This window comes from Cydia fagiglandana, chromosome 10, assembly GCF_963556715.1.
Source record: "Cydia fagiglandana chromosome 10, ilCydFagi1.1, whole genome shotgun sequence".
Lineage (NCBI taxonomy): Eukaryota > Metazoa > Arthropoda > Insecta > Lepidoptera > Tortricidae > Cydia > Cydia fagiglandana.
Genome location: NC_085941.1, coordinates 19,501,396 through 19,645,574, shown reverse-complemented (window position 1 = coordinate 19,645,574; position 144,179 = coordinate 19,501,396). Strand labels below are relative to the sequence as shown.

At 39.4% G+C, this 144,179-nt stretch overlaps 3 protein-coding genes, 2 long non-coding RNA genes and 2 other non-coding genes across 7 annotated transcripts; 4 read left to right on the top strand and 3 right to left on the bottom strand.

The window, feature by feature from the left end:
• Positions 1-26,700: 26,700 nt before the first annotated feature.
• Positions 26,701-59,614, top strand: LOC134668357 (tetratricopeptide repeat protein 7B). The gene is made up of 17 exons (XM_063525838.1): positions 26,701-27,019; positions 29,034-29,313; positions 35,438-35,549; positions 36,727-36,878; positions 40,676-40,781; positions 41,780-41,911; positions 44,322-44,519; positions 45,073-45,202; positions 45,681-45,802; positions 47,427-47,543; positions 48,093-48,242; positions 51,216-51,419; positions 56,160-56,310; positions 56,909-57,062; positions 57,562-57,643; positions 57,831-57,936; positions 59,418-59,614. Exons 1-17 carry the CDS (start codon positions 26,893-26,895, stop codon positions 59,612-59,614), a joined length of 2,520 nt encoding a protein of 839 aa, XP_063381908.1. The 5' UTR covers positions 26,701-26,892.
• A 16,249-nt stretch (positions 59,615-75,863) lies between these two features.
• Positions 75,864-76,928, top strand: LOC134668263 (uncharacterized). Its single transcript, XR_010098759.1, has 4 exons — positions 75,864-75,921; positions 76,228-76,257; positions 76,351-76,377; positions 76,530-76,928. It is a non-coding gene; the product is annotated as an uncharacterized LOC134668263 (long non-coding RNA).
• Positions 76,929-79,797: 2,869 nt separating this feature from the next.
• Trnad-auc (transfer RNA aspartic acid (anticodon AUC)) lies at positions 79,798-79,870 on the bottom strand. The gene has a single exon. It is a non-coding gene; the product is annotated as a tRNA-Asp (tRNA).
• Positions 79,871-80,116: 246 nt separating this feature from the next.
• Positions 80,117-80,189, top strand: Trnad-auc (transfer RNA aspartic acid (anticodon AUC)). The gene has a single exon. It is a non-coding gene; the product is annotated as a tRNA-Asp (tRNA).
• A 2,798-nt stretch (positions 80,190-82,987) lies between these two features.
• Positions 82,988-100,600, bottom strand: LOC134668051 (uncharacterized). The gene is made up of 3 exons (XR_010098713.1): positions 100,462-100,600; positions 99,218-99,369; positions 82,988-83,806 (listed from the first exon to the last, which is right to left on the bottom strand). It is a non-coding gene; the product is annotated as an uncharacterized LOC134668051 (long non-coding RNA).
• On the top strand, positions 92,189-125,899 carry LOC134668048 (organic cation transporter protein-like). Its single transcript, XM_063525496.1, has 8 exons — positions 92,189-92,639; positions 107,990-108,185; positions 113,426-113,526; positions 119,400-119,554; positions 119,890-120,534; positions 120,900-121,081; positions 122,144-122,263; positions 122,874-125,899. The coding sequence occupies exons 1-8, from the start codon at positions 92,485-92,487 to the stop codon at positions 122,931-122,933; spliced, it is 1,614 nt and encodes a 537-aa protein (XP_063381566.1). The 5' UTR covers positions 92,189-92,484; the 3' UTR covers positions 122,934-125,899.
• LOC134668033 (organic cation transporter protein-like) lies at positions 125,898-136,897 on the bottom strand. The gene is made up of 8 exons (XM_063525477.1): positions 136,488-136,897; positions 131,498-131,693; positions 130,635-130,735; positions 130,094-130,260; positions 129,218-129,605; positions 128,538-128,776; positions 127,835-128,016; positions 125,898-126,746 (listed from the first exon to the last, which is right to left on the bottom strand). The coding sequence occupies exons 1-8, from the start codon at positions 136,667-136,669 to the stop codon at positions 126,606-126,608; spliced, it is 1,596 nt and encodes a 531-aa protein (XP_063381547.1). The 5' UTR covers positions 136,670-136,897; the 3' UTR covers positions 125,898-126,605.
• Positions 136,898-144,179: the final 7,282 nt, after the last annotated feature.

Genomic DNA, 144,179 nt, shown 5'->3' with positions numbered 1-144,179 from the left:
ACCCTTAAAAATGGTGGAGCCGTTTATTTAGTTATAGGTTATGCACAGAGCCACTAGTTTTATATTTGAATCAGGCTCCACCCCTAGTGTAAATTTCATTCGATACCGTGACGAGCGATTGCATTTGCGTTGTCTATTTTTGTGTGGGATTTTGAGCAGCGCGCCAAGCGAGACGTTTTGGAAACTCAAAAATCCCGTACGAAATGACACTTAATTCAAACAGTCTCGTCATGTCATCGAATGAAATTACGCTAGAGGTACAGGGTATCTTGTGAAATATTAAAATTTATTGAGTGTCGGTGAGCAGTGAACGGTCGGTGAGTTGTTAATTTGGAAACCGACATTGTAAAACTTTGAGGTTCACATGAGGTCAAAATGGCGCGTAAGAAAGAATATATTTTCTAGGTAAACCCTGCCTGAGTTGATCGAAACAGAAATCTCATTAACCCCACTTCAGCAATCGGTAAAAGATAATCATGTCCGTCCGATTACATGACGCGAAAATTGAAAGGGGAGCGAAGGCCAAAACATACTCGCATCTGTCAATGTAAAAACTATACCTTGTTGTTTCAAAACTACGGTTTATATTCGAATGGCGAGCTAAGAGCAATGATTGCCGAATCCGTCAATATAAAAACAACCATTTTGTTTCTATAATACGGTTTATATTCAAATGGCGAGTTTAGAGTTATGATTACTAAAAGGCTAAAAGTAAAGCAATTTGCTGGTAGTCGCGAGTTATTCGTTTCTGTACGGCTACCATCAGTTTGGCATTTGGCATCGTGAACATATTTTACTTTCTATATATCTCTTTCGCACTAATATGTTAGTACGAGCGAGATGAATAGAATAGTAGTTTATGTGACTGCTACCTAATGAAAGGCATTAAAATACGAGTGTGGGTTTATGAAACGAATGAAATGAGTTTCATAAATAGTATCACACGAGTGTTTTAATGCCTAATTATGTACAGTTACATACACTGCTTTATCTACACACATATTATAAACTTTCTATGATATATTCACTAACCTCATAATACAGTCGACATTAGGGCACTTTCCTCTCTGGCGGAACTCGCGGATATGAGGTGGCGTCTCCGAAATAGGTATCTTTATCACACATTTTACACGAAATTTGTTATAGTTACTTTAAAAACAACAAAACAAATAATTTTTGACTTAAAAACGAATTAAACGATAAACTGTACGTCAAATGGCGGCATATTAAAACTTTTTTCACGCACGTCACGCATCCGTAGTTTTTTTTTTATTCAGAGACAAACTAGAGTCGGGGTCGATTACCATATCGTCCGATACCAACTTACATGCGAGATTTGTCAATATTGTATGCAATTGTCATTTGATCTCGAATAAAACGTCATCTCGACTGATATTAGAATAGGGGTCAAATCAAATTGCTTTTTTTTCAGAGATGTTCGAAATTTGAATGCATTACCAAATCGATTTTGATATAGTAAAGAAGCTATTACCACATTTTCACAGATAAGAAATTTGCTGTAACAAAACAGTTTATCGTAATGGGGGCCATTATTTACGGATTTTGAAGGCATCATAGAGAGTTTATGATATGTGTGTAGATAAAGTAAATTACATTCATGATAGCGTTTATGTCAAACTGACGGTAGCCCTACTGGTAATTTATGTGAAAATACGAGTTTGCCGAACGGTATTAAGGTGGCCAACTGACGAGCCTTCAAACAGTCCAAATAGCGTGGCTGCAATCCAAAATCGGTCCGTGAATGTCAAAAACGTGCAATGTTTAATATTGGGATGCCGTCCATTTGGATGAATCCATTGTAACGGCATCTATTTGGAAGGCTCGTCAGTGACCTGCTTTAGATATTCGCCACGATTCGGGAAATGAATTAGAGATTATCTAGACACGATATAGTAAAGATATGTGACGTCCCACGGGTAAAGGTACCTTATGGCGGTTAGCGCTTATGCTATTATTAACGCCGCTCCTATAGTGCAACGTAAGCGCCAGCCGCCATAAGGTACCTTTTTCCGTGGAACGTCACATATCTTCACTATTTCATATCTGGCGAATTTCTAATTAATTTCCCGAATGCGGTGCAAGAGGCCATAAGGTACCTTTTGTAGTGGAACGTCACATATCTTTACTATTTCATATCTAGTTAGTCTCTAATTAATTTCCCGAATTATAACATCGCGCGCATCTCACGCACGACTTTCACTTCATTTCGCATGCACCATATCGATAATACTTGAGTCGATGTTTAATTAATAACTAACACACCACTTGTTGGTACAAGTGGTACAGTCACCTGCAATAATATGTTACACAACAAAGGCCGCAAAAATATCTGACACGATCGTATTTGTAGTCTTATGAGCGTGTCACATATTTTTACGGCCTTCGAAGAGTACCATATTATTGCAGGTGACTGTACAAACTTAAAACTTCTAGTTTTTATTCCAAATAACCCCAACGGTACCGCCACACGTCCAAATGCACCGTTTTCACATCGCGTCGCACTATAAATATTCCATTGAAATCCCAGCCTCCCCTGACCCGACATTGACCCGCTGCAGGTGCGCCCCGCTCTCCCCTGCGGTTTATGAATGAAGGTAAACATGCAGTTTGCAGATGAAATACATTGCCGTCATAATATATAAAACTTTATTTAATAGTATATAATTTAAATTTTAGGTAAAAAATACTTTATTAAGGTGGCCACTGACGAGCCTTCCAACAGTCCAAATTGCGTGGCTGCAATCCAAAATCGGTCCGTGAATGTCAAAAACGTACAATGTTTAAGGATGCCGTCCATTTGGATGAATCCATTGTAACGGCATCCATTTGGAAGGCAAGTCAGTGGCCTGCTTTAGATTAAGAGCGAACAGGAGTGGTCATTTCTCCATACAAACGTACTCCTCGTTTTCCTCCGTGGTTTTTGAAGCTAGAGCAATGATTTTTTCAACACAGATTAATATTGTCAATATCTGTGTAGGACCGTTTTGCTTTTTTTGATATTTTTGTTTTTTAAGGCGCTAGAGCCCTTCAAAAATGGCCAAAATGGCCTAATTGACTATGCCGCAATGAGAGGGTGGCATTCAAAACTGATTGATATCAAAGCCAAAAAAGCAAAACGGTCCGACACAGATAAATTCATAATCATTTAGATTTCCGATTACGATTGGTTAAGTTTTGGAGGAGGAAACAGAGGAGTACGAAACCTCGATTTTTGAGATTTTTACGCAGGATTTTTCGCCTTGTCCTTATCGCACTACTTTTAGGTGCCGCTTCCGTTAGCGAGACGGGTATATTTACCTAAAATATTTAAAACTCAGCTCCTGTTTCGTCTTAAATATGAAACGGAGTCGTCACGCCATATAGCCGAGCATAGGCTAAAGGTGTGTGCGCTATCTATGCGAGAATGACTATTTCTTGATTATCAAACTGCACAACGGGACTTAACGTGGTTTCGGAGAAGACTCAGTCTTCTCCGAGACCACGGGGACAACGCCGTCCTCGAAACGTCGGAGGTAAATCTTAAAACTTAAATACGCGATTAAGTCCCGTTGTGCAGTTTGATAATGTTTAATAATCGTGAAAGGTTAAAGTGTATTTCTTGATTTCCGAGGCACGTTTTTTCCTTAGACTTTATTCATTTTATACGAAGTTACATATAATGTCTTTGCGTACACATATGTAGGTACTTCGTAAACCACTCGTTCCACCCCGTTTGACCTTGTCCCATTATGAATACATTATTGCGTTTAGGCAAAGCCTATTGGCACGTGCCAACTTCATACTGGCCGGTCGCCAGTCTGTCACAGAACGTCTGTACAATTTGCAATCTTATTGCGACGGGGTAGGGTTCAAATTTTAATATTCAATAGTGTTTATAGGCCCGCATTGCTACATCACATGATATGGACATCGTTAGTAACGTCTGCTTCAAATAGCCTGCAATTCTAAAATATGTATTATTGAATTTCTACCACTTAAGGGGCCCAATGATTAACAGTCCGCCGGATGGTATATATCTGTCTGTCACTGTCAGTTGTTCGGAACTGTCAATTTTTATCTGACAGGCCGATTCCGTCCGGCGGACTGTTAATCAGTGGGCCCCTTGAGCTGGTTGGCAGTTCTCAACTGTGCGATTCCAGAAACTTCCTGCCTTGCACAGCTAAAGTCGTGTGTTCAACCCTTCAAGAAAAGGACGTACTCCCATCTTAAAGTCCGGCAAAGCACTTGCAAAATTATTTTAGGTTATGCAATAAAAAAAATCTATTGTGTTCTATTGCATTGTATTCTATTATATAACACTTGTACTGCTTGGGCTATCAAAATCGCTGCAGACTTTTCTTGGTCTAACTCTAGTCTATACAGTTATGTCATGGTCACGTTTATTAGACACGCTATGGTTTGTTGTGAAAACAACAACAACTCATGGCGATAAGTGCCGATTCTATATGTAGTAATAATTTCAATTATTTAGCCTCATTATAAACAGCTTAGACAAAGTAATTCAACGTAATAAAGACAAGTCATTAAACATTTACTGGAGATTTATGTAAAAGCCATTCGGCCAATGAGCCATAAACTAAAGCACTAAAATAGAGTTTCGCGCCGTTCTTAAAGTGGTCATTAATCGACCAGCTATTTATCGACATATAACCTTAAATAATAATGTGTATACTTCTTTAACCTTATATTCAAATATCAATTCTAACACTACGTAATAAGGTGTAGAATCGAAAGATACAGTTTGTGACTTAGTGCGTTTGACTTTTAGTAAGTACCAATTTAGATATCAACTGTAACACTACGTAATAAATCTTAAAATCGAATGAAACAGTTTGTGACTTAGTGCTTTTTAACTTTTAGGTGGTGGTTTCATGGGGCCATCAATGAGAATTCTATTAGAATAAAAGTGTCTTCAATTTTAACGCATGGCCATATGTAATTCGTTATATTGGGGGTTTTATAGGTTTTTCTGCAAGTCGAGGGACATTTTTTGTGGTGTGGTTGATTTGAAGATGGCGGTAAATGCCGTAATAATGGTTACAACGATTCATGTGCAAGTGGTTTTAAGAGGTTCGAGGAATTTTGAGACCATCGTGACGGTTGTCTTACTCGTTATATAAAGCGGGCGTATCCATACAAAATAATACGGCTAAATATAAATATAAAATAAATATAAAAAATGTAAGGTGCAAGGGAGCTATTTAGACTGCGGGCTAAATTAAACTAATCGAAATATTTTCCATGTTTTACATTATTAACCAAAGTCACACACAACACATCTTTTTCGAATTACCCCGCAGTCTAAATTTCCCCCCTGCACCTTAATAGTATTTTGTATGGAAACAGCCGCTAATGCCGCTATAATATGACGGCACCGCTATCCTCTGAGCTTTATTTTCATTATTGTATAGCCCCCTCTAGACTACCTATGCGCGTGAATCGCGGGCGAAGCCGCGAACGTGAGTGTGGAGTCGATTTCGCTGTCTGCGAAAATCGACTCCACACTCGCGTTCGCGGCTTCGCCCGCGATTCACGCGCATAGTCTGGAGGGGGCTTATCACCCACAGCGCACTGCTTCAACGGCGTAGCGCGTAGCACGTGCGTCGTAGCATGTCGTAGCACGGAGGAACCAAATATAGCTACGGAATAAACGGATATCATTGTATCGACTCGATTGGAGCAGCTTTTTTCGGCAGGTATAACAGTTATAGTTTTGGTATTATTTTGATATGACCTTGGAGATCACTCACGCTGATTAGTGCACTCGTAAGATGTGCTTCAATCACCAAGGTCGTATCAAAACCAGTTCAAATTCGTTCATAACTATGTCTGAAAGGAATTTTATTTGACATCATTTTAGTATCAATCAAGATGACGTTGTATTCGAGATGAAATTCCATTGTAAACAGTCTGATCAAATGTCGCAATGGCGTTTGTATCATGCGGTTCCTGAACACATCAGTGTAACTGTACATAATTAGGCATTAATAACACTCGTGTGATTGTTTATACGACAACGGTTTCACTCACTTGAATTTTTAGTCGCTATTGGCGACATGTTTCGGGCCCGTCGGGGGTCCTTCCTCAGGCTCGAGTGCTCGCGGCGGCTGCAACTCGTGCACACACTCGAGCCTGAGGAAGGACCCCCGACGGGCCCGAAACATGTCGCCAATAGCGACTAAAAATTCAAGTGAGTGAAACCGCCCATACAACCATTTCCAGTCGCCGTTACGACACGGTGTAGACACATCTTGTGTCGACACCGTCTGTTTCGGTCACAATTCCAGTCGCAGAGTCGTCGCCGTGTCGACACAGTTACCAGAAATGGGGAAGGGTCGACACATGACACAAAGTGACATAAAGTGTGGTCGCCGTGTGCACACATTGTTTCGGGTTTGCGACTACTTTATGCCAAAATCATTCGTTCATTCGTTCATTTTGTTCCTGTCAAATGGAAACTGTCAGATGGAAAAATAGTTAAATAAAAATAAGTGACATTAATACGCCATCTCTAAAACGGATTACAAGACGTAATTATATATTGTTTGCATTTATATTACAATAGGACTTAAATGATTATGGGGAATTAAACTGCTCGAGTGATTTGATAAACTAAGTGTAATATAATCAACGCGCCACCACATTGTTTTAGTTTAGCCGGAAAGGAAATTGTTTACTTCTCAGTGCTTGTGTTCATAAATATATTATTTGATGCATTTTTAGTACTTCGATGCGTATACTATACTTAAATAACAGAAATAACGCTTTACATATTACGAAACTTGTTAATTATGATGTATAAATATGGTTTAAGGCTGAGAAATATTGCAGTCACAAAGTAGTCGCAAATGTTTCGACTTTGTGTCGACTCTGTGTAGACACATGACACGCGCTGTCAAAAGTAATAACAAAGTTACTGGATTTGCAAAATGGCTCCTTGTGTTTATTTGTTTTCAGATATTCTCAAAGTGTAAAAATGACGTGGTCAGAGATGGGACTTAATAGATTAACTGTTTATTCGACTAATTAATGGAATAAAAAAAGTTAATCCTCAAATTTTAATCACGATTAGTTTAGTCGACCTAACATAGATTGAAATTGAATTAATCTGAACATTAATCGAATAAATTATCGATTAAATCTCGGTTGGAAGTTGACAGGGGGCCATTTTTGTACGTAAAAATAATAGAAATGTCTTGCATGCAGATGGTAGCCAAACACTTTGTCATAAAAGTCGAGATGGGTGTCTATTTATAGGTTTTAGGGAGTGCCGATTTCGAAAATGATGACCATTTTGGAATCCAAAATGGCGGCCATGCACTGTGTCATAAAAGTCGTCATGGATGTCGTTTTATACGTTTTAGGGGGCCCCAATTTTGAAAATGATGACCATTTTGGAATCCAAAATGGCGGCCATGCACTATGTCATAAAAGTCGTCAGGGGTGTCGTTTTATAGGTTTTAGGAGGCGCAGATTTCAAAAATGATGACCATTTTGGATTCCAAGATGGCGGCCATGCACTATGTCATAAAAGTCGTCATGGATGTCGTTTTATAGGTTTTACGGGGCCCCGATTTAGAAAATGATGACCATTTTGAAATCCAAAATGGCGGCCATGCACTATGTCATAAAAGTCGTCATGGGTGTCGTTTTATAGGTTTTAAGGGGCGCAGATTTCGAAAACGATGACCAATTTGGATTCCAAGATGGCGGCCATGCACTATGTCATAAAAGTCGTCATGGATGTCGTTTTATTGGTTTTAGGGGGCCCCGCTTTCGAAAATGATGACCATTTTGGAATCCAGAATGGCGGCCATGCACTATGTCATAAAAGTCGTCATGGGTGTCGTTTTATAGGTTTTGGGGGGCGCAGATTTCGAAAACGGTAACCATTTTCGATTCCAAAATGGCGGCCATGCACTATGTCATAAAAGTCGTCATGGATGTCGTTTTATGGGTTTTAGGGGGCCCCGATTTAGAAAATGATGACCATTTTGAAATCCAAAATGGCGGCCATGCACTATGTCATAAAAGTCGTCATGGATGTCGTTTTATAGGTTTTGGGGGGCGCAGATTTAAAAAATGATGACCATTTTCGATTCCAAAATGGTGGCCATGCACTATGTCATAAAAGTCGTCATGGGTGTCGTTTTATAGGTTTTAGGGGGCGCAGATTACGAAAACGATGACCATTTTGGATTCCAAAATGGCGGCCATGCACTATGTTATAAAAGTCGTCATGGATGTCGTTTTATAGGTTTTAGGGGGCCCCGCTTTCGAAAATGATGACCATTTTGGAATCCAGAATGGCGGCCATGCACTATGTCATGAAAGTTAACATGAGTGTCGTTTTATAGGTTTTGGGGGGCGCAGATTTCGAAAACGATAACCATTTTCGATTCCAAAATGGCGGCCATGCACTATGTCATAAAAGTCGTTTTATAGGTTTTAGGGGGCCCCGATTTAGAAAATGATGACCATTTTGAAATCCAAAATGGCAGCCATGCACTGTCATAAAAGTTGTCATGGGTGTCGTTTTATAGGTTTTGGGGGGCGCAGATTTAGAAAATGATGACCATTTTGGATTCCAAAATGGTGGCCATGCACTATGTCATAAAAGTCGTCATGGGTGTCGTTTTATAGGTATTAGGGGGCGCAGATTTCGAAAACGAAGACCATTTTGGATTCCAAGATGGCGGCCATGCACTATGTCATAAAAGTCGTCATGGATGTCGTTTTGTAGGTTTTAGGGGACGCAGATTTCGAAAATGATGGCCATTTTGGAATCCAAAATGGCGGCCACTCACTATGTCATAAAAGTTGTCATGGGTGTCGTTTTATAGGTTTTGGGGGGCGCAGATTTAGAAAATGATGACCATTTTGGATTCCAAAATGGTGGCCATGCACTATGTCATAAAAGTCATCATGGGTGTCGTTTTATAGGTATTAGGGGGCGCAGATTTCGAAAATGATGACCATTTTGGAATCCAAAATGGCGGCCATGCAGTATGTCATTAAAGTCGTCATGGCTGTCGTTTTATAGGTTTTAGGGAGCGCAGATTTCGAAAATAATAACTATTTGGGAATCGAAGATGGCGGCCATGCACTATGTTAAAAGTCGACATGGATGTCGTTTTGTTGGTCATGGTCATCATTATCGAAATCTGCTCTTCCTAACACCTATAAATCAACATCTATGACGGCTTATATGACAAAGTGCACGGCAGACATCTTGGAATCCAAAATGGTCATCATTTTCGAATTCTGCACTCCCTAAAACCTATAAAACGATATCCATGACGACTTTTATGACAAAGTGCACGGCACACATCTTGGATTCCAAACTGGTCATCATTTTCGAAATCGGCACTTCCTAAAACCTATAAAACGATATTCATGACGACTTTTCTGACAAAATACGTAGCGGCCATCTTGGATTATAAAATGATCATCGTTTTCGAATTCTGCACTCCCTAAAACCTATAAATCGACATCCGTGACGACGCAAGTTATCTTTATTTTCAGATCTAACAAATTGCTACAGAATACAAAGGACAAAAAAAGAAGCGAGGAGGTAATGAAACAAGCAAACATACAGATGATTCCTCGACGCAATTGGATGCTTCTTAAATTGTGTCCAGATTTATTTGTCATAAAAGTTTTTATTTTTCACGTATTACTCTCACAAGTTCCGTGACATTTCGACCTTGTAATTTTTTAAGTAAATGGTTTTGTTTATCTGTGAGGATCTCACTAGAATAATATAATCAAGGTATGTTTATATTTGATAATTGAAATAGTAACGCAAAAAAAAATTATATTTGTGTCTTATAATCCTACCGAAGACTTTTATTTTTCCTTTTCCTTCTACACAAGTTTGGTCAAGTAATAAGAATTTAGGGCTCTCAATTTTATTTTGACTTCTACAACAGTAAAGCTACGAGGCCATGTTTGGTATCGTTTTCGTATAAATTCGCAGTACCAAATTTAGTTATGGTATCACATTGACACCATTCCAAAGTAAAAACATATAAACTTACTTTCTCTTAAACTCCTCTTCACGCTTAAACTGCTGAACAGTTTTAATTTAAATTTAGTACACATATATTTTGAGTCCCGAGACAGGACATAATAAGTTATCTCAAAAATCATCCTTCAAAGGTGTGAAATGAGGTGTAGGGGGGAATTCAGAATTGACTTCTTGAAGTTAATACTGTTTAAGTTTAGGTTTGAAGTCATGTTTTTTTTTATCATTTTTAACTAAATCAAAGATGTAGACCTTCCCAAATTTAATATAAATCGGTTCAGCGGTTATTGATTTCCCGTACAAATTTCCACGCCACTTTTCACACCTTCAAAAGATGATTTTGGTTATAAGATCTATCCTATGTCCTGTTCCGGGATGCAAACTATTTCTATACCAAATTTCAACGAAATCGGTTCAGCGGTTAAGCGTCAAGAGGAGTTTAAAAAAACCGACCAAGTGCGAGTCGGACTCGCGTATTAAGGGTTCCGTACATTAAGTCCGACTCGCGCTTGACTGCACATTTCTAATAGGTTTTCCTGTCATCTATAGGTAAAGAACTATTTTGTGTATTCAGACAGACAGACATACAGACGCACGAGTGATCCTATAAGGATTCCGTTTTATGCTTTTGAGGTACGGAACCCTAAAAAGATTTTTTTAATTTTGTGGAATGGTTTCCATGTTAAATGGATTCAGCAACCCAGATTTATACGAAAACGATACCATACACGGCCTAGCACCTTCACTGATGTAGATATATCAAGATAAAATTGAGAGCCCTAACTAAACTTTCAAGAGCGGATATCTCAAAAACTATTCAACATATCGAAAAAATTGACTGAATAAACTTGTAACAAATTAAATTAACTTTCATTTTGTATAAGTGGCCATGTCGCTAAGATGCATAGTTTCCGAGATATAATCGAAAAACCGGAAAATGGGACATTCAAAGCCCCCTCTCTTCCCCCCGCTCAAGGGCTACGGCCGGGGACTTTTGATATGTTCACCTCCTAACTTGTCCAAACCAAGTTACAGAGTCAAAAATTGTGTTCCGAGCATTTCCCTCTACAACTTTTTTGAGCATTCGTTGGCTGACCTAAGTAGCTTATTGCATTTCTTTAAAAACTTTTCTGTAAAAGGTTGACGGGTGTTGGGTGTTTATATGGTTTTGGTCGATTATTATCATTTGCATCTACCATGATGACTTACTAGAATTACTTACGAGCACACGAGACACTAATAGTAGTTTGACAAACCTTGGTTTTCAAGAGGTATTTTATATTGACATTTGCTGTCACAAATTTGCTGTCAGATTTAGTCGCAAACCGCACGCAAAGTGCACACAAATGTGTCGACACCTTGTTACGGAAAAGTGTACACACGGCGACGACACTTTGTTTCGAAACAATTCTAGACACATTGTGTGGACTCTGTTACGACACATCTGACATTTAGTTACCACTTTGATGATTCTGCGACTGGAATGGTTATATGGGCGTTGTCGTATAAACAATTTAAAATATGTCTCACGAAAGTTTAATATCGAACACTCGTGTGATGTTTTTATGAAACTCGCTTTTAGCTCGTTTCATAAACACGCGCTCGTATTTTAATGCCTTTCATTATGGCGCAGTCACATAAACTACTATTACTAACTATTTTACTGTATGGTGGTTCTGTAGAGGTGTAGGGTTGGAGCCGGTGTAGCTTTATTTGACGTTTAAGAATAAGAATAAGAATAAGAATAAGAATAGTTTATTGCTCACATATTGATCTTACTCTAAAAGTAAAATAAGATTACAATATGTTACCCTACAAGGGCATTGCAAATACACGTGCATATAAAATATGTATTACACATAAGAAAGGTACTTACACTATAATTTATCTATTTCTATGCCTATAATATATAACAAAAATATTATTTTAGTATCTTAGAATTATACTTATTTTCATTGAAAAATTCTTGCAGGGAGTAAAAACTATGGTCTATTAGGTAGGTTTTTAACTTGGTAACAAATTTTGTGTATGTTTTTTCGTTGGTTATTTCTTTTGGAAGGTAATTATAAATTCTTATAGTCATAACGTGAGGGCTCTTGTTTCTAATTTGTAAGTTACTTGATGGTATGGCTATTTTATCTTTATTTCTTATATTTATGGCACACGTGTGGCGGTCTGTTGCTTTTGTATATAAACTTGGATTCTTGCGGACAAATTTACTGGCTTCTAGAATATATAGACAAGGTAAAGTTAAAATTTTTAAGTTTTTAAAGTGAGGTCTACAGGTTTCAAGATTTTTAATATTTGTAAGAATTCTTATGCACCTTTTCTGCAGTATAAATAGTTGTAGTATATCTGTGCTATTGCCCCACAAAATGATTCCATATTGGAGGCAGGTTTGAGTAAATGCATAATATGCAGCAACGGCCGTTTTAAAATCTGTGCTTTTTTTAATATTTCTTAAGACATAGGTAAATCGAGAAAGTTTTGTACTAATTTTGTCAACATGAGATTTCCAATTGATATTTTCGTCGATATTTATACCAAGAAGACTGCAATTACTAATTTGTTGGAGAATATTATTCAGGTATGTGTAATTTATATCTATGGGGGATCTTTGATGGGGTCTAAACTGTATAAGGTTAGTTTTTTTAAGATTTAATAGTAAATTATGGTCATCAAACCACTTAACAATTACGTTTAGGATACTGTTCATTTTTTGGTTTACTTCCTCATTATTTTGACTTGAGAATACTATGGAAATGTCATCGGCATATAAAAAACATTTGATATTGATGGAGTTTATTATCTTTGGCAAGTCGTTAATGTAAATCAAAAATAGGATACAACCTAGGACACTACCTTGCGGAATGGAGCATGTAATTTGTTTAGTTTCTGAATATATTTTCGTCACGGTTTTCCTTTTAATGTCATAATGTTCTACTTCAACTAATTGGATTCTGTTCTTCAGATAGGACTTGAACCAGTTGTGGGCATCTCCACGTATCCCTATTCCATATAATTTATTTAGTAAAATGTCGTGTTTGACACGATCATACGCTTTACTCATATCGAGCATTAGTCCAAAAGCAGAATGGTTACTGTCTATAATATTTATGACTTCCTGAATGAATTTGTAAACAGTGAGTACTGTACCTCTCTGCTTTCTAAAACCAAATTGGCTGTCATCAAATATGCTATATTTTTCACAAAAGTCTGATAAGCGTTTGACCATAATCGATTCAAAGATTTTAGAGAAAGTTGGCAACATTGCAATGGGGCGATATTGGTCTGGGTCGGTTGGGTTTTTTGTTTTAGGCATAGGTTTGATAACGGCTACTTTTAAAGCATTTGGAAATGTACCTGTTGTGAACGATTGGTTTATTAAAAATGTTAACGGAAGAATCAGCTCATTTGAACATGTTTTCACTAGTGAGGGGGGTATTTCGTCAATTCCGTAACTGTGTTTGTTTTTTAAGTTCCTTATAGTCTTTTCAACTTCTATGTGGTTTGCCGGAGATAGAAACATCGTATTGTGTGTGGAACTAAGAACTGGACGTCCGCTTGGTTGATTATCATTTGTATTAATTCCAACTGAAGAAAAGTACGTATTAAAAGTATTTGCAATCAATTGAGGTTGATCTGTCATTGTGTCGTTTATTTTAAGAGATATATTTTTCTTAGGTTTATTTTTTAAATGAGGTTTTTTTGTCTGCTCTCCTATTATTTTCCATAGTGTTTTTATTTTGTTGTTCGAACTATTTATTGTAAATAATATGCCTACTTGAATAATAAACTATCTTTTTCTTTATACCGGGTGTGGCCTGTAATATAGGCAAATAATGAAAACATAGATTGTACTCAGTAGGTGACACTTTTGTTCAACAACTTTTAAAAATTATAAAGTACTTGGACTCCCTATTTTTCATACAAAATAAATATTATCTTCAATGGACGCCGTCGCCACGCCATATCATTGTGATTGACGTTGCTTGTCACGCCTTAAACTTAACAAAATTCGAAATACATTGCGTCTTAGAGTAAACTTTAAAGTATATTAAAAATTAAACCACGAGTTATTTTTAAAAGTTTCTGCCTACGGTTACATTTTTTGCTCGTATTATAGGCCACACCCGGTAGAATGTCAATAAAAATGTTACCCTGTTAATCCCTTAGCGACATAAATCTTAACAAATCGAAAGTTAGAGAAGCAACAACAACGCAATAACATTCTAAAACCACAAAGCCCTAAGTAGTAACATTTCCACAGGCCGACTGTACTAAGCCCTCAGCGCCGACACGTTCCGAGTCGTTGCCCCGACACACCCCCCTCTACCCTTTCTTACCCCATTTAGATCGAGATCCCATCGCAGTATTCGGACTCTGTCTAATAATAGCTACACTCTAATAACATGAGTTATAAATTGCCTACTCCAGAGCACGCAGTCGCTATGGCCGAAATCGGTCGGGAGAGCATCATCATCATCATCATCATAATAGCTAAAAGTGCGGCTTTGCAGGCCATATTAGAGCTCACGCTTGTAATTAGTTAGCCTAGCCGTCGCCGATCACATCATGGATATATAGCTACAATATAGATAGCAGAGTTAAACCAAGAAAAGTCTGCAGCGATTTTGACAGCCCACTCAGTGCAAGTGTTATTTTACACGCCATAAATTCTATGAAATTATGACGTGTAAATAACACTTGCACCGCGTGGGCTATCAAAATCGCTGCAGGCTTTTCTTGGTCTGACTCTAGTAATATTTTCACAGGCTGATTGTACTAAACCCTCAAGACTAACACTAAAGTGCAATTTTTCCAAAAATATTTACTTTACAACCTCTAAGTAGATATAGCCCCGCAATGCGGAGCTCCTATTTCTGGGGAGTTTGCCCTTCGGGCATCTGAAGCTACCTAACGCGCCTTACCTACCTGTTTTTTCTTGTGGCTTTCGTAAAACACGACTTTGGGGCGAAAAACGACTAAAACTTACACCTGTAATAAAATTAAGTACTAAGAAAATAAAAGATTGGTCTAAATATATGGATGGGCATAAATACAACTGGGAATTTTGGTACACGGAACAAACGAGTTTAAGGATATATCATATATCATATCATCATACTGACCTGGCCGGTTTCGACCACGGCGACTGTTGTACTAATAAATGAGAGCAACGTTCGTGAGCTCTCAGGTGGCTGATATTAAGCGATTTTAGCAGCAAATGTACGACCACAGTCAGCACCCCTCCAACAAAATTGTATTTGATGACATGATGACCGCGGCACAGAATAAATAATAGTACTAGGTACAGAAGACTTACTCTCTAACAAAACGCATCTGTTACGAGTTACGAACAGGATAGATATGGCCGCAAGGTGGCGACAGCGCCACGCGCGGATTATGGCTAGCCACAAAAATTGGTGTGGAACGGATGTACTTTTAGCTGCCTTTTTTTTATTATTACGAATGGGCTTACTCATGGCCACAGACTAGCCGAGGCGTAGACGTGGCCTACGATGGGGCGAGCTCGCCCAGAAGATGCCTGTCCACTCTTGATTTGAAGCAAACCTGACCTCCTTCTTCTTCTTGACCTGTATGTAGCAAAGCGACGAAATCGCGGAGTGAGCCACGAGTGAGCCCTGACCGCGGGTTGTATTGGGCTACTCAATGGAGCAGATAAACGCTACTCGGGTACTAGCCTACTTTCACCGACCGGAACACGACCACATTAGTCAGATTAATGAGCTTTTTGCAGCAACTCGGATATTTGCGGACTCACGGCTAATTATAACGGGCAGAAGATGGAGATGGGCTAACAAGAAGCTTAATTTAACTTTTGGGTTCCGTAGGTGACATTCAGATGGAGGTTGTAGCAGTTTTGCTGCAGAAAGGGGTAATGTTACTACAATGAGTCTGCAACGATTTTTATAGCACACGATATGAGATGGATTAGATATGTCCGAGCCAGAAGTGACGTAGGTATATGTTTGAAGAAAGAATCATATCGAGCCGACAGAAAATAAATAATATAAGGTCGGATTTGTCGATTTTCAGTTTTTAGTGGTATAAAGCCTGCGGTCGCGCTCTCAAACTAACTGCCCGATTCGAATTTTAAGATACGTCAATTAATAGATCTAATCTAGAAACGACATGGGTTAGAAAGGTTAGATGACAGTGTCAAATGTAACGTTTCTTCAAACAATTTAAAAATGTCACTTTTGACACTGACACATCTAATCCATATAGTTTCTAGATCTATTAATTGACGTATCTTAAAGTTCGAATCTGGCCGTAAATTAATAAATAAGTAATCTTTGCCGCCTTTTCTACTGGCAAGATCTGCTTGACCACGTATAAGTAAGTATATAGATAGGTATGTGATAGATATATTTCATTCAAATTTAAATGATGGTAGGTACTTTTTAATTAAGTAAATTATGATAAAGCATCACTACACTCTTTACAGCAGTGGTTCCTAACCTTTTCAGTCCGGTCACCCCTATGACTAACTAGGGAACCTGATTTGACCCCTCCTCCCAATGGTAATAAAAAATAAAACGTGTACGTTTGTTGTATTTTTATATTAAGTTAGCTTATTACCCCCGTAAAATACCAGTTTTACCCCCACGGGGGTAATTACCCCCAGGTTAAGAACCACTGCTTTACAGTATTCTTCATTTTTAGCTAGCACTTTCTTCTTCATATAAAGCGTATTTCGTAGCAGTATTTACACCAGTTTTCGCCGCAATATTTCGAGGCGGAGAGCATCTGCATATGAGTACGAGGCTATTTCGCCGACCTTCGCGTACTTTGAAAAGGCCGGCTCACACTGACAGCTAGTAAAAATTATAAAATGATATTGCCATTCCATATGTGGAAGCCAGGTCATCTCTGAACTCGCATTAAGGATGACTCACGCTAGACCGGGCCGTGGCCGGGCCGGAGCTTCCGGAGCGTCGTTTTCTATGGAGAGCATCACGTGATCACCGGGGCTCGGGCGTGGCACGCTGCGGGCCCGGCCCGGTCACATCCCGGAGCCTCCTGACAAACCGGAGACTCAATTTTTCTCTTCGGGTAGTATTCTACTATCTAAGATCTTTGTCCAATATGCATTGCATTTTTAAGCGGACTAATATGATGACACTAAAGAGTTCATCATGTTTTACCAAGTTTTACGCTAAAAACGGTAAAAAAATAGATTAATCCAGTGATGGTCACGTTTAGTTCTAAAATTAGCTTTAAATAACATCCAAACTGGAGCAGGCGTGGCTCACTCCGCGATTTCGTCGCTCTGTAGCAAAGCGTAGCTAAAAGTACATCCGTTCGACCCCAATTTTGGGGTTTGCCATAAGCCGCGCGTGGCGCTGGCGCCACCTAGCGGCCATATCTATGCTGATCGTGACAGACGCGTTTTGTTTTGTAGAGAGTGAGTCTTCTGTACCTAGTACTCTACTATTATTTATTTTGTGACTAGAGAGACTTCTAGTGCGTTGTGTGAGCACCAATCAGCGTGAGCTATCGTCAAGGTCGTACCAAAATAAGATCAAAAGCGTAACAAATATTTAAATTGGAATCTGTCTCTGAAATGATAGCTTGCAGTGTGGCCCCGGTTGCAGCCTCTTTCTCTATTGCCGGGCGCCTTTATTGCTAAAAAATATACGCCCGGGCTGTATTGGGCCGTATTTCATACACGTTTCATACGCAATACGCTGGGGAACTGAGTGATTCGGCTGGCCCAATACCTAGCAGTGGCAGCGGGTCCATAAAAGCTGATTCCCACCGGCTTGCCTGTTTTTGGACATTTGAGCAGAGTTGTAAAGGAAATATGCAAGCCAAATTAGCCCCGTCTTGCCTATGGATATGTTTGATGCGCTGCCACTGATACCTATGTGTTGACATACTTATATTGTACAATACTTTTAAGTATTTATTTTATGTTTATTATAGTTATGAGTATAACTCTAAAAGTGCTCAGCACTGTCATTATTATCACTTCGCCTTATAAAACAAAGTGTCCCGCCGCGTCTGTTTTTGTGTGTTTGTATGTTCGCGATAAACTCAAAAACTACTGAACGGATTTTCATGCGGATTTCACCTATCAATAGAGTGATTCTTGAGGAAGGTTTAGGTGTATAATTTGTTAATCTGTGCATAGGCGGGGTGAGTCTCTAGTTACGTAATAATAAAATTTTGACCGATAAGACAAAATGTTTGTAGGTATACTTAATGTATAAATAAATAAATAAAGATCAGCAAAAAGCCAAAGTAACAAATCTAATTGGTACTACAGTTAGCATGATCAGGCGCATTATACCTTTCGTGATGGCCTGCAATAATCTAATTTTAAACCGCCATTTTGATTCTGTTTCGGGTAATTTACATTCGAATTCCGTGTTGCTAGTAATGCAAGGTTTTCTGGTAAAAGTAAGTATGACAGTTGGACACGGAAAAATATTTTTGTATGTCGAGTACCTACAATCTGATTTTTTTTCCGCTCGCACAGTGGCATTGACCGTCGGCATTATCAGACAGACAGCAATATAAATAACTCACATTTATCTAACGCGAAATTTATTTAATTACCTTTATTTACCGACGTTTCGGCGCAGGTTTCACTAACGCTACGTCTTACGTAGGCGAACAACGCGCGAACGCGGCGCGGCGCGGCGCGGCGAAATCAATCCTTTGATGCCCATAGAAGTGTCCTACGTAAGCGATCTCATTGCGAACGCGGTGCGGCGCGATTTGCACGCGAATGTCAGGCGGCGCGGCGCGGCGCGGCGCGGCGGCGGCCGCTTTCGCCGCGCCGCGCCGCGCCGCGTTCGCGCGTTGTTCGCCTACGTAAGACGTAGCGTAACCCGTCTATAAATATGTGTTCAAATTGCGAAAGTTTTAAATATTATAATATAAATAATTATTCGCGTGCGATAGAAATAGGAAACTGGGCCTTATTGGGGTAAGTACATTTTTATAGCGTCTCTACTTTAAAAATACAACATTTGTCCTGTCATACATAAATATATATAGTAAAAAATATTTTTTTTCTCTATGGTCCTGCCGAGGTGAATTAAAATTTAATATTATTTACCTACATAACGAATGCTATTCAAAATACAAAACGTTTTTAAATTTTTATTCAGTTTCGAAACGTATGTCTGAGATGTAAGAATCAAAATCGTATGCTTTCATTGAAAATAATGGTAGATTTTGTATGATACAAATTTTGTACCTAGCTATTTTTTCAAGAAATTATCAGGTAAATCAATTTTTAAGGGTTGACAGTATATTTTAAACTAGCTGTGCCCGCGGCTCCGCCCGCGTGGAATTCGGTCTGTTCTATTTCTCTTCCTCTCCCCTGGAGGCGGAACTTGATGTAAAGTTGACAGATGGATATGCTAGAGGACTGTAGTCCAGATAAAATATTTTACAATTAGGTACCACTAAATAAACATACACTCCAAAATTAATAGCTTTTTTCGCCCTTATTCAAATTTTACACGTGACTTAAACGACAGAGTAGTAGGTGTATATCGGACGATACAGTAAGGTATACGCGCGCGAGCAAAAGCGAAGCGGCTTGCCTGGCTAAAGCGCCACTCACTGTGGTCTTCTTCAGACTCCTGACGAAAACCACGTGCCCTTTGTAACCTCGATTGTTTTGGGGAAGGCATGGTAATGCGTATAAAATGCGAGTCCCAAATCGTTTGATCCGCAAACGACCAGTGCCGGATTAAGATATTTTGATGCCCTAAGCATTTCTAGACCATGGTGCCCCCTCTCCCTAGGGTCGTCAAGATTATATTGAAATTTTTTTTGGTCAATTGAGTGACGTTCATTGCCGCATTACAGCTGGATATGGAAATCAGTCACAATATCATTTTATCACGAAAATTGACAGTCCTGCAGCAGTAACGTTGCAACAGAGTAATGCTGCTGCAGTCGCCACCTGAATATCATCTTAATCATATCTTAGAATGTTATTGAAAAGGCGAGCGAAGCGAGCGCGAAAATTTTTCGATATAAAAACGCAATTTGATAGACAGTTGTACATTTTTACTTTTAGTATAGAAATCAGACACATCATTTTATCACGAAAATTGACAGTGCTGCAGCAGTAACGTTGCAACAGAGTACTATTTTCGATATAAAATACGCAATTTGATAGACAGTGGTATATTTTTACTTTTACAGGCGCGAATCCAGGATTTCATACAGAGGAGGGATGTGACAGTTTTCTATCAGCCTAGCGTCGCATAGGGCTTGATATTTAAGGGTCTCAGCGTGGTTGTTTTCATACAGAAAAGATGCAAGAAAGCAGAGCTTGGAATTGACCAAGTGAATTGTATAAGAGTGGCTTGAAATCGAATCTATGCATGTAATCACGACTCTTCTATTGCTCCCTCTTTGGCTTCACTCGAAAGCGCTACTTGATAGGATGCTTTTAGTTTTCGGCTTTCACGGGGCCCCTGAGACCTAACTGCCAAAGTGGTGTCACTTTGACAGTTAGGTCTCAGGATCGCGGCTAAGTAGCAACTCGCCTTGGCCGACAAATCTGCCGTGCAAGAGAGCAAAATTCGCTATAAAATCGGTAACCTATGTCGAAAAAATCGGCTGGCCGCAAGCCCAAAAGCAAGACTTTTTTCCATGACTTTAAGGGCGTCCGCGTAAGGTCAAATCGAATGCCTACGTTGGAAATGTTCATACGTACCCTCACTCTCTTACTTTTAGTATGGAAATCAGTCACATCATTTTATGACGAAAATTGACAGTGCCGCAGCAGTAACGTTGCAACAGAGTAATGCTGCTGCAGTTGCCAACCGAATATCACCTTTATCATATTATATAATGGTTATGAAAACGCGAGCGAAGCGAGCGCGAAAATTTTTCGATATATAAACGCAATTTGATAGACAGTTGTACTTTTTTACTTTTAGTATGGAAATCAGTCACATCATTTTATCACGAAAATTGACAGTGCTGCAGCAGTAACGTTGCAACAGAGTAATGCTGCTGCAGTTGCCACCCGAATATCATCTTTATCATACCGCAGAATGTTATTGAAAACGCGAGCGAAGCGAGCCCGAAAATTTTTCGATATAATAAACGCCATTTGATAGACAGTTGTACATTTTTAGGGTTCCGTACCCAAAGGGTAAAACGGGACCCTATTACTAAGATTCTGCTGTCCATCCGTCCGTCTGTCACCCGGCTGTATCTCACGAACCGTGATAGCTAGACAGTTGAAATTTTCACAGATGATGTATTTCTGTTGCCGCTATAACAACAAATACTAAAAACTAAATAAAATAAAGATTTAAGTGGGGCTCTCATACAACAAACGTGATTTTAGACCGTAGTTAAGCAACGTCGGGCGGGGTCAAGTACTTGGATGGGTGACCGTTTTATTTTTGCCTGTTTTTGCATTATGGTACGGAATCCTTCGTGCGCGAGTCCAACTCGCACTTGCCCGGTTTTTTTATAGATGGTAAGACCAATGCTGCCTACGTCATACAAATCAAAGGTTATAGGTAAGTTTATTTTTGTACTTTATTTTTTTAATGTTGAATATACAGAATAGGACCACAATAAGTTTTCATGCCAAGTGCTAGTAGGCAGTGGGCAAAGTAGGCATTCCAGAACTTATTTTGCCCAAGTCATTTGAACATCGATTGGACAGTTCATATACTTATTTTGATGCTGACTGTACAAACAATGTATATGCAAGTATTAAATCAAACTGCAAGCTAACCTCCGTCTTATCCCTAACAAAATAAAGTCTAATTCACATTCTTTCGAACTCGCAGGTATTTTTGATAGCTTCACAAAATGCTTACAATTTAGATGCCGCATTGCCGATATGAAAATAAAACAGTCGCCTTCAATGCATGTTAGTACCATATCGCTCTAGCCACATGGATGGCATAAAACGTGCCTATTAAATAAGTTACAGCGACAGGGTACTAAAAGTTGTTTTATGAACGGCGTGGCGCATCATCGATAGAGAAGATGCTAGTGTTGGGAAACGGACATCTCGACTTGATACGAGTTCTGAAGGACTCGAGGTCGTTATATATGTTGCGATTTTTTTATGATATTGGATGGAAATGAGACGAATCGCCTGATGGTAAGCGATTACCGTTGCCCATGGACACTAGAAACACCAGAGGGGTGTAGGTAAATGCGTTGCCGGATTTCAGTCTCAACTCAAACAGTTATTCAAGCGTGTAACATTGGAAAACTCATTCAATTATTTCTCATAATGAGGTAGGTATATGTGTAGATAAGTACATCTGGCTTGAATCGGCCATTGAGCCTTGCCACTCCAGATACATGAATTTTGTAATTGCTAAATCATCTTATACCACTTAGGCCCACTTGCACCATTCCACTAACCCGGGGTTAATCAGTTAAATCTGGAGTTACCATGGTTACCAGTACAATTTGACACTGGGTTGACGGTTAAACCGCTTAACCCCGGGTTAGTGGGATGGTGCAAGTGGGCCTTGGACTTATTAATATGACGGACTTGTGAATAAGAAACAAATATTTTTAGATCGGCGATAACCATGTATTTTTTTAATCGCGTCTGATTTTGTTTTGACATGATATTACCTAAGTCCAAAGAACTGCCAAATTACGCAGTACAAATACACACACATAGTACCTATACAAATCAGTCAGGCATATCTTCGATGCCTGGCTGATCTGTATATCTTCTATGTTAGTAACATAACACAGTATCTTTACTGTGTTATGTTACTAACTTCTTGACACGCAGACACACTAGATACTTTACATTGCCACAGAATAAATAATAGTACTAGGTACAGAAGACTCACTCTCTAACAAAACGCGTCTGTCACGATCAGCACAGATATGGCCGCTAGGTGGCGACAGCGCCACCGCGCGGCTTATGGCAAACCCCAAAATTGGGGTCGAACGGAAATACGGAAGACGAAATCGCGGAGTGAGCCACGCCTGACATTGCTACTCAATCACAACTCGAACTCTAACTCAAACAGCAATGCCAACTCAATCGTTTTATCCCATCACTATCTAAGTGTGTCATGAAATAAATGAAATTCAATCAGCCTCGACCTCGACTGGTATGGCCGCTGCTTTGACGCCAAAACTATTATTTTCCACGTTTACCAAGCACAGTATCGTAACCATACTACGAGTTTGCGGCGCTCGCGGTAGAGACACTGGGCCCTTGGTCAGCCGACATGCAGGCCTTTGTGAGGGCCCTGTCGGGGCGGCTGATTGACGCCACAGGGGACCCCAGAGCTGGCGCGTATTCCTCGCAACGAATCGCCCTGGTGGCGGTTCAGCGAGGAAACGCCGCCATGGGTACCATGCCACAGGCGGACCTACTAGAGGGGGGTATTCTTTTTATAATTAGGTTTTTTATTTTATAGGTATGTTTTAGTATTAATTTTATTTTGTTTGTAGTTTTAGTTTATTTTAATAAGTTATTTTATATTCAATATGTACATATTATTATTGAAAATAAAATAAATATTACCATACATGCGTACTTACTGCTGTGGCGCAACGACCCGAAAGTGGATCTTGGCCGCCGAGTCTAAAGACCGCCATGCTGATGTGCAAACTGCGACACGCTAGAAAAAACCGGGCAAGTGCGAGTCGGACTCGCGCACGAAGGGTTCCGTACCATAATGCAAAAAAACAAAAACAAAAAAAAGCAAAAAAAACGGTCACCCATCCAAGTACTGACCCCTCCCGACGTTGCTTAACTTTGGTCAAAAATCACGTTTGTTGTATGGGAGCCCCATTTAAATCTTTATTTTATTCTGTTTTTAATATTTGTTGTTATAGCGGCAACAGAAATACATCATCTGTGAAAATTTCAACTGTCTAGCTATCACGGTTCGTGAGATACAGCCTGGTGACAGACGGACGGACGGACGGACAGCGAAGTCTTAGTAATAGGGTCCCGTTTTACCCTTTGGGTACGGAACCCTAAAAACGCTAAATGCCGAGAGGAAGACAACGAAATTTCGGTTTTCCTTTTTTGCGCCTAATAACCTATCTGGAGTTATTTATAATATCATTGGCTTTGTCCTAAGGTAGTTAGTTTGTGCTATATCTTTTAAATCTACCTATATATTGGCGATGTAATTCGTACCAGGCGGTTAGACTTAACTTTTTCTGTTTTCGTGACCAATTGTTTATGGCGGGTTCAGTGGCAGTAGATCCATCTGAATGATAATTAATGTTGTGGTTGAAATTGGTCGATGTCTTGCGGATAAGGTTTATGAGTTTATGACTTTTATGAGACAAATTGCAGGGTAGATACCTCTGAGGGCCTACCGCGATCACCGAGGTTCGCAAATACCGGGCATCTTTCTCTTTTACTCCAATCAAAGCGTAGACTGACAGAGAAAGATGCCCGCAAATTACGAACTCGCGGTAGGCCCTCTGATGTAGGTACCTAAGTCTGGATCCAAATGGTACCTATAAGTAAGTAAGTCGTTTTTTTATACCACGTCGGTGGCAAAAAAGCATACGTCCCGCCTGACGGTAAGCAGTCACCGTAGCGGCGTAGCCTATGGACGCCTACAACACCAGAGATATTACATGCGCGTTGCCGCGGTCCTTTAGGTATATGTAGGAGCGAAATCAGCTTGTGATGAAGTTGCAGTTTTATTTTCGCGAGGTCTTTTATTTTTACATCTATGGTAAGTAGTTTTAAGGATGACTCACGTTAGTCCGGGCCGGATAGCTTCCGGCCTTATTTTCTATGACATAACATACGATCACATGATGCTTTCCATAGAAAACTATGCGCCGGAAGCTCCGGTCCGGACACGGCCCGGACTAACGTGAGTCATCCTTTAGACAGCGCACCGGAAATCGTTTTTTGCGTGTGATTGGCATTAAAACTGCCGTCGCGACTGCCGCGCGACGTCGCGCCGCGGTACGGCTGACACGGCCATCTTGATAACGATAACGGGGCTCCATCGACCTTGTCGCGTTTTTAATATTCCATGGGTACCTAGTACCTAGCCTAGCTAATCGGATCCCAACGAAACACCTGACTGGTGAAATTAAATAAAAATGTTAGTTAAAAGACATACAACCGAATAAAGAACCTCCTCCCTCTCAGTAGTCGGTCAATTACAATAGATCCAGGGCTAGCTATAGGTATGATTTCAGCTTGAGCAAAAATACTTTCGTAAGTCTGTCCAATTGCATGTTGCATTTCTCAACCAATGATATGAAATTTGGTAAGCATATTTGATAATTAGGTATAGTTATTATCATTTTTTATAGATTACATTTGCGGAGCATTGGGCGTTCACCAGGTCTACAGCTCACTGTGCATAGTGTCACTGGTTAGATAAGGTCTTTTGAAACTTCTTCGCATAATACTTTACACTCTCTTCTTCTTCTTCTTCCTCGCGTTATCCCGGCATTTCGCCACGGCTCATGAGAGCCTGGGGTCCGCTTGACAACTAATCCCATGATTTGACGTAGGCACTAGTTTTTACGAAAGCGACTGCCATCTGACCTTCCAACCCAGAGGGTAAACTAGGCCTTATTGGGATTAGTCCGGTTTCCTCACGATGTTTTCCTTCACCGAAAAGCGACTGGTAAATATCAAATGGTATTTCGTACATAAGTTCCGAAAAACTCATTGGTACGAGCCGGGGTTTGAACCCGCGACCTCCAGATTGCAAGTCGCATGCTCTCACCGCTAGGCCACCAGCGCTTACTTTTCACTCTCTATCTACTCTAATGTTGCCTGAAATAAATCACTTCTATTTGGTTAAAGGTACCGCCTATTCATACACAAAGAAGTGTGTAAAAATCGAAAAATATAAGTATGACGAGTTAATATCCTTCGCTAATATTGCATGCTGCACAATACTTACATTAAAGTACAATTGGCAACAGCTGTAATACTCGATACGAGGCGGCCAAGAATAGATAATCGGCTTAGTCGGCCTCGGCCACAGGATTACTGGCCGAAGGCTGCTGACACCCGTAAGGTCAAGAATGCTAATTCACTTACTGTGCAATGTTCGATTGTTTAAATAATTTTGTAAAATGCAGGTAAGGTAAATGTACCTATTGGTGCTCGACGCGGTCCCTGTACCTACATACCATCTTGAAACTTAAGTCATTGTCAATATAGGTGACAGCAAGGTGTCCTCTAGGTCCCCGGCTCCCCGGAGCAGTAACTTATGTTGGTTGTAGGTAAGCTTTCTAAGAGGGCATGATTATTTTGGGAATGACTAAGCCCTGGGCCCTGTTAACGATTACACGAACGCACACGCATTTAATTAACCAATTCAAATGTAGGTAATTAATAGAGAATTAAGTGGAATATTGGTTAACAGACTAAAGGAAACTAAAGGTATAATGTATAGCACTTTGCTCGTAAAAGATAAGTTGTATCGCCATCTAGCGGTGAGTAGTAAAATCAGACTTATATCTAGGTTGCAATATGTAAAAAATAAATTGCAATATGTAAAATATGAATAGTAACTTGGTAAAGGATTTTTTGAAATTTACTTTAACTGGGTAAGTTGATTTATTTGTAATACAACAAAAACAGTTTATTTAATTTGTTATTGCTTGTCGATAAAAAGCAAAAAGAAATTCATAATCTTCATAATGCTATTAGCAGATTGGATAAGTCGTGTAAAGAAACACGTTTACGGGAGGATGTTGTCATCTGTCAGATTTGGCCTTCAATTGCTGGGGTTTCATGCGATTTCGAAGAGTTTTTTCCTGTTTCTTGCAATGTTTGAGTGAAACTCGAATTAAAGTCGATGGTGTGACATCTGGATGATAGTGCGTGAGCTAAAATGACATCGAGGAGCAAGAATGCAGTGCGGAGTTACGAAACAGAGATCGAGAAGAGCCGTGAGGAGTCGAATTGGAAGAAGGCGGTGGAATTAGCTCAGCAGCTGAAGTCTAGGTCGCCGCAGCATGGTCAGTGACTTCTTAAACACCTATTCTGACTATTTAGAGCAAGTTTAGGGTCTGGGCAGTTGGTGACATTGGCTTATCCTAAGATCTTATCAGCTCATTACTCACACAACTGTTTATTTGCAGAGTTATGACATACTCATACTGCAATAGCATATTGCCGCGCTTGAACGCATGATTAGGTACATTAATAGCCAATTATAGATAATCGAATTTAATTTTATGATTTTTTGTAGTTTCAAAACTTGTCAAGCGGGTTTCAGTATTCTTGCAAGATTTCTTACAAATCACGTTTCTAACAGATTTAATTCTATGTCCAGTGGCGGATTTGCAGTCTTGCTCGCTCCAGGCCCCAGGCCCTGTAGTAAGAATTGGCCGCCCCTTTTTCAGCACCCATCAGTCATCACATAGATGGCCGCTTGGCTGCCGCCCCTAAAGTCTTGCCACTCTAGGCCCGGGCCTACAGAGCGGCTACCGCGAAAACCGAAATTCGCAAATTGCGGGGATCTTTCTCTTTTACTCCAATGAAATTTTTACAAATTGTGAACTTCGATTTTTGCGGTTATAGCCCTGGGCCTTAGAGTAAATCTGCCACTGTCTATGTGAAAAAGAGCATGCAAGGTGAGCCTTTGATGAGAACCTTTTTTTACAAGCTATAAACTGATAGTTATAGTTTGTATCTTAGTATGCAATAGGCCCCAGCATGTTATTAGTGTATCTATTTAATTTTAAAATATATATTTTTGCTGTCAGCCATGGTTGTAATCAAACTATCATTTCAGAGGTAAAAATCTGAGAGCATTCAGTCTATGCTTATAAAAGTTATCATTTTGGATTCAAATCTTTATTTATAAAAGTAGTTTTAAGATACATGTCCTACATACAGTTCAATACTACTACTATTATTCTGTTGGCGTGTTGCCAACCATGTCAAATGGGAATGAACTCTATATTTCGGCTATATGTAGAGCAACCATCTTGCTGAGCCTTAATTAAAACCCTTACTAACTGCAGCATAATATCAAGGATCATAAATGATATGCAGATTTCAAACTATGAAAATCTGTGCCATACAATACATAAAATTTATTTTCACTTCTCTTGCTCAAAAAGTGCACCTTTATGTCGTGCGTAGACGACATAAAATCGCATTTTATGTTCTAGAGCATAAAGTAAAATCATCTATTACGACCCTTATTGATTTAGCAATAAAGTCCAAATTCTGCCATACAAACTGCCAGCCCTGCCGGCGCACCCCCGACCGGCGCTCTCCCGATTGGAGCGCCCCGCGCCCCCGACCGGCCCAAGAACAATGTTCTTTAGTCTTGAATAAATACGTTAAAATAACCTAAAATATTTGATTTTTTGTATATTTTCCTCGCAATCGAAGTGAAAAGCAGAGTGTACAACAAGGGCATAAATGTCCATTTTTACTCTCGTCTACTATTTTGGTCTTCGGTTCGCTCAGACCAAAAACTTGCCTCGGTTAAAGATGGGTCACTTTATGCCCTTGTTGTACAATCTACTATTATTTATAGAGGAATAAAAAAAAAAGAGAGAGAGGAATGTAAATAATTTTGACCCATCAAATAACACAAAACCAATACCACAATTGTAGAAAGGGGCATTCAACAATCAATTACGGTTGTATGGTTGTGTTCATGGCCCACAAATGGTCTCGCCGGAAGATCAGCGCTGACTTTTGCGTCAGTATTATGCTGAGGCGAGCCGATTTCGTGGTAAACTTTCACACCAATACCAATTTTATTAATATCTATAGTTTTTAGTTATACTCTTGTATGTAATTTTAGATTTAAGTTTACCACGAATAAAATGCTTGATTCTGATTCTGATTATTAATTGATTGAATGCCCATTATTTATAAATTTTATTGCATATCTTACGAAAACAAATGTAAATAATGTAATGTATGTGTAAACACTGTAAACAAATGAGGTGTGCCAATAAAGAGTATTCCATCTATCTATCAATATGCTAAAACCTCAATCATTTACAGAAAGCCTCGCACACTTCCTCATCGGAGAAGGCAAGCTTGAAGCCTACCTGGACGAATGGCCCCCAAACAAAGAAAACATCGAACGAGCCCAGCGGGAGCTCTCCGAGGCCCGAGGATACCTGACACTGGCTACCGACGAGGCGGGCCGGAAGGCCGGAGTTGCTTTGGATGCTCACCTGCTACTTGGGAAGCTGAACTTTGCCTGCGGGGCGTACGATGAGTCGCTGAAGAATTATAAGATGGCCGAGCTGAATACGTTAACAGAGAAGGAGCTGCCTATGTAAGTGTTTACTTGAATAGGGAATTTTTAGTGACGAAACGCTATTGTCTGTCAATTACTCTTCCATATTAGTGTGATAAAGACAGATAGTTTCGATCGTTTCTCGGCGAACGATTGTCACCTTGGCTAGGTACCCTGAATCACGACAAACGGTCGTGCGACGGAATTACGGGCCTACCGCTACCGCGAAAACCGAAATTTGTAAATTGTAGGCTAGAGCAGCGTAATTAGAGTGACGGAGAAATATGCTCGCAATTGGCGAACTTCGATCTTCGCGGTTAATAGCCTAGCTTTGCGATGAACGTTTATTAAGGCCTGTCTTCATATTGCGCGGCAAACTATCGAACATTGGCTCGCGAGGCAGCCGCGCGCAATGGATACCGGGTTGGCTCGCGAGCCAACTCGATCTGATCGTGTTGGCTCGCTCAATGTTCGATAGTTTGCCGCGCACTATGGAGACAGACCTTTAGATAAAATTGTTATAATTAAAATAATATTTAAAATGGACATGTTGCCATCCGGTCTGCAGTTGATAACAGTTATTACTTGTTGATTACTGTTGTTGTAGCTAAGATAATATTAGTTCGATGATTTCCGGAAATAGTGCATTAGCACAGAATAAATAATAGTACTAGGTACAGAAGACTCACTCTCTAACAAAACGCGTCTGTCACTATCAGCACAGATATGGCCGCTAGGTGGCGACAGCGCCACGCGCGGCTTATGGCAAACCCCAAAATTGGTGTGGAACGGATGTACTTTTAGCTACCTGTAGCAAAGCGACGAAATCGCGGAGTGAGCCACGCCTGGCATTAGTTCATTATGGACTTACATAAATTGATAAGGGCCCCGGGTTACTAGGTCATATCGAGAGAGTTACGCCGCGATTCGGGAAATGAATTAGAGATTCACTAGATATGAAATAGTAAAGTTAGTAGTTCCACTGCAAAAGGTGCCATTGCCTCTGCTGAATATTGGAGCGGCGGCGGCGATATAATAATAGCGTAAGCGCCAGCCGCTATAAGGTAACTTTCGCCGTGGAACGTCACATATCTTTACTATTTCATTTCTAGTGAATCGCACCGTTATTATTGGAATGAAATTGTTAATGCAAACTGAAATATAGTTCGTTCTTTTTAGCATTAGAAAGAACTTCAAAGAAGGTGAGCGATCTTGACATGTCTTTTAATTGAAAAATGCATTTTAAAAATCTATAACTATTACTTATGAAAGCAGAAGAATATAAAAGATTGTATTAGATTCATAATTGTTACATATTTGCCGTAACTTATTTTTAAAAAGTGTTTTTCAATTAAAAGACACATCAAGATTGTTTACCTTATCTCTAATGCTAAAAAAAACAAACTATAAATATTATATATTATATAAGACAGAAAAAGAGTCCCAGGTCCAGGGCTGGTACTTAGTCAGCGCCTTCACATTTAGCAGCTGGTGCCATAACTTCTAAGCCTCCTGTTTCACAGTGCAACCTAAGAAAAAAACGGCCAAGTGCGAGTCGGACTCGCGCACGAAGGGTTCCGTACCATTACGCAACAAAACGGGAAAAAAATCACGTTTGTTGTGTGTTACCCCCCCACTTAAATCTTTATTTTATTCTGTTTTTAGTATTTGTTGATATAGCGGCAACAGAAATACATCATCTGTGAAAATTTCAACTGTCTAGCTATCGCGGTTCATGAGATACAGCCTGGTGACAGACAGACGGACAGTGGAGTCTTATTAATAGGGTAGTTTTTACCCTTTGGGTACGGAACCCTAAAATCAACACGATACAATCAAGTATTTTCTACACCCTCTGCTACCTTCAATCATAGGCCTTACGGGCACTAAAAACTAGTTCAGCGGTACTCACAAGTTTGAGCCAATCGTAGAGTCTAACGCAACAAGTTGCGACCAATCGCGCGCGTGATGCTAACTCATCAACCAATCGCGTTGTAGCGGTGTCACACCGCAGTACTGGCTCCATTCAGGCCCCATTCTTATTGCCCGTAACGCCAGTCCATATAAAATATAGGTATATAATTGAAGGACGAAGGTCATAAGTACGCTTTCAATTCAATTTCTCTAATGTCAAAATAACACATGTCAAACAAAATCACAATAGAACTACAAAATATACAACTAACACTAAACACTCAACTACAAAACACTAACACTAAATTAAAAATACTTAGCCAGATCAAGGAAAGAAGAAGAAAATAGCAATAATATAGGTAAATACAAATGTCAAAAAAAGAAGTCATTAAAATTAATTGATTTCAAGAGTGGATATTGTTTATTAAGAAGTCATCTGGTTAAACTATTTCGCAGAGGACTTTGTATTACTACAAACAGATCATATTTACAAATTATGAAATAAACTGTTTAAAGTCTGACGCCTGGATGAGTCACTATTATAAAATCGCATTGTACGTAAACAACTACACTTTAGCGGTATCGTCTTGGGTTGTCCCATTCGTTTCTCGTCAAGTTCTTAAATTAGTCCTATTCTGCTTTCGTCACTTATTCTACATTGAAAGCCACCGACGATTGTGACGAATGTAGAATGGGTGACGAAAGCAGAATAGGACTAATTTAAGAACTTGACGAAAAACGAATGGGACAACCCAAGACGATACCACTTTAGCATAGTGAAATATAGTAAGAATAGACTGCTCACTCCATACATTAGTTTTAGTATTAAAGAAGACTTAGGGCCCGATTCGGATTTTGAAATAGATATCTATTAGATATCTTTTAGACATCACCAAGATACGATAACGATATGTTTAAGATCTAACTTGTCAAATTTGACAATTGCGCGATTCTGGAGATACTCTTGAACGATTTCCACAGGATATGACTTAGAGATCTAATTCACATCTAATAGATATCTTACTCTATCTAACGTAAAAGTGACATTGGTTGCCCGAATTGCGCTGCAAAAGAGAACTAGTTGATATCTAAACTATAACGTATCTAGAATGGATCTAGTACGTGTCGTCTCTTGTGAATATCTTGAAGTTCGAATACGGCAGTTATTTTACGCAGTCGACATCTAACAGCGAGTAGCAGAATTATCTAAAATATCTTACAACTTACAACTAATTGTAAATAGAGAATCCGGTTATAATATTAGCTGAAAATTGTTGAACATTATTTCGGTCGTTGCAATATCTATTGTTAAGTAGCAGTACTGATGTCGACTACGAAAATAATAGTCATTTTGGTACTAAAACGGATGTATGGAGTGAGCACTATGTATTTTTTTCTCTATGAGTCTTGGCTCTTTTAACTGACACTAAAAATAGGAAATTAATACTATAGTTAACACTATAAGTGTGTAATTAGCCTCATTACGTAATCTCGCTGTTGTGATAATTCGTAGTTGCGAGTAGGACATAGAGTCTGTATACACGCACTGTAACTATATAATATCTATCGTGCTACCTTATAACTAGGATATTATGTATGTAAAAGTGCATAGCCACTTTATGAACGTAATCGCCATCCCGCCGCGCCATAAAGCAGGCCACTGACGAGCCTTCCAAATGGATGCCGTTACAACGGATTCATCCAAATGGACGGCATCCTAATATTAAACATTGTACGTTTTTGACATTCACGGACCGATTTTGGATTGCAGCCACGCTATTTGGACTGTTGGAAGGTTCGTCAGTGGCCACCTTAAGCTATCCAACACCATTAAGTACCGTCTTTACACACTGGCCTATCTTAGTGGCCCAGCATGATGGCCCATAGTGTAGCGGAGCCAATAGACTATGAGCATGTGTCATTTTTCGTTGCAGGGGTCGGAAACCGGTATTGCTCCATACAAAAATACCGGTATTATTACGTTCGTTTTTGTTTTGGTTTATTATTTCATTTTTAATGGGAAAATCTAATAATACGAAGTTGTTACCTAAATACATGATTCAGTCCTATCTAAAGAGCATGAAATAATTCAAAATATTGAGCTATTTCGGGGTTTTAAATACTTTAATTTATAATGTTCTCATGTAAGTGAATTTGTAATTCTTATGAGAATAAAGAATCTTTAACCGTTTTAAAAAATACCGGTTCCGAGCCCTGTTTCGTTGTTCCATCCGTATCAGGTTTGCTATCCATTTTTGCATAAAACATGGAGTTAAAATCGAAATAATTAACAACTGTTTTTAAACGGATACGGAAGGTCGTCCGCTATGGTTATTGTAGTTAAGTTAGTTGTTAAACAAGTTCTAATAACAGCATACATTAGAAATTTGTTTACGTGAAGGTCGAATCGCACGTAAATAGTAAATACTACTAAATGGGTACCTAATTACAACACCGACTTACTGTTGCCGCTATAACAACAAACACTAAAAAAAGAATACATTTTTTGCCGTTTTTTGCGTAATGGTGCGGAACCCTTGGTGGGCGAGTCCGACTCGCACGTGTCCGTTTTATTTTTCATTTGTGACACCTAAGGGACCCTTACAACAAGGTCTACGGCGATAACAAAACCTTTAAAAAGATGAACCTAAGGCCTCCATACAAATGAAAAATCCAAAATTTGCCATTGAAATTAGAACCTATAGTGTAGGAAATAGAGTTGATTTTGAGTTGTTGGAAAATTGAACGAAACAAAGCAAAAGCGACTCTGTTCCAATTGAATAGGATTTAAATTTCATCAAACTGAAGAGGTACTATAGGTTGGGATAAAGGGTCTAGCAGGCTAAGCGAACAAGAAGTGCCCCCAACGACGGATTTGGTCATTCTTTCAGGTGGTGTACTGGCAGGTCCTAAGAACTCTCTATGCTTAATATCAGTCCTCGATCTTCTTTTGTTTTCGAGTTATTCAGGATAATGTAAAATCATCAGTGTATCATTGAAAGTGTCATATTTTGTAAACATTCAAGTTAGATTAACCAAACAAAATTATATTTGACAAGAATAAAATAGACTACAAAATGAATATGTTTAACCTGCATCATGTCCTTATACTTCATTATAAAAAAACATTTTATTTTTCTTCTCATTATTTTTTATACTATTCGCGGAGGTACACCTACAAAAAAAATATGCATGAGTAGCCACTAATACCCACTATATACACATATAAAAATATTTGCATAAATCTTCGTGCGTCATGTCAAAAAAAAAACATTATCGAACAAGGATCTCGGAAACGGCTCTAACGATTTCGATGAAATTTGCTAAATGGGTGTTTTCGGGGGCGATAAATTGATTCAGCTTGGTCTTATCTCTGGGAAAACGCGCATTTTTGAGTTTTTTTATGTTTAGAGCCGTTTCCGAGATCCTTGTTCGATAATGTTTTTTTTTTGGCATGACGCACGAAGATTTATGCAAATATTTTTATATGTGTATATAGTGGGTATTAGTGGCTACTCATGCATATTTTTTTTTTGTAGGTGTACCTCCGCGAATAGTATAAAAAGTAATGAGAAGAAAAATAAAGTGTTTTTTTTTATAATGAAGTATAAGGACATGATGCAGGTTAAACATATTCATTTTGTAGTCTATTTTATTGTTGTCAAATATAATTTTGTTTGGTTAATCTAACTTGAACGGTTTACAAAATATGACACTTTCAATGATACACTGATGATTTTACATTATCCTGAATAACTCGAAAACAAAAGAAGATCGAGGACTGATATTAAGCATAGAGAGTTCTTAGGACCTGCCAGTACACCACCTGAAAGAATGACCAAATCCGTCGTTGGGGGCACTTCTTGTTCGCTTAGCCTGCTAGACCCTTTCCTTTTTGAGTCCATTGAAGAATTGATTCGTTTCAGAGGGGCTACCGCGAAAACCGAAATTCGCATTCAGATCTTTCTTTTACTCCAACAAAGGCGTAACTAGAGTGACAGAGAAAGATGCCCGCAATTTTAGAACTACGATTTTCACGGTCATAGCCCTGCTTCGAAACCCAGGGTCCGCTATCAGACTTAGGACCACTTGCACCATCCCGTTAAACCGGGGTTAACCGGTTAAACCTGAAGTTACCATGGTTACCAGTACAATTTGACACTAAGTTAACGGTTTAACCGGTTAACCCCGGATTAGGCCAGTGGCCCTTACCTGTGTATGTTTACAAAAAAAATGTATTCTCTTACAGTCGGAGTTTAAGAATAGTAGCCGAGTCCTACGCGATCAAAGGCTTATGTCTCGAACAAACAGCGCTACCGGGCAGCAGTCGATATAAGCAGGCCGAGCGAGAAAGCGAGATGGTAAGACTTCCGTCTCTTTCCAACAAAACTTTTAACCCTTTGAAGAGATGTGCGAGAATACCATAGTCTAATAAAACATGGTCTCTTCCCGAGTGACACAAGCCTACATCACAATAACGTTGCCACTTTATATAGCGCTATCGCATATTACCATATAGCGCTGTCGCATGATGACTTGTGTCAGTCACGTGACCACGAAAAGACGGGAAGAGAGTACCAGGCGGAGTATATTATTATACCATGGAGGATGCGTAGCGAGGGATATGTTTGTCAAGGCCGAATTGCACCATTCCACTGGAGTTGCCATGGTTACCAGTACAATAAGACAATAGTTTAAAGGTATAACCGCTTAACCCCTGGTTAGTGGGAAGGTGCAACTGGGCCTAGAACCAATAGAATAACTATACACTTAGCGTTGAAAATAAATGAAGAAATTAGACGACCGGTCTGGCCTGGTGGGTAGTGACCCTGCCTGTGAAGCTAATGGTCCTGGGTTCGAATCCCAGTAGGGCATTTATTTGTTTGAAGAGCACAGATATTTATTCCTGACCGATGACTGACTGATGCTTCACGAGTTTTTTTCGTATGTATATAAGTATGTATATCGTCGCCTAGCACATCGTTGTATGTATATCGTCGCCTAGCACCCATAGTACAAGCTTTGCTTAGCTTATATCTATAATAGGTCCTTGAGGCCTTGTACCAAGGATGCTGGCGGCATTTCCTCGCTGTATCGCAATGCTGATACGTTGTGCGAGGTGGCCGCCAGCTTTTCGGTCCCCAGTTACGCCAACCAGACGCTTCGCGATTTCTGCGAACAACTTGTGCGCGCTGGGACCCCATGGACCTAGTGCGTGTTCGGCAACAAGCGGCCCGCGGACCTCTCGCTTGCGGCCCGCGAGCTTCCCTGGCTATTTTGTATGTAATATTGACCATCGACAATGTCTGCTTAAGACACAAATACAAACAAATACAAATACAAATAATTTATTGAGAAAAGTATGGTACAATGATTGTTCTAAATATTACCATTGTGTGCGGCCCGCGTCAACTTCGTTAACTACTATGTGGCCCTTGGCTGCTAAAAGGTTGCCGACCGCTGACCTAGAGTTTCAACTTATTTATATACCTCGCATATCTCTGGTGGAAACGCAGCCTAAATAGATAGTGTTTTCAGATTCGGAGTTTCGAGCTGGCATCAGAACTCACACTTCTATATCTCCAACGAGGTACAACGAACGTCAGTGCGGGCGCGACGCTCGAGACAGCACTACAGCGCGTCCCGCTCTTACACATACGGGCTCAGCGCTTACACAGCGCCGTTGACAGGTACGAGCAGGGCTCGGAACCGGTATTTTTTTTAAACCCCGAAATAGCCCAATATTTTGAATTATTTGTAATGTATTTATTTATTGCATTTCACATGTGACACATTAAACCTTGATGGGCGCAGTAATGTAGGTAGATATGTAAACAATACTTATCATTATACAGGGTTACTTTTTTACCAGTACAATAAATCAACATACGTAATTGTTGCCAAAAATAAAAAATACCAGCATTCTTTGTTACTACTATTTGGGAACAAAAAAACAAAAATACCAATGCCCGAACTTATCCGCTAAAGTACTAGAAAATGTGGATGCCTTACGCATCAATTAGCAAACGCACGAACTGGCAACTGTTTGTTTACGTCATCGCGCGCGATTTAGCGAGCGGCTTAGTGTAACCAGAAGTTACTAAATTGGTGAAGGATAAATTAATTGAAGCGAAATAAAAAAAAAAAAATATTTGTGCGATGTGATCTATTATCGATACCAATGATGTGGTAAACTTTATTGTACCGGTAAAAAAGTAACCCTGTGTAAACAAAAAAGGGATGTCAAGTAACTCTTAGTTAGATTTATTTAACTGTTAGATTTATTTCAAATTGAGTTTTTGTTTGTTCACGGCATATTGTAAATATGTTCTATATATAACGTGTAAATTGGTTTTATGAATAAATGACTTATGACTTATATGCCCGCATAGTTTCATATGCTCTTTAGATAGGACTGAATCATGTATTTAGGTAACAACTTAGAATAGAATAGAATAGAATAGAAAAATATTTATTCAGGCAACACATCATTCCATTACAAAATGCACAATAGGAAATAATAACATAAAATGCGAAACAAGAAGTATACAAAACACAAAGGGACATATTAAAGATAAAGATGTGAGGCTGAAATGGTCTCCACTCAGTAATTCAGTTGGCACGACTAAGCATTGCCAACGGCGCTGATTTTCTGTGGAGCCAGCGAGGTGTGCGGTGCGGGACAGCATACTGCGCGACTCGTGTGTTAGTAGTAGGAGTAGTTTGTTGTATTAAATATCAATACTTATATAAGCATTACAAAAATATTATACATATGGTTTTATTATACGGCGGTTAACTAGGAATCGACTTTGAGGTTAAGGAACTAGAGCTGATACCAATATTTTAGAAAATGATGCCCTTAGGCAGCAATACCTTGTTGAGCCAATAGATGTTTTTTCAGTTTAGACTTGAACCCACTAACAGTAATGCTCTCCCAAATAGGTGGCGGAAGGTTATTCCAGCAGTTCGTGGCAGCATAACGAAAACTGCCACGAAATGCTGCTGTATTGTGCCTTGGGCTAATCAGTCGGGGATTACGCCTGATATGACGCTGGTAGAAGACCAGCTTATCATGCAAATATGTGGGTTTTTTACTATTGCAGATACCAAATAAAAGCGTGGCAAAATGTAGGGTACGTCGACCATTCATATTTAAGAGTTTATTCATGTTTAAATACGGAGTAATATGTGATCGTGGGGGTATTGGGAAACAAAAGCGTGTGCAGGCGTTTTGTAACCGTTGTATGACTTTCTTGGTACGAGAGAGTAGGCAATCACCATATACCGTATCCGCGTAATTAAGTTTGGACAGGATGAGTGTGTCGCACAATTTTACACGCATATCTACACTAAGATAATTACGAACTCTGTAAAGGACTGTTAGTCTATAGAAACAGTTCCTTACAGTTTCTAAGATGTGGTTTTCAAAGTGCAGAGAGCTGTCCATGAGCAGGCCTAGGTTGCGAGCTTCCGATACCATCTCCACACATTTGCCTGAAATATTGACTTGCGGATTTGCAGCTGTAATTCGGTTAACTTGTTTTTTTGAGCCCAAAACGAGGAACTTGGATTTTGTCGGATTGAGAACGAGACTATTCATTTCTGACCAGCGGTCAATGCGGTGCAGATCTTCATTAAGTCTATCGACAGCTCGCTGCGTATCTTCTGGTTTGAATGATATGAAAAGCTGTATGTCATCGGCATAGATATGGAATTTACAATGTTTTATATTATTTACGATATCCGCACTATAGAGACTATACAACACTGGGCCAAGAATAGAGCCCTGCGGCACCCCTCTAGATACTGGAAGTAATCCTGATGCTACAGTTAAGCCGTCTGCGCCTTGCAGTTGAACAAATTGTGACCTGTTACTCATATAGCTTGCGAACCACTTTATCGAGTTATTGCTGAAACCATAGTATGCTAGTTTAGAAAGTAAAGTAGATGAGTTAATGCAGTCAAAGGCACGGGAGAAATCGAGAAGTGCTAACATTGTTCCTTCGCCTACATCTTGTGAGGACAAAATTTTATCTACCACATCAAGAAGGGCAGTGGAGGTGCTATGCCCTTTTCTAAAGCCAGATTGTCTTAATGGGAGTATGTTATTACTTTCAAGGAAATCAGTAAGCTGCATGCATACCACCTTCTCCAATATTTATAACTTTGTATTATTAGATTGTCCCATTAAAAATGAAATAATAAACCAAAAGAACAAAAACGAACGTAATAATACCGGTATTTTTGTATGGAGCAAATACCGGTTTCCGAACCCTGGGTACGATACAATGGGATTCTTGCTACACTCGTAGAGATGTAGCGCCTAAATTGTTTTTCATCGTATTTTCTCGGTAACGTTCGTATTTGTCATGCTACTTCAATCAACCTCAGTACTTTTGGAACCGAGAGTGATTGAAATAGCAAGACAAATTCGTAAGTTTCCGTGAAAATACGATGGAAAATAATTATGCACTACATCTGTAATTAGATATGCATTGTGTTTTGACACAATTTGGACGTTATTTCGAATTTGGACGTTTTAAAGGTACACTATCTGGGAGACCTAGCTTTGCTCGGAAAACATATAAAAACTCAAAAATGCGCGTTTACCTAGAGATAAAATCTAGCTAGATCGCATTCGCCCCCGAAAACCCCCATATAGCAAATTTCATCGAAATCGTTACGAGCCGTTTCCGAGATCCCCGAAATACATATGTATATAATACATATTAATATTACAAAGGCGTAAGTGTGTCTGTCTGTCTGTTACCTCTTCACGCTTAAACCGCTGAACGGATTTAGTTTAAATTTGGCATAGAGATAGTTAAAGTCCCGGGGAAGGACATAGGATAGTTTTTATGTCAGAAGTCATCTCTAAAGAGGGTGAAAAGGGGGGTGGAAATGAGAAAATTAATGAAGTGCCTGTTAATTGGTGTAAACATTTAAGCATATTATGCTCGAATTGCTATTAGATTTTATCCAGGCGCTGAACTTACTCTAGCTGCTGGTAATAATTACACGCAGACGAAGTCGCGGGCAAAGGCTAGTATATACCGGGTGTGGCCCGTGACACGAGCAAATAATTAAAACATAGATTGTACTCCTCAAACGGTGACACTTTCGTTCAACAACTTTTTAAAATTATGAAGTATTTAGACTCCCTATTTTCATACAAAATAAATATTATCTTCAATGGACGCCATCACCACGCCATATCATTGTGCTTGTCACGCCTTAAACATAACAAAATTCGCAATACATTGCGTCGTAAAATAAACTTTAAAGTGTATTAAAAATCAAACCACAAGCTATTTTTAAAAGTTGCTGAACTAATTGTTCTAGTTGCTAAACTAGTTGGTCAGTATAAGGAGTACAGCCTACAATTTAATTTTTTGCTCGTATTACAAGCCACACCCGGTATATAAATAAACAAGAATTGCTCGTTTAAAGGTTTAATTAGATTAAGTCAACTATCCGTTGGCAGGTATCGAGTGATGCTGACGGCGGTGGAGGCGGCATCGACGCAGGCGCTGCGGTTAGCGCTCGCCAGACAACTCGCGGAGCTACTCATGCGAGGCTTGGCCGGACAGGTGAGGCTAAATTAACATTTACAAATTTGAACCCCGCGTGATACATATTTTTCACCCTACCAAAAGCAAATATTAAATGTAAAATATCAAACAAAATCGTACCAAATCAAATTCAAATGAATGTTATTAAATATTTTTTCTACTCCAGTACTTTTATTTGTCATTTAAAGGGTCGTGCGCACACCTTTAAAACCCTACCTTATAGTTGTCAAGACAGGTCTTTAGTCTATTCCCCAAAAAAGAATTTGTGCATACACGCAGTATCTTTTTGGCGATTTTACAATACTTCGTGTAATGACCACTTAAAAAATATTGAATGAAATACAGTGTTGCCAACTTTACTTTAAATGTTATCTCTGACAAATAAGTGAACCATAGACATGTTTTTTTTTTTAATTTCATTCATTTATTCTTTTCACGCCCGTACTCTCCATTTTTGCTACTTCCTGAATTAAAAAGATTCGTTAAATTTTCAATTCTATTTTAAAGTAAGTGTTTGGTCGTAGAAAAAGTATTGTATGCAACGTTGTTTAACTGAGTCAAAAAATACTCGTGGCATCTTTATTAACAATTTTCGGCTTCGCCTCAAATTGTTACTCACGCCATTCGTTTTTTGACCTCTTTTAAACAACGGTCGCATAAAGTACTATATCATCCAAAATCATCATTTAAAAGTCAATTCTACCGGGAAACATAAGAAAACAATTCAATATTTGCATTCGATTACTTTGTCTCATATGTGAATAAAATGCAACTCCGCTATCAGTTTTTGAAGTCGTAAGTAGTAAGTGAGCCTTTCCGAGCCGGTGTGGTGAAAATAACAATAAGGCCAACTTGCACCATCTCACGAACCCGGGTCTGCGCGGTTAAACCGTCAACCCGGCGTCTCATCGTACCGGGAACCGCGGGAACTCCAGGTTTAATCGGTTAACCCCGGGTCAGTGGAATGGTGCGAGGGGCCCTAAATAATATAAACGTGAAACCTGAATCGTTTGCAGGAGTACAGCGCGCCGGAGCCCTCGCCGGCGGCGGCGGGGGCGGGGGCGGGGGCGGGCGGCACGCTGCGGCGCCGCGACGACCACGCCAGCGACGGCCCGTGGAAGCCTAAGAGATACGCCGCCATCAATCAGGTTACTACTTAACAATGTGACGTTTAGCGTCACATGTAGATAGAGATAGATAGGTTAGAAATGAAAGTTAAATTTAAAATTACAAGAAGTTAGGCTAGGGTCGCGAGTCCGTGTAACTGAGCTGACACAGAGAAAGAAATATAGAAACGAGTCCTTAAAAGAAGGCACTTTCCTGAGGCTCTACATCGCGGGCGTCGCAGTTGTAGATGGCGCCGCTGTACAGCGCAGGAGTCCCAGTTGATCCAGAGTAGACTAGGATGGCTCCCCGCTGTGGTTCAGGATCCTCAGCTCGGAACGGAAACCTTCCAGATTGTAGAGCTTGCGCATAGCGCAACCCGGGGTAGTGCAGGATAGAGGGTTTCAGGCAGGGTTCAAACAATTTCGTACCCAGACTTGATCCCTAGTATTATTGGGCATATTAGAAAATGCGCACGACAATGACTGCGACATCCGGCCCACAAGGAAAGAAATATCAGGAAAATTAACCTTTTAGCATTATTTTTTAGCACGGATGAAGCAGTCAGAAAGGAACAGATTACTTAACAGTATAAAAGAATACAACGTAAAATTATTCCTATTAGTAAGTCAAATGAAATATTCACAACACTTACCCGATCCGGGGAAATGTACACAGCATAATATCAATAAGACACGATCTAAATTAATTAATTATACAATTTTAGAGATTAGTTAATATCTTATTTGCAAGAAATTGTCGTAAATGTTTAGCCAGCCCATCGACACCCCATACTTTGATAAATTAAGAACGTACTTGTTACCAACATTGAGGCATAGAAATAATCTTATCGAATTAAAATGACTGCTGTTGCATTTTGGTCGCACATACCATACTTGCTTTTAACATAGACGTATTATACTTACTTTTCTTTAGGTTGGTATGATTGGTAGTAAAACTTCAAACGTCATTTAAATTGTCGTGAACGTGGAAATACGTGGTTATTTTTTATTGTAATTGGTAAAATAACTTTAGCTGTTATTTAAATGGGGGCTAAATCTTTAAGGAAATGTGAAGTTTGTAGTGGGTGTGTAAGAAGACTAACTACTGACGCATTTTTGGCCAAATTTCCACTTGATCCGAACAGGTCGGTAAACTGATGTTTGTATGCAATATTTTCATTTTTTACTTTGAGTCGTTAACAGTTACTAATTTAATTAGTTTTAGTCGTGTACAATCCATGATTAAAACGAAAATATTTTGTGAATAAAGTATTTTTAAGTAAAAAACTAAGTAACCTATGACACGAATAGTGTACGACCAATTTATCGATAATCTCTTTATTTCAGATGTCGATTATGGGCAAAGCTGAGGAAAAGGAAATGAGGTATTGGCGTATTTATTTACCTATTCAAAAGCTGAATGGAAACAAGTTCATTTGTGGAAATCATTCTCCATCCAGTGCCTTCAATAAAAAGGGACCAGATTAAAAAAGAATGCGCGCGAATACAGCATATTGTAATATGCCTACTTGAATAATAAACTATGTTATTTTTATCATGTAAAATAAAATTGTTTATATATATATATAATGTTCTTTTATTTTATTAATCCACGTGATTCTCAAAATGTACTGTTACAGTAGTACAGTAGGTAAATACAGCAGCACGTATCGCACATTTATCGATATCGATAAACAGTAGGTACTGGAAGTGTCGAGCCCTAGCGTTGTTTTTTTTTGTGTTGGTAGTATTGTGTGTGGATTTTTTTTTAACAATTATTGCCTGGATGCGAGATCTTTAAGCCTGTATTTGGTGTGTTGGGATATGTACGTTCATAATTCGGTTCGAGGATTGTTCGAGAGTGCCGACTCTTAAAACGCAGTGATTATATGCTCTTTGTGTTTAGCAATTTTCTTCCAGTGACAGATTTCAGAAAACTATTTAAAAATGTTTTTAATTTTTTTTTACAACCGGCCAGCACAAACGCTTAGCGCAAACGAGGTTTTATAGCAAACCGTTACAACAATATAGACCAAGGATTACCCGTTCGGGGCCAGCTACAAATCGAAAGACTATAACAGATGATTAGAATAAGTTTTTGGCAAAAATTTCATTTTTGGTACAAACTTTTAACGCTGACTGTACTTTTCTTACGGCAGACAACTAATACTCATCGAGACAATCCTAACACAATTAGGTTGCGTTGTTTCATCACAGAATTCCAATGGCCACCTCCTGTCTTCATCGTCAGATTGGCTCGATGGTATCATAATATTGCATTGTCATCCGATTTATACATGCACGCAAAATTTCAGCTCAATCGGAAACGGGGAAGGGATCAAATTTAACTTGCAAGATTTGATTATAGACCGACACACAGACTAGGTGGTGAAAGGTGAAACTAAATAAAAGCTTGTATAAATAGACATAAATGATCACTGTTTTGTTCCAGTTCGTCCCCCGAAACGAGTACGAGGAGATAATCCTCCTCCTCCTAGTAGGCGAGGCGATGGCGGTCCGCGACGCAGTGTTATCACAGAGTGCAGAGTTTGAAGCCGCGAGGCAACACGCCTTAGCCAACGCTGTGGCTGTTGCCGATCTACTGGCACTTGCTGTCACGAGATGGGGGCAGTTGTGTCTAGTTTTAGAGGTAATTATACTAATTATTATAACAAAAAGGCAGACCTAAAAGGAGATGGCGGGACGACTTGGACGCATTCTACCCCAAATGGTGGGACAGGGTGACAGGGTGGGGGATGATAGAGGGAGAAATGTGTTGACATTTCTCTAAACCTATACAGAAATTTTAGACTGTTATACTTTTTTATTAGCCTACTTTGGTGTCTTCCTCCCCTCCCTCCTCTCATTTTCTCCACTCGACCCTGTCATCGGCATTTTCCCGCCATTTGGGGTTGATCAAGCGTATTTGCACTCGTTATGAGACCTTGATACAGAGGGAAGAAAAACCAGCTAGAATTGGTTTTAACATCTATCTACTATTTTATTATATAATACTGTCGTATTTTCTCGGAAACGTTCGTATTTGTTATGCTACTTCAGTCAACTTGTATACTTTATGTATACCGACACCGACTGAAATAGCAACACACGATCGTACATTTCCGTGAAAATACGATGGAAAATAATTATTACTACATCTGTACGTACAATCGTACATAATGTGTTTATCTTGTATTGCGCAGACCCTGGAGCGAGCGATGAAGTTTTCGTTCGGCAGCGCGCATGTGTGGAGGCAGCGAGCTCTGGCGACGGCGGCCGCGTCGCCCACGCCGCCCGTCCAGTTGTGTCACGCACCACAACACATTTCTCCAGGTGTGTGCTATGGTTACTTTAGAGTACCCTACCCATACCCTGCCCTTACCCTAGTACCGCACGCTCTACACGCCAGAAAACCCTGCCATAAGGTTAATGATCGGGATCCGAGCCCGGGATCGTGCATACTGCAGTCCCTGGAGGGAGCGATGAAATTTTCCTTTCGGACAATCTCACGCCTAAAGATGCCGAAGACCGGGCAAAGTGGAGAAGACTGAGTAGGAAAGCCGACCCTGGTGGAATACCAGTACCACCCTTAGATCCGTGGCGCGCGATTTTGGTAGCCCTCGCAGTGCAAGTATTATTTTAAACGTCAAACTTCTATGAAATATGAAAATGTGCTATCAAAATCGTTGCATCTTGGTCTATGTTTGCTATTTTTTTTGTTAACACGCTCCGTGCAAACGCCAGCTAGCGGACACCTTTAGGACCTAGTTGTGGTTTGATCGAGATAAATAAATAAATTTATTATTTTTAGGCAGTACAGCATGGACGGCGGGCGTGCGAGCGCACGCAGTCATGAAGCGAGCAGCGCCTCTCGCCCCACAAGACGCAGCCCTGCGGCTGCTCGGAGCAGACACGTGCTATAGGAGCGGCTGGGTAAGACAAATTTATTATTATTCCTAACATTATCTCGTAGACAGTACAGTATGGACGGCGGGCGTGCGAGCGCACGCGGTCATGAAGCGAGCAGCGCCTCTCGCCCCACAAGACGCAGCCCTACGGCTGCTCGGAGCAGACACGTGCTATAGGAGCGGCTGGGTAAGACAAATTTATTATTATTCCTAACATTATCTCGTAGACAGTACAGTATGGACGGCGGGCGTGCGAGCGCACGCGGTCATGAAGCGAGCAGCGCCTCTCGCCCCACAAGACGCAGCCCTACGGCTGCTCGGAGCAGACACGTGCTATAGGAGCGGCTGGGTAAGACAAATTTATTATTATTCCTAACATTATCTCGTAGACAGTACAGTATGGACGGCGGGCGTGCGAGCGCACGCGGTCATGAAGCGAGCAGCGCCTCTCGCCCCACAAGACGCAGCCCTACGGCTGCTCGGAGCAGACACGTGCTATAGGAGCGGCTGGGTAAGACAAATTTATTATTATTCCTAACATTATCTCGTAGACAGTACAGTATGGACGGCGGGCGTGCGAGCGCACGCGGTCATGAAGCGAGCAGCGCCTCTCGCCCCACAAGACGCAGCCCTGCGGCTGCTCGGAGCAGACACCTGCTATAGGAGCGGCTGGGTAAGACAAATTGATTATTATTCCTAACATTATCTCGTAGACAGTACAGTATGGACGGCGGGCGTGCGAGCGCACGCGGTCATGAAGCGAGCAGCGCCTCTCGCCCCACAAGACGCAGCCCTGCGGCTGCTCGGAGCAGACACGTGCTATAGGAGCGGCTGGGTAAGACAAATTTATTATTATTCCTAACATTATCTCGTAGACAGTACAGTATGGACGGCGGGCGTGCGAGCGCACGCGGTCATGAAGCGAGCAGCGCCTCTCGCCCCACAAGACGCAGCCCTACGGCTGCTCGGAGCAGACACGTGCTATAGGAGCGGCTGGGTAAGACAAATTTATTATTATTCCTAACATTATCTCGTAGACAGTACAGTATGGACGGCGGGCGTGCGAGCGCACGCGGTCATGAAGCGAGCAGCGCCTCTCGCCCCACAAGACGCAGCCCTGCGGCTGCTCGGAGCAGACACGTGCTATAGGAGCGGCTGGGTAAGACAAATTTATTATTATTCCTAACATTATCTCGTAGACAGTACAGTATGGACGGCGGGCGTGCGAGCGCACGCGGTCATGAAGCGAGCAGCGCCTCTCGCCCCACAAGACGCAGCCCTACGGCTGCTCGGAGCAGACACGTGCTATAGGAGCGGCTGGGTAAGACAAGTTTATTATTATTCCTGGTAAGACAAGTTTATTATTATTGTTTTTTTCCTGAGTTTTGGTTGTCATCTGACGAAATACTCGTACACTTTTAATCTTGCGTTTAGTCTTGATCGCAGATTTTCACTGATGCCATGAAATTTTGAACAAAAAATTAAACTTACGTAGATTATAACATTGATAACAGATTTCCACAGACCGCATCTTTTATTTTTCATCGTTTTTCATTTAAAATTTGAATTAGAAATTGAATTACAATGATTTTGAATTTCGATTTATCAAGTTTAGCGACAAAAATCTTAAGTGTATCTTTTATCCCCAGATAGAAGACGGGATCGAGTTAGCGGAACAAGCGTTAGCGATAGAGGAAGAGCGAAACGGACCCATGCTGGCAAGATGCTGTCTCTACTGCGGCATCGGGTATCAAATGTTGGCACAGGTAATTAAATTGAAATTGGCAAAAATGCGATTGGTTAAATGGTTACCTATCTCATCTCTCATCTTTTACTGAACTGTATTTGGTTGAACTAGCTTACAACAATTCCGTTGGCATGTGCGTTATCTATTAATTACGTCACACGAATTTTACGATTTTATAACCCCTCCTGCCCCATCCCCCCCCCCCCCCCGCCTCGTCAGACCTGGTCACATTTGTGTCGACACATATTTTTTGGCAATTTTGAATGTTAAAATCAGCAATTTAAATAAATAAAGTATGATTATTTTATACTAAAAATCATTTCTTTAAAGCAATATTAGTAATTTTATGACATAAAATCGATTAGGAAATAGGAATAAAAAAAATCACTAATAAGAACGAAACATCATAGTAAAACCCTATTATTTAATTGTACACTTATTTAATCACAAATGGTGAAGTGCGGATGAAGACCATAATATTTAACCATGTGTTGTGATTGTCACGTCATCTAATTTTCTTAAAAGTTAGGTATTTAAAAGCTTGTCATTAACAATATTGTACTTTCAGAAAACGAATTCTCGAGTGGATAAGGACGCAGCGAACGAAAAATGTCTCAAACTGCTGTTACGATCGGTCACTCTGGACGACAACGACCATTTGGCGTTCTACCATTTAGCCGTGGCGTACATGCAGCAAGGAAGGCTAAATGATGCCATGGTAAGTCGTTTTAGTACTTTGAATCTATATTAAGGCTGTCCAGGAATTGAGGACATTTAAACTATTCGATAGCTAATATGCGGAGAGCGAAACGAAAAAACCGGCATTCAGGTCAAGCATTTACTGACAACTAGTGAGAAATAGACAAAGGCACTTGTCCCACCGTCGACGATGAGCCATAAGCGAGTAGAACGATAAACTAGAAACGAGTGGGCGAGCGGCAAGAAGCGAGTATTAGCTCCAATAGTTTTGTCGCTCGGCTATAGGCGAGTGTTCGAGTGCGACGGGCTATTACTCGCGTCATTCGCTCGGGCGGTGCAGCGTAGCCGAACACGCAGACGTCGCAGACTTGTTCAAACTACGAAGCGAGCATCGCCGAGCGAGTACCGCTGAGCTAGTTTTATCTTATCGCGGCGACAAAGTAGTAGAGCGAGTGTTTTCGCCGGCAGTGTGAACAGCCAGCGATGAACTATTAATATAGTGTCTCTTTTACTAACACAGGATCCTAATCTTTTGTTCGTTTCTTGGGCGAGAAAATCGCCGATAGTTAATCGCTTACTCGCTCTTGGTGGGACAAGTGCCAAAAGGTATAAAAAATATAAATACCTACCATATAAAACTTGTTTAGTCCTCGTCAAAGGCGAATGTAATCAACTAATCAGATTAAGACTGCGTCGAGCGAAATCAGCGAAAAACGCAGTCACCATTTAGTCGCTAGCGTTCACATCTCTTGATAAAAAAAAAATGTCATTATCCCAAAGAGTGTGTTTACAACGAATCACCCTTGAAAATCTGAAATCTTTTACAATATCATAAATATACACTTATGCAAAGTTGTACCTAAAAAGAGATGAACGAGTGTCAGCGTTTAGTAAAATTTATATAAATAAATCGATGCTCAAGCTATAATATCGAGTGATTTTGAAAGCCAGATAACTGGACTACAACGAATTAGCAATCTTTTCCTATTTTTCCTCTTAAAGGTAACAGAGAAATTCAATCGTAAATGTAAACTTTCGTAAAATTTCCATACATCCGCCATATCTGTCAAAATTCTCCTTTGATTCAGATGCCCGCTGGGGCTCGTCCGGAGCGGTCGTGTACTTAGGCGTCCCATTTTGACATTTCGTTTTGGCATATATATTGACAGAAATTCATGTCCGTATACGAATAATGATACCAGTGAAAAACTGTGTTCAAAATAAATAGGGTAAATGAATAATGTCACACGAAGATCTAGAATCATCAAAATTTTGATTTGTTTTTATTCACAAGCCATAGGTAATACTTAAAAAATATAACAAATTATTTAAAAAATATACGAACACAACCAAATCAGAGTAATTAGTTTCTTCCTAATTCACTCAAAATGAAAAAGTTTGAAGATATGTTTTTTCTTATTGGAATTTTGTTTTTTCATTGTGCTGGCATTCATATTACGTCATTTTAAAAACACATACGTATGATATAATGTCAACATACTAGATAGACAATTTATTAACAAAATTCTTCACATTTTAACGTACACAATTATAATTATTAAAATTTTATTGATGAAGACAAAGCAATGTTGTTCACATAATTTCAGCAATAAAGTTCTTAGTTTCACCCAGTTTCGTTGCTATTCTAAAGAGCTATCACGTGCTTTGAGTTAAAGTTAATTCAGTGATATATGATCAAGAAATTGAAATCAAGAGTCGACCTGCAGTCTCAGCGAGTTTTAGTGGCTATATTATCAGTTGAAAGAACGACATTTAATGCCAATAACATCGGATTGGTGTAGTTTACGAGTACCTATGTTGGTTTGATGTCACGATTCTTATATAAATGTATCTAACAAATAACAATGTGCTTTTATTTTATTGATATTCGGTGCAAAACGATAACTCAGAAACGAAATAGAATTACCAGAAATGCCTTTGGTTTTCTTTCAGTGAAAGTTTATATGACGAGGTCTTAGTCTTATCACTCTTATCAGCGTGGCTTTGGCCTTTTGACATTTTTGTAATGCTCTGATTTTTGTTTTACCAATAAGGTAGGTGAGGTATCTATATCCCTAATTGTAATAACCTTTATTTGAATGAATCCAAATTTATTTATTTAAATACAAAATACAAATTTCAATAGCTTCGTAAGTATTATCCATCTGACATAATAAAATAACTCCTAGGTTTAATTCGGTCTATCTTTACCATCCGCATACAATCGCCCACAACCACACTGTTAACTGACAGTTCGTAAACCTTATTACAAAAGGCATTAGGTCCACCGATGGATAGTTAAGAGTGTTGCTCTTTGTGCCTCTATCTTAATACAAAAGTCAACAACGAAATGAACTACCTAGGATTATTTACATTTAAATACGTCACATACCTATGACATGACATGAACAAATAAGGAAAACTATATAAAAAGTGTTTTTTCTCTGTCTTATCACAAAGGAACGCATTGACAGTTTAAATTCCTCAAAAGAGACACCAAACTCGAAACAGCACCTTTAAAAAAACATTAGAGGTCACTGACCTGTTCCAGTAAATTTGAGATAGTGTGCGTGAGCTGTATTTGTGTGTGTAATGGGGTAATTTGACAAAATCTGAAAATTTTGAGGAGGGGAAATTTTCCCCAATTTATTGTTAAGAGGGGGCCCTCTTCGCCGACCTAAGAATGGTTAGATGGCAACAAATTAGCATAATTTCCTGTCGTATACTGATTGTTTACAAGTAAGTTCATTGACCCTGTCACCTGTTAGGGTTAGAACAAAGTAGTTTTTTTGCATGGATGTTTAAAAGGCCATAATTTAGAAACGGTTGCACATATTATATTAACATAGTTTCTATGGAGAAAATATAGAGTTTAGGCTAAACAATCCCCCTTTTGCGAAAAGGATCGCCGTGTCTTTCCACCCTGTATAAGACCGAGGAACGGACGAGGTGGCACTCGGACACTAGTGTAACCTTTTATGATATATGTCAGGACGCGACGCGGTCGTGCCTGGCGGTGCACTCGGAGAGCGGCGGCGGACTGCGGCTGGCCACGGCGCTGTGGTCGTGCGCGGCGGCCGGGCCGCGCGGCGCGCGCGCGCTGGCCGCGGCGCGGCTGGCGCGCGCGCGGTACCCGAGCGCGCTGTGGCCGCTGTGGGCGCTGTGCGCTTTACAACTAGTCTGGGAGAGTGGAGAGGTACGTGCAGACACCTTAAGGACCGATTTAGACGGCGCGCGAACTCGTATGCGATTTTAGCTACATTGCGGACTGTTGACTACGTCAATACTGCCGACCAATCAAATACCGTAATGTAATGAAACTCGCATAAGAGTTCTCGCACCGTCTAAATGAGCCTTAAGGGTGGTATTCCATTTAATGCATGTTGGCGTCGCTTTAGAATCTTAAACCTGTTTTACCGTATAAAGTCTAGTATATAGTAGTAACAGCCATCATCTTATGGTCGTGCGCGGCCCAAGAGAAGCGAAGACGTTAGCTACGGCGAGGCTAGCGAGAGCTAAATACCCCAGTGCGCTGTGACCTCTGTGGGCGCTGTGTGCGCTGCAGCTGGTCTGGGAGAGCGGAGAGGTACGTTTGTGCTAAAATAAAAATTCGATTGACCCATTTACCACCCAAATTTCCTCTTTGTCCGTACTAAAATTACACATCCCTCGTTTCCTCAATACTATAGCCGAACGCATTTTAAAGTCGGGCCACCCTATAATATATGAATATCGAAAACTCAAACTATGCCACGGAATAAATAATAGTACTAGGTACAGAAGGTTTACTCTCTAATGGAACGCATCTATTACGATAAATATCGCAAAGTGACGCAGTCGTGAGCAAGCGTCCGTTCCGTAGCGGTGCGCGGCAACTACTACTGCGAGACACCAAAACTGGTGTAGGCCTCATGTATCTGTCGAAACGCGATGAAATCGCGGAGTGAGCCACGCCTGACTATACTATTTTTCATCAATAAGCTGATACCACCCCCTGTACTTCACGCACGCTTATATGGCTCCTCTACACAATGGATCAGCGCCGGCCACTCCAAGGGACGCAGTCATGCGTTAGAATAACATAGCAATATCACTCCCTCTAACGCATAAATGCGTCCCTTAAAGTGGCCGGCGCTGGCCCATCGTGTAGAGGAGCCAATACATTGTGAATCCTGCCATCTTGAGACCCTAATTAACTTGCCATTAATTAGGAGTTATCAGTCAACTTTGTACCGTTAACGACCCATTAACAATTGGGTAGGTAAAGTTTTTTGAAGATAGGCAAATTATATTTTTTCCCGATAGTATTCATTACAGCGATCACGGAAATGCAGCTCTTTTATTTTTATATCATTTTATTGATTAAATGTATTTTTTTAAATGATCGATATGACGTTTGTGAGGTGAAATGGCAGATTCGAGTAATTAATTCCTTGGCGCGTAGTAAATGGGACGAGATAGAAAAAAAATCGATGTCAACTGTCAGTGTCATTCTTGGAAAATAACTTGCAAATAATTGGAAAATAACGGTCGGACGAAACATTTGTGTTTTCTTGTAATTGGATGTCGGTGTGATTTCTAGAATAAGTATTTTTAACGTCCCTAGCACGATCAACACGGATATTTTGATAATGATAACGATTGCTTTCGACTACTTGGCACTGCTTCTTGGAGAACATTTTCATTAACGCCTCCACCACGACTCTTGGACTGCTATACGAGTCATTTTGGATCTCAGTATCAACACAATAGATGGAGACGATCCCGGAAACGTTCGAATGGAAATAGAATATTACAGAGATGAACTCAAAGTGCGTCGTACCGTCTTGTAGGAAGTACAGACGTTACTTTCCAAATTCAGCGTATTTGAGCACACCAAAGTCTTTAACAGCGAATCGGTGCCAAGCTTTGAAGATATATTGGCCAAAATGGTAACTTATACGTTTGTGAGGACTATATAAACGTGATTGTTGTATTATACATACATAATGATTAAGATTGTAATAGTCTTACAACTAGGTCGTTATTGGCTATTATATATGGGCTCGGCAAGGTGTTCACAATATCTGAACACGCACGCCCTGATAATAGAGGCGTGTTCAGATATTTATGAGCACCCTAGCTGCACCAATATATCTGATGGCGACTGTACTTTAGAAAACTTATAATATGAATCCAAAATAATATAATATAAATGCAGTAAATTTCGTTTCGTTTTATTTTAAAATCCACAAATTATTATCCTTAAGCATTAACATTACAACAGTATATAGAATCACGCTGTGTGGCGTGCCCTTGAAGAGAGTTGAGAGGTTCAAATATGGTCAATATGGATAAGTATGTCTGTAGGGTAAATGTGCTTCACGTTGGGGCCTGTTTACATATTGATTAGTGTTGATTGCGGGTTTAATACATTTGCCACTATACACAAGTAGCAAGTGTATCAACTCGCAAAAATACTACATTTTTGCTTCCATTGAGGTATACATAGTAAGCACTATTCTCAAATTATGTGAGGAAATAAAACAAATTCAATTTAGTAAAGCGTATTTAATAGGGGTAAAGTGACACGAATACAATTAAAAAAACAACGCATATTCTTAGTTTATATTAAATGTAGATGGCTTTTTAGTTTTCACTTGGTCACAGAAATACGCTAAAAACCACTTTCAGACTAGGTGTTTCTTGCGTTTTGGCTGTCCTTCTTGTGTCCTTCCACAGCATGAGCATGTCGTAAGTCCTGTTGTATTTGTCCCAGGACTTAGCAGGAAGCTAGTTATTCATTATTAAGTTTGCTTCTGCTTTCAAATGAGGCGGTGCATGCCGTCTATTCCAGGTCGTTTTCGTCACTTGAACTCATTTTGTTTATTACGAGTATTAAAATAACAAGCGGTAACTTATTGAGTATTGCACAACGAATAAACTTTGCCGCCTTTTATTTGCATATTTTTTAAAATTATATTACCATAGATACAAAGCATACGGTACGCGCATGCGTCAAACCGCGCGCACCGCGCAGCGCCCTTTCGCGGTGCTAAAGCGGTATCCAGACGGGACTGATCAAATCGGTCGATTTGATCAGAAATGAAATTGGCGTCAATCTCCAATTTTAGATTTATGGTGATATTAGACCCATTTAAATTGAAAAAATGCCCCATAACGAAACTACTAGCCTCACAAATTGGTGTTCTTGTGTCCGCACCTCATTTTATTGGTCATTATCGGCGGTTGAATTCGGCGAGCCAAATTGGCGTTTGCGTCCGTACGTCCCGATTCGATCGGGCAATTTAATCAGATTGGCGAAAAATTGACTAATCTGGATACGCCTTAAGCAACATCGAGTTCACGATGATTTGACATATAATAATAATAGATTTTTAGCATAAGTTGCATTTCATAAAACTTAACCCAAATCACTGATTTAAACTTTCACGATTATTAAACATTATCAAACTGCACAACGGGACTTAAATACGCGATTAAGTCCCGTTGTGCAGTTTGATAATGTTTAACCCAAATCATTTGTACATTTTCAAGTCAAAGATAAAGACAGTCATGTTGGTTTTAAAATTTTAATAAGTATAGACCATAACATTGTCATGATCTTGTAACATTGTTAAAATAAGAGAGTCTCCCATTTTCATTTTATTGCATTTTTTATAAAATGTCTTTAGATTCTCGGGATATCTTGGTCCTAATTCGATTGCTCTTTTTTATGGAAATAATTATATCCTTCAGATTCACAGGATGCTCGAGGCTTAGCCGAATAACACTGCAAGGAAGTATGTCATGGCTCAATGGTTCTAATTAGCCATCAGTATAATACCGCCAATGAATGTTTACATCCACCTGAAAATAAGAACAACATTCATAAAATGAGGATAACCACACAAAACTAACAGATGGTTGAAATTGTTAGAAAAAATTAGACCGATTTCTTGTTTACGAACTTAACAGCTCATGGCAATTTAATAATAAAAATCAAAACACAAGTGAAGAAAGTTTTATGTACCTATGTATTTCACGGATACGTACTCCTGTACGGCCATTGCTCCTCTAATTCAACGGCATTGTGCTTATCACTGTTATGATAATAATTTCAAATTTGTAGAATCTGCTCGCAATCTCGTATGAACTCGCTTATTTTTCTTGCAAAACTCTGTCCAAGGGTCAGCGTAGGGGCCGTCGTGTAGGGGTGGGGAAGAAAACGTCCAATAATTTATGCAGTGCCAAGTTATTGAAAGTAAATTCAATCTTTGTCCAAATACGCGCAGATGTCGTGGGGAATCCGTGGTCGTGCTGAGGTCGCCGAAAATCTCAATGATAACATTAATAGCAATTCGCAAGGTAACATGAGGCTTGTCCGTTATTTTTCGGGAATGAGAGCTAAGTGACACTGACAGTTGACATCGTTTTTTTTTCTATCCCGTCCCATTTACTACGTGCAAAGGAATTACTCGGATCTGCCATTCCATCTCACAAACGTCATATCGATCATTTAAAAAAATATATTTAATCAATAAAATGAAATAAAAATAAAAGAGCTGCATTTCCGTGATCGCTATAATAAATACTATCGGAAAAAAATATAATTTGCCTATCTTCAAAAAACTTGACCTACCCAATTGTCACAAAACAGACGACAATGTAAAGGCATTGGCAGTCAAACATGACTTACAGATATAGTGCATAATTGTGTTTCGTCTTATTTTCTCGGAAACATTCGTATTTGTCATAATGTCTAGATACTTCAATCAACCTCAGTACTTTTTGTACCGAGAATTGCTGAAATAGCAAGACACGTTCGTACGTTTCCGTTAAAATACGATGGAAAATAATTATGCTCTACATCTGTAACAAAACTTGAGACGCATTTTAAAGTTAGAATAAAAATGCCCATTTAGCCGAAGTAATATTACAAAATGTACTTTTATAGGCAGCGTTAGCGACCGGTAAGGAGTTGCTCACACTGCTGAACAGCGCGGAAGCGGAGGCGGAAGCGGAATCGGAGGAGCGGAACGGATACGCAGAGTTGGACGCTCTGTCGGACTCGGGGCAGACGGACTTGCATAGCACCACGCATGCGCGTAAGTTATGTCGTTATTTAAAAACGTACTAACGTACAGTAACGTTCAATTAGATAAGTCCTATAAGTAGAGTCGGGCTAAGCTAATTCTGCAACGATTTTGATAGCACAGACTTATGAAATGATGACGTTTAAAATTACACTTGCCCAGTCTGTGCTATCATAATCGCTTGGGATTTAGCTTGGTTTGACTCTATTATCCGTTATTTTGACATTAGTGTTTAATAGAAAGAGATAAAAATACAAATTAACTACATAATAGGAGTTTGTTAAGTTTTATACATAATAAAAACTGAGTGTAACAAGTGATTCGCTGGACGAAATAGCATTAATATTCCGTAAAAAGAAAGATCTGACTTAAAACACAGTATTTAAACCTAAAATAAATAAAAACTCCTTTGAAAACCACGTCCTTTGAAATCTTGAAGTTAATTAAAAACTATAACTGTAGAAGTTGTCATAAATGCCACGAAAACTAAATATTTTTGCTGAATAATAAAATCTTTAAAAATATAATTCAATTTGAACATCTGAATCATCTAACACGGATACTTTTTTTTGGTAACAAGCCACATTACCAATAAATTTTTGATCAACAGCGTCCGTACGAGCAGAATCCGCTGGCGCTTATCGGGTGGAGCGAGCCTTATCAGAGGGCGCGTCCTCAGTGTCGGCGGCGCGGACCAAAACGCGACCGCCTCTGGCCACGCACCGCGCGCAAGCGTGGCTGCTACTGGCTGACTTGTGTCTCAGGTAAGATTTATACCTAGTTTATACAAGACAGGTGGAATACCACACTAAGAAACAGTACTTTGTGTTCGTTTCATGCAACTAAGAGTTGATGTAGGTATGTTAATATTTTTTCTCCACCAATATGTAAGACTGTAGGAAATTAAGTTTTATCTTATTGTTTTCGGGGGCGCTTGCGGATACACGAAAAGATACACTTGCACCATTGCACTAACCCGGGATTAACCGTTAAACCTGGAGTTACCGTGGTTACCAGTACATTTTGATACTGGGTTAACGGTTTAACCGGTTAACCCCGGGTCACTGGAATGGTGCAAGTGGGCCTAATGCGTTCTATGGGGTGATTTAGATGGCGCGCGAACTCGCATGCGATTTTAGTTACATTGCGGACTGTTTGTTACGTCCAATTCAACCGACCGATCAAAACCCGCAATGGTATGAAACTCGCATGCGTGTTCTCGCATCGTCTAAATCGGGCTTAACAGTAATAATGTTGTTTCAGGCTGGGCCGAGTGGCGGCGGCGGCGGGCTGCGTGGCCGAGGCCGCGGCGCTAGCGCCCGCCAGCCACGAAGTATTATACACGGTAACTACTCATTAACATTAACGGTAACTTATATTCATTGTATTTTTAGTGTTCCGTACCTCAAAAGGAAAAAACGGAACCCTTATAGGATCACTCGTGCGTCTGTCTGTCTGTGTAGAAAAAATTGGACAGGTGAATACCACCCTCACGTGTGTAAATAGATTATTTACCTGTTAATGTTTTTCAGCGTGGCTTGGTTCATGAAGCGAGCCAAGAGTGGGAGGAGGCGCGGCAGTGCTTCCAAAACGCGTTAGCGTTGCATCCCACTCATCTCGACAGTATTGTGCATTTAGGTGAGTAACATGGCTTGTTTAGAGTGGGACGACTTAAACTACTCTCCAAAGCCAAATATATCTCTATAACAAATTATTTTGAAAATAGAATTATTACCTACAATAACTAAAGTATATGTTAGCGGTGAATTTTCTTTTGAGAGCGCTATTTGGCTTAGTATAGGGCAGTATAGGTCGACCAAAATACCGCTGGAGAGACCAGTTTGAGAGATTTACTGGATCTGCCGAGCGCAGAAATTGGAAGGAAATCACACACGACACGGTGCGCTAGCGCTTACTTGTATTGGTTAAGACTTACATCGAAACATGACATCCTATATCAGGATATATTGGATCGTCCCATAAGTTGAGTTGAGCTTCGATTGACTTTTTTTTAGTGTGGGGTTTCGGCGCTGTGTTCAGCATGCCCGGTTATTTTTTTGTAGATTGTAGCGCCGAAGTATCCAACATGGAGTATATGCAATTGTGCAGTGCGTCACGCAGGTCGGACCTCGCCTGACTTTTTTGTATAACAACTCGGCAACGACATTGCGCGACTGGCGGCGGCGGCAACCGTAGGTTTCAGCGATCGGAGCTTTCGTTCCCACCTATGGTTGCCTCCGCCGTCGGTCGCGCAAAGTCATGACCAGTGTTCGGCAAACTTGGTGCCACGCTGCGGGATTCCCACTAGAAATTTTAATATGGACATGACACAAACGCCGCGATCTTGGTCGAAAAAGTAATTTGAGTATTAGAATATTAAGTGTTATTTATTTATAAATAGAATTTTAAACACTGAATAAATGCATAAATTGTATCATTATTATTTAAAAACATTGATACACTTTAACCGAGTATTATTACAATTTCCCGTATAATTAAAAGTCATACAGAAGTATGAAATAAGAATATTTTTTTGCACCTGTATTAAATATAGTATTGTTTAAAATATACTTATCTAAAGTGATAAACAACCATTTAGTCGGGCTACCTGGCTTGTCGAAGGTCACAGTTGGATTTTCTACTGTTTGCGTCTAAACTAAACTAGGACGAAATAGACGGCAAACAGTGTCCCTTTATTAGTTAATTCTATCCTTTTCTAGTCGAATGATAAGGAATTGGTTGAGAACCCATTTCTAGTAGAACATATGTTGATTTATATTCCACGGACCATTAAGTTCACATGTTGTGATTTAAAGTTTGCTTAGTGTTTACCTAGGTATTGTAAACCCTTCACCCCTGTTTATTATTACATTTATTATACTGTAATATAATTTTATTTCATTAAGTTATTAAAATTAGAAATATTGTAGAAGGAAGTAATACAACACGAATCCCGGTATTCCCACGGCATATCAGTATTAGCATAATGATGTGTAGTAGGTCATTAACCCCGTGCGGCACCAAGTTCGCCGAACACTGGTCATGACCGGGCCGTAAGCGTGTCGACGATTCAGCGGCCGGCATCGGAGCGAGAATCAACATTACATACAATCTTCCAGGCGCAGCCTACTACAACCTGGGCTGGCTGCGGCTCGCGGAGAAGACGCTCCGCGAGGCGGCCGCGCTGGAGCCGCAGCGCGCCGACACGTGGCGGCGCCTGGCGCTGGTGCTGGCCGCGCTGCACGACCACGCCGCCGCCGCCGACACCGCCGCCGCCGCGCTGGCCCTGCACCCCCTGGCACACCTCCCGCTCTGAACACGAGGAACCAAGGCCACACAATAAATGGTATCGTCTTGGGTCGTCCCATTAGTTTTTCGTCAAGTTCTTAAAATTAGTCCTATTCTGCTTTGGTCACCCATTCTACATTCGTTACAATCGTCGGTGGCTTTCGATGTAGAATGAGTGACGAAAGAAGAATAGGACTAATTTAAAAACCCGACGAAAAACGAATGGGACGACCCAAGACGATACCCAATAAATACGAGTAATAGTGCTATGTCCCAGCAAAATGTCAAAACTGAGATTTGTGCTACCCGACGAAAAGTGTATGGAAAATTAATTCTAAAATGGCACTGCATGTAATGCTTAAAATCTGTGACCTGGCCCCGACACATCGCTTAAACTCCCTTTTTGAGACCCGGAACCGAGAGTATTATTGGTAACCGTGGGTATAACCGGTAAGGATAACCGTGACGACTAATATTCAAACGAAATAATATAGTAAAAACAACCCAAATCTGACGATTTAAGAAACCTTTTCCTCAAAAGATTATTAATAGCACATTACGATACAAGTGCGAATTACGTGTGTCGTACAACGTTTTACAGTAGGTACATAATATACCGGGTGTGACCTGAAATAGGAGCAAAAAATTAAACCGTAAGCTGTACTCCTCATACTGACCAACATTTGTTCAGCGACTTTTAAAAATAACTTGTGGTTTGAATTTTAATACACTTTAAAGTTTGTTCTAAGACGCAATGTATTGCAAATTTTTGTTAATGTTTAAGGCGTGACAAGCAACCTCAGTCACAATGATAATGGCGTGGCGATGGCGCCCATTGAAGATAATATTTATTTTGTATGAAAAATAGGGAGTCTAAATACTACATAATTTTTAAAAGTTGTTGAACAAAAGTGTCACCGTTTGAGGAGTACGATCTATGTTTTAATTATTTGCTCGTGTTTCAGCCCACACCCGGTATAGCTCTTTATTTTGCGGTTTAGTACGATAAAGTAGCACATACGATATGTGCAATAAATGATTACGTTTCAAAATTGTAGCATTCTGCCCGATTCGAACTTCAAGATACGTCAATTAGGGGTCATCCATTAATTACGTCACACGAATTTCTAGGTTTTTTGGCCCTTCCCCCCCTCCTTGTCACACTTGGTCACATTTGGCAATCCCCTCCCATTCCCTAGTGTGACGTCACATTGTTTCGACGAAATCGCCAAATCGAATTAAGTAAGTACCTGAGTATTATTAATATTTTATCAAAATATTTTTGACGATATAAATATTAGTAATTTTATAACCCAAAACTGCTTAGGAAAGAAAATTAAACGATAAAAACGATTATCGTTTTAAAAACTTGTTATTTGAATGTACAGCGAATAAAATAATTCAAATAAATTTTCGGTTACTGATGAAGTTAAAGTGACGTCACAAAGTTTGTGTCTCCCCCCTCCCCCACCATGTCACAATATGTCACATTTTCTTGACCCCCTCCCTCCCCCTAAACGTGTGACGTAATTAATGGATGACCCCTTAATAGACCTAGAAACAATATGGATTAGATGTGTCAGTGTCAAAAGTGACGTTTTTGTTTGAAGAAAAGTCACATATGACACTGACATGTCTAATCCATATCGTTTCTAGATCTATTAACTGACGTATCTTAAAGTTCGAATTGGGCCGATTACCCTAGAATCTTACTGTATTTCTCCGTAATGCACTATTTTCTCAAAATGTTCTACGTAAGAATACTTCTCAGACTGATCAACATATATATTAGTATGTTAGTTTATAGTAGCATTGGAATTGAACTGTATCTTAAGAGCGATAAGAGCTATTACTGTGTGGCTATTTAGCGTGAATTTGGTTAAAGTAAAAAACCGTTATCAACCTTATCTAATTTAAAACCTAATTTTTATTCAAAAACGGGAAATAAATTATGTCTAGATAAATTCTACGCGACAGCGTTTCTATCTTCACCACTTAGATTGCCACGCACAGCTTAACCACAGTGTTAAAAGTAACAGCCATTGACGTGTACCGAGCTATTAACAATGCGATGATGTATGCAGCTCGGGTGCGCGCGAACGACTGTATAGTACTGACTGGGCCCGATTCGGATTTTGAAATAGACATCTATTAGATATCTTTTAGACATCACCAAGATACGATAATGATATGTTTTTAAATTTGACATTTGCGCGATTCTGGAGATACTCTTGAACGATTTCCACAGGATATAACTTAGAGATCCAATTCACATCTAAAATCTTACTCTATCTAACGTAAAAGTGACATTGGTTGCCCGAATTGCGCTGCAAAAGAGAACTAGTTGATATCTAAACTATAACGTATCTAGAATGGATCTAGTACGTGTCGTCTCTTGTGAATATCTTGAAGTTCGAATACGGCAGTGTAGCTAAACTGTGGAATGAACTGTCGCCCGCGGTATTTCCGGAGAGATACGACCTTCAAAACTTCAGGAAAAGATCGTTCTCTCATCTTAAAGGCCGGTAACGCACTTGCAAGCCCTCTGATGTTGCTTACCATCAGGCGGTTTGTCTACTCGTTTGCCTCCCATCTCCCATATTATAAAAAAACCGGCCAAGTGCGAGTCGGACTCGCGCACGAAGGGTTCCGTAACATTACGCAAACGACGGCAAAAAAAACACTTTTGTTGTATGGGAGCCTCACTTACTGTTCATGAGATACATCCTAGTGACAGACAGGCGGATAGAGTCTTAGTAATAGGGTCCCGTTTTTACCCTTTGGGTACGGAACCCAACAAAGGTAAAATATTACAGTGGTTATTTCGTGTATTTTTACTCGGTAGAACTATTTCGTGTTTGTATGACTATCATAATTCTACTTCCTGATATTTTGGAGGTTATTGACAATATTTAAAAAAAAAGTAGTATTCGTAGGTTGGTGTTTAGGAATATATAAATTTAAGCCCGTCCAGTCTATCAAGCTCGCGGTATTTCCACCTTCAAGAACAGAGCGTACCCATCTTAAAGGCCGGCAATGCGTTTGCAACCTTGGTGTTGCAGGTGTCCATGGGCGATGGTAATTGCTTACCATCAGGCGATTCGTCTGCTTGCTTACCTCCTATATTAAATAAACATAGACAAGGAAATATTTACCAAGACGCGTAGTGTAATATTTTAGCCGAAAACTGAACTACGCGAAATGTTACTCTATTACAAGTATTAGGGCGATTGTGCACTACACTGAATTTTACTGTCCGGCAGTCTGAGTTTTCATGGTCCGATATGACGTGAAAAAAACGGATGATTGGCTTGTGCACTTGTCCGTCTTTTTACTCGCAGGTGCGGCGCAGTGAAAGCGGCTAAACACACACCCCCCTAGTCCGCCCCCGCCCGGCCAAGTCATGAATAATACTAATTAGTGATGTACCGACTATTGATTTGGCCGACTAGCCGACTAATCGGCGCTGGAATGACCGATTAGTCGGCCGACTAGTCGGCTAGTCGGCCAGATCATATATTTGTTTCGTATAAGTTCAGGTGAAAAACAATAGTTTTGCTCTTTTAGTTGCGCTATTCATATATTAGCTTGGCTAAAAGGTGTTCTCTACAGGTTCAAAGACCTATCACAAGAATCCTCGTTCAATTTCTGTCTTTCTTTTATTTTGAGATCCTGAGCAGACTGTCAATAGGTACAACTTGTAGGAGGTATTTCCAAGGCTCTATTTCTCGTACGTAGTCGCCAGTTAAGAACCTATCCCCTGTGGTCAGCGTCTTTACGAGCAACGTGCCCTGTTTATAAGTCTCTAAATTTTGCAATAACATTAATAGTTCTCCATGGCTCCACCATAAAAAAAAACTGAATTATAATAAAATCCTTAAGTATAGAACTTGGCCATGAAATTACACGAGAATCAGTTGAGATCGACCTGTAGAGGAAAACACCGGCCCACCACCATACGATAACGATCAAACGGTCAATTATATGAACGAAAGTTTTCACACCCTCAATAGGTATTTTGGTAAAATAGACATAAAACATGGTAAATATTGACTGTTGGTTTCTTTTTTTCTGTTTTTCTTTCACTAATAAAGTGCCGACTAATCGGCCATTTTTGCCGACTAGTCGCCGACTAATCGCCGACTACAAATGTGGCCGGATAGTCGGCTTTCCCGGCTAGTCGGTACATCCCTAATACTAATTCCAGACAATCATACACTTTTTTCATAGCTGTCATCTCTGACCGGAAAAAACTGTCCGGAATGGGGAAAAGTAAAATGTCGGACGGTAAAATTACGTGTAGTACACAAGCTACTATATACATTTAATGGCGTGCCATATCGGACCGTAAAAACTGGGACTGCCGGACAGTAAAATTCATTGTAGTTAGTGCACAATCGCCCTTACGCACAGAAATAATCCTATTAAAATAATCAAATGCACTACAGTCTACAACTATTTCATCGAATGAAGATAATAAACAGATTACGCGATAACGCTAGTATATTTCATTTATCTATGTAGTAATATTTAATTTGATAAATTGATATATTGATTCGCTATATAATCCAATATTAAGATAACCTTATCAACCCATTCAGAAACGCGTTAAGTATTTAATTTATTGCATCGAACTAAATATTCATACACATAAGCGGATGTGGATGTAGTGACGGAAGAAAATGTGCTACAATTTAGACATCTAAGGGCCACCCCACATCTAGCGTCCCTCGAGCGTCGGCGTCTGGTCAGCGTCACTCAGCGCTATGGAAAATGACGTCGCTGCGCAGTTGCGTCGACGTTGCGTCGAGCAGCGGTCATAGAATTGTAGACGCCGACGCTCGAAAGACGCCAGATGGCCCTGCATGGGGTATGGGGTGGCCCTTAAAACATTACAACTATACTTTTGCGGGCATCATTCTTATGTTATGTAAAAACAGAATATAAGCTTATTAAAAAATATTTCTCTGGGAATAAAATTAATAAGCAAAAAAGGCCGCAAGTATAAGTTTTTTAGTATACTTATATTTTTAAGTAAATTCAGTTTTGTTGGGTTTGGGCCTAGTCTATGCGTTGCCAATTGCTTGTTTTGTTATTAAGTTTTATTATATTTTCTATTTATAGTTCGTTTTTTTTAGCATTAGAAAGAACTTGAAAGAAGGTAAGCAATCTTGACATGTCTTTTAATTGAAAAATGCTTTTTAGAAATCAGTAACTATTACTTATGAAAGCAGAAGAATATAAATGATCGCATTACATTCATAATTGTTACATATTTGCGGTAACTTATTTTTAAAATGTGTTTTTGAATTAAAAGACACATCAAGATTGTTTACCTTATTTCTAATGCTAAAATAAACGAACTATAGTTGAATATTTAAAACTTACAGTTTTCAGTCAATAAGTACCTAGTTCAACTTCTTTTTGTTAAATATTTTAAAATAGTTCGAGTATCTTATAATATCGAAATGCATTTTATCTTTTAACCACTTAAATTTCCATCGTGAATACAGTCGCCGTCAGATATATCTGAGCGGTCAAGGTGTTCACAATATCTTAACAAGCACTCTAACGCCTTGACAATAGAGGCGTGTTCAGATATATGTGAGCACATTGGCCGCTCCGCTATAACTGATAGCGATTGTACAAACAATTAATAAAATGATGACTCGCTTTTAATTTCTGGTGGAAAGACCTGGGTGGTTAAAAGGTTAAAATCATTTGAACTTTTGATTGACTTAAGCAAATTGATTTAGTATGATTATGTATCCACACTGTAGTATGATAAGAGTGAATTGCAAAAAAAATTGTACGTAATTAAGCGCAGTTAAGAAGCAGTGATTAGTCTTAACTTAACTGATTTATTTGTGTTACGAAAATTAACTATGTAAATTGTATTTATTGTACTTAATTCGTACACATATAAGTCTATAGCATACGCTAACACACTTTCATGCATCTAACTTAAATATAAATGGCTTAACTGTGGTATAATTATAATTGTAATCAATTAACTTTAGACTAATTACAGGCGCTTAACTATGTAGGTACATTTTTTTGCAATTCACTCATAAAGTAAATAGTCAAGTTTAAAACAGTTTATTTTTATTTTTCATCAATTCGTAATGATAATTAACATTTCATTGTTTTTGTACAACAAACTTGTTTGAGAATCTAAACTGTATACATTAAGCCAGCGCTTCTCAAACTTTTTTGGTGACGGAACCCTTTTGGAAAGCGAAATATTTGACGGAACCCCAAATTATAAATTTTCGTTCGTCACTGTGGACCAGATATACCTATAGAAGTGCTGGTTTTTTTTCTTATTATTACAAGCATTTTCGCGGAAGGCTTCGCGGAACCCTAGGGTTCCGCGAAACACACTTTGAGAATGGCTGCTTAAGCTAATCATTTGCGGGTATCGGTGGTTGATTGTTAGGGTTGTATGTATATCGGTAATTAAATTAATTTATCAGTGGTAAAGGTTTATACGTACCGGTTCAACGACCTTTGGGTGTGTTATCTGCCATAGTTGTATATTTTACTGTAAATACTAAATAATACATATAAAAAAGGATTAATAATGTGTCGTGCAAAATAATTATCTGTGTGTTAAACTCACCTGTCAACTCGATTTCGAGAATATAAAAATAAATGTGTAAAAATAAAAATACCTTGTGTATAAATTCAAATGTGGATCTTAACGTATTGTAAACAAGGTTGTTATTTGAACAGCGACTCTTTAAAATGTGTATTATTTGTCGCGTAGTAATTGTGTGGAAAAGGTTAAAAGGTTAAAATATCCGGTATGCATTGGATGCGGATTCGCACTCCTCTCCGGTGCGCGAGCGGGACAGATATATACGTACATATCCATATCGCTGTCTCGTTCTCACACCCGAGGTGTGTGCACCGCGTCATTGTGATAGCCGCGTAAAATATTGGATCAAATGTGCCAATTTCCTTTGGAATATTGGCGTATTTATAATTAATGTGTACCTTTTAGAGAAAACTATATTACTAATATTATAATATATCGATTTGTTACTTGTGAGGGAGAAATAACGAAGTGAAACTAGGATTACAATTTATAGCAATGATAACAGGTTACTTTTTATGCTAATTTCTATACAAAGAGACCTGTCTTATTGTTCTTGGGTGTAGTCTGACGTGTACCCATGATCGTATTTGTCTTAGCTTTTATGAAATGATTTAATTTATTAACTTTGGGGATAGCAAACCTTTTTGGTAAATTAAAAAAATAACAGTGGCCACGACGTACAGTCAGTCACCTGCAATAATATGTTACCCAACGAAGGCCGCAAAAATATCTGACACGATCTTATTTGTAGAGCCATAAGAGCGTGTCAGATATTTTTGCGGCCTTCGAAGAGTAACATATTATTGCAGGTGACTGTACAGTTAGCATCAAATAGATTAATCAATGCATTACCTTGGCCCAATATATCGTAACACACCTCTGTTACCATAGAAATAAGGGTGTGTACTATATTTGGGCTAGAGATGCACCGGATATCCGGTTACTATCCGGTATCCGGCCTATCCGGCCATTATTTTACCATCCGACCGGATACCGGATAGTGACCTACTATCCGGTCGGATACCGGATAGTAACATTGCTTGATTTCGGAGTAAAAAAATTGGATTTAAGAAACAGACACGGTCATAATCGTACTTGTTTATTATTTTAAAACAATTTAATAATTCCTTTGACTTGCACGTGCACTCATTTCGAACCTAGAAATAAGTCCGCGCGAACGTTCACTAGGAAACAGGTCAAACCTGCAGAATGCGCACCTTGAAAAACCGAAATGTAGGTATAGTTCCGCTGCAGATTATCCGGCGGCCAGATACCGGATATTCGGTTGATGGTCAGGCCGAATATCCGGTATCCGGCCAACCAACTATCCGTTGCATCTCTAATTTGGGCACTTTGGCCGTCACTATCTATTTGATGCTGGCTGTACCAGCAATTTTTTTTTTCAATTAGTAATAAGACAAAAATATTACCCTTTAATTGGTTTGCCACCTCTGCTCTAGTCTATACGATTATAACTCTTATCTACTTGATCTAAAGTCTAAAATACAACGTACCTCAGATACGTATTTTATACATCGTTATTTGTCCCTACAGCTGTTTTCTTGTAACATATGTATTTAATATTATCATAAATAATAAATAAAAATACCTAAATGCCTGTTACTGTATAGAAAACTTCTTAGTGTTCATTATAGTTACCCTGTAATTAAAAAAAATATATTAAAAAAGTGTTTTACGAATTGTTCGAGGATTATATACCTGTTGTTCGTAGTGTAACATTTGTACAGTCAGCGTCACAAATATCTACACTGGTCGGGTGTTCATAAACATTTAAACATAAGCGTCATATAGGCATATACATATATGCGTCATGTTTAGACTAAATAAGAAATATTTATTGACCCGTTTTGTTTTGACACAATACGGTAAATATAGAGTCAGACCAAGAATAGTCTGCAGCGGATTTGATAGCCCAAGTGTTATTTGAAAGTGTTATTTTAAACGTCAAACTTCTAAGAAATTATGACGTATAAATGACACTTGTACTGCGTGGGCTATCAAATCCGCTGCAGCCTTTTTTTGGTCCGACTCTGGAATGTTTCAGTTTGGGTACGATGACAGATGTCATCTCGTTTTAAGGTTATGAATTGTATGGAAATGACCGCTGTCACCGTATCCAAGCCGTTTGAAAAATGCTTTTATATACTTTTATTTGCAGTTTTACAAATACAAAGCCTAACGTACCAAGTTTATGATCATAAAGTGCATATTCAGGTATTTTTTGAATGTCTTGGCCGCTTAAATATTTTTGGTTAATAAGCTCATGTAAACCCAGCATGTGAAAGTGACTAGTACTAAGCACGTATTTACTAAACTTATGTAATTCCAGCATTAGATTTATATAGAATTGATGTATGTAATGCTGACTGTCCAAAATTGACCAATCCATTCAATTTGTATACATGTTATTACACTCGCGTTCCATTCTATATCATGTACATATTTATTACATAATTCGATTCTATTATATCGTCTTTTTTTGATAAATCTTGCTGTATTATATTGACAATTGCATATATTTTATTATTTAAACGGAAGAGGGTCTGTGACACCTCTGAAGCTGGAGTCGTCCATAAGCTATAATAACCGCTTACCATCATTATCCTGGTATACAAATGTGCATGTTTGTGGTCATATTTTGTTTGTATATTATGTTGTCAAAACTTGTTTATATTCGTTGCAATAACATATAAAAGCGGTGGCACTTTTGACTAAAAGTTACAGTTTTCTAGGAATAAAAAATAGTATGCAGCTTAAAATTTACCTAAAAAATAAACGAGATAGTTATTACGATGTATGCACTTGTCAAATCATAATACAGCATTTTAAAGCGATATACATATTGGTTCTTATTAAATGTATTTGTATAAGTAAAAGTCATGTAAATTTTGAAATTATAATCTTCCATTAAATTTATCATATTTAACCCACACGCAAAAAACTACATACTCTAATTATAAAATGGTACGGATATTTTCATTTGAAGACTACTAAGAATTTAACCTTTTAAAACATTTAAAATGTTTTTGGCGCACACTTGATAAGGAATTCCGTACACAGCGGGAAGAAGTTAACTGGAGATATTTTATTGAAGAAACTTGAACTTAAAATGACCTGAATAAAATTATTATAAACGGGTTAATTTTTGTTTCTTTGTAGACTTCAAAATATGGAGTATTGTACACTCCAGAGCAATAAAAATAGTGAAATTAAGATGGAAATTTCCATACAAAGTAACCTGTTTCTATTTATCTGGAGAGTTTGTTTTTCAACATATTATGTATTTGTACTTCTATTAAAATTGGTACTTCATTGTATTGAATATATTTGGTATGATATTGTCCGTAGTGATAAGGTCACAGAATTACCAATCTCTAGTCGAATCACTTTATACTAATGATAATACAGTCAAAAAGTATTCATTTATGGCTCATTTCGTACCTTGCCACAGTGACAATTAATACGAAAGTCGCTAAAGCCGGATACTCATTAGCGAGCCGTAACCGTAACCGTTGCTTGTATGTACTGTAACCAAAAAAACATAGTGTGTACGTGGTTCGCAGGTTTGCGGTTGCAGGTTTACGGTTACGGCTCGCTAATGAGTATCCGGCTATAGACCTCATACTTTATTGTCACTGTGACAAGGTACAAAATAGGTCATATATTAAAACTTTCCACTATTTGTAAAGCCCGGTTTACACCTGACAAGTGCTTGAGCGAGTCAGTTTGAGTTTTACTATATGTTCGGCTGACAGGAGCGCTCTCTGTTAAAGTAAAATACCTCAAAAATAAATTCATTGATTTCTGTATATGAAATTGGACCTGACTGAAGGTGTAAACGGTACTGGTTGCGTGTAAACCGAGCTTAAAATCTGTGCTATCACTTAATTTTCAGTTCGTTTTGATATTGCTAGTTGGAAACGTCCGTTTGGTTCAGACATCAGGCGGTCTAGCATAGGTAGCGTTCTCGCGGGCGAGTCCATACTTGAAGTCGCGCTAGATGGGAGTCGCGCGTGAGAACGCAACTGCTAGACCGACTGTTATAATAGTCTCAAAAGCAACAAATAGTCATAACGTGCTCAAAATACTAATGTTTTTGTTGTCAAAATACTAATGTCATTAAATGTTCTGCAAAATTGTTATTGTGTTCACATGAAATACCGTACGTACATAAAACTATTACTTATTTTAAATCATTAACTAATGAAAAACATGATTTTGGTAATTTTAGCTATCGAAATTTCTTCCACCACACACTTAAGCAGGTATTGACCAATATGTAGCTAAAGGACAAATGCTTGCAACAATTGCAACCTTCAGGTTGAAGTAATTTTCCAATATTTACTGCTATCTTATGTTGTCAAACAAATACTTATAACTATTGAGCAATTGATTCCTTATGCCATTGAGATAAGGGCTATATTAGTCACTAAGATCTAGATATTGGTTTTTCTATATGTAGGTTAATAGGTTTATAATACATGGCTATTACTAACAAATAATTTGTTTTATCAGTTTTATCTGTGAATCTTGATCGTATAAAAACAAGTAAAAATCTGATTTTTGAGAGGATTAATTGTATTACACCATCTAAGTCAAGGTCAAAAATGTAGTTTTCTGATTATTATAAATTCTATTAACTTGGATTTCATTCTGATTTCTTAGAATTGAAAAATTATTTGACATAAAACATAGACATAGAACAATTTTATTCAACATTACATGAAATGACAGAGTTAACAAATAGTGTAACACATTTTACAGATAAATCTTAAATTTACACTTAAAAACTAAGAAATTGAGTTGCACATCTAAGGGAGAAATATTCATGAGTGTTAAATAGGAGCTTGCCTCAGCATAATGTTGCAGTGTATTAACTACAACGCTGGTTTTCAGGCAGACCCTTGATACATTGCTTCCCTTGCTTCTGTTAGTCGGAAACTAAATGGTTTAAAGTTATGTTAAATATGTACCTATTTTACATTTGTTACGCTAAATTCGAGTGTCATTCCATCACGTCACTACACATTTTAAAACAAAGTCCTCCCGCCGCGTCTGTCTGTCTGTATGTTCGCGATAAACTCAAAAACGACTAAACGAATTTTCATGCGGTTATCACCTTTTTTTTATTATGAATGGGCTTACTCATGGCCACAGACTAGCCGAGGCGTAGACGTGGCCTACGATGGAGCGAGCTCGCCCAGAAGGTGCCTGTTCACTCTTGATTTGAAGGTTGCCGGGTTATAAGAACACGGAAATATAGACGCCGGCAGGGAATTCCATTCCTTGGCAGTGAGCATAAGGAAAGTAGAAGCAAAGCGCTTCGTGCGAATTGGTGGAATATCTACCATGTAAGGATGGAAACCGGCCGGGCGTCTAAAAGTCCGATGGTAGAATGGGGACGGTGGAATAAGCTCGTGTAGCTCTTGGGCACACTCCCAAGTGCAGCCTGTAGAATACCGACAGGCTATCAATAGAGTGATTGTTGAGGAAGGTTTAGGCGTATATTTTTTTGTTTTCCCGTTTGTCTTATGAAACTTTATTTTTTAATTTGTATGGAACTAAATAATACGGATCGACATATAATTATTGTGAATACTGTTTATTTGACAGCATAGAATTAACAGCAAGAATCAAAATGAACTGAACCCCAAAATACCCAGTTGCTTTTCAAAAGTGCATATATTCCACTTAGTTTCTAGAAAGTCTAGAATGATAAAGTCTAGAAAAATAGCACTTTTGAAGCACTCGACTACTACACAGATCACCCTAACTACAATATGGAGCATATACAGACTTGCGGTCACCACACATAGGCGTTCCCGAACTAATTTAGTATAGTGTTGTGTGTTGTTTTGCCTAAATCGCAATTAGTCTACATCGCAAACGGTCTAGAACGCAAAATGCCCGAATTAATTTTTCCATTTTATCTTAACTTTATAGCGATGTCGACGGAGCCCCACTTCCGCGGGGCTCCTATTCTTTGCTGTTTAGCCTTCGGCCATTTGAAGATACCTAACGAACCTAACCTATACCTATGTAAAATGTGGTGATATAAAAATTGGGCATTATGCGTTCTAGACCGTTTGCGATGTAGACTAATTGCGATTTAGGCAAAACAACACACTAGTTATTTTGCGTTTTAGACCATCTGCGGATAACCCTAATATAAGTATGAGCGCGGCCGCTTATTTCAGTAACGTCCACGTTTTAAGGCTGATTTAGCCGGCGCGCGAACTCGCATGCGATTTTAATAATAATATAATAATAATAATATGTTTATTGCTTTCATATTGGTGTTTATACAGATGTTCTTAACTAATAATGTTCCACAAATATGACACCCTGTAAGGGTATTGCAATGTTATCTAACACATAAAACAATTATACAAGTTACAGAATACACAACAAATAGTAGTCGCAAAAAAATTGTTTATAGTATACATATGCCTATTTATGGTATTTATTATCATCGAAAAAATCTTGTATAGAATAAAAACAATTACTTATTAAATAAGTTTTTAAGTGACCTACAAATTTCTCATATTTAAATTCTTTTTAGTTACATTGCGGACTGATGGTTACGTTCAGTTCAACCGACCGATCAAAACCCGCAATGTACTTAATGAAACTCGTATGCGAGTTCTCGCATCGTCTAAATGAGCCCTTAGTCCTGTACTCATGAGGTATAAAAACATTTATAAAAATTGTTGTTTAGTTATGAACATGCGTTTTAATCATATGATGCAGAATGCAACTCGGTAGTGCTGCATTTTACAAGTAAAATTGCACATATATTATTTATTTGTGTGGTGACCTCATGCTTTTTGTAAACGCTTCATAATGCGGGGTCTGTAGTGTCTGTGACAGGTTTTATATACCTTCATAACCTACGTAGCTATTTCTACTGGACAGATATTTATGTAACCTGTTGTACGCTATATAATATATTGTAACTGTATGTAGTAGGTGTTGTTCGCGCATTTGATGTTAATGTAAATAAGACGGTTAAGGATATTATAATATTAATTGTTACAAAAACTGTGTTTTAATTCTGTCTCTAATAGGTAACCTAAACGCCTGTGCACACCAGATGCGTGTGCGTAGACGTGCACATGCTCTTTGTAATATACCAATTCTTATGAGAGACGGCACACCGCTTGCGTGCATATGCAACATACACGCGTACGCAGGATTTGAAGTACATATGTAATTATATAAATTTGCTCCCTTTCTTCAGCTGATAAGATTGAGATTGAAAGCAGGTTAGCGTAACTTTCAAGAGCACTTAAACAACTTGACCTAGAATAACAATGAGTTTTCCTTTCCTTGAAGTATATCTATTTACTTAAAATTTATGGAACAAATTTACCCAAAAGAGTACAAATGGCGGACTTAACGCCTTGAGGCATTCTCTACCAGTCAACCATTGGGAATTGGTAATATTCCATCAGAGCTTTCCTTCAATTTGCCCTTCTACTTTCACCATCAGTAGGTAACTAATTAACTAACAGTAACGTAAAAGTGACATTTTGGTTGCCTGAATTGCGCTGCAAAAGAGAACTAGTTGATATATAAACTATAACGTATCTAGAATGGATCTAGTACGTGTCGTCTCTTGTGAATAATATATCTTGAAGTTCGAATACGGCAGCATAGGTGGGGGCCAGAGTGAAAGCCAGCAAGGAGTTTTTTATAAAAATTAAGTAAGTGATTGATCGATTGCAACAATTATGGATGAGTAATACAATTTTCTATGGTATCAATTAATTATTTTATTTTCACTTTAAACTAAATAACAATGTAATTATTGTTTGTCGGTGGCAACTTTATTGCAATGAATGCAATTATAAACAATTAATACTTATTATTCGTATTTGTATAGAGAATGTAATTGAATTGCTTCTTTTTATTTTCCCTCATAAAGGCATGTGCACACCGGCTGCGTGTGCGTGATGTGCACGTGCGTGTGCGGCGTTGTAGTATACAGATCCTTATGAGAGACGGCACACCGCTTGCGTGACGTGTGCGTGTGCGGCTCCAACATTTTAGCGCACGCACACGCGCACGTCACGCACACACAAGCCGGTGTGGCTCGGCCTTAAAGGAAAATCTAAGGGCCGGTACAGACAGACTGCAACCCGACGTTGCACTTTGCAGTTGGCGTGCAGTTCCCATACAAATTGCAGTCAGGTTGCATTCTGTCTGTATCAGCCCTAAGAAAGCTGTTTTATGTGAAATAATATTAACGTTTTTGCGAAGTATAAAAAGCTGACGTGGGTGGTCTGTGCTCGGAGACGACTCGGGCAACATGCGGTGTCTATTGATATTGGGGTCTTTGCTCATAATATCGGTAAGTTTTTTTTTATTAAATTACTTTAAATGTATCTAAGATATTACATTACACTCACAGTTAAGTACAAATTGATTTTTAATTTTATTTGTATTTTTTATCAGGCAACCTACTGCTTGCCATCGCCATGCGAGAGTAACACAGATCGAGTAAGTAACGTGACATTTTTCTAAAGTAAATCCTTATACTCTGTATCTTTAGGTATTTCAATAAAAGTAAACAAACAATTTGTGCATTTTCGGGTAGTCATAGCATTTATTGGTTAACCGACCAAATACATAACCGCCTGGATCAGTCACTGAACGACCTGACTTTAACCTGCATTATTATTTGATCATGTCACGATCATGTAATGTTTTCATCTACCCTCAACTGGCTTAAGGAGCCATTGGAGGGTAGATTTTGTTTAAATACCTATAGATACAGACTATAAGTAAGGAAATATAGACATGATTTTTACACTAGCTAATTTTCGATTATTTTATGTAAAGTCAGTTTCGAATCCAGGTCATGGCGTTTTTACTATCTCTGCAGCTGACTACCTTATCCTGTTACTATCATCATCATCATCATCATCATATCAGCCAGAGGACGTCCACTGCTGGACATAGGCCTCCCCCAAAGAGTGCCACAATGACCGCTCTTGCGCCACCCGCATCCAGCGGACTCCCGCGACCTTCACCAGGTCATCAGTCCATCTTGTGGGGGGTCTACCCACGCTGCGCCTGTTACTATAGTATATTAATATTAGCCACTTAATAGTAATGTGAAATAATAAAAAAAAACTCTTAATATACCTAACCAGCGTAGTAAGTACAAAGTTTGTTAAACAAATATTTTTTCACCACACCTGCTCGGAAAGAATTACTTTGCACTTCGTAAACGAATAGCAAAGTTGCATTTTATCCACATGTGAGGCAAAGTAATCAAATGCAAATTTTGAGTTGTTTTCTTATGTTTGCTGGTAGAATTGACTTTTAAATGATGATTTTGGATGATACATATTACATATTTAATGACATTCATTTGGATTTGATTTGGTTTGATTTTGTTTGATATTTTACATTTAATATTTGCTTCGGGTTGGTGTGGTGAAAAATTTTGTGTTTCACTCGGGGGCAAATTTTGTTTAACCCTCGTGCTTTGAAACCCTCGCAACGCTCAAGATGCCATTTATCGAACCACTCGCTACGCTCGTGGTTCAATTTTGGAATTTTTCGCTTGCTCGGGTATCAATATTAGCACGAGCGGTTAAACAACAACTTTGCCCCCTTGTAAAACAAATAACTATTTTTGCCAGGGCCCATTATCGTAACAGACGAGCCGCCTGTGATCCAGTCTCCCACGAAAAAATCTCCGGGTAAGTTTTACATCCTTTCAACATATAGATGTATCTTACGGGCATGGGGGTAATTCGACATGCTAACACGACAAAATTATATCACCATCGCGTGCCATTAAAGTACTAACCACACAAGATACGATGTGGGATGTGGACAAGTACCTACCTATCTAAGATTTTGACGTAGGTAGATATTTCAAAGTAGATAAGTTTTTCTTGTATTTATTCTATTTTATCATCATTTTATGTTGTATATTTATAATAATTTTCAGTGTACATAAATTAAATATGTTCGCAATAAGATTTTATGTTGTTACATTACAGATGGGCCTCGAACGGAAATTATATCCAAACGTAAGAATGACAGTTACTGTAATTACGAAATTTAATAAGCTAAATAATGTTCTTGAACTTTTATTGTGACAACATTTTTTATTTTATTTTCAGTTTCAAGAAATTCATCACAACTCAAAAGTAAGTCGCATTAGCATATTTTTATTTTTGATTGCTTGTTGCATTATAAAAGGCAACAATTAAACAATGTTTTTGTTTTAATTTTATTAACTTTGTAATGAGTTTTATGACATACAAAACAAAACACAAATTTACAAAACAATTTTTCACAGCCAAATCTGACACCAAAAGCAAGGAAAAAGTAAAGACCAAACTGAAGAAAGACGGCAGTACCGTCACAATCATAGTCGACAAAACAAAGACCAAAAATAAAACGAAAGGTTTGACCGATTCCTACGACCAGACGAACCAAACCCTCATACAAGACGGGATCGAAGAACAAGATATTTTAACAAAAGAACAAAAACAACGATTAAAAGAAATAAAAATTGCCAAGAATGTCACTCGACATAAAATCATAACCAACCCGGATGGAACTATCAGGTTAGACACGGTTAAAACAAAGCTCTCAGAGAAAGATAAAAAGTCCGTAAAGACAAAAGAATTGGAGAGTTTAGTGCGCACAAAGAAGACAGTAACTACCGAAGCGCCGGGATGTATTACTATTACCCTCCCGAAAACGACAACTGAAACGCCGTGTATAACAATCCCGCCGACGCGGCCGCCGACAACGACAACTGAAGCGCCGTGTATCACTATCAAGCCGACGCCGCCATGTGAGACGCCGACAACTGAAGAGCCGGTGTGTATAACAGTCCCGCCGACGCCGCCGTGTGAGACAACGACAACGACGAAGAAACCGCCGCGACTGCCGTGCGGATGCAAACGGACAACGACTAGGTACGACTAAAAAGCCGGAGACGTGGCGGAGACGGTCTTTATATAACGAGTTCCATTGAGATCACACAGGCTAATTTGGAAAAAAACTTCTTTTTAGCGTTTTTATTTTGTTTATTAAGGTCAGATGGGGTAAGACAAACAATGGAACAAGAGTAACACTTGTAAGGAATCCTCATACTATTATTCTTACCCCGAGTAAAATAAGCTATGTTAGTCTTACCCCATTTGACCTCTGAATAAATATGTACTCACGGCTTATATATTAATTGAAAATCAGTCTTTAATTGTGTACCTGGCAGAATTATATCTAGGTAATCTTATTCGATTGCCGGCTTTGTGTATTTTATCATCATCATATCGTAAATATCAATACGAATTACGAGTATCTTCTATGGTTATACAAATATTGACATTCTCACTGACGTATCATCATGCGTCTTTGTGGTAGGTAGGTATTTTGTTTTGTAAATAAACTCAAATTGTGATCTTAAATTGTGACGTTAAATAAATGCATTTACTTCTTTTCTTGTATATTATTTACTCGCAGGCTTGACTTAATTATTACATACCTACTAGGTGCATCCCAATACACAAAATGACAAATAAATTCAAACTTAGCTTGATAAATGGGACCCTCTATTATGTAAATGCACCTGCAATAGCGGAAAGAAGTCTAAAAATTCGAAAAAGTTAGGATTAGACGAGTGATAATATTAACAACGACTAAAATACTAGTTTATCCGCTCATTGTACTAATAATAGCAACTTCAACTGTCCTGTAGACTGATAAGTATTCGTAGTGTTTGCAATAAAGTTGACACATTGTCAGTTAAAGGCCTGTGCACACCGGGTGCGTGTGCGTAGATGTGCACGTAAGCGTGCGCGTTGTAATATGCAGATCCTTATGAGAGACGGCACACCGCTTGCGTGACGTGTGCGTGCGCGGCTTAAATATTTTAGCGCACGTGCATGTCTACGCACACGCAGCCGGTGTGCTCTGGCCTTAACTGTGGGCGATGAACGGAGGATGGGAGATGTCTATTTCAGTTTATAATTTATAAAGGTATAAAGTAGTGCGACTACTTTAAAACAAACAAAAAAAAAAAGATTTATTCCCTACTTGAATAGATGGCAGCACCATCTCTCTCGCTATACCGTAATCCATTAACTAAAGAATTCGTACTGCTCGCCCTTAGAGTTGGTCAAAGGTGCCTGGCCTTTCAAAGATAGCATACACCAGATAATTTGGGAAGGGTACCGGTACCGCCGTGGCCGAGTGGTCTATTGGTCAAACTGAACTGTAAAAATTGTCAAATAAAACACCAACTTTCGTTTATTAACCACACGACAATGTCAGCAATGACGACTACGACTGACCTGTCACGAGTTCAGGACACAGACAAAACATCCTCCAGACTGAGCAAAGTCGCGCTACCCTCTCTGCCACGCATATGGTAATTTTACTCCATGTTCGAGTCGAAAGTGTCTTTGTGTGACGTCCGTGCCTTTGAACGGACCAATCACGACACGGGACGTCGCTCACCTCGTCCCGCGCATCCCCGTATTTTTGGAATCATCGGTTGCATGAAATAATTGCTCTAAACTCGGTCGAGAGGATTCCTAGACTATGGTTCAGGACTAAAGGCCTGTGCACACCGGATGCGTGTGTGTAGACGTGCACGTGCACGTTGTATTTTACAGATCCTTATGAGAGACGGCACACCGCTTGCGTGACGTGGGCGGCCCCAACATTTAGCGCACGTGCACGTCATGCACACGCTGCCGGTGTGGTCTGGCTTAACGAAGCGGACCACGATTATGATTAAAATCTGAGAAACTTGAGTACGACCATGTGGTGACCCGACAAAGTAAAGGTAGCGAGACACGGCGCGATTCGGGAAATGAAATAGAGATGCACTAGATAAGATATAGTAAAGATATGTGACGTTCCACGGCAAAACGTACCATTGCCCCGACTGAATATTGGAGCGGCTTTAATAATAAGCGTAAGCGCCAGCCGCCATAAGGTACCTTTTTTCGTGGAACGTCACATATCTTTACTATTTCATATCTAGTGAATGTCTAACGGCGCGATATCTTAATTATCTTAAAGTTCGAATCGCGCAGACTAGCAAGAGTTTGAATGGGTTTTGAATGCAATTTACGTTATGTGGCCGATTTCTTTGATCTTCGAAAACTTTGATCTGATCATGAACATCGTGCAATGTAATGAAAATTGAATGTAAGTAAGTTCTTGATAGTCTAATTTAAACTTCGCTTAACATAAATTAAATTTGTAAATAAGATTCTTAAAACCACAAATACCGCAAACCACCATACCACTAGTGCTTGGCGCTGCACTAGTATACATGGGCACTTTATGTCAAAGTGACAAGGATTAAATTTGATACAGAAAAATTTTCGCCGTTAAAATTTAACCTCTATTACTTTGACATAAAATGCCCATGTCGAATACTAGTGCAGCGTCGAACACTAGTACTTCTAATTTTACTTACACCATGAAACCGCCAATCCCGGCGAAGACCTGGAAACTTAGGACAAGTCTTAATTTTTAACAAGCAGAAACGTCTGCGAACGATGCTATTAAGCTTAGAATAAATTTAAAAGTGGAAAAATTACTGTCTTGGGTGAGACTTGAACTCACGACCTCTGGATCGATACTCCAGCGCTCTGCCATCTGAGCCACCAAGACCTCATCCCTAGCCAGCAAATCTTTCCACCATATTATAGGTCAAGGGGACCCTTAGCGACATCTACCGTAAGAGTGTTATACTTCTTAAACGGCTACCGGAGTTCCAAGTCATATTGGAAATTCACCAGTTACCCCTCCCGCCCCGCCGAGGTAGCCGTTTAAGAAGTATAACACTCTTACGGTAGATGTCGCTAAGGGTCCCCTTGACCTATAATATGGTGGAAAGATTTGCTGGCTAGGGATGAGGTCTTGGTGGCTCAGATGGCAGAGCGCTGGAGTATCGATCCAGAGGCCGTGAGTTCAAGTCTCACCCAAGACAGTAATTTTTCCACTTTTAAATTTAGGACAAGTCCACCCGTATTCGCTGCGGGGGTCTGCCCCAACAAATCTGTAAAGCCGGGTACTCACTAGCGAGCTGTAACCGAACATGCGTGATACAGTAACGAGGTTCTAGTGTGTACGCGTGTTACAGTTTCGGCTCGCGACGTCGCCGGAACGCTTTCACCGAGCGTACTCATTTTGCGAGCTGTAACTGTAACCGAACAGATACAGTACGAGGTTCTAGTGTGTACGCGTGTTACAACACACACACATATGCACCTACTAGCTTCACTCATATAGCTTCTATCCGACAAAGAGCAACCGGCCGCCCGTATTTCTAGCGAGGACCGATTGACTCACACAAACGATACATAAAAAAAAATAAAAAAAAAAAACCTTACCACATTACATTTTGTATCACAACTAGAATATTTAGTCGATATTTAATAACGTCAGCCTGTACGAGTATGACGCTTGTATATATACAAAATTATACTTACAGACGATTCAGATTCAAAAATTGAACCACGAGCGTAGCGAGTGGTTCTAATAATGGTATCTTGAGCTTAAGCGTTGCGAGGGTTTCAAAGCACGAGGGTAAAACAAAATTTGACCCCGAGTGATATATAAGTACAAAAAAATTTTTCACCACACCAACCCGAAAAAAATATTAACTGTAAGGGCCCCCCACATCTGGCGTCTTTCGAGCGTCGGCGTCTGTCGGCGTCGGTCCAGCGCTATGGAAAATGACGTCGCTGCGCAGTTGCGTCGACGCTGCGTCGACGTTGCGTCGACGTCGGCCATAGAATTGTAGACGCCGACGCTCGAAAGACGCCAGATGTGGCGGGGCCCTAAGATATGATGAAACAAAAACAAAGCAAATCAAATCCAAATGAATGTTATTAAATATTTATCATTCAAAACCATCATTTAAAAGTGAATTCAACCAGCAATCATAAAAAAACAACTTAAAATTTGCATTTGATTAATTAGGTACGTACTTTGCCTCACAAGTGAATAAAATGCAACTTTGCTATCGGTTTTTGAGCAATCAACAGAGCCTTTACGAGTTGGTTTGGTGAAAAATAAAATAAAACCACGTGGTTCTGCGAGCTGTAGACCATGCGAACCGCTCCGCGGTTTTGAAAACGTTACAAAAACTCTGATGCATTATGAGTCATAATATTATGACCAATGTTGACGGATTGGTGGCCGCTTTCGGATGAAAGCGCCTGGCCTCCGTTGGCTCGTTGGGTGGATAACATTCGGAAAATCGCAGGGCACTTTTGAATGAGACTATGGGCCCGATTCGGATTTTGAAATAGACATCTAGACATCTTTTAAACATTACCAAGATATGATAACGATATGTTTAAGATCTAACCTGTCAAATTTAACATTTGCGCGATTCTGGAAATACTCTTGAACGATTTCCACAGGATATGACTTAGAGATCCAATTCACATCTAATATATATCTTATTCTATCTAACGTAAAAGCGACATTGGTTGCCCGAATTGCGCTGCAAAAGAGAACTAGTTGATATCTAAATTATAACGTATCTAGTACGTGTCGCCTCTTGTGAATATCTTGAAGTTCGAATACGGCAGTATTAGCCCAGAACTGGGATAAGTGGCGTAAACGAAGAGAGGTCAATGCTCAGCTGCAGTGGGCGACTGAAGGCTAGAATGTTGATGATGATGATGATGATGATTTACTATAGAGCCTTTGCAAACCAGAATATTTGGAAGCAGAACTGTAGTACCGCCTGCTATTTTTTTTATATAGGTAGGTATATAATTATATTAATTCATCTACAAATAGTATGAAAATATACATGGTAGGTATTTATAATGGGTAACTCACATAATTTAGATCCATTGTTCACTTATGTTTCGATAAGCATTTTCTATGAACGATTGTCATCTTGGCTAGCCCCCTGGGGGGCTTACCACGAAAACAGTAATTCGTAAATTGCGGGGATAATTCTCTTTTACTCCAATGAAGGCGTAATAAGAGTGACAAAGAAAAATACCCGCAATTTTCGAACTACAATTTTCGCGGTTATAGCCCTGGCCCCTATTTCACAAACGTGACAGGTGCGACAATTGTCGACATCACTGTTACTGACGTCACAGGCCTCCGTAGCCTACGGTAACCGCTTACCATCACAGACGGGCGGTGTGCTTATTTGCCACCAACATATTAATTAAAAAAAAGCTCCACTATATCGCCAGTAAATAAGTACTCATTTTACGAAGCTAATGACAATTGTCACAAGAAACACTATACAATTGTCACGAAATTCCGAGACAGAACTCATTTGCTGTCAAGAATTACCGAAAGTTCTTTTAAATCTTGTGACAATTGTCATCATTATCATCATAAACATCGCAAGAGAAATACCTATTTATTGCCGATACAATGATGGTGACAAACAGGAATACGGCCCGCCCGATGGTAAGCAGTAGCCGTAGCCCATGGATGCCTGTGACGTCAGCAACAGTGAGATTTGTCAAATTGTCGCACCTGTCACCGTGGTGAAATAGGGTACTGTAATATAGTTGGGTGGTTTACGGTACTGTGGGTTAATAAATGACTCAATTTTCGAATTATTATTATGTATCATGTGTGCGATAACATGACGTTATACAATTTAATTAACAAACAAATTCCCAGACGAATTATAATAAACGCGTAACGTCATCTGAAATTGCATTCCAATATTTATAACAACATTTTGAACCATTCTAAATGTTCAACTTTAATTAATTCGTAATAAAGATTAAAATTACATATCATTAACTTTTTTATTCCATAAGATCTTATTGTCAATATTATTTGTACATCTGGGTAGTTAAAAGATGGCCATTTGTATGCTTGTTGATAATATTTGCCATGAATATATTAGTGGGGGGTATAAAAAAGGCAGTTGGTTGAGAGTCTGTATTGATAGTTACCTAGATCGGAGAAAATGAGGCTTTTTGTGATACTGGGGACGGTGCTGATTTTGTCGGTGAGTTACTATAATAGGCAGTGGCGGATTTGCCCTAAGGCACATTAGGCCCGGGCCTAGGGCGGCAAGATATATAGGGGCGGCAAATTGTGACAAAAAATTCGCTGATGGTAACAAGAAATAACTCAAAATGTAGTCAATATTATGCGTGCCTTGAATGGGGCGGCTACAGGACCTGGGGCCTAGGGCGGCAAAGACTGCAAAGCCGCCACTGGTAATAGGTATCTAAAATCACCTGTTTTTTCTCTGACTTGGAGTGACTAAAAATTATTTGACTTTTTAAACTTTACCATCCGTGAAACGTGAGAATCTCCTGCATAACCAGAACCACCTACTTTAAAGTCGTCTTTTTCGCAAATCGACTGTCGCGAAATCATTAAGAAAGCCGCATGGCTAAAAATGCCATACCCTTGGTAAAAAAAAATACCTACAAAAACACCAGTAGGAAACGTGTTTCGGCTTCTCAATGAAAACTGGTGATGTATTCTGTTTCTCATTTTCAATGGTGATGTTTTCTGCTTCTCATTTTCACTGGTGATGTTTTCTGTTTCTCATTTTTACTGGTATGTTGTAGGCGATCAACGCTGGCACAGCTCCAACTGAGGAAGAGGTGAGTCTCATGGTCTTATTTAGCACAATCAGCAAAATGAAAAAGTGGCAACGCGCGCGCGTACTCGCATAACCACTTTTCATTTACGAAGAGTAAAATCTATAAAGTTTATTTTGATTCGTTCACTAGACATACCATTACATATTAAGGTACATATATCATTCTTACGTACCTATCTATACTCATTTGTTAACGAAACTTCAAACTTATATTTTTAGTACCTACTAAAAAGTATCTACTTTTTTTTTTGTTGTTTTGGTATGTAATATTACGTGTGTGTTACGTTTGTTTGTTTGTTGTAGAAAAAGTAGATACTTTTTCTAATGTAATATTCTGTAATATTACGTTTGTTATGCGTGGTGGTGTAAAATGGATTTCGAAGATAATGAATGCCTCACCCTTAATAGGTATAGAATAATTTACCTATACGTTAATATTATATTTGAATTTTTTTCTATTAGGTGCCATCAGTAGATTGCGACACCCCAACACCAGAACCAGAACCAGAACCAGAACCAGGTTTGTAACTTACGACCCGATTCGAACTTAAAGATACGACAAACCGTCGGTGCGAATAAAAAAATCGCCATGTATTTTTAAGCTACTTTTCAGGAGACAAAAATAACTGTTTATTTTCCTGCTATCTATCTTCTATCTATACATAATTATAATAAAGCTGAAGAGGGTCGAAAGTCTGTACATGGAAGATAAACGAAAAAAAGTTGGCTGGGGATACTTAGAATCGATAACAGAACACGTTCCAACAGTTTTTAGAATTTTTGTCTGTTTGTCTGTTTATCTGTTTATCTGTTTGTCTGTTTATTTGAACGCGCATCACGTGAAAACGGCTGAACGGATTTTGATGCAAACTTTACTAATCTGTCGAGAATATCTCCGGCCAGGTTATAGGCTATAAAAATTCAACCCCTAAAAGAGGGGGTAGCCACAACACCCGCTTGATTTAAGTTTGCCCCTGAATCTTAGGAAGCTACTTAGGAAGTAGGGGCGAACTTTTTTCAAATATGTGCTACCACTATTGAGTACCCTGGTAAATTAACAGATGGCGCTGAATTTAATACGTAGTGACATGAATAAGCCACCGAGGAAGGATTTTGCCAAATTAACTCTAAGTTTAGTTGAGGGGGTACGGATATCAACAAATTGAATAATTATATTGATTTAATAATACAACAAAATTAAACGACAGTAAATTAATTGCCCCTCATTGCACAGTGCCATCTTTTTCACGACTGCCCAAAAACAAGAGAGACAGAGAGAGAGAGAGAGTATTGTGTTTTCAGCGTTCGTGGTTGTATGTAGGTATATATTTATTTAAGTGAGTTTCTTTATTCCACCTTAACTTCTGAATGCCTTAACCGATTTAAGGCCTGTGCACATTGGCTGCGTGTGCGTGACGTGCACGTGCGCGTGCGGCGTTGTAGTATACAGATCCTTATGAGAGACGGCACACCGCTTGCGTGAAGTGTGCGTGTGCGGCTCTAACATTTTAGCGCAAGCACACGCGCACGTCACGCACACGCAAGCCGGTGTGGCTCGGCCTTTAGACGTACGATACATCATTAGAATCCTTACGTCATCTCGGGTGACATAGGCTATGTGACGTAATTATCAAAGCAATATGGCGGACTTAATACGCCATATTACGCAACTTTTAGAAAAAAAAAACCGGGCAAACCTATCGAGTAGGGTATCAAAATGAAGGGTTGTGAAAGCCGATTAATAATATATATCCAACATGTGGGTTTAAATTTGAGTTATAGAAAGTACGAATTGACAAAACATGTTATGAGAAGCTAATCTCATTAAACCAAATATTATTATTATTCAATAATAATATTTGAATGGGATACTCATTAAAATACAAAGAAGGCCCAATGTATGTGACGCGCTGCACGCGGTTCAAAGCCGGGCGCCTTCGACTCTCTCATATTAAAGTGTCGGGCGTAGCCCGATGTACGTGACGCGCTGTTCGCGTTCCAAAGCCGAGTGAATTCGACTTTCTCATAGGTACTGAAAGTCTTGCGCGTAGCCCGATGTACGTGACGCGCTGCACGCGGTCCAAAGCCAGGCAACTTCGACTTCCTCATACAAATGTCAGGCTAAGCCCGACGTACGTGACACGCTGTACGCTTATCAAAGCTAGGCGCCGAAGGCGCCCTCATAGTCAAACCTTCGGACGTAACCACTGATACGCGTTCCAAAGCCGGGCGCCTTCGGCGCCCTCATACTAAAATAGTCTGGCGTAGCCCGACGTACGGTGGCGCGCTACACGCGGTCCAAAGCCAGGCGACTTCGACGTTCTCATACTAAAAGAGACGTCCGTGACACGCTGTATGGTTACCAAAGCCGGGCGCCTTCGGCGCCCTCATACTCAAAGAGTCGGGCGTAGACCGACGTACGTGACACGCTGTATGGTTACCAAAGCCGGGCGCCTTCGGCGCCCTCATACACAAAGCGACGGGAGTAGCCCGACGTACGTGGCGCGCTGTACGCGTTCCAAAACCGGGCGCCTTCGGCGCCCTCATACTCAAATCGTCGGGCGTAACCCGACGTACGTGGCGCGCTGTACCAGGCCTGAAGGCGCCCTCATACTAAAAGATCCGGGCATAGCTCGATGTATGTGGCGCGCTGCACGCGGTCCAAAGCTAGGCGACTTCGGCCTTCTCATACAAAAAGAGACGTACGTGACAAGCTGTATGGTTACCAAAGCCGGGCGCCTTCGGCGCCCTCATACTAAAAGTGTCGGGCGTAGACCGACGTAAGTAACACGCTGTACGTGTTCCAGAGCTGGGGCGCCCTCATACTATGAGTCAGGCGTAGACCGACGTACGTGACACGCTGTCCGCGTTCCGAAGCTGGGCGTCTTCGGCGCCCTCATACTAAAAGAGTCGGGCCTAGACTGACGTACGTGACACGCTAAACGCTTGCCAAAGTTGGGCGCCGAAGGCATCCTCATACTCAAAGTGTCAGGCTAAGCCCGCCGCACGTGGCGCGCTGAACGCGTTCCAAAGCCGGGCGCCTTCGGCGCCCTCATACTTAAAGCGTCGGGAGTAGCCTCACGTACGTGGCGCGATGTACGCATTCCAAAGCCGAGCGCCTCATACTAAGAGTGTCGGGCGTAGACCAACGTACGTGACACGCTGTACGCGTTCGACAGCCGGGCGCCTCCGGCGCCCTCATACTCAAAGCGTCGGGCATAACCCGACGTACGTGACACGCTGTACGTTTGCCAAAGTTGGGCGCCGAAGGCATCCTCATACTCAAAGCGTCGGGTTAAGCACGACGCACGTGGCGCGCTGTACGCGTTCCAAAGCCGAACGCCTTCGGCGCCCTCATACTAAAAGAGTCGGAAATTATAAATGTTATAATTTTTTAAATAAAAAAATACAGCTTAATATAATTTACTATTTTTATATATTTAGCAGCTTACTGACACAAACCGAATTCCACGCGGGCGGAGCCGCGGGCACAGCTAGTTTGTAATATATTTGTTGCGCCTGTATTTTTTTTCTGATGGATCAATGATTTTTACATGATACCTACTCATGAAGAAAATAAACAGATTTATATGTAATTTTTTACAATATTATTATTTTAACCAAATTTTGCTACATAGCGACTTAAATTTGGTTCATTAAAATCGTCATGTGTGAAGTTTGTACACATAGCGATTTGTTGCCAAAGTAACATAGTACGAGAGATGATACATAGCGGATTTTAGGGTCTATGTCGGGTAATCCATTCTACAAATAGATGATACATAGCGGATTTTAGGGTCTATGTCGGGTAATCCATTCTACAAATAGATGATACATAGCGGATTTTAGGGTCTATGTCGGGTAATCCATTCTACAATAAATCGCCATGTGCAACATTATCGCCATCACCCTCGACGGAAAACAAGGCATTTAATATCGTTATGTGGTAAAAAATCACATAGCTATATTTTGTTTCTGTTCTGTTATTTTTATGGACAAATGTTGTTCTGTGTTCACATAGCGGAATTTTTATTTTCAAAACTAATAAAGATATAACAAAAATATTTATGTGGGTCGACGGGAAATTTAAAAAGGAATTCAAATATGCCTAAATTAAAAAATCGTAAAAAAACACATAGTGATTTTTTTATTCGCACCGACGAAACGACATTACTGATCATCTTTATTTTATTTTCAGTTCACTACAGGAAGGAGACACTGGATACAGGTTAGTATAATTGCTTTTTATTATGCACTATAGCTTTCTACATGATTATGATTGATAATAACTATGCTAGACCCTTCCCCGGGCCTCTAATTATCTCCATACCATCTATATCGATTCAGTGGTTTAAACGTGAAGATAACAGACATCAGGTAGATACTTTTGCATTTCACGTCCGCTACAAATATATCAATTGCCGAATTAAATTTCATTCTTTTTAGGGTTCACAAAAGGTAAAAAGGGTCCCTATTACTGAGACTCCGCTGTCTGTCCGTCTGTCTGTCTGGCCGTCTGTCTGTCTGTCACCAGACTGTATCCATGAACCGTGATAGCTAGACAGTTGAAATTTTCACAGATGATGTATATCTGTTGCCGCTATAACAACAAATACTAAAAAGTACGGAACCCTCGGTAGGCGAGTGCGACTCGCACTTGTCCGGTTTTTTTATATATCTTGCTTGGTGGACCGCTAGAGGATATTATTGCATAATGTACTATTTATATAACAAGGAGGTATCTAATATTCTAAAATAATAGATAGGGGTCTAATATTCGTATTTTTTATATTTCCAGTCAGCAAGAAATCGACACGAGACACCTGTAAGTACCTTCTCTTTTTGTTAAATACAATATTTTTAATCACAAACTTCTTCTTCTGAACCTATTTCATTTCCCATGTCTTTTGGGGTCGGCCCTCCTAGTCCGTAAACGCCACTCTGGGTGTTTCTGTCATCCCTGGTTTAAATCCGTTGTCTTCATGTCTTTGGGAATGATCATATGCCCATCCAGGTAGTCGGTCGGCGTCCTGAGCCATTCTTGGGTTGTTCTGTTAGGGGTCATCCATTAATTACATCACACGAGGGAGGGGGTCAAGAAAATGTGACATATTGTGACATGGGGGAGGGGACACAAACTGTAACCGAACTGTACAGTAACCGAAAATTTATTTGAATTATTTTATTCGCTGCACATTTAAATAACAAAATTTTAAAACGATAATCGTTTTTATTCGTTTAATTTTCTTTCCTAAGCAGTTTTGGGTTATAAAACTACTAATATTTTATATCGTCAAAAATATTTTGATAAGATATTAATAATACTTAGGTACCTACTTACTTAATTCGATTTGGCGATTTCGTAGATAAAATGTGACGTCACACTAGGGGGGAGGGGTTTGCCAAATGTGACCAAGTGTGACAAGGAGGCGGGGAGGGGTCAAAAAACCTTGAAATTCGTGTGACGTAATTAATGGATGACCCCTTACTATCTCAAACTAAAAACAGTTTTTGAATGACCACTGTTTTCTCTTCTAGTAAAAACAAAGACTAAATCCAAAGAGAAAGTAAAAGTGAAGCACCTCAAAGGTGGTCTCACAAAGACCATCATAGTGGACAAGACTCGTACGAAGACCAAGAAGGACTCCATCGAGGATGATTACAATCAGACGAAACACTCTCAACGTGGACGGGTTAGAGGATGCTGACAGTCTAACCACCAAGCATAAGCATGTGTCGAAGGAAATTGATACTTTGAAGGATAAGAAGATTCACGTCATTATAAGAGGTAAATCATAAATTATTGTCCTCTCAAATAACTCTTCCTTCTTTCTCGCGTTATCCTGGCATTTTGCCACGGCTCATGGGAGCCTGGGGTCCGCTTGACAACTAATCCCATGATTTGACGTAGGCACTAGTTTTTACGAAAGCGACTGCCATCTGACCTTTCAACCCAGAGGGGAAACTAGGCCTTGTTGGGATTAGTCCGGTTTCCTCACGATGTTTTCCTTCACCGAAAAGCAACTCAAATAACTCTATTAAAGGAATATAGCGTTAGTCAGTAAAAGCCAGAAGGAGAAATTCGGTCAGCCTTACAAAAATACACAAAATAAATCCATAACTCTTGATTAACGCACATGTACCTAATCTGCCTTAACGGAATTTGAACTCAATACCCTCCAGATTTTTAAGCAGGGTCACTATTGATTATTTAGGCTAGCTAGGTGGCCAGTGGCCAGTCACCAGGTTTGACAGTAGACCAAGTTGATTATATCCTACAGATTTTAATTAGTCAGATAACGCTACATGTAAATAAAATTGTACTTTGAAACGCGGGGAAGCAATGATCATCGATTTTAAAACTTAAGTATTTGGTTTCAGGCCGCTTTCATCATAGTATTTCCGTTAATGTTGCCAATCAAATCATATCACTGAAAAAAATATGATCAATCGAGCACACCTTAAAATAATTTAATTAAGATTAACTAATACATATTACAATGTCAACTAATGTACGTTCGTTCGTACGTAACGTACAAACAGTAAACTTTACTGCTTGGTTCGATAGGCTCCTATGGAACTGTTTAAAGCATTAAACGTAAATATTTCAATTGATTTAAAAGATTTTTTTTTCTTAGTGTACAATTCTTAATATTGCGTTAAAATATTAACTGCCTATTTCTCACAAATCGATTATCTATGCCTCCCAGCGGGTCAGTCTTCTTCTACCTAGTGTTATCCCTGCCTTTGCCAAGGTCTTTTTTACTTGCTTTTCTCCACTTTGCGCGATCCTGGGCGTCCTGTCGTGTGAACCCGTTTACGCTTATTCAAAGTGATAGTAAGTGAAAGTGAAAGTAGGTAATCCCCAGTTTACGGTAATTTAGGTTATAATGTTAAAATTTTATACTTATTTCCCATAGACCGAAACGGCAACGTGGTATCCGACAATACGAAAGAGAAAGTGAAAGAAAAGACGAAGAAGAAAGAGAAAGACCGTTCTTCTTCAAGGCTGGTGCACACGAAGAAACGAGTGAGCATTCCGGAGGATTGCGAGTCGCCGCCGGTCGAACCGGTGCCTGATTGCTGATTTATGTGTGAATAAAAGTCTTTCTATATATTGTTTGTAATGTGAATGTATATGTAACATAACTTATGTGAATGTGTACTATTCGTAAAAGGTTTTTCTTCTGTTTATTTATTTTTGCAAACATAGATCATCTGTTCTTGTGTAACTAAGTTGGGCAAACACTTTGTATAATTAGTTATATTTTTATAAGTGAGAACCTATAATTGGCTCTGTGATTCTATTTATTTTTTCTGGATATATATATAACGCTGTTGGTTTTCAATATACTAAAATAAAATAAAATAAAGTAATACTTTATTTGAGTATACACTTATACCTACAACATTCATCAAAATTACAGGGGGCACCATAACTTATTTATGGCCCATAATATATATGTAACAAAACTTATGGTCCAAAAGCCCTCAGGAAATGACTTATATGTATTTAGAAAAATTTTACCCATGCCGTCGTGGCCCGGGTCGCCGAGGGAATTAGGCACGCTACGATAGCAAGGGACGTTGGTTCGACCCCAGCCGTGGACACTGGGGGCCTTGGTCAAATGGTCACTTTTTAGGGTTCCGTACCCAAAGGGTAAAACGGGACCCTATTACTAAGACTTCGCTGTCCATCCGTCCGTCCGTCTGTCCGTCTGTCTGTCACCAGGCTGTATCTCACGAACCGTTATAGCTAGACAGTTGAAATTTTCACAGATGATGTATTTCTGTTGCCGCTATAACAACAAATACTAAAAACAGAATAAAATAAAGATTTAAATGGGGCTCCCATACAACAAACGTGATTTTTGACCAAAGTTAAGCAACGTCGGGAGGGGTCAGTACTTGGATGGGTGACCGTTTTCTTTTTGCGGTACGGAACCCTTCGTGAGCGAGTCCGACTCGCACTTGCCCGGTTTTTTCTTCGTACATGACATTTTATTTCGGATTGTAATTAATCTAAATTGACAATAACTGAAGGTATCTGCTCAGAAATTTTAACTACAAATTTTTCCTTAATCGTATTTTTTTTTTTAGTTTTTCAAATCGGTCCAACCCACTTTGAAAAATCGGGAAACATACTTTAACAAAAAAAAAATTCTAGACTAATTGAGAACCACTTTCATAATTTTGACGTCGGTTAAAAGTTGTTGAATAGAAATAACAGGCAACTAAATTCGTTTCATTATTATATCGATATAAATGCACTTTAGCATTCAGAAGTGAATCCCGCAGACCTCTTAATAAGGTCCTTGCTACACCTGAGCAGCGCGTGCGCTTATCACCAGCTATCAGACGTCCGCGGCGCGTCGACGGACACACACGTTTCGACAAAAACACGCGTACAGAATTCGCGACAATTTTTTTCTATCATCTGTGTTTCATTAGAATCGGAACCAGATTTTTGTATTAACTTTTCGTATTTTTTGGAAAAAAAATATACGCATGATTTTGGTAACACAGTCAGACGTGAACGGGGTTTTCGAACTAAAAATAGACTAAAGTAGTGCACTGTCACAGTATTTAGACAAGTTTTTTTGTGTGAAAAACCATACAATAGTGTCTATTAATTATAAACTATTTTCGTGTGTGAATTAAGGGTAAAATGGCGAAAGATGTGAACTGTGACGTGATCCTGGCGGAACTCGGCCAGTTCGGGAGATACCAGGTCCTGAATTACTGTCTGATCATGGTCCCTATAATGTTCAGTGCGGTGTACAACGCGCAATATGTCTTCAATGCTGGCACGGTCCTTCACAGGTTTGTTATACTTTTAAACTAAATCAAATAGTCTGGCAAATGAGGCTGATCCTGAATGGAGTAGGCAATATTAAATTCGCGCTAGTGTAGGTGATCCACTCTCTGGTGCTCCCTTAGGTGGGTCACGTCTGTCAGTAAAAACCAGGAAAACTATATTCATCCCTGTATTTTGAGTGCTAGTACTAACGTAAAACAAAGGCAGTATGATTCTCTCTATGTTTGATGATCAGTCCTTTCCTGGGCTATAATGTATATATCATAAACTATATATCTTATTAAACTAACTGTACGTCTCTAACCTTTTCATAGAATACATGTATGCTTAAGTTGTAATAAAATGTTAGTAAATCGGCTTAACTTAGCTTATGATCTCACAGTCCACGAATATATGTATTCTTAGTGATCCAAATAACAATAAATAAATATTACTTTGGATGTTGTTGATATTGATACCATATGGACTTAATACGTAATACGTAGGTGTCGTAGGTGCTTTATGGCTACCCGACTGCGGCAAAGGAAAAATGAAGGTTTTGATTTTAGCATAATAGATGTATGCTCGAGGGTATGTTTGTGTGTGAAACAAACGACCGTCACTAGACCGACATAAAATAAAACAAAAGAAATTCGCAAACAAAAGCACTTTTGTGACTCGAATTTACTTAAGAAACAAAACACTACTTATTTGTAGATTCCTGAAAAATACTCGAGTGATTCAGGCGTAAATTGTCAATAAATGTACGGTTTTCTACCTTCTGCAATATTTGTTGGAACTAGTTTACAACAATGATGTTGGCATGTGCGTTATACCGTTATTGGAACATAAAATAAATTAATATTATAGGACAATTTTTACACAGATCGACCTAGTCCCACAGTAAGCTCAAAGGCTTGTGTTGTGGGTACTAGACGTTAATAATACTACTAACAACATAGAGTATAGTGCGTAGCTTTCAAAGAGAGCCCGATGGCTAATCCTATTGTCTATTGTTAAGTAAAACCGCAAGTGCTTACCTGCAAAAAAGGGTCATACTCATTCTATTTGGCACCTGAGCGCGGGCTAGTCCAACGCTCAAAAAACCAGTGTAGGTGCGCTCACCGATAACGCGCTTTTGTTACGCATCTCGATGACACAGACTGGTTCTGTAGTGTTCGACTCGCCGGCACTCAGTAACCGAATTACGCAGGTTTTTATGCAGGTGGTTTATACTATATGTACAGTCGCCATCAGAAATATATTTTTACGAGTAGGTATATTGGAGCGGCCTAGGTGCTTTGTGAGCGAGTCGGACGCTATACGATATATCTGACGGCAACTGTAGCAAGATACGGCTGTTTAGAATAAGGTATCAGGGGCCAAATTCGACATGTACAACTGTCAGATTTCGCATCCACGTCAAATCAACAGTTGATTTTATCGCATAGTGAGTGTTGATTCCATCAACGGTGGATAATATCATTTGGTACAACCAAAACTCAACTCTAAACTAAGGGTGGTTCGGTATGGTTTGCTTGTCACCCTAACTGTGGATTGTTAATGTCAAATTTTGACATTGTACGTATTCGAGAACTTATGATTTTTCCCACATCAACGGGAGATCAACACGATACGTCAAACGTCGCTTGTCGAAGGGGTCCAGTATGTATTTATGTACCTATATAGTCGTCGCCTATTATCCATATCTACAAGCTTTAGTTAGTTTGGGGCTAGGTCGACTTCATAATATTGTCAAGTGTCAACCAATTATTTATTTTACTACTTTATACCTACCTATAAGTCTCTTCTTTGTCTTGACTGACAAAAAGGAAACGGATCAGTTTATATAAATAAGCACAAAAAAGCAATCAAGTTAGTAACTAGACCAATTCGCTGAATCGAATGCCTGAATGGATTAAGTACTTAATTTATTTAGCTCTAATTGACTGAGTCACTGATGCATTACCTCATTATTTAAACCTTTTTGTCACAAACAAATTAAATACTTCGTAACATCGTCAACTGACTATACGAGCAATTTAGTATATTATTATGTAGTAAGTAAGTTAAGTGTACAGATCCTAGTGCATATTATTTTCCATCGTATGTTCACGGAAACACGCGACTTGCTATTTCGGTCAGTCTCGGTACAAAAAGTAGGTACTGAAGTTTACTGAAGTAGCAAATACGAACGTTTCCGATGGAAAACAATTATGCGCACTACATTTGTAAGTAAGTAGCTTCTGTTGTTGAATGATGATGATGATGATTGATAAAAACCGGCCAAGTGCGAGTCGGAATCGCGCACGAAGGGTTGCGTACCATTATTTATGCAAAAAACGACAAAAAAACACGTTTGTTATATGGGAGCCCCACTTAAATATTTATTTTATTTTGTCTTTAGGGTTTGTTGTTACTCGTATAGCAGCAACAGAAATACATCATCTGTGAAATTTTCAACTGTCTAGACAGTTGAAAATTTCTACCACGCTTCATGAGATACAGCCTGGTGACAGACAGACGGACGGACAGACGGACAGCGGAGTCTTGGTAATACGGTCCCGTTTTTACCCTTTGGGTACGAACCCTAAAAACTATCGTTCTATATGTACATTAACACACCACCGACATAGATAATTCTATGAGATTGCTGCCTCAGGACGTGCCTAGCCTTTTGCCGCCCAGAGGCCTATAAAAAGGACTACCATTCCATTCTAATTTGCGTCTTTATTTTGATAAATCAAAATTGCATTTGTCTTGGCAAGTTTTGATGTTTGGGCGACTAGAGGCTGGAGTTCGTCTCGTAGTGTATCGATTAATTAGGGTTCCGTACCCAAAGGGTAAAACGGGACCCTATTACTAAGACTTCGCTGTCCGTCCGTCCGTCCGTCCGTCCGTCTGTCACCAGGCTGTATCTCACGAACCGTGATAGCTAGACAGTTGAAATTTTCACAGATGATGTATTTCTGTTGCCGCTATAACAACAAATACTAAAAACAGAATAAAATAAAGATTTAAATGGGGCTCCCATACAACAAACGTGATTTTTGACCAAAGTTAAGCAACGTCGGGAGGGGTCAGTACTTGGATGGGTGGCCGTTTTTTTTTGCTTTTTTTTTTGCTTTATGGTACGGAACCCTTCGTGCGCGAGTCAGACTCGCACTTGTTTATTAATGTGACGGTTATTGACCTTTGCTTCATACCGAATTACGAGTAGGTATAAGGCGGGTGTATGTCGCGACACATTTCAATTTATCTAATTACTATGAAGATATTGTATAAAATCGCTGATAATGCTTAGATAAAAAGAAACACCTTCTAAGTGATAGCAGATGGCCTGTATAAGGATATCAGTTTATTAATGATAATGATGTACAGTCGCCATCAGTTATATCGGAGCGGCCAAGGCGCTCAAAAATATCTGAACACGCGCTCTAACGACTTGAAAATATAGGCGTGTTCTGATATTTGTGAGCGCCTTGGCCGCTCCGATATATGTTGATAGGGACTGTAATAGTGCAAATAAGGGAGATGTGGACCAATTATTCTCACAATTTAAGAGTCTCTTTGCTTTGAAACAACTTCAAATTCTTTTTCTACCTTCATGACAAAGCCAAATTCCCAAAACCAAACTCTATAAAGCCAAATGTCAAATGTACCATCTTCAAATCATCTGTCAGCAGTCAATATATAAACAAAATTTCTGAACTTTATTTTTACGCGCTCGAATTTATATAAAATTTGTGCTGCCTTTTATACAAACTCTACTAGACCCATCAATATATTCTACAGTATCATTTGATGCTTTCAAGTACAGCATACAGAATCGTACCTTCCATGTGGAGTCTTTCACAAGAAGTCCACAGACTTTTCGTGCCCAGTGAACATACCTTTAAAACATACTAATGTGATGTTAAAATAATGCGTATGATATGAACAACCGAGGCGATGAAGCCAAACAAAAAGGCTACTTAGTGTACAATAATGTGGTGGAAATGACCAGCAATGTCCAATTTTCGTTGGACAAAATTCTTATTGAACTAGGCGAGTGCGGGACTTATCAGCTGAAACACTATTGCTTTATTATAATGCCTATCATGTTTAGTGCTTTTTGGAAGGGTCAGTACGTCTTCAATGCTGGTAAACAGCCTCACAGGTACGTACAAGCACAATAAATAATAGTACTTAGTACAGAAGACTCACTCTCTAACAAAACGCGTCTGTTACGATCAGCACAGATATGGCCGCTAGGTGGCGACAGCGCCACGCGCGGCTTATGGCAAACCCCAAAATTGGGGCCGAACGGATGCACTTTTAGCTTCCTGTAGCAAAGCGACGAAATCGCGGAGTGAGACACGCCTGGGACAAGTAGAATACACGTAGATTATTAAGAGTAGTTTGTGTGTAACAAGATAGCAAAGCTGGTTTTTGCTGTTGGGTTCATTTTTAGGGTTCCGCACCCAAAGGGTAAAACGGGACCCTATTACTAAGACTTCGCTGTCTGTCCGTCCGTCCGACCGTCTGTCTGTCACCAGGCTGTATCTCACGAACCGTGATAGCTAGGCAGTTGAAATTTTCACAGATGATGTACATATTTCTGTTGCCGCTGTAACAACAAATACTAAAAACAGAATAAAATAAAGATTTAAGTGGGGCTCCCATACAGCAAACGTGATTTTTGACCAAAGTTAAGCAACGTCGGGCGTGGTCAGTACTTGGATGGGTGACCGTTTTCTTTTTGCATTTTTTTCCGTTTTTTTTTGCTTTATGGTACGGAACCCTTCGTGCGCGAGTCCGACTCGCACTTGCCCGGTTTTTTGGACCAGATATTTGTCAGGACAAATGAACTCAGGAGTGAATGACTCAAGAGTCATGGATGTTTTCTATGTATTTAAGTATTATACAGTGTGGAAAGATAAGTCGGGCCCTGGAGGGGAACTACCTACCTTAAATCCTTAAGCTGGCTCATTTTACTGAAAGGAGACATTCCTTTATTTTTAAAAAGAAATAAAACTGCATTTAAAGATCTTTCTTTATTTCTTCAACTTGGCTTGTCTAAAAAAATCTTGAGTACTAAATATAAGATTTCATGGATAACTTTTTTATACGACAGACGAGTGTAAGACCTAATGTTTCTTGGAAAAATGTTATCATAAACATTAACTGTATCGACTAGTAGAATAAATTGCGAGTGTTTATTTTTATGGAATTTTGAAAAGTTTCAGAAACTCTTTGATTACAATTTTGTTTCTTTTAAAAAATAAAGGAATGTCTCCTTTAAGTAAAATGTGCCAGCTTAAGGATTTAGGATAGTTTCCCTCCAGGGCCCGACTTATCTTTCCACACTGTATATTTCTTTGTCCGAGTACAGTCAAGTAAATATGGGTGTAGACAACTTGTTCAAAAATAAATCCCATGGTTCTTAATTCGATGACACAATAAGAGCTATGGGACATTTAAGATGATTTGTGCATCCATATTTTTACACTTGACTGTAAATACAGTCGCCATCAGATATATCGGAGCGGCCAAGGTGTTCACAATATCTGAACAAGCACTCTAACGCCTTGACAATAGAGGCGTGCTCAGATATTTGTGAGCACCTTGGCCGCTCCGATATATATGATGGTGACTGTACCTACCCACAACACAGCCTTCTTGAGCTTACCGTGGGACTTTGTCAATTTGTGTATTTGAGTTTGTGTTGTGTATTAAGGCTCCTCTTCACGTTGGGCCAACCCCAACGCCAACGAGGGACGCATTTATGCGTTAGAGGGAGCAAGTGATATTGCTATCTCATTCTACCGCATGGCTGCGTCCCTCGTTGGCGTTGGCGTTGGCCCAACGTGAAGAGGAGCCTTTATAAATAGCGCAGTGAGTTCTAATGTTAAATCCTGATCAAAAGAAAATAATAATAGAAATAGTCAGGAAATAAGTAAATATAAACCCCCTTTTTACCATCGTTATAGCGAAGATTTTTAACAGGTAATGCAATAATTACTCTTTACCCCAAAGTTTGAAAACTTATCACTCTAGATCGTTAAAATTTCTTTTCCGCACACTCACATTCCTATTCTACCTCAACTATACGTATACTCAACCAGGCGTGTCTCACTCCGCGATTTCGTCGCTTTGCTACGGGTAGCTAAAAGTACATCCGTTCGGCCCCAATTTTGGGGTTTGCCATAAGCCGCGCGTGGCGCTGTCGCCACCTAGCGGCCATATCTGTGCTGATCGTAACAGACGCGTTTTGTTATTAGAGAGTGAGTCTTCTGTACTTAGTACTATTATTTATTCTGTGACTCAACTCAAACGATATACTGGCAGAGACAAGAAAAAAGTTGTACCTATACGTCAAGCGTACATAAATCCTCAATAAATATAAATCTTCTGTCATCTGTCAAAATCATCAAAATGTCGAAATATCCGTTCAGATTTTCTAATTTAAATACGTGAGCTCAGTTTTCTTTCAATACCCACATGGACCCACAATATAATAATACCAGCTATGAGCACTCAATCCGGTGATGCCATGCAAAACAATTCAGTGTTTAGTGAATATAATGATGGGGTGGTGATGGCCAGTAATGTGGGTTCCAACCTGGATAGCATACTCCAGGAATTAGGAGAGTTCGGGCCGTATCAGCGGAGGGTTTACTGTTTAATAGTTTTGCCCATAATGTGTAGTGCGTTTTGGATGTCGCAGTATATTTTCAACTCCCGGTTTACGCCTCACAGGTACATTACACCATTCTGAGAATAATTTATTTCAATTAAAATCTATTCGTAACAATGGCCGATTATGGTTAGTAACATTTAAGATTTCAAATTAAATGTTAGTAGAACAAAAATAGAAAACAAGAACCTACAGCAAAACAATCAATCATGCTGTCAAAATGTCACCTAAGGGCTGGTGCAGACGGACTGCAACTTGTATAGGAACTGCACGTCGACGTTGCGGTTGGCGTGCAGTTCCCATACAAAATGCAGTCGGGTTGCAGTCCGTGTGGCGCGGCCCTTACAGGTGAGTTGTATCGGCCCGCTACAGTAGCGAGGTTGGGGTTGGAGCTGGCCCGCACTCTACAAAGCAACGAGGCATTTCGCTTGCGTATAATGGTAGTAATATCACCAAAAGGCCAGTTAAAATTATTGCTACATGTACTTTATAAGTGTCGATTAACTAAGAATAACAATTGGTGTGTTTTGATTTTCAAGTCATCCAAGTATTTAAAATTATGACTAGAGAACCCTAACCACAATCTTAAACAATAACATAATTAAAGCCATGCGACTCTAATAATCCATTTCTCGATATGACGAGCGTGGCATACCAAACATATCTTTTGCGTCACGCGTTATTTTAATATCGATTTAATGACCGATCAGTTTAATACGGAGTTTTTAATAGCCGTTTGTTATGTAGGTAGAATAAATTCGTTTACGAGGAGGGCTCGGCTTTTGATTTTTTTTTTTTATTATGAATGGGCTTACTCATGGCCACAGACTAGCCGAGGCGTAGACGTGGCCTACGATGGAGCGAGCTCGCCCAGAAGGTGCCTGTTCACTCTTGATTTGAAGGTTGCCGGGTTATAAGAACACGGAAATATAGACGCCGGCAAGGAATTCCATTCCTTGGCAGTGCGCATAAGGAAAGTAGAAGCAAAGCGCTTCGTGCGAATTGGTGGAATATCTACCAAGTAAGGATGGAAACCGGCCGTGCGTCTAAAAGTCCGATGGTAGAATGGGGACGGTGGAATAAGCTCTGTACTGGTGATAGGTACTGTACTGGTTTATTTTCATAGAAAACATTCATAACTCAGGAACACACAAATAAAATGCCCTTACCAAACCGTATATCCACGTCTAGCATGAGTTGTCACTTCGCGCGCGAGTCCATACTTGGTGTCGCGTAAGATGTACGAAGTCGCGCGCGAGAACGCAACTCATGCAGGTCAGGATTCGAACCCGGGAGCTCCCGCTTCATAGTCAGGGTCACTACCGACTAGGCTAGGCCGCTAAAATGGTTTCAACAATCCAATTACACTTGGTAATGAATAAGGACGTGATTTGCTATTTACCGTCATCGTCGCATGCCGTTTAATGACAAAATAACTGCAATTTCATAAAGCACTCGAGAGCAATTATAACGGGTCATTCTGTATACTTACTTGGCTGACTCGATGATCCAAAATGAGTCTTGGCCTCCAACAAGAGAGCACGCCACTTTGCTCGGTCCTGCGGGGCTACCGCGAAAACCGACATTCGCAATGTGCGGGGATCTTTCTCTTTTACTCCAATGAAGGCGTAATTAGAGTGACAGAGAAAAATGCCCGCAATTTGCGAACTTCGATTTTCGCGGTTATTGCCCTGAGCGGTATCACGCCAGCTTACGCCGAGGCCGAGCTCACGGATATCTGCCTCCACTCTATCTGCCCAACGACATTTATGATGACCAATAGGACGCCGTTCAGTTGGTCGACCCTAGTAGGCCCTTTTGGCTGCCCGATCTTCACCCATCCCTTCGAGGTAACCAAGCCAGCGGAGACAATGTGCTGTGGTCTCACCTATTATATTCGGCTCGGCTACTAGATGTTCTATTTATGATGTATTTTTTCCTACCTACCTATTTCAAATCCAAATCATTTTGTATAAGTACCTGTAAATTTATAAAAATCAGTTCCTTGACAATTGATCAACATGCTGAGTATGCAACATATAAATTAAAATTCTACCAATTCCTACAAATATTATAAATGAAAAAGTAACTGTGTCTGTCTGCAAACTGTTAGCGTAGGTCCATTCAAAATGATCCGTTTTCTTTGCTCGTAGGTATGTGTAGCATAATCACATCGTCTGCAATCAAATGACATGTCTCTATTGTAACCTTATCAATAACAATGTTTCTTGCTTTTATTGTTTCCTATTTAACCACAGCGGTTGCAAACAAGCACACAACCTGTTAGTTAAAAGTGGTCACTAACACTTGTAACTTCAGGGACCATCATTAACAAAATGTCTATCTCAATAGATAATCGTAAATAATGCTTAATAGTCTTTCTTTTCATGGCATTCTATACTGAAAAGTTAGGTTGATTCTGATTATATTATGATTATTCATGATTATTATATTCATGTCATCAATCAATATAGATAGTCATTGATAACAACTGTTTCATCATCAATATTTAAGAGCTTATCGGTGGAGTAATCGCCACTCTCATTTTTGTTGGGCCAGCCTTTTAACTCCCTCGTACGACACGACAGAAACTCAATCTTTTATTTGGCTGACTGCCGTATTCGAACTTCAAGATATTCACAAGAGACGGCACGTTCTAGATCCATTCTAGATACGTTATAGTTTAGATATCAACTAGTTCTCTTTTGCAGCGCAATTCGGGCAACCAATGTCACTTTTACATTAGATAGAGTAAGATATCTATTATATGTGAATAGGATCTCTAAGTCATATCCTGTGGAAATCGTTCAAGAGTATCTCTATAGAATCGCGCAAATGTCAAATTTGACAGGCTAGATCTTAAACATATCGTTATCGTATCTTGGTGATGTCTAAAAGATGTCTCATAGATGTCTATTTCATAATCCGAATCGGGCCCAAAATGTGAGCATAGGCCTTTACTCTGTGTCTTTGCCCCTCAATCTTGCCCTCCGGGATGTTTAAAAAGTATCTGCTTTGTGTAAGATGAATTGATGTTTGAAAAGAACAACTGTTTAGAAATCGCAAATTGTTGTAACAAGTATTACTTTACAATTTTACCTGGTATATTGTACATTGCTACGTCACGTTTTGAAATTAAGGAAAAATCTATAAATAGTGATTTATCGATTCTTATACTATCGAGGCAGTGGCCTCAGTACACATTCTGAGACAGTGATTTTTTTCATTTGAAATAACCGGGGCCTTGCCGAGATGACAATCGTCTGCAGAAAATGAAATGAAACGCTAAGATCAGTGTAAATAAATTTCATTCATTCACTAGAATTGTTTAACAATCCTTAAGAAAAATCGTAAACGAGCTCCCTCTGGTCCCTGGTATATACACGGTGTAACATGAGGAAACCGAATAATTTTAACCACGCATTTCTGGGGTCAAAAGAAGGAAAAAATGTAATATGAGTTTAGGTCAAATTCGCCAAAAAAAAAAATTTTTTTTTTTCCATTTTTTAATGTATTTTTACATAAAAAATAAATGTTATTGGTAAACTTGTTACTTAAAATTGATTTTTAGATTTTTTTTTCGTAAAACCTTCTTTTTGCAAAGTGTTACTTGTCACTATTTGACATCTATCAATAAGGATATAGACTACGTCCCATAGCAGCAACATTACCACCAAAAAGGCATTTTACATTATGTAACAACAAAAACTTGTTTATTTTTAAATTAATATTATCTCTGAAACTAGGCGTTTATTAAAAAAAGTTTAGGTATAGGACATTTTTGTCTCTAAATATCATCAGGAATACGCTGTTAAAATTATTCGGTTTACTCATGTTACACCTTGTAGTTGTTTATCGTACTTTAATTTAAATTGACGGTAGGATGTAAGGATGTACATCGTTACGGTCTCTTGTAAAGAGATACGGCTATTATATAATGAGTACATGCTTATGATTCTATTGTGCAATAATCTTAGTAATCTCGGTGAGTTAAATTGGATCAATTTGTTTACTAGGCTCAGCGGCATATTTTTTTAGCCTGATACAGTCGTCATCACTTATCAGATACATCGGAGCAGCTAAGGTGCTCAAAAATATCTTAAAATGCACTTTAACGTCTTGATATATAATAGGCCGCCTTGGCCACTCCGATCTGATGGCAACTATAAGTAGGTATATATACTTAATGGGTTATCCGCAGATGGTCAAAAACGCAAAATGACTAAGTGTGTTGTTTTGCCTAAATGGCAATTAGTCTACATCGCAAACGGTCTAGAACGCAAAATGCCCGAATTATTTTTTCCGTTTTATCTTAACTTTATAGCGATGTCGACGGAGCCCCGGCTTCCGCGGGGCTCCTATTCTGTGCTGTTTGGCCTTCGGCCATTTGAAGATACCTAATACGAACCTAACCTACCTATGTAAAATGTGGTGATATAAAATGTAGGCATTTTGCGTTCTAGACCGTTTGCGACGTAGACTAATTGCGATTTAGGCAAAACAACACACTAGTCATTTTGCGTTTTTGACCATCTGCGGATAACCCTACTTAATATTATAGTTCATAGAATGGCATTTTTATTTAGACATTAACCCTTTACGAGGCTAGGGGATATATATTTCCCACATGTGGCACTTCAAACATGTGTTATATTTTCGGTGAGTAAGACTGACATTAGAATGTCATTTTCGAACCGTCAACCTTTGGGTTAACAGTATAAAACACTACAAACATAAAAATTAATAAACTACACAACAAACAACAAATAAGAATTAATCTAGTACAAATCTTGTATAAGAATCACCAAATTTTCTCTTAAATGTATCATGATTGGTGCCGTCACTATAAGTATGAAAACTTGACCATGCTTCGTGTCGTGTCGGTACAGTCAGCAGCAGAAGTTGCTAGGCGGGCAAGGTGTTCAAAATTACCTTGACACGCTCTTATTTTCTTAACAATAAAGACGCGTCAAGATCATTTTGAACACCTGGCCCGCTTAGCAACTTCTGCTACTGACTGTAACATGAGTCATCCTCAATGAATGCAGATTGAGTGTATGACCACAAAAGAGATAGGTACAGAAGTCAATCACATGTATGTACTTTACTTTTCATACCTACGCTCGGCGGTCGCTCTAGGGTTGTCAACTTTGGCTTATGCACAAAAAACTATCGTGGTAGTGGCACTCGTATCTATAGTATCGTATCTCGTATCTAGTTGTTTGATTTATTATTCAGGATGAAACGGCAAGAATGGAAATAAAAATTAATAATAACATTAAGAACTCAAATATTTTAATTTTAATGTCATTGTTATATTACAAATTTGTCACAGAAAATATCTTGCGATGATTTCGAGATTGGCGATAAGCACGATTGTTATATTTTAAAGTGTAATCTAATAAATTTGCATTCTCTCTGAAACCACTGGTAAGTAGCTTAAAAAACGTCAATTCACCGTTTAATATTGAATTTAACCGTCCACTGAACAGTTATAATAACTTTTTTTGTTTCTCGATTATTGCACAAAAAAGTTCACAGACGCGTGTCTCAAGCGGATGGCACTCGCGCTCGCACTGGTCCCAACCGGTCCGAGATGTCGTGTCCGTGAGCAGTGTCTATGTGTGCGTTGCTAGAGCGCACTTTGTATGTAGATTGATTTCTGTATCTATCTGTTTTGTGGTATGACACTCTAAAATTGGTGTCTACTGCGGAAGAAAGGCAAGGCCGCGCGTCCCTACGACAGGAAAATGTGCAATCAAACTGATACTTAGTAATGGACACTTCCTACTAATTTGAATAAACTGAGGAAAATTGTAGCACTGACTAGTAATTATAAATATAGTACCTGAATACCTATTTTAAGTGGCAATTAAAAGCCGATTTGCCATCAAAAGGGTCATGTTGGGGGTAAATCATGGCCAGATCAGAGGCAAACTACCTATCATATGTAAACAAAACCATATAAAAAGAAGTCATCCGCCGCGTCTATTTGTGTTTATGTATGTTCGCGATAAACTCAAAACCGGGCAAGTGCGAGTCGGACTCGCGCACGAAGGGTTCCGTACCATAAAGCAAAAATCACGTTTGCTGTATGGGAGCCCCACTTAAATCTTTATTTTATTCTGTTTTTAGTATTTGTTGTTATAGCGGCAACAGAAATACATCATCACGGTTCGTGAAATACAGCCTGGTGACAGACAGACGGACGGACGGACAGCGAAGTCTTAGTAATAGGGTCCCGTTTTACCCTTTGGGTACGGAACCCTAAAAATTACTGAACGGATTTTCATGCGGTTTTCATCTATCGATAGAGTGATTCTTGAGGAAAGTTTAAGTGTATGATGTGTTAACTCGTACAAAGCTGAGGTGGGTCGATAGTGATTTATAAATAGAAATGAATCCGCTTCACTTTTACCGCAAAATTTTTTGGTCTTATGAAAAAAATGAGTGTCAAACAAATAACGAACACATCAAAGTATTTATGTATGTCAACACGATCGGAAGTAAGTACAATATCTTCGTTAGATACAATCTCAAAGAATGTAAAGCAGTCTTGAGATTCCATTGGTTGCAAAACGAACCAAACAAAACGTGAGCTATGGAATGACGGCGTTCCCACATGTTTTACAAGTAGATATATGATTATGTATTCAAATTGTTTATACGACAACGGTTTCACTCACTTGAATTTTTAATATCGATTATGTATTCAATTAATAAAACTATGTAAACTTAGTTAATCGCGTATTGTTAATTTAAATTTAAAATACATCCCGACATTTCGAACCAAATATTATACCTACCTACAAATAATTCACCTCTGTTAAAATTACAATGTGCTAAACTACCCCCCATAGGCGCTATTCATAAATTACGTCATTTCAAATGGGGGGGGGGGGTCTGGACATCGGATGATGGTAGCATGACGTAGGAGGAAACGGGGTCATTTGTGGACAGCCCCATACAAAAATAATTATTATAATGAAACATAAAGTATATACTCTGAGGCTGCTTATTAAAACGCAATATAATCCGAATACTTAACCATGAGGATTTCATTCATAATATGTTCATTTACCTTATTTCCTCAAGAAATGACCATATAAGATGGATGCTTATAGTATCGAGGTAACCGGGTGCAGTATGTGGGTCGCGGTCACACGATGTCTCGTTTCGCAACTTCGACCATCAACAGGAAACGCTATTGTGGTACAATAAAAGACATTTAGTAAGAAAATCTTTGTGTTCCTGTATGTGTAAATACTGGGTCTCTATTGTTTCCCAAATAGTTTTAAGTCATAATGTATTGTTTGTCCGAATTTTCGTTAGTCATAATTGGTTTTTCTCAGAAACGCGTAAGTTTTTAGGATTGCCATGAAACAAACCTAACCTAACCTACCCTATCTATAGAATAATCTTACGAAAATCCTGAAAAGTTAACGGTTTCAGTTTTATGACTAACGATAATATGACAAACAATACATTATGACTTAAAACTTTATGGGAAACAAAGGGACCCCGTAAATACTAGGTAGTGTTACAATACAAACCACCTGTAATTTTGATACATTTTTACGACTTTCATTTTATTTCGCATGCACCAATCAGAGTGATCAAATTTCAATGTCGACTTCCGCTTCGAGCGCCATCTTGATTAATTCCTTTGTTTTTTGCTCATTAATATTATTTAAAGTGTAATATCGATAGCTTATTATACAGTAAACTGTGCTAGTGTGCAGTGAATAGAGAATTAATTTCGAAATGTGTTTAACGACCATTTTGGTGTCAACGGCCCGTAGTCCACGTGCTAGGTACTTGTAAGGTCCAGCTATCGCTTTACAAAGAGCTAATAAAGTCACCGTTTACTATCTTGTACTAACGGTACAATTTTAGTCGTCGTATTTAGCACTTAATACCTTGATACTGGCATTACTGGCGAAATAGTCCCACTGGACTCAAGCCATAATTTTAAAAGAATGAATGAACTCCAATGTCATATCAAAACCATAACACATTGTTAAAGCAGAATGGGGTTGGCTTGGCTTAAAATATTATTACATTAAAGTACGAAAAGGTACATTAGATTACTCAACTTTAAATGTAGGTTTTATGTCACGAACGACATTAAGACACACATATTTTGGTAATTACCTTTTTTTGCCCTTATCAGATATATTATGGCAACGTCCGCAATCGAAATAACACCTTTTATCATTAAGATAAAGTTGAAAATTACGAGACACTTCACATTTAAATGACGGAGGAAAATCTAATAAAGGAAAATAGTCCTTACCATAAGGAAGCATTCAATTTATGTTGACGCAGTTTTATTTTACATGAACCACGAGTATCTTTTGTACGTGTTATTTTACTACACGAATACAATACCTAAGTAATAAAATAAAAATATTAAGTGTGTAAATGTAGTTTTACAGCAACATTGTTAACAAACCACTTATTTTGCAATTGCCGCTGCCAATGCCGCCATTTAATAAATAATTATGTGCATAATAGAAGTTACACTCTCATTTTAAAACGCGTCATTATGATGCATGGGGCGAGGGGAGGCTGGTTGGAAAGCGTACCAGTGTACCTACAGTTCTTAAACTAGTAACCCGTAACTACTCGGACCGTTTAGCCAAAAACCATTGACTTCTTTCGTTTGTTTCTTTAAAAAAATTCTATCTTCCCCAGATGCGCAGTACCAGAATGCGAGTCCCCACCGTACCAGTACGAGACCGGCGAATGGGGTCTCTGGGCGCTTGGGTCCCAGTGCGCGCGGCCGGCGCCTAGTGAAGATGGCGCGTGCGCCCAGGCCGCCTTCAGCACCAATTATACCGTAACGTGCGATCAGCATGTTTATGGTAGCCATGATACCATTGTAGCTGAGGTAAGTACAAATCTTACATAGTCTGGCCCTTAATTTCCTTAACCCTTAAAGTTTGATACCATGCAAGTACAAGACCGGTGAGTGGGATTCCTGGGCGCTTGGGTCCCACGGCCGGCACCTAGCGACGATGGAGCGTGCGCCCAGGGCGCCTTCAGCACCAATTATACCGTAACGTGCGATCAGCATGTTTATGGTAGCCATGATACCATTGTAGCTGAGGTAAGTTCAAATCTTTCATAGTCAGGCCCTTAATTTCCTTAACCCTTAAAGTTTGATACCATACAAGTACAAGACCGGTGAGTGGGATTCCTGGGCGCTTGGGTCCCACGGCCGGCACCTAGCGACGATGGAGCGTGCGCCCAGGGCGCCTTCAGCGCCAATCATACCATGACGTGCGATAAGCAAGTTTATGGTAGCTATGATACCATTGCAGCTGAGGTAAGTTCAAATCTTACATAGTCTGGCCCTGATACCATACAATTACAAGACCGAGGAGTGGTCTTAAATTATGATGATGATGATGAGTGGGGTATCAAGGCGCTCGGTTCTCAGTGCGCGCGGCCGGCGGCCAACGACGATGGTGGCGCTTGCGCCCAGGACGCCGTTAGCGCCAATCGTACTGTGACGTGCAATAAGTATGTTTATGGTAGCCATAATGTCATTGTAGCCGTGGTGAGTTGAAAAGCTTTCATTTAGTGCGCTCGGCCGGAACACAGGGATTATGGAACGATTGGAGTATAGATTCTAGCAGATTGATGTCCTATGTGTATAACATTGTTCAATAGAAGTCGATTTTTGCGAGAAGTGCATGAGATTAGAAGCTGCCTTAAAGACGCTTGTAACCAGGTATCCGTTAGCCCCGATAGTTTAGATTACCATTAGCTTTCTAAAACTATTATATTCATATTCATATTCGTTTATTAATAATAATTCATATTACATGTCATTTTACATTAAATTAGGTATAGTACAAAATAAATTAAAATTAAAATAAAATTCAAATTAGAACAATAAATTAAAAGTCAAATAAAGATATAGGTACCTACGGTAACATAGGTAATAACTTAATTCATAAAATCTGCAAAACTGTAGAAATGTGTACCTATCGTATAGGCTTATCGTCTCGTGTAATCAAGTAGGGATTACTATGCGAACATGTAGGTGAGGTCCACAGGGAGGCCCGGGAGAAGTTTAGGTTGTGGAATTGGTATGGGAGACCGGAGTCGGGTTATTATTATGATGAGATGCAGAGAAGCCGAGGTATTTTTAAAGCGAAACTGAAATGGTGTCAAAAACACGCTGACCAGATAAGGATGGATATCCTTGCATCTCATCATTCTAAGCGTGACTTTCGTGGGTTCTGGAAAGCCACGAAGAACCTAAACAGTAAACCTGGCCTTCCTGCGAGTATTGAGGGCATTAGTGAGCATAAGTGTATAGCCAGTTTATTTCAAAAACAGTTTACTGTGGCGTCACCCTTAAAGTTGACATGTTCATTACTGGAGGATGAGTTGAGTGACCAGGAGATTAAAACTAGATTTACAGCGAAAGATGTTGCTGCGGTTTTAAAATCTATGTCGCGTGGAAAATCTCCTGGTCACGATGGCCTCAGTATTGAACACTTGAGGAATGCAGGCCCTCACTTGCCGAGGGTACTCGCTCTGTTGTACAACCTCTGCATTAGTCACGCGTACTTACCCGAGGCAATGATGAGGACTGTGGTAGTACCAATTGTCAAGGATAAGGGTGGTGATGTAGGTGATAAAACCAACTACAGACCGATCTCGCTAGCGACAGTGGTAGCTAAAGTGCTGGACAGTCTGCTGGGTACACAATTGGACAAGTACCTTGATATACATCAAAATCAATTCGGTTTCAGGCCTGGACTCTCCACGGAAACTGCCATATTGTGTCTTAAGGAGACTGTCAAGCACTACACAGAGAGAGGCACATGTATTTATGCATGCTTCCTTGACTTATCTAAGGCGTTTGACCTCGTCAACTACGACGTCCTCTGGCGGAAGTTAAGGAACACGAAAATGCCGGTTGAGCTGTGTAGAATGTTTAAATACTGGTACCTAAACCAGAGGAATGTAGTACGATGGTCAAGCGCTTATTCGGAGCCATACAGGTTGGAGTGTGGGGTGAGGCAGGGAGGGGTGACCTCGCCCAAGCTCTTCAACCTGTATATCAACGCACTTTTAGAGGAGCTCAGCAGCACTATTGTCGGATGCCACATTGGCGATACTTGTCTGAATAACATAAGCTATGCAGACGATATGGTGCTGCTGAGTGCCTCTCCTTGTGGTTTGGCGAAGCTCATAAATATATGTGAGAAATATGCACTCAGTCACGGTTTGACATATAATGTCAAGAAATCTGAATGCATGGTCTTTCAAGTTAGAGGTAAAAAACTACCACCAGTACCTCCTATTAAGTTAAACGGAACTCCACTTAATAGGGTGGACCGATTCAAATACCTTGGGCATGTAGTAACCTCTGACTTGAAAGATGATGCTGACATTGAAAGGGAACGGAGAGCGTTGTGTGTTAGAGCGAATATGGTGGCCCGCAGATTTGTTAGTTGCTCCACTGAGGTGAAAAAGACTCTTTTTAGAGCTTTCTGTACTACCTTTTACACTGCTAATCTGTGGGCGTGCTATACGCAAAAGCAGTACAACGCTCTTCGTATACAATATAATAATGCCTTCAGGGTGCTGATGGGACTACCTCGTTTTTGTAGTGCGTCGGGGATGTTCGCGGAGGCCAGAGTAGACTGTTTCTACACCACAATGAGGAAACGCTGCACATCCCTGGTGCGCAGAGTGCGGGCTAGTGCCAACGGCATCTTGAGGGCGTTCGCAGAGAGGTTTGACTGCCAGTACCTGAATCACTGTCATATGATTCACGTGCTGGTGTCCAAGCCTCTCTAAGGCTCTTATTGTTTGTTGTGTTAGTATGTATAAGTTAGAATATAATGCTTTAATTTAATTTATTATAATTTATTTTTATTTAAATGTAAATTTAGTTAATTTAATTTTAATCTTAATTTTTATTATAATATGTCAATGAATATGATCCTAAGTTGGTCGAAATAAACGATTTTATTATTATTTGTATCTCCGTTTTAAAACTCTCGGGTCTTTCGAGCCCGGTCATTTATAAGGCGTGCGTGGGGATATGGATCCAACACGTAGAGGCCCCTTGGAGAGCTTTAATGTCATGTAGAACGCCTGCTGGAACCCGTTCACAGGTGCAACAATAGACACCCATGAACCGGTCTCAGCAGGCATTGGGACTATTGTAGCAAAAGTGAATAGTATACCGATCTATGGATTGAAGTTTGGGTGGACTATGAGACTGGGCTATTGTAAAGAGTTCGGACACCTGCCATAACAATGCTAACACACGTTATCGAGGCAGGTGGTGACTTGCCGCTGACTAGATGGGCCCCTGAAACTGCCGCCGTGAAGACGACCAGGGGCAACATCGGTGTGAGCGGCTCAGGGGTGTCGAGAGGTGTGCGCCGCTTTCTACCCAGTGGCTGTTACCAGCCACTGTGCCAACTCGCGTCTTATGCATCTTTCACTTCCACCCCTGGAGCATATAGCTCTAGCGACTCCTCTCTGGACGGCCAATTAAGGCAAGCCAGAGCTGAGAGTCCTGCGGGTCCCTTTGGGGTCCACTCCGACCGACGAAGACACGCCGGAGACGGAGACCCTGACCGACTCTCGGGAGCACTCCGGTCCGTGGGGTCGTTACTCCCCAACAGCTCGCCACAAGCTGCCCTGCGGGCTTATTATTATTATTATTACTATGTTATTTACCTAAATCCCTCTAAGTGGCAGTAGCTGATTATTGACAGATAAAGTCGAGTGCAAGTCGCGTTTAGTTTTAACTAAAGAAAAGGCTGTGACTACAGCCAGCAGCAGAAATAACTGACCCCCTTTGTATAAAAATTGTTTCGCAGGGGTACTAATTACTATCTCTGCAGCTGATTGTACATACAAAATAGACGACTTTAAAACTTTAATTGAATAAATTACGTCGGGTGTATAAGAAATCTGATTTTCGATTTTAATCTGTCGTGAGTCGCACTAACATTAAACTAATTTGTACGGTTTAACTCAGTGTATTACACAGTTAAATGGATACACGTGAAACGTGTGACAACTACATACTTATTTAAAACGCTTTATTATGTGTGCAACTGTGCATACGAATAAAGAGAAGAGTCGTGGAATTTATGGGGCTCAATAGATGCCACGATTCTTCTCTTTCCGAACAGATTAATAGTGTGTTATAAATGAAATACATGGTAACACACCCAGCTTGTAGAAAATAGCGCGAAGTTGAAATTTTATATGGAAATGCAATTTGCCGCCTTTTTATACAGACAAGTTCACTGTGCCAGAGTATAAGCGATAATGTTATGTAGAAATGTTTAACCCTTTACCTATATCAATGAATGGCATACGCCATAAGGAAAACCTGAGCCGCTTAAGACTTTCTTGAGATGTAAACCGCACAGCGATAAGGAATGCACGGCCGGTTGTGTACTCGAGTGGGAGCTATTTAGTTTTACCCGCTAGTTTATTTCTTGTAAAACTTAATTAATTTTATATAAAATTTGATTATCCTATGTATCACAACAATGTGTAATGTAAAATGTATCCACGAATGTCGTGTCGGTACAAACCCGATAGGGTTTCACGGCACTTTTCTGTTTGATTTAATGTAAGATTTTAGTATAGAATAAATAAAAAAAAGGCATAACGGTGTTGGAAATTAAGCAAAATTGAATAGTTCAAAATCATGTGGGAAATATATTCCCTCTGCTTTATAAAGGCTTAAAATATTCAAGGATTATATTAATTGCTTCAAGAAGCGGTCTCAAAGTCTATACTGATATTTGCTGATTGATATCCAGGATTAGAAAGCGTAATGATAAATTGATAATAAATAAGATTATCGCGTTGTGGCATGGGATCTGTACTTACTACTTACATTTTATTATTTTAAGCTAGGTAGGTACTTTTATTTTTATGGTTCTAGTCTGTCTTATAAATATTTCACGTTCCGTACCTCAAAAGGAGAAAACGGAACCCTTGTAGGGTCACTTTGTTGTCTGTCCGTCTGTCAAGACCCTTTATCTCGGGAACACATAAAGGTATCGAGTTGAAATTAAAACCATTTACTCCGGTCTACAGTCAACTAAAATAATATATGTGTTGTTTCAGTTTGACTTGGCGTGCCAGGAGTGGAAACGCACGCTGGTGGGCACCATACACAGCGCGGGACTGTTCGCCGCGTTACCGCTTACTGGCTATGTCTCTGACACGTGAGTTCTCTGCTTTCCACTGCACAACTAATAAAAGAAGCACATTCGTGCACATATATAATGTCACCTTTATTCGCACTAAAGATTGAACGGTGATAACTTGATAATAAGTGTAATAAATGCCACGTGTGTGATATATACAGGGTGATTTCGGGGTCGTGGAGCAAGAGAGCCAGACATCATACAGAATCCAAAGATGTGCCTAATGATGTTGTTAATTATTATTTATCACCAATAATGATGATTATTTTCCAGATGACAAGTAGGAAAAAACATTTTTGCATACAATTTGGTGACCCTACTCAATGTGATGTCTTATCGCTTTCCATAGAGCGTAAGTATGTCAAAAGTCATAGGGTGACCATAATTACTTAGTATAACATTAATTTTACTTGAAAAATAAGAATAATTAAAGTAATTATCTTTTCATCAAATACTACCATATGATAATGTGGATCATTTACAGAGTCAGAAAAAGTGGTTCTGGATCACGACCCAGAAATCACCCTGTATTGTCATACGGCAATGGTACGAGTATTTCGTAATTTCGTTGCATTTTATTAACCGACTTCCAAATCTCAAAGAAGGAGGTTCTCAATTCGGTTGTATGTTTTTTTTTTTTTTTTTATTATTTTTTATGTTTGTTACTCCATAACTCCGTCATTACTGGACCGATTTTGAAAATTCTTTTTTTGATTGAATGTATATGCATACAGATTGGTCCCGTTTTTATCAAAATCCAGTTCTGATGATGGAATCCATGAGGAATCGAGGGAACTCCTCAAATCTTAAAGGCATACACATAGTGATTTTTGGTTTTTTATCAACGAATCAAGCATATACATCCAAAAAAGACACATTTGATGAAGTGGAACTGCTGATGATGATCAGAACGGAACTCTTCAATGACGCATAGTTCACGGTTGGCGATTTGTCCTCTTCGTTATGTTTGTTAAGCAAGTTAAATTTTTAAGCCACATTTTTGTCAAGCTCGAGTTCTGATGATGGGATCCATGAGGAATCAAGGGAACTCCTCAAATCTTAAAGGCATGCGTATAGAGATTTTTGTATTTACATCAGAAAATCAAGCATTTTCATTAAAAACTGTTGCATTTGATGAAATGGAACTGCTGATGATGATCAGAACAGAACTCTTCAACGACGCATAGTTCACGGTTGGCGATTTGTCCTCGTCGTTATGTTTGTTAAGCAAGTTAAGTTTTTAAGCCACATTTTTGTCAAGCTCGAGTTCTGATGATGGGATCCATGAGGAATCAAGGGAACTCCTCAAATCTTAAAGGCATGCGTATAGAGATTTTTGTATTTACATCAGAAAATCAAGCATTTTCATTAAAATTGTTGCATTTGATGAAGTGGAACTGCTGATGATGATCAGAACAGAACTCTTCAACGACGCATAGTTCACGTTTGGCGATTTTTCCTTTTCGTTATGTTCGTTAAGCAAGTTAAGTTTTTAAGCCACATTTTTGTCAAGCTCGAGTTCTGATGATGGGATCCATAAGGAATCGAGGGAACTCCTCAAATATTAAAGGCATACGTATAGATTTTTTTGTATTGTCATCATAAAATCAAGCATTTACATTCAAAACTGTCGCATTTGATGAAGTGGAACTGCTGATGATGACCAGAACAGAACTCTTCAATGACGCATGGTACACGTTTGGTGATTACGAATTTCGATTTTGACTTGGACTGGGACCCGGACTCGGACTCATACCCGGATCCGGTTCGGACCCGGATCCGGTTCGGACCCGGACCTGGACTCGGATCCGGATTCGGACCCGGACTCGGAACCGGACTCGGACCCGGACTCGGATCCGGACTCGGACCCGGTCTCGGACCCGGACACGGACCCGGACTCTGACCCGGACTCGGACCCGGACCTTGACCCAGAAAACCACTATGATACCTTAACTAAATAAACAACTATGATTACCTACCATAAAATTAATGTACGTATAAAGTACGATGATGCCAATCTTACTAGCCCCTCCCGCTTAAACCCCCGTACACCGCACGGCATGCGCCATTAAGTGGGTTAGGTTAGGTTAGGTTTGAACTGCGATCCTCACAGAACCGAACAAGGATTAGGTTAGGTTAGAACTGCGAGCCTTACAGAAACGAAATGCTACTTGAAAAGTGGGTTTGATTAGGTTCGAACTGAGGAGTGGGTTAGGTTCTTAGGTTAGGCTAGAACTACGACCCTCATGGCTCCTCTTCACGGTGGGCCAACGCCGGCCACTCCAAGGGACGCATTTATGCGTTAGAGGGAGCAAGTGATAGTGCATGGCTGCGTCCCTGGAGTGGCCGGCGTTGGCCCATCCTGTAGAGGAGCCATTATACAGAAGCGAAATGCTAGTAAAAAAGTGGGTGGTTTTACCTCCTTTTCTACATAGTGTACCATCTACAATAATCTTTCATCGGCCCCCATGGAAGTCGGTTTTTTTTTCTTAAAAATTATTATTGCAAAAGTCAATGCCAGGCCCAGGACATTAATATTGTATCCTTATGTTTCTTATTTAGCTCAAGGATTAGTATAAAGGGCCATGAACTTCAAAACTACCGCATTCATTTTAAAAGTTCATAAGTCGAATTAAATTATGGGATTTATTGGTGCATACAAACCTAATTTATTACATACCTAGGAACAAAACATAATTAAATAACTAACCTACAAAAGTTAAAAACGAAATCTAAAAATAAATATAATTATTATTATATTATGTTTACTTGTTAAGGCACAGTCAAGGAATTTATTTTGCTGGTATGCGTGGTATGGCTATTTACTTATATCGTGTGTAACACGGAAGCCTCCACCATGCGTGGCCATTTTCGTGCTTTTAAAAACAATAGCAATTGTCATTTCATTAACTTAACCGCGTCATTTTACTTAGAATCATTGACATATATATTACTTCGTAAGGACGCGGTTAACGAGCACTGAAAAGGGGGCCGCTACATGGGTGTGATAATCGCATTTATCACACCACGGCGCTCAGTCGTGTGGCGAGTTGCGCAGTAGAAAGTTGTCACGCAGCATAACATAAAAATTCCTCATTGCGTTGTAAAAGGGTGCAAAAACCATTACCGGAAGTGTAAGAAAAAAGATGGGATCTCATATCATCGGTAAGTAATTTCCAATTACGTTTATTTATTGCTTAAACCCAATTTTAAACGATAATTTTATTTCATTCTCACGCGCCACTGATGTTCGCTCGTACGTCATAGCGCTAATACATTAACCTTGTAAGGACGTCATTTCTCTTTGGAAGTTATTATGAAGTAGAAATGCATAATGCGTAATTTGTATAGGTAAATTTACTTAAATATGATTAGTTGATTACCTACCGGATATAATTACCGAAATTAAAGTACCTATTGTCTGTCTTACAGAGTTTGTTCCCGTTTCTTTTACATAATTATTAAAAACATTCAAAATAACAAGATCAAGTATTTGTTATTGTTTTATTCGTTGACTTAGGTACCTAGTATATTAATTCTTGTCAGGTATAAGTTTTTAATTAACTGTAGGTAAAACTCAAAAAAAAAATTAACAGGTGAGCGCTAGAAACGAAGCGCGCATTTTCAAACACCGATTAATTCACATCGCTGTATTTAATACTTTCCATTACCTACTTATATTTTTGCATCATATTTGTGGACAGGTGGCACGCTCTCGTTTCGGAGGCCAAGATTCTCTTTGGATCACTGAGCCAAAATAGTTAGTTTGTATTGCTGTTTCCTTCTTTTTTACTCTACCTGTTTTGCAAGCAAGAAACTAACAGAAATAGTTGTTCGCCGCATTTTACTCGCGAAAGCTCGGGAGGTACTTATCGAACTGTATTGCTGTAGCTAGTAGCTCGGCCAACTTGTCGACCTTGACACAGCCGGCTCACACAGGGTGGCACACCGCACGGCGCGAATGTTTAAAATATTGCATTGCCGCCTGAGACGATAATGACATCACGAAATAACGTAGAAGAACGGAAACTTATAAGGATAAGTTCGCCCATTTTAATACAATAAATATGTTAACTAAAGCATTTATTACGAGAATCATAAGTAATACATAGGCAAAGGGTTAGGTTAAGACATATGTAGGTAGGGTAGAAAAGGGGTTTCAGTCGATGTGTGGAAGGGCGGCACCGTCGTCGAACCCAAGCCACCTGGCGGGGGACTTAAACCGGTGGCGTGTGCCTCGGATGCACATGCTGGTGGCACGTATAACGGTGTTACTGATCCTGCATCTCAGCCAGCCCACTATGGTACTTAGAGAACGGTTCCAACGTTGAGATATGGTTTCTGCCATATGTTTTATAACGGAGGACATTTGGGGTGCATAGACGCTGTCAACAGATGTTACAAGTGGTGTGAAAGTTGCATGTCGCATTTCACAGGCCGTGGAATATTTTCTCTGTTTTTCGTCTTCAGCTGATTTTAGTACAGATGTCACGGGTCGTGAGAGGTAAGAAGGAGCGTCAGTGTCGACGACACGGATATCAAACAACGCCAACAAATACAACAAATAATTTTGATTAACCATAAACTTAATCGACGCTCTTCTGATATAAACCGCGAATAAACTTAACAAGCCTTGTACGCCCGTACAAAGTTATCGCGAGAGTCGAGCTTACGTAGTTGTACGCAGTGTGTAAGAGATGGCGCTTTTTTGCTGACATGAAGATCGCAACGGGCAATTCGTATGCATGCGCTCATCCATAGTTTATATCTATGCTTAGAATAGAAAACTTATCATGAAACAAAATTCACACATGAATGCGCTACTCCTACAATTTACCTCGATACTTTATTTTAAATTGTAAACATACAATGAAAATCCACCTGATTAAATAGATTTTGCCCTGAACGTTCTAGAGACGTAGAAAGACGGTAGAACTAAATATGCAATTCCTACAATAATCTGTGCAACGGCAGATCATCATTGCCAATACAATCTGCCAGGCGCTGATTATATCGCATACAGCCGCGAGTGAAGTGCGCTGTAAAAACCATAACAAAAATTGAAAAGTAAATGAATTGTTCATATTATGTATGTAAACCACAATATACTGGTTAACATATGTACGGTTTAATAGGCTACAAAGTATCAAGTAACTTATTCTTGTGGTTTTTGTCAAAGAGAATATTATCTTTGTTTTCGTGAATAAACTTCAATTGATGTGTATACAGCCACGTTATTTGCGGTTTATTATCTGAGAAAAGTAGTAACATGCATTTGAGTGAGTTAAGTGAATTATTTAGAAAAACGAATAAAAGCAAATTATACATATGTATTTCTAATCTATAAGTAGGTAACCTAGGTAAAAATATAACCCCCAACTTAACCCTTTATTATAGTACCTAAGTATTACAATGACAGAAATTAAGCAAAATAAAACCCTATCACTTTCAAAATCACGTGGGAAATATATTCCCTCTGCGTTATAAAGGCTTAAATATTAAAATGAAATAAAATTACATATATTTTTTATGTCTGATCATAACGATCTATAGATTTTGTTAGTTTATCTTAATCGAAGTACAGTCAGCAGCAGAACTTGCTAAGCGGGCGAGGTGTTCAAAATTGCCTTGCCACGCTCTTATTCTCTTAACAATAAAGTCGCGTCAAGACCATTTTGAACACCTGGCCCGCTTAGCAACTTCTGCTGCTGACTGTACCATCCCACACTAATAACTGCAACACAAAAAAATAGCAACACTCCTAACTGTACATCGGTGGACCTTATGCCTTTTGGAATGTTAATATTTATTTATTAACCTACAACTAAAAAGGAACTAGGCAATCAAAATATACTACGACTATTCATACTTACTTATTTTAATGTTAATAGTTTTGGCCGTCGCACGGCGTTCGTCATGACCGCGGTGTTGGCGGCGCTGATGGGCCTAATACGATCCTTCTCTGTCAACTACGTCATGTACCTCGTGTTTGAGTTCCTGGACGCTACGCTGGGCTCTGGCGTATACAGTACGGGCTTTATTCTAGGTTAGTAGTTATATTGTAATTAACTACGATATGTACCTCGTGTTCGAGTCCTTAGACGCCACATTGGGTTCTGGCACTTAATAATCGGCTAGAAATAGATTAAACATTCTTCATTTTCAACTATTATTCTAAACTTGCATTTCATATACATTTATTGTAAGAGTACAGATTGACTTTGAGAACATGGATTGGACGCCATCCATTTTGAAAAATACAAATCGTAGTAAGTTTCTAACATTTGACATAAATTCTATAAAATAACTGAAGAGTCCTTAGTAGATTGAACTTAGTATCCATCTGATCATAGGTATTTAAAATATTGTTTTTTATTTCAGCGCTAGAAATGGTGGGCCTCAAACGGCGAGTGCTCGGCGGCAACATAATCTCTAGTTCCTTCGCAATCGGCCAAGTGATTCTCGCCCTAGTGGCCTGGTACGTCCCCTACTGGAGGCATTTAACCCGCGTCCTCTACGTACCATCTTTCCTCTTCATCTTCTACTACTTCCTCATCGAAGAAAGCGTGAGATGGCTGCTAAGCAAAGGCAGAAAACAAGAAGCTGCTAGAATTATCTATAAAGCTGCTGCTATTAATAAGAAGGAACTGTCTCCAGAATCCCAAAAGCAGTTAGAATCTCCTAATGAGCCTACGGAAGTTGCAGTCACTGAGCAAACGTCTTTTAGCAGACCTCAAAAGAAATCGCTGTTCAAACAAGTTTTGAAATCAAAGATTCTCATGTCACGTCTCTTCATTTGTTCATTCTGGTGGATTACCGTGACTTTCATCTACTATGGATTATCAATCAACTCGGTTTCTCTGGCCGGGAACCAATACGTGAACTTCATGTTGACGTCTCTCGTGGAGATCCCTGGGTACGCGCTGAGCGTGCTGACGCTGGACCGCTTCGGACGCAAGAGCTCCATCATGACAGCGTTCTTTGTATGTGGATCCGCTCTCATCGCTTTGCCTTTTGTTCCCGAGGGTAAGTTTATAAAGCTAGTAGTTTTTAGGTTTTAGTCGAGATCGAGACTTTTCATAGATAAAAAAATTATTATATCACTTGTTATATGTAATTTACTATTGTTAATTGGTAGTCATTCAAGAATTATGATGTAAACATTTGGCAGGATAGTTCCAGTATTTACTTTTACTTGATTCAACAACATTCACAACAACATTAATTTGGACGTTTAGTTTAGTTTAGCCATGTTGTAGTTTAATCATCTGTAGTGGTAACTTCTTGCAAAAAATGTCCTTACTTTTATCACTTAAATCATCATTACTATTTCATTTCATACGTTCTAGTGTAGAAAGTAGTTTCTAGAATTCCATGTATCCCCATTTCAGACCTAACCTGGATCCACACGTGCCTCACAATGCTGGGCAAGCTGTGCATCAGCATGGCCTTCAGCTCCATATATATCTACACGTCGGAGCTGTTCCCTACCGAGGCACGACACTCTATGCTCGGAACCTGTTCTATGATTGGAAGGATTGGCAGCATTGTGGCACCTCAGACACCATTACTGGTCAGTATACAAATACAAGCAAAATACAAAAGGATGATGGAGTAATTTAAGTGCTCCGTAAATAAGTTTATTCAATGAGCATTTATCGAAAATTGGGGTGTAAAATATATGTGGTTTTCTTAGAGACCATTTGACATAATTGTAGCAACTAACTTTAGGATACAACTTCTTTGTATGAGAACTGGCGCTGAATTTACAACTTTGTTACAAACCAGTGTCAAGATGCAGAAGACTATTCTGGTTTTTGAAAATAAATTTAGTCTAAACAAACTTTTGAAACTAACATCAAGAAATGGTCACTGGATATCTTCTGTGCGGCCACGATTGTAGTATTCAGATTCCGTCCTCATTCCAGACCTGAAATGGGTCCAGACTGCCCTAACGATGCTGGGCAAGCTCTGCATCAGCATGACCTTCGCGTCCATCTACATCTACACCATAGAGCTGTTCCCGACTGAAGGTCGGGCCTCCTGCATGAGCTTCTGCTCCATGATGGGCAGGATTGGGAGCCTGATGGCGCCAAGCACGCCCTTGTTGGTTGGTCAGTCTGTAGAACTGACGTAGAATATTTTAGAATGAATGTAGAATGTTACAGAGTTGTAAATGTTGTAATCATCCTGTTCCTAAAAGTTGGCCAGTCTTGACTGCTGATGTAGAATTTGGTTAGATATTTAGGCGTTATTTAGGAGTGGTCGCCTAGAAATTTGTTTTATTGTATATTTAGATCAATATGCTGGATTATCCAACTGTCGCTTATAGAGTTGTTGAATCATCTTGTAGTGAAACCACAACGTATTTTGAGGACTTAGTTTGTACTTAGCTAGTATTAAATGGTGAAGTGTAGTCGAACTTTGTATTGTTGAATAATTTAGACATATCACAAATTGTAAATCGTGCAATGAGACAATCAGCGTTTCTGTTTTTTTGCGTTTTTTTATGTGACCTTTGTGACTCTTTACCGACTCTGAATTTGCTTTGCCAATAGGTAATTTGCTTTCGGGACGTCTCCCAATTCTTCAAATAAATAAAACTTTAATTAAATTAAATTTTACTTATTTTCAGATGCAAATCATGGTGTCGCTCCCATACCTGATCTTCGGCGTGATGGCGGGCATCTCTGGCGGTCTCATGCTGCTCACGCCGGAAACTTTGCGGTTACGACTACCCGACACCATCGAGCAGGTAATATATTTTAATATATTTTACAGGTATTATGAGTACCAGAAATCCCTGTCCGTACCTCCCTTATCTGGTCTGTACAACACTTAACACTTCCTAAATCAACATTTTGTTATGGTGCGAATCTGGTTTTGATACGACCTCGACGGTCTTGATGATTGGCGCGCATCTCACGAAGTCACGCACGACTGTCACTTCATTTCGCATGCACCAATCAACATGAGAGGTTTGTCAAGATCGTATCAATATTAGATTAAAATCGTAACAAAATGTTAAATCAGAATCGGACTCTGGGATCTCCTGGGCTCCTTTGACTTAATATAGTAAAGGTCATGCATTATTTCACACAAACAATACTAATTGATTGATAATTGATGATAATTGAACATGTTTACACGCAACCCCTAAAGTTTTGTTAACTAAAATATTTTCTACAAGATACATTCACATCATTTGTTTGCGTAGGCGTTTCATTAGTGCAATGCAGAATGTGAAATGCAAAGAAACGTTGGCAATAAACATTAATGACTAATTGCTTATAAAACTAAACTTGAGAGTACCTAATTAATCATCTTTTGATTTCTGCTATACTCAAAATGTCCTTTGGTTACAGGCGGAAGCTATGGTGGTCGCACCGCGGACGACCAAACGTACAGATATCATCGTGGATTAACCTGACTATGTTGGTCCACACGAGGTATCAACTCCCAGTCTGATATATCGATACGTAGAGAGCGGTCACTCGCACAACAGTGACGTACAGCGAGCTGAAAAATTGCATGGACACATTATGAATACATTTATTCTGCCGCTTCTTTCCGCTGTTGCTTTACGCGACATTTCTATCTTTACCACTTACATGGTAGACCTCAACTGTGCGTTTCTCCGGAAACTTCCTGCCTCGCACAGATAAACTGCGAAATGTGTCGCACACGGTATTTCCGGACCAATACCACCTTCAAACCTTCAAGGAAAGAGCATCTTAAAGGCCGGCACCGCACTTGCAACCGCTCTGGTGTTGCAGGTGCAACGGTAATTGCTTACCATCAGGTGATTCGTCTGCTCGTTTACCTCTTATATATATAAAAAGTGACCATGCAAATTTTATTCGCCGCTCTCTACATGCCGAAACTTTTACTACAAACACATTACAAATGTGTAAAAGATATAATATATTTTTAGTGTGATATATCTACATTGTGAGAGAGGGAAGAAGAAGTACCTATTTACTAAATAAAAATATAAATTGCTTATATTTTCGAAACCCGCAGTGTTCGTTGGCAGCTACATATTGAATTTAAAACTTCAAGTATTTAAATACAATGGGAACCGAAACGTCAAGAACTAAATTACACAAGTAAATAATAAAAATACTTCTCTCAAGGGAAATAAGTTTTTCCGTAGTATTTTTCACATAGCTTGGCTTTGTGACAACTGTCACCGTCCCAAGCTATAAAGTGATTGACACTGGTCAGTTAGTATTAAGAATTTTATTATATTGTACATTTTATTATATTACTGTAGAATTTTACTAAATTAACATTGTTTTTGTGCCATTATGTTTCGTTTACGTACCTATTAATAGTTAAGGTGAGTGTATAAGGTCTGTGGAATCTAAGAAAATTCGTCCTTCGAATTTGATAGAAGTTACTTTTTACAAATTAGTTACAGAAAAGATATGGCATCGTACCATCGCCCGCACTGTTAACTGACAGTACGTAAACCTTATTACAAAACGCATAAGGTCCACTGATGGACAGTTAACCCTTACTCAGGCTGCAGGCTGACAGTTCAAAAATGACAATCGAATGTCAGTCTTACTCATTGAAAATAGAACACAAGTTTAACGTGCCGTATGTGGGAAATATATCCCCACCAGCCTGGTAAAGGGTTAAGTGTTACTGTTTGTACAGTCGCCATCAGATGTAAAGGAGCGGCCAAGGTGCTCTCAAATATCTGAACACGCGTCTATTGCCAAGGCGTTAGAGTGCGTGTTCAGATATTGTGAACACCTTGGTCGCTCCGATCTATCTGATGGCGACTGTACTGCAACATCTTTGGCTGTCAAACTCGGCGCACTGGTTTTTTCTTAGATCTTACACATCTTATACTTATCAATGTTTTATTTGGTAATAAAAAGTGTAATGTCTTGTGCTCTCAGTTTTAATGTAATGATTATAATTAATGTCAATACGGGTAACTGTAGCTAAGGGATAAGTTTAGTGTGACCGACCTTAGCGTTAGGGCTTGCTTACACATTCATCATCATCATCATCATCTCAGCCATAAGACGTCCACTGCTGAACATAGGCCTCCCCCTTGGACCTCCATACGTGCCGGATGGGGGGTGAATGCCATAAGCGCCACGCTTGGCAGGCGGGTTGGCGATCGCAGTCGAGTACACCGAATTTGAGGGACGCTGCTGCCCGTCCACCGGTGGTTTTGGACGTAGTTTAAGGACATACCCGGGTCCGGGTCCGGGCTTACACATTGATAAGCGATTATTGCAAGTACATTTGCTAGAATTAGACCAAAAAAAGTCTGCAGTGACTTTGATAGCCCACGCAGTGCAAGTATTATTTTAAACGTCAAACTTCTATGAAATTATGACGTATAAATAACACTTGCACTGCGTGGGCTATCAAAGTCGCTGCAGACTTTCCTTGGTCTAACTCTACTTGCATTTAATGGCAAATGTATGAACTCGCACTAGACACTAGTCGGTATCGTCCCATTCGTTTATCGTCAAGTTCTTAAATTAGTCCTATTCTGATTTCGTCGCACATTCTATATTAAAAGCCACCGACGAATGTAGAATGAGTGTCGAAAGCAGAATAGGACTAAAGAACTTGACGAAAAACGAATGGGACGACCCAAGACGATACCCACAAATCAATGTGTAAACAGGCCCGGTATGAAGGCCAGACAGACTTACCCCGCAGACACACTTAACCGTATTTACCTTATTACCTGAATGCGCTGGTCGCTTGCACATGAATTGTATCATCTGAAAATTGTACATACAACTGGTTCAGTCATCTTTCTTATATTTTTTGTAATTATTGTCTACAAAATCTTATTTTAACGTAAACTGATAATGATGAACAATCCTAAATCCTAATCATGTCATTTTATTTGACATTATGTATTTATGTATAGGTATGTAGAGTCAGACCAAGAAAAGTCTGCAGAGATTTTGACAGCACACGCAGTTGAAGTGTTATTTATACGTCATAATTCAATCAATCAATCAAATAATCGATTTCATAGAAGTTTGACGATTAAAATAACACCTGCACTGCTGTGTGCTGTCTAAATCTCTGCAGACTTTTCTCGGTCTAACTCTAGCAATAGCATGTACAATTTGCGCATAATATTTTTTATCAATTTACGAAATTGTCAATCATAATGTACCTATAATTATGAAATTTAATTATATGATGTATGATATTTCAGTTTTATTTATTTCAATTACTAAATAAATGATTAAAGAATAAATCTAGTGTAATTGTTGCGATTTATCATGAAACATTCGTAACACTATGAATAGGTACTATGATAATTAGCTATATTGATGAAAATTGTGATTTTACCTTTTACTATTTCTAGGAATTTTATTTATTAAACAAGTACGATATAGTACTGTTTACTTTATTTCTATTATATCTGCCTATACAATTTATTTTTTAAAAGTGGTTTATATCAATACAATACATAGTTTTGAATTAAAAGTGATTACTTAGACCCAAATTGATTCACATGGTCACGTTCACTCAGGACGTGAGTGATTGAGGTGCCTACTAATGTACTAATGTGTCCCGTTGGATAGTTTCGATTGAGAAAATTCCACATGGATAAATTTCAGAAACTTAACGCAAAAAAAGTATGATTGCTAGCCTACCTATATTTTATTCCCATTTCCAAAATGAAAATTTCCTTTATTTCCTGTGAATTTTCCCTGAAATTTCCGAGAAACTTTCCAACTGTAGAGCGCGTTTCTCAACCGATTCTCGTAAAATTTTGTACGTTCATTAATTTATTAAATAATTTATTTTTTGATAATTTGTGAAAGTTGCGGATCTATACATTTATTCAGATTCAAACTACGCAAAGACCATAGAGAAATGTCTAATGCTCAACTTTCCGGTCGGCGCGACATCTATTGTCACTTGACAGTACTACTAGGTACTACTACTTAGCAGTACTGATAATTCCGCTACTCGATGCTAGATGTCGACTATGAAAATATTAGTCTTTTGATACCAAAACTGGTGTATGGACTCTTATCTTACTATATTTCTCTATGCTATTGCAAAGACGGACTCGCAGTTCACAGAGCCACTGGTTATTGATGGAAAGCTTTAGCTTGGGCGACGGTGTCGGGCAGGTCTCGCTGCAATGTCTCGGGTGTCGAGAGTGTCAGCAACGCGGCCATCAACGCTGAACCGCCGAAGAGGAGCGTCGGCAATGGATGCCACCAGTTACCCTGGAACGTTAAGTAATACATTCAGTTAACAAAATAATATTAGTTAGCCTGTAGAATTAAATTCTGTTGATTAAGGTTTGATGTTAAAAAAAGTATTTTAGTACTCCAGTAAAGTAATCCAGGTTTTGAATCGTCCATCATTTATTTTTCACCATTTGCCGTCACCTTTCCGGTATCGTCTTGGGTCGTCCCATTCGTTTTTCGTCAAGTTCTTAAATTAGTCCTATTCTGTTTTCGTCACTCATTCTACATTGAAAGCCACTGACGATTGGAACGAATGTAGAATGAGTGACGAAAGCAGAATAGGACTAATTTAAGAACTTGACGAAAAACGAATGGGACGACCCAAGACGATACCACCTTTCCAACGTCAAAATGGCCCCGTATAATATGACACTTTCAACAGTTCCAAGATGCACTGATGATCTGAATCGTGTTTATCCTTTGGAGAATACCTACCACCTACCTTACCACTACCACACCATCTTACCCACTACCTTACCACTACTGAACGCCTTTCGGATGATATGATTATAGATTACATTAAAAGATTAAAGAAAAAGTTGAAAGACCTACTCACCAATAATGGGGTCAAAGGTACTAAGACAGAGCTAACTTTAGCCTAGCCACTATGGAACAGGCGCCCACTAAGCAGCCCCTCACGCTGGTCGGCACCAGCCCGGATGTGTATACACGTAGATGCCGTCGAAGCAGATAGATAAGCACATCTTACATATATGTGCATAGGCTCACCAACAGTGGAGTCAAGGGTGCTAAGACAGAGCCAACTCTAGCCACCATGGAACAGGCGCCCACTAAGGAGCCCCTCGCGCTGGTCGGCACCAGCTCGGATGTGTATACACGTAGATGCCGTCGAAGCAGATAGATACGCACATCTTACATATATGGGCATAGGCTCACCAATAGTGGAGTCAAGGGTGCTAAGACAGAGCCAACTCTAGCCACCATGGAACAGGCGCCCACTAAGCAGCCCCTCGCGCTGGTCGGCACCAGCTCGGATGTGTACACGTAGATACCATTGAAGCAGATAGATATGCACATCTTACATTATATGGTCATAGGCTCACCAACAGTGGAGTCAAGGGTGCTAAGACAGAGCCAACTCTAGCCACCATGGAACAGGCGCCCACTAAGCAGCCCCTCGCGCTGGTCGGCACCAGCTCGGATGTGTACACGTAGATACCGTTGAAGCAGATAGATATGCACATCTTGCCGAGCAGGAATATCACTATTAATTCGGTCTTGGCAGCTGAAACAGTATTTTAGAAATAGCAATATTTTTCGATTCTTAAGGATGGTCCTTAACTTAATATAGGTGGAATCTTGGTTTATACAGCTCAGAATAGTTGAAATAGTGACCATAAGGTAGGAAAAACAATCTCTACAATTTGTATAGGTGTAGATACTGGTAGGTTATGTAAGTATAAATGAACGAATGAGATGGTGACATTGGTGACACTATACTTTTTGGTCAATCTTGGCTGTTGAATTTGCGACCGGTACCAAAAAGAACACAAATTGGAAAATGCCGCTGTTATCACATGGTATATTGTTGTGTGCGTGACCTTAACTCTGGTGCCGACAACTAAGGTAGAAGTACTAGTGCTCATCGCTGCACTAGTATTCGACATGTGGACACTTTATGTTGAAGTGGATTAAATTTGAATACAGAAAAATCTTCGACGTTCAAATTTAACCTATATTACGTTGAAATAAAGTGCCCATGTCGAATACCTTACAAGAACTTCTTTGTTTACTCATTGTACTTACCTTTTGGTACAAAAGCTTCAGCGACGCACGCGACCCCACAAACCAGGAACCCTCCCAGCAAAGTATACTTCCTCCCGATCTTGTTAAGCGAGAAGCAAGCGATGAACTCGCCAATCAGCGTCGAGATCGCGGAGAGAGCGAAGTTCGCTATCTTGTTGCCAGGCAACGTTACGGAGTTGATCAAGAGGCCGTAGTAGACGAATGCTGCGGTGAACCACCACCATGAGCATACTACTAGCCTGAAAATAAAATTAGAAAATAATACTGTATTCTTAATTTCTTAGAAATATAGTATCCTCAGTTCTCTGAAGTTCTAAGTTGTTTAGTCTAGCTTATTAAAAACAGATGAATTGCCGTTAGACTGGATCTAGATCAGTGTGGCGCTTAAACAACTCTATAATACTCGTAAATTGTAACACTGTATGTATACTCCATTGTATTTAAATAAAATAATGCCATTATTAATTATGTTATATGTTTGGTCAATTCAGCAGCATACGTGGCAGAGGACGTATCCAAAATGATCTGCACTTGCTCTTATTCTCTTAACAGTAGTGTTCGTATCCTTTTGAACAAATCACTCGCTAAGTAACCTCTGCTTATGGCCATTTACCACCACCAAATCAAGCACATCAGGTTATTAGGAATATATTATTGAAACAAACAGCACTAAATAATACCTTTTAACCAACATCGCCGAAGAAAACAACAGCTTCGGATGGAACTTCTCCTTCTCCACTTCTTTATCCGCATCAAACCCCACTTTCGAATTCCGAATAGCATCTATCATCTTCCGTGACAACGCCACACCATTCCACTTTGAAATCTTCTGTACCAGCATGACAGCTTTATCGTTTTTCTCATTAACAATTAACCAGCGTAAGGATTCTTCTAGAAGGAAGATGTAGGCGAGGAAGATGAAGGCAGGGCAGTAGAGGAAGAGCTGGAAGTGTCTCCAGTAGGGGACCAGCCAGACGATGAGGGTTAAGAGAAGTTCGCCGGAGGAGATCATGATCCCAAGGACTAGGGCGCTGATTATGCGTTTGTTCTTGCCGACTAACTCTAGCACTGAAATGTCAAATGTTACAATATGTAGGGTAAAAAATATTTAATAATATTGTAGCTTAAAGTCGAGGGTAATCGTCTTCCGTAGTGTTTACGGTATGTGATGCGAATGAAGAAAGTCACGTAACAAGGTGAAAAAGGAATGAAAATAATTGGAGGGAATATATTGTAGGAAATAAAGTTGATTTTGCGTTGTTGGAAAATTAAACGAAACAAAGCAATAGCAACTCTGTTCCAATTGAATAGGATTTAAAGTTCATCGAACTGATGAGGTCCTATAGGTAGGACCTTGGGCCTTAGGAGGGTAGAACAGTTAGACCAAGGTAAAAGTGGATGAGATTCTGAGAGATATAAACAGAAAGAAAGTAAGTGATGAGATGACGAGTGAGAGAGAGCTAAGGAAGAGAAGAATGTGCTTCGAAGTCAAGTAAATTTAAAAAGTGGATGATGGAAGTAGGAATTACAAGGGAACAAGCTGTCAAAGTACTTACTTAGCACAAAGCATGTGGTGTAAGTTCCAGTTACCAGCGCAGCCTCGAGAAGCTCCAGTAACAAGTAAAGGGGATACCCGGTCCAGCCCGGACCCGCGGTTAGGGTCTTGAAAGCCCCCACCACCAGACCCAGACCGCTGGCTATTATAGATTTTCTTCGGCCCCACCTGAGACACATCGTGCCGAGTTTTTTATTTTATGTAAACATACGACTGATAAACTACCTATGGATCTACATTGTACACAAATAAAAGTAGCTTCAATGTCATGCAAAGTATAAAATTACTATAAATTTACGCAGTATCCTACTTACTTACTTGGTTGGCGCGATGACCCAAAATGAGTCTTGGCCTCCAACACAAGAGTACGCCACTTTGATCGGTCCAGAGCGAACGCAGTATCCTAATAAAATAAATTCCCGCAACTGGCCGCTTACTCTTTTTACTTCCTGAATGCTCTTGTAGTTTGGTTGTACACTTATCAGTCAGCTGTGTCTGATGCTATTCTTTTATTAAATTTTACCTATGTAAAAACCTCTGACCTGTCTGAAACGAAGCCCATTAGAGGCATGGATATCATCACACCCACGTTGTGGACGGTGCCCACCAGCGTCCGCTTCCACTCTTGGCAGGCCAGGTCAAACTGCAGAAATAGTTTAAACCTTCAAACAATCGTTAATTTTGTACCGATTTCCAATAAGGGGCTTCACAACGAGAAACATCCATATTTTTTATAAATAAATAAATATTCTTTATTGCACCAATAATTATATTATAGATTCATAAGTTTTCGGACGTTTTTAATAGGTGTTTTGTTACTTGTACACTCAAATAAAAATATGTGTTCACAAATCATCTCTAAAATAAAAATATGTCCCATAGCTCTTATGTCAGCGAATGAAGAACTATGGGACATATTTGAATAAGTTGGCTACACCCATATTTTACAGTTGACTGTACAATTATGTGTAATAGATATAAGATCTCAATTTGCAACCAGGCTGACAGGGTAGTTTGGAGATTGTAGTATCTTAGTAGGGATTATAACTACCTCAGAAACTATGGAGTTATGTGAACTGTTGTTGACGAAGCTATGCACGCTACTGCCTACAACGCCGCTGGCGAGCACCGGACGGGTGCAGCGATGTTCGCCGGCGGGCCACCAGGGTGGCAGGGCTGGTGTGGAGTTTGTAGTATATTATTCTGTACCTACCTCAGAAACTATGGAGTTATGTGAACCGTACACCCACTTGTCACAAGGCACAGACTGGTTGACGAAGCTGTGCACGCTACAGTTGCCTATAACGCCGCTGGCGAGCACCGGACGGGTGCAGCGATGTTCGCCGGCGGGCCACCAGGGTGGCAGGGCTGGTGTGGAGTTTGTAGTATATTATTCTGTACCTACCTCAGAAACTATGGAGTTATTGGAACCATACACCCACTTGTCACAACGCACAGACTGGTTGGTGAAGCTGTGCACGCTGCAGTTGCCAACGATGCCGCTGGTGAGCACCGGACGGGAGCAGCGATGTTCGACCGCAGGCCACCAGGGTGGCAGGGCTGGTGTGGAGTTTGCTGTTTCGCAGACTGGCACGGCACATCTGTAGGCAAGAAATTAAGGAAAAAAATATTTTAGTAAATATTTCGACATTAAATATGATATATAAGTTGTCTTTTCTAAATTTTCATAGTCCATATTTGTACTTTTTGTTGCATATAATATTTATAGTGCATTTTAAATTGCTAATTTCCTGAACAACGCAGTCTTTGTTGCTCCAAACGGTCTCTCAAAGTTATACATATTAGTTCGTTAAAGTTTGCTTGTAAATAGAGTCTGTGCGGAAAGAGAATAGGCCCCGTAGACAAGACGACGCCAATCGAGTATGCTCCGTAGCGATCGAAACGCAACTGTCACTGTCGCACTAATATGGAAGCGTGATAGAGAGACGTAAAGCTTTTCGTTGTCGAAGCGATAGCGATTGTAACCTTGGCTAGGCCGGCAGTAGTGGAATATATGGGGCCCAATACATTCCATGGCTCTTCTCTTTCCGCGCAGACTTTATAATTATGAAAGCTTGGCATCTGTAGATTCAGTCTTTAAAAATGTGTTAAAAATAGTCAGTGAAATGATAACATTAATAACTTAGTAATCTTTTCTCGTGTAAAGGTGACACTGACAGTCCATTTCTAACGACAGCTGCACTACTGTTCATTTTACTATGGAAATTGACAATGACAGTGACGCGTTCAGTACCGGTAGTGCAGCTGCGGTTAGAAATGGAATGTTACCATAAATCTATTTATTCTAATTTTCCGTTGACATTAGAGCGCTCTTCGGTTGATATTTTGCCTCCATTTTGCCGTAATACTTCAAACGGGCTCATCACGATGATTGCCCTGATTGCTATGATTGCTGCTAACAACTGCATATAACAATCGGTTCTACTGAAACCTGAATAAACAACGATATGAGTCAATTTCAGGGTTCATGTTATATTTATTATTATACAAGAGTACAGTCGTGGACTTTAATTGTTAAGCCATTTAGGGTTTACTTTCCATTGGACATTTCATAAGTTAGTATTACAACCAAATTAGCTTATTTTTCATTTAATTGTTTTTTTTTTTAATTAAGTGATTTGTGCTCGCTTGGTTAATTATGAGTCCTAGTGACAATCTTCTAGATGTTTGAAACTATTTATACACCATATAATATTTTAAACTTTCGCGTTTTGAACACATATTAACTCACATTAGGCCGTCGACTCAGGCAAAACTGTCGTGTCACGCGCATCTCATGTAACTTTAAAAGTTGAGTTTCGAGATAATTACGTTTAAAGTTTTAAAGATTCTAATGCGGTTATCGTTGACGGTTCGACGTAATTTTTTTATTTTTTCTAATTTACATGTAGGAAATATGGCCACAGATTGGGCCCTTTAATTTTTTTTTCGCATAATTGAATAGTTTTCATTTTATTCGAATTAAATGATTTCGCATGATCAACTCTTCCATACTATAGTGGTCACACGAAGTCATGTAAGTCAAGTTACATGACATACGCGTGATCAAACGTGACACCTATTACTATACCAATATTGTTGTCGTATAAATCAAGCGCTCGGCCAGTCATGCCTAACTCCGGTAACCTAAGAAACGATGTTGATATTTTGGTTGTGTCAGTCATACAACTCAAGTTAACTGAGTTGTGCCTGACGCCATCGGCAAAAAAATGAAGTTACATGAGTTAGTCATATGCTTTTCTCAGTACATAATGAAGATTTTCAAAATTTTCTTTTAGAAGATATATATTTAATGGTTTTTAAGACGATTAGACTGGTTATCCGTAACTCATGTAACTCGAGTTAACGGAGTTTGGCGTGACACGGCAGAAAAGGGAGAGGATCCCCGCTCCGAATCGTTTCTGGTGCAGAGGCTGTCCATAGCCATCCAGCGGGGTAATGCCGTGAGTGTTATGGGCACTTTTGCACCGGAAGCGATAAGGAACGGGTTATGACGGATAGTTATTACTTTCGTAATTATTTAAGATGTATTATGTATTGTGTCAAAAAATACAAGAAAATGGTTAATTCAATAAATAAAACGTTTCCGAGCGACTCCGGTTTTTAATAGGTATAATATTAAACTTCTCATTGCTCGTCGAGCCTAATGTTTTTATAATGATGTCTTTTGTTTGTCACATTGCTATTATAATTATATTGTTATTGTTACCAGTTAATGATTTGATGTTCCTCAGTAGGACATGGTCTGAGAATGCGAATAAATTAATGCCATAGTGCTGTTAAAAATACAACCTAGTGATCAAGATGTTAATTTACAATTATTTTACACAATAAACAATACAATGAATCATCAATATCTGGGAGACCGAGCTTTGCTTTGCTTTGCTTTTTGAGTTATGCTCGGAAAACATCATCATCATAATCATCTCAGCCATAAGACGTTCACTGCTGAACATAGGCCTCCCCCCTCGTTCTCCAAGAGATAAGACCTATTAACTAGATCGATTTTTCGCCCTCAGCAAATTTCATCGAAATCGTTAGAGCCGTTTCCGAAATCCCCGAATTATAATATATACCTACATATAAATTTATAAATAAATAAATATGAAATGAAATGAAATGAAATGAAAAATATTTATTTCGAGCAACTATGGACTCATACAGATTTGTTAGTAGACTTACGTTCCTAATGTTAGTACCTAATTAACTATTACAATATATATACACTGCTGGAAACATGCATTTCGCAGCAGTGTCTCATATACGGGCAGTCAAGTCTGTCCGCTATCACACACAGGATAGGGTTGGGGCTGGCCCGCACCCGGCGCACCAGGGATGTGCATCGTTTGCGCATAGTCGCATAAAAGCAGTCCACGCGCGCTTCTGCGAACATCCCTGATGCGCAGCAGAAACGAGGCAGCCCCATCAATACCCGGAACGCGTTGTTGTATTGGATCCGGAGGGCCCCGTAGGCCCGCTGCGTATAGAACCTCCATAGGCTGCACGTATACAGGGAAGTACAGTACGTTTTAAATAAGGTAAGTTTTACCTCCCTTGTACATCGCGCAAACCTACGGGAAATCATATTTACCCTAACCGACAGAGCCCTCCGTTCTCGTTCTACGTCCAGATTGTCCTTTAAGTCAGACGTAACAATATGACCTAAATATTTGAAGCTTCCCACCCTCTCTAGTGGAATATCATTTAGATATATGGGAGGAACCTCATTAACCCTATTTTTGCCGGGGTCAAATACCATAAAATTACTTTTAGTTACATTGTATTTAAGTCCGTGTTCAAAGGCGTATTTCTCACATACATGTAACAATTGTCGTAAGCCACAAGCCGATGCGCTGAGCAAAACCATGTCGTCCGCATAGCTTATATTGTTTACGCACACTGCGTCTATATAGCAGCCGACATGCATCTTACCCAGCGCCTCGAGTAATCCATTTACGTACAGATTGAAGAGTGTGGGCGAGGTCAATCCGCCCTGCCTCACTCCACACTCCAAACTGTACGGGTCCGACAGTGTACCAGCCCATCTAACGCTATTGACCTGGCCCCCATACCAGTACTTAAGTATGCGAACTGTCTCAGAGGGTAGTTTAATAGCTTCCAGCTTCTTCCATAATACATCGTAGGAGACCAGGTCAAAAGCCCTAGAAAGGTCTAAGAAGGCAGCATAGACTGGCGTTTTCCTATCCACGTAATATTTGACAGTATACTTAAGGCACAGTATCGCACTCTCAGTGGATAGCCCAGGTCTAAATCCAAACTGATTATGGTTAAGGTGCACGTACTTATTTAACTGTGCGTTAAGCAAACTGTCAAATACCTTTGCTACAATAGTCGCAAGGGAAATAGGTCTATAGTTAGTGGAATCGGATAAGTCACCAGTTTTATTTTTAACGACCGGCACTACGATAGTCTTCATTAAGTCCTCAGGTAGGTAGCAGTGTCTAACGCACAACGTATAAAACATCGCTAGCGTCCTTGAGATATGAGGACCCGCATATTGAAGATGCTCAATGCTGAGGCCATCATGCCCCGGGGACTTGCCTCGGGAGATCGAGCGAATAGCTTTAGCTACTTCCCGAGCCGTATAACGAGGTCCCACCGGTTCCGTGATGGCCTCAGCACCGCCCATCTCCTGCGATGGTCCAAGAGGCGATTTTACAACGAACTGTTCCTTAAAGTTGTTAGCGATGTCTTTTAAATCGCTTTTGCCTCCAACGCTTACAGGACAGCCAGGCCGAAGCTTTGTGTTATTGGTAGCCTTCCAAAAAGCTCGGAAATCTTTTTTGGAGTGTTGCGACGCTATATAATCCATTTTAATTTGAGTTTCGTGATCTTGACACCATTTAAGGCGAGATTTGAAGATTTTACGCGTTTCACACATCTCGTTAAATAAATTTCCATGTGAGGGTCTACCATTAATAATCCACTCTTGAAACTTCAGTCTCGCTGCCCCATGAGCCCCAATATACAAGAATTGCTCGTTTAAAGGTATAAGATAAGATTGAGCTGACTTAGTGATGCATCGCATATATCGCTATTTAGCCAGAAGATAGATAGTAGGTATCGTCTTGCGTCGTCCCATTCGTTTTTCATCAAGTTCTTAAATTATTCCTGTTCTGCTTTTTCGTCACTCATTCGTCACAATCGTCGGTGGCTTTCAATGTAGAATGAGTGACGAAAGCAGAATAGGACTAATTTAAGAATTTGACGAAAAACGAACGGGACGATCCAAGACGATACCAGATAGTAGACTACTAGATGACCGCTGTCTCGAAACAAGCACACATGATCCTATGGGCGTCATTAAGTACGCTCAACAATAAAGCGTGTTGTAAAAAGATTATTTGCCAAACCTGGCATCCTCGGCAGCCGCAGAAAACACATAGTTGATGTTGCTCATCGCAGTAAACAGTATAGGTATAGTTGCCAGCACGTACTGCCACCGCTGGAACCTTCCGAAGGTCGCCATGGAACCTATTGACGTCACAGGCTCCGCTGGCTTGACGGTCACGGACATTGGGATTTGAGAAGACATGGCGCAGTTTTTAAGTTTTTACCACCTTATTCATAAAACTCAACTTGATAGAATGTTAATTTAGTTTTTTCGTTAAGCATGTGTTTAATAAAATCACTATTTACTACAAGTATTCCATATTTACAAAAAAGCTTATAAATGTCGTGGATATCGAAACTGATGAGTTGTAGAAATTCACTGTTATGACTGACAATCTAAGTAGCCCTGCAGTGTAATGTGGACTGAAGCCTGCTGTGGTATAATCTTGTGGTACATCGTTAATGTCAACCAATTTCATATAAGTGGCTTGTTTGATGACGTCTGAATCAAAGAATGGACGTATTGTCACAGCTGAGATTAATATACATGTATATTATGATAATTCTGTGCAAAGTCAACAGTATAATGTTTAATTTTGCAGAGAATTATTTGATTATGAATGTCTTTCATGATATGTGGTTGCGTATATTTCATTTGAAAAGCTATAAAATGAAAAACCATAAAATAAAATGAAATTACAACTTTAATTTCATACAAACAATCAGCTACGTTTCCTTCCCAATGCAAAGGTGCCTGTGACGCTTACGGTATTTCCACGCTGGGTCACAGAATAAATAATAATACTAGGTACAGAAGACTCACTCTCTAACAAAACGCGTCTGTCACGATCAGCACAGATATGGCCGTTAGGTGGCAACAGCGCCACGCGCGGCTAAGGCAAACCCTTGGGCACAGATTATATAATAGTTCTTACGAACAGATACTTATCTCTCAAACAAAACGCAAATACCTACCGTTTTGATACCTACACAAAAATACAATAGAGTGACCTTCAACGCGCCGCTCCCCGCACCGCGCGCACCGGCTCAACGCTAGGGTTGCTGACGCTTAGAAATGATAAATAAATACCTACTTAAACAGCGGAGTAAAATAAAAGGAAAGCTAAATCTTAAATTATACCTAATATTCCAATTATGCGTTAGTGTTTGCGAAATAGTCATTTTAATAGATCATATGTCCCTGCAGTATACGCAGTGTTTACGCCGTTTTATAAACCGCGCAATAATCCCAGCAAGAATTAGTTTCAAAACCTCGTATAATTTAAAACCAGATAGAGATTAATATTACACAATAAAGAAAAATAATAGAAACCCCATGAATACAGGTAATTAATTATAAGTTAACCAGAGAAAAAATTAGTAGGCACTTTCCGGTGTAAAGTTAACTTACTGTCGTTAAAATAAACATTTACCAAAATAAATAAAAAAATTGCTACCTATTTCAAATAGATAGATATCTAAAACTATACATTAGTCATACATAATAAAATTAATAAACAGGTACCTACTACGTAGCTTGTAACTATTCTAAAAATTTACGATGAGGCGCGCGGTGACGTGCGTACGTGAGCGCGTGTGGCAACCAACTGGCTTGCTTTTCTACCGTGAACGGGAGCAAATTCGTAGGTATAAATCCGAGCTCGCGCGGAGAGTTCCATAGGCCTGCCTTGGGGTCGAACGGATGTACTTTTAGCTACCTGTAGCAAAGCGACGAAATCGCGGAGTGAGCCACGCCTGGCTGGGTTACAATGGACAGCTACATAACTTGTTGTGATATACGTGATATTTTGTTTTCTTTTTTGCTTAAGTTGTAAATAACCTCAAAAACGGCAGAAACAGCTGCGAAAGTTGCGATGGAAGATTTGGCGATCGCCTGAGTTTAACGTTTCTCAAATGATTGAAAAACAAGAGTTGGAAGCAACGAAAGAGCATTGCAGACGGCACGTAGACGGTCTTACCTGATAGACGGTCTTATCCACATTACATTACTTACCTTACCTTACCTAAGCAAAATATATCTCTTCTTCCTGGCGTTCTCCCGGCATTTTGCCACGGCTCATGCGAGCCTGGGGTCCGCTTGACAACTAATCCCATGATTTGACTTAGGCACTAGTTTTTACGAAAGCGACTGCCATCTGACCTCTTCCTAGAGGGGAAACTAGGCTTTATTGGGATTAGTCCGGTTTCCTCACGATGTTTTCCTTTACCGAAAAGCGACTGGCAAATATCAAATGATATTTCGTACATAAGTTCCGAAAAACTCATTGGTACGAGCCGGGGTTTGAACCCGCGACCTCCGGATTGAAAGCCGCACGCTCTTACCGCTAGGCCACCAGAGCTTCCAAAAGAAATCAAAAGCAAAATCTTCCTATTCAAGGATAGGTACATCATGTAAGTATCATATTCTCCCATTCCCATTATAGTTTTAACAATGGATGGCAGTTAATCTATAATACTTGTTTTGATAGTATTATAGTACCTACTTATTTACGGGACTAATATTAAGTTCATTTGTATGGCTATACAAATGCTATACAAACATGTTATCAAATACAGTGGTTAGGTTAGCATATAGCATAGGAAACATATTTTATCAGTAGCGCTTTCTAGCGGAATTTGTTTAACAACTCAAAGCTAGTTGCACAATTTAGTCGCTAGTTCAATCGATGTATATATTGGCGGCCGATCGTAAGATCAGGGATATCGTGAAATTCCTAGGCATATCGTGAAACGTGAAAATCTTTGACCCGTCCTCTGAGTCGACGGAGCCCCGCTACGCGGGGCTCCTATTTCTGGGCAGTTTGCCCTTCGGGCATATGAAGCAAACTAACGAACCTATCCTACCTATAACAGGGTGATTCAGGAGACATGAGCAGGACTAACACTGCGCATTTCGTAAATTATAAGCAACTGTTTCCTATCAGTATTAGTGAGGTTAACTTTAATTTTATAGTCGTGTTGAAAAAAAAGTTATTAATTTATTTACGACATGGTTGGTCACCCTAACATTAGAATACTAAACTACCGATATTCTGTGTCAAATTGAATGTCATCACTGTCATCACGGTCTGGTTACTTTTGAAAACTCGTATCTCACTCAGGTTTGACATTTTATTTTCTTCGTAAAAGAGGTTTTATGTTTATTAATTAAGTCTTGTAGGGTAACCATGATTCTAGAGAATTAAATTTGCCCTCACCAAAAAGTTGAAAAATAGGAAAAAGTGTGGTTGTTTCACATACGACGGTGATCGATCAATTATCAGTTACTGAGTGTGCAGGATTAGTCCTGCTCACGTCTCATGAATCACCCTGTATATTGGTTTAATGTGACTATCGTCAAAACATTACACAGGAACATTACGATCTGGCCCCAATTTCACATCGGTGACAGGTGCGACGAATTGTAAAATCACTCTTGCTGACGTCACAGGCATCCATGGGTTACGATTACCACGTACCATCGGGCGGGCCGTATTCCTGTTTGCCACCATCATTGTATTATTTAAAAAAACTTTATTATATCGGAATAAAACAGATATTTCTCCTGCGAAGTTTCTGACAATTGTCAAAGATGTAGAAGAATTGTAGGTAATTCTTGACAGGTAATGAGTTATATGGCGGAATTTCGTGACAATTGTAGAGTTTCTTGTGACAATTGTCATAAACTTAGCAAGAGAAATACCTGTTTTTTTCCGATATCATAAAGTTTTTTTTTAATAATACAATGATGGTGGCAAACAGGAATACGGCCCGCCCGATGGTAAGCGGTAACTGTAGCCCATGGATGCCTGTGGCGTCAGCAACAGTGATTTTACAATTCGTCGCACCTGTCACGTTGGTGAAACAGGGGCCTGCCTGATCTTACGATCGGCCGCCGACATATAGATGGCACTGTCAAGCAAATTCAAGTTCTGCAACAGCTAAATGTCATGGACAATTGTGTGGGGCCTTGGTATTCCACCTGTCCTATTTTTTTGTCCAATGTCAGTGCGTCTCACTCTCTCATTAAAGCAAAATGTGAGACGCAATACATATTGGACAAATAAATTGGACAGGTGGAATACCACCCTAATACAAGTTCTAAATACTTGGATAACGGGAAAGGTTTGTTGTTATGGCTCAGTACAGTCGCCATCAGATATATCGGAGCGGCCAAGGTGTTCACAATATCTGAACACGCACTCTAACGCCTTGACAATAGAGGCGTGCTCAGATATTTGTGAGAACCTTGGCCGCTCTGATATATCTGATGGCGACTCTACCTTCCACGTAACGAAGGCATGTCAGATAAATCTTAAATCTTTGAGTTAAAATATTTACTTATACAAAACGCACTGAACTAGTTAACTAAATATGGTCAGAAATTACGTAAAAAGTGTTTGGTATAGAAACACAATAAATTGGTTACAGAATTTGAAGCTTGAGTCTTAGTTAAACTGCAAACCATTTCATTTATTTTAAGTCAGTTGCAAACAAGCATACATCCTGCCTGATATTACCGTGGTGGTAAGCGGTTATCGTAGACTATAGACTATGGACGCTTACAACTCCATGGGGGCAAAATATAGCTCATATTCGGCTTATCAAAAGTGACGATTAAAATTAAATATATCCAATTAATATAATTATACCTACATAGTACGATAGGTCGGCGAAAGCTGGCGGGATACCGCTCTGGACCGATCAAAGTGGCGCGTGCTCTTGTGTTACTTTGGGTCACCGCGCCAACCAAGTAAGTAGTAAGTAAGTAACTATAATAGGTACCCTAAGATTGGTTATTGAATATTTTGTAAGTCGCTTAAGTACGGTAAACACGTAAATTGCCTATTTGGGGTGGTACACGTAAAACTGGTATTTTCATAGAAACGTACTTTTGGTACGCATTTTGCCAACGTGTCCCAGCTCTAGTTAGGATCACAATGTATCGCAAGTTGTTACATTTGACAACTTGTGATCGTAACTGTCAATGAAACTAGACTTTTTTGTCGATGGGTATGGCTGCCATATTTGGATTTATGACATTCAAAAGGGGATCCTCCGGCATAGAGTAAACTGCATGCTCATTTTTCTACAATACTTTGATTCTTCTACTGGACGCAAGATGGAGTTAGCAGTCAAATTTCGATCTTGGCGTTATAAAAGTAAACCGCAAGAACATGACATGCAGTTGCGTGGGTGTAGATCTATCATGAAACGAACATGTGACAATTGTCTATGATTAAAAAAATAATTGACAAATAATAATATAAAGCGATACAATACTACTTCAAAATGGCAAAAAGAAAACAGATTTATTATAAACATACTTACAAATCATATAGGTAAAAAGTATAATTTTTAAACCAATGGTCGTGGGTCCTAACCCCGGCTATTAACAATGACTTTGTTGTAACTATCTTAACCAATTGCTTTTCTGTGAAGTAAAATAATTATCATGAGGAAGATGGAGTAGCCACAATAAGGTATATATTTTTCCCCTCTGGGTTAGATGGCAGGGAGAGATAGTGGAGAAAGCGGCAAAATAAGCATTTATTGTGTTGTTAAAAGCCCTAAGCCATGAGCCAGGGTATGTGAGGTGCATGATTACTTGATTAGGGGCTAAACTCTGGAAAACCGGACCTTCGGCGACTAGCTGCCAACTTTCCCAACCCACTTTTACATCAGCTCCTTTGATTAATAAATTCAGGTAAAATTCGTAAGAACTAAGTGCCTGTGCCATTCTCTACATTGGACGCTATGCCTAATTACAGTGAAACCTGGTTAAGTGGGACCTGGATAAGTGAGAAACCTCTATAGCTGGGACTCATGGTGCGGTCCCGACACTTTAGCACTGAATTACCTCTGTTACTGAGAAAAAACGAACCTCTATAACTGGGATTCGTTGTTGTGATTTTATAGTCACATTTACCTCTATAATTGAGACAGAGAGTGTATTTTACCTCTTTTACTGAGACTATATTTATAAGATTACATTTTCCTAATTGTTTTTTAGAATTTTATAGGGAATTGACCTCTGTATCTGAGATAACGTCAATCTATGACCTCTCTAAATGGACTTCATTGAACAATTTCCGTATTCTTACTAACTCTAAGTCTATCCACAAATTCCGCATTTGCCTAATTGTGTCTAAGTAACTTCAAGTTTGATTTAGTTAATTTATGTACGTAAGTAAGAAAAAATATCGAAACTAAAGCTGAAATTTTGATAACACGAAAAAATAAATTTTCATTTATTAAATTTCTAATACGCAATAAAGTCCGTATCAAATTTAATTTAATTTTGAAATATCTATCCTTTGGAGAATCATTCAAAATAAATACGAAGAAATATTTAAACAGACTTAAAAAATATTTAGGGACAAGGATTATTTTTCCTTATTTATTTTTAAAGATAAAAACTAAATACCTTATTAACCACCTCTATAACTGAAATATACTCTATTCTCACCTCTATTAATGGAACCCTCTGTAAATGAGACAGAAATTTATTTGTACCTGGCTAACTGGGAGCCTGGGTAAGTGGAAAACCTCTTTAAGTGAGACAAATTTGCTCGTCCCTTGAGATTCCACTTATCCAGGTTTCACTGTAGTTGTTATTGATGTTGAATTTTCAGTGGCATATAAGACACCGGACAACGACTTAGAAATTTGGATGTTTTCAGTTTGAATGAATAGCAAACTGGAGAGTTTTTGATTAATTTAAAACTTATTATTTTAGATATTTTGTGACGAAAGGTCTTCACAGACATCGACAGAAAATCGGGAAAGCCCGGCCAGATGCGTCAGACCACGCAAAATGGAGGATTCCATGCCTACTTCTACCATGTATAGGTATCCATAATAAAATTATGTCATTAAAATACCGTTTCTTCGCAGCACTACACTTCAGTCCTTTTATTAGAATATGTAAATAATTTTGTTCTGTGAAACTTATTTTGTGTTACGAGGCTTACGAGTTACTTTGACCTACTCGTATTTTGCCACCTTAATAATAGTAGCCTCGAATTGGTTGTTATTTGTGGCTTTCCATAAAATAAGGGTACGTCTTTATGCTTCAAATGCAATAAGGACGTTTTCATCTGAAATTCCAATAGAACTTGGAAATTCCAGAAGCCACATTTTTACAAGCTTTTATGTAGTTTCACTTTCACCTGCCCCGTTGTTTGTTTGTATCAATCAAATCTAAATACCCACTTCCCGGGTGTTCAATTAAGCTGAAAATTTGCATGCATAAGTAATCAAGTTTTCACAGATGTTTCGAATAAATATAGTTTTTTCAAAGGTTGTCTCCTTTCAATCATAGACAGAGACAATCATACAATCTTTGTCTTACACTTTACACTAGTACTAGCACCCAAAAGAAAAGGACGACTATAGATTTCCCGGTTCTTACTGACTGACAAATTGGTTTGACCAACTACTTATATAACATTGATGGATCAAGGCGGTTTGTTTACAGCCTGCCGCGAAACCCGAAAAGCGATATTTCTTTATCTGCCACTCTATCGCTCGGATATGCAAGAGTGATAGAGTGGCAGTTAACGAATTTGGAATTTCGTGTTTCACCGTAGGCCCTTTGTTTGTGGTAATTTTTCCCAAAAGACGAATAGAAGTACGCACGATAAACGCCAAAAAGTTGCTATTTAAATGCTTATCATATTAATTTAAATCGTCGTTGGTGGTTCTTGCTT

Coding starts and splice junctions, on each gene's coding strand:
- LOC134668033 (XM_063525477.1), bottom strand. CDS start 136,669: ATGTCTTCTCAAATCCCAATGTCCGTGACCGTCAAGCCAGCGGAGCCT. Junction 129,606..130,093: donor CACCACATGCTTTGTGCTAA/GTAAGTACTTTG, acceptor TTGACATTTCAG/TGCTAGAGTTAGTCGGCAAG. Junction 128,777..129,217: donor TCGGCGATGTTGGTTAAAAG/GTATTATTTAGT, acceptor TTTTATTTTCAG/GCTAGTAGTATGCTCATGGT.
- LOC134668048 (XM_063525496.1), top strand. CDS start 92,485: ATGGCGAAAGATGTGAACTGTGACGTGATCCTGGCGGAACTCGGCCAG. Junction 92,640..107,989: donor GCTGGCACGGTCCTTCACAG/GTTTGTTATACT, acceptor TATCTTCCCCAG/ATGCGCAGTACCAGAATGCG. Junction 122,264..122,873: donor TACCCGACACCATCGAGCAG/GTAATATATTTT, acceptor CTTTGGTTACAG/GCGGAAGCTATGGTGGTCGC.
- LOC134668357 (XM_063525838.1), top strand. CDS start 26,893: ATGACATCGAGGAGCAAGAATGCAGTGCGGAGTTACGAAACAGAGATC. Junction 40,782..41,779: donor TGCGAGGCTTGGCCGGACAG/GTGAGGCTAAAT, acceptor AATCGTTTGCAG/GAGTACAGCGCGCCGGAGCC. Junction 47,544..48,092: donor GGTATCAAATGTTGGCACAG/GTAATTAAATTG, acceptor TTGTACTTTCAG/AAAACGAATTCTCGAGTGGA.